The sequence below is a fragment of the Lagopus muta genome, chromosome 5 (genome assembly GCF_023343835.1).
Source record: "Lagopus muta isolate bLagMut1 chromosome 5, bLagMut1 primary, whole genome shotgun sequence".
NCBI lineage: Eukaryota > Metazoa > Chordata > Aves > Galliformes > Phasianidae > Lagopus > Lagopus muta.
This window is the reverse complement of record NC_064437.1, coordinates 14675193-14788892: the sequence shown is the minus strand read 5'-3', so window position 1 is coordinate 14788892 and position 113700 is coordinate 14675193. Positions and strand designations below refer to the sequence as shown.

The following is a 113700-nucleotide window of genomic DNA, read 5'->3' as shown; positions in this document are numbered from 1 at the left end:
AAGCTTGAGAATGCAAACTTCTGGTGAAAAGCAGTTTGAATATTTGTTTAACTGTTGCTAAAGATCTCCAGACTTGAGAAAATCAGCCCTGCCCTTGGCCTCTCCTTGATTTTTGTTGATGTCTCTGCTTTGCTTCTCCACCAAGTGCTAAGAAGTGAAGGGCGGAAGTTGTTCAGCCCTTCTCAAGCTGCAATAGCTTTGAAAAGTAGCTGAGTTTTGACAGTGTTTCTTTGTGTGTAAAGCAACAAATGTGCTTAACTGGAAGTCCTCTGGTTCCCAAGTTAATTTTGCATCACAGGTGCAAATTCATTTTAATTACTAAAATGAACAGCTGTAGAGGTCAGCTTGCTATGCATCTGGTCCCAAGCCATCCAGAAGGAGAGCTTTGTCTCTGGTGCTAGCAGCACTGATTTTTAACAGCCCTCACTGTTTTCTTGGTGGTTTTGTTTTAATCCTATTCTGCCACTCGAGACTGTTGACATGTGGCAGCTTAAGGTTTTTACTGTGGACAAATAACAAAGGCTATACAGTTCTTTTATACACTGAAGCTGTTGGTTGCAGTCATGAAAAATGATTCTGCTCCAGCTGGGAAAGGTGGTGTTCTTGGTAGTTTGGAGGGGTTGTGTTCTCATGTCACATCTTTCTGTAAACTGCGTTACAACAAATTCTCTTACCTGGGCTTTTCCCATCTTAGTTTGAGCTTCTCAGGCTCCCTCCTTTAGGAGCAGGCATGATGCTTGGAATGGATGGGGTTGTACCTTAGTGTTATAGTTTGGAAATGCAGAAGTGGAAGTGTACAGCAGGGATATTTTTCAGCACGTGTCAGTGTGTTAAAACTACTACATGCAGTTTAGAAAGGAATGCTCCTATTTTAAATGCTTTCAGGCACTGGGAAAAAGCACTTGATATGTGAGCAGTGAGTGTGTGCTGTTCAGATTTTTTAGATGCAGCAAAAGCTGTGTGGGGTGAGATTTAAAAGGAACATTACAAAGCTCTGGAGTGTAGAGAGGCAGAGATATGCTGTCCTGGCTGGACCCTGCCTCTCCCTGCAGTTCTGCAGGTAACTTGTGTACGCCTCTGATGTAGAGATGGTGTCATAGATTGTGTAGGTTGAAGTGGTTCAACGAGGAATATGCTTGAAGGGGTGCTGCATTCTGAAAACTGGTTACTTCTGGTTTAAGTTGACTGGTTTTGTAAAGCATTCCAGGGGAAAAAAAATGTGCTGATTTGTGGAGGACTTTGCTTTTCTCACAGAAGCTTTTCCTTCAGCCGTGAGCTCTGTGTGTTTCTGACTCGAGCCTGTCTCAGCAGTGTGCATGGTGCAACTGCATTTCTAGATGCAGTGAATTCTAGATGCGGTGTGACTTGAAGGAGGCAAGGTTTTTGTCTTGTAAATAAGCTCAGGCCTCTCAGAGCTCTGCTGCACTCTTGTAGCCTTTGTAATTGCTCCTGTCCTCCAGGTAAGTGACACTGTGGCTCCTTGGAAAAGCAGTCTCTAGATGTCTGGTGGCATCCTAAGTCTACTGGAAGCCACAAGAAGAAAAATGTATCTCTTCTGTTTGAGTTTAAACTTATATGCACCTGGCAAGCTGCCGTGCTTCCTAGGTGGCTGTCATACTTAAGTTTTATTTAAGTCAGAAGTTTCTTGCCTTTGAAGTGGGGCTCACACAGCTGCTGTAAGCTGAAGGCATGAGGTACAGGCATGAAGATGACAGCACTGGCACTTTGAAGAGATGTTTTCTGTAAGAAATTTTCTCCTGAGTCTTGAGCCTGGTTGTGGTGCAACTTGGAGAAGAACCTGCCCTAGTAGCTCAGTGCTCTTCTCAGGCTGAGGTGCAGCATGGGAGCCTGCTGGCTGCGTGCAGTGACCTGACAGAACAGCCACATTTGCTCGGTTATCTTCCCTTGGCTGTTAATAACAGGGCAAGGTCAGACCATCTTCCACTAGGAACTGAAAGCTGTGGCAGCAACTTGGAAGTTCAAGTACCTGCTTTCTAAGAACAGCCAATAGAACCTGTTCTTGGACAATCTGAGCACTGAGTTAGGTGCAGCTCGCTTGTTAGATGACAAGACTGCTTTCTCTGTTCACTAAATAAGTATCAAGTGAAGAGGACAGTGGGGTGATTTGCAGGATGAGCCATGATACCATGGCATGAAGGGAATGATGGCTGTACTGCTGGTTTCCAAAGAAAGGTCTGTGTGTAGTTGGGTGTTCTGCTAATGGGAAGACACCTCAGCAGCCTGGGTTTGGGAGTATTTACAGCAGGAAGAGGGTTCTCACCCTGGGCTTCCAGCCTGGTAGCTGACTGCCCCCTGCATGCTGAGCAGAGCCCAAGCAGAGTGCAGTTTGGGATGCTGGTGGGTGCACGTGTCCCTGCTGAGAAGCCAATGGTGTTGCTGGGAGCTGGCTCTGTACTGAGCCTGGGACAAGACAGCAAAGGATGTGGCATAGTATCTTTAGGTGCTTCCTATTGCACTGCAATTTAGAGTAGATATTTAAAACTGTATTTTCATTTGGATCTAGCCCTTTCTGCAATGTCTGCTTAGTTAAGCATTCAAGTGAGGTGGCTCTAGGCAGTAGCCTCTTGAAGTTTCAGCTCGTTCTTAAGAGTGGTGAGTAAAGACTTATTTCTAAGTGTACTCAGAAAAGAAAGCTTTTCATTCCTGCTAAAAGAACAGGTTTACTGTTGGTTATGTGCAGGTTTTTGTTTGTTTACAGAGCTGCCCTATATAATGGGGGGAAAAAGGCAGTAATGAAGAAGTACCCAGGAGGGAGGGAGTGCTGTCTGCCCCTGTCCTCAAAAGGAGCTTGTGAGGGGAGAATACAGAGCCAAGCCATCCGGCTAATGCATGTGATCTTTTCTTGCTCCCTGTGGAAGGATTGCTCATCCCACTGAGAAAACTCCTTTAATTTGAAAGAAGGTATGTTCAGAGTTGATTATTTATTTGGACTTGAGGGGAAAAATGGGAGTATGCTGAACTACCACTAAGAGATTGGTTTTCTGTAAGTTGCCTCCTGTTTGCAAGTTCTTTTCTGAAGTAACCCGTGGGAAGAAACATGGCATCACTTCAAGAAACAGCAAAATCATGTTTGGGACACAATTTACAAATTACTCTATTTAAAACTTTAATTTGTGATATTAATGACTGCAAAACACTTAAAATGACATTGTTAAAGGCACATTTCATTTTAATGCATAGTGTACCATTCTAAAATATCCTAATTTCCTTACAAAGTGCTTGAGCAGCCACATACAGATAAAGTATAGCAAAATATATTTACAATCTAGGGTTTAAAATCTTAATCTGCCTAAAAATATTTTAAAACTACAGAGATAAAATTAGTGCTTTCTTTCAGCTTAACTGGGTGAACATACCCTGCCCTCTATTTTTTAAGAGATGTACTTAGATTAAAAAAGAGATTTCTGTACAAGATGTAGTTACAAAAGGTATTTTTCAGGATACTTTCATAATTGCTAAGCACCCTGTTAGATGCTCATATATATATTTGGGAACCAAGGGGGTAAGCTGACTGTACCTCAAAAGTATTTAGTTTCAGCTAGATACAGGAACGTAATTTGTTTCTTAAGCTGGAAACTGCTGAAAAGTTCATTCACTCCTCCTAACGTGATTTGTAGAGTTGGTAAAGATGCCTTTCCTGCTTCCTGGGGTGGGGGAAGCCCAGTTTAGAACAATTAACCGTTATTCCTTATTGCCTTTCCTCTGCCTGACCCTGCAGGTCTGTCCAGCGTCGTGATTTTAAACCACCACCTCACTGTCTGGTGGTTTCTGCTTCATCTCCACACGATTACAATTACAAGCTTTTAATTCATTTCAGTGCTGATTCTCCCTATCTTAGCCCACCAACAGCAAACTCTTTGCCAGGATACGCCTGTGAGATTGAATACACGAGTTCTGAATGGTGCTGGAATGAAGGGTGACATGGGAAATTTATTTTCTAAGAATTCACGTTTGCTGCAAAACACCAGGTACCACAACAGGTCTTGGAGAACGAGTACACAGTGTCAGGTCTAAATTATTGTTCAACTTTTGAGGTACAGCTTTTAGTGTTAGGAGGTTTATAAAATATACAAGTTTTTTTATCAAAAATATTTATACATTCTGTTACAAGATATTGCTTTTACTCTTGCTAACTGCCAATCTAAGTTCTGGAGTTCAGCGGCCCGTACGAATATTTTTTCATTCAAAGTTCAATGTTGTTCACGTGGCCACTGTGCAAAATTAATGAAGTGGTATAATTACATTACTTGCCTGGACATAAGAATACATTACAACTTCCAAATATACATGTTCACAGCATGTATACATTGAAAATCCTTATGTTTCCTAATGGTGATACGATATTGTACAGCAGATACAGGATGATCTAGGTGGTTACATACAGAATGGTTAACTTATCCTCCACTCTGTGAGTGGAAAAGGCATGAGTTTGAGTACAGAAGTGGTTGGGCTCAGGAAATGTATATGCTTTGCTCTTTGTGGTTAGGCTGAGCAACATCCCTGTTACATTCTTTTTTTCAACCAGAATTTTAAGCCATACTTAAAAAGCTTGAAGGCAAAACTGTTTGGCAAGTGGCTTTGGTAAACTTCCTGGGTTTTTCGGGATTTTTCTTTTTCATGGAAGCACTTACGCTGTTGTTGTCTCGAAGGCAAGGCATTTAACATTTTTCCTAATAAATACCATAGAAAATTTATAAAACAAGGCATTATCTGTTCTCAACACCATTATTTTAAGAAGAGGAAGGTGTACATAGAAACGTGTAGTTTTACAGACCGCACAAGATGTTTAACTGAAATCATTTGCCTTCTCCAGCCAGAACCATGTTCAGTGTGAGTGTCAACAGTATCACAAACTTCTATTTCGTGTGTCTGAGGAGCATTACGTGATTACTAGCTCAAAGTCTGCTTTTCCCATCTAAGGCAGATACTTTAAAAACGTTATCTGCGGTGGCAGAGTGAGAGAAACAGTACAGATCCAAGTGTGCCCACGTGTGGTAAGCTCAGTACAGCCTGGATTCACCCACTCAGCTTAGGAACTCCATAGAACTGCTTTCCAGTGCTCAGATAAAAAACAATATACAAAGAGGCCACTCTTCACAAGAGTGTTAAAACAGTACTTAAAAAGGATCTTCATGTGATTAAAAAAAAAAACAAAAACCAACCAAAACAAACAGAAGCTACAGGTGGCACAGAGAGCAATTGGAGGGGCGGTATTCTTCTGAGAGAGGCATTCTTGTGAGCCAGTCAGCTAGGATTTCACAGTGTCTAGAAGTTAACACCAATCAGCAATGTAATCAAAATCTCTGAACATCTCCTGCTCTTCTTCTGAAAGTATCCTTGGTTCCCGAGGTGGAGTGAGGATAGGTGCTTCAGAGGTAAATTCATCGTCAAAATTACTAACGTCTTCTCTTCCTCTGATGGTGGGTACAAAAGGAGGCTTCACTTTCTTGGCCAGTAAAGCATTCCAGTCTATTAGCTGTAAAATAAACCAACTGGTGTTCAGTTTCCCCTCTCTGTTCCTTTATGACCCTATACAAAAAATGGTGGCTTCTACTCACACGGAAGAAGTGATGCTTTTTTACATCCTCAGCATCTTTCTCTCCAGCTCCAAGACGTCGCTCTGGATTTCTTCGTAGCAGCTGACAAAACAAGAAAGATTTAAGTGTGAAAATTCAGAAGTAGTGAGAGGAATGAGGGATGAGTACTACTGTATAAGAGTGAACACTGAGACTGGATGGATGAAGTTCATACTGCCTAACTCAGAAAATTCATGGTCCTCAGAGAAAGGTACAGATGAAGTTTTATGTAGAAAGAGACAGCATTTCTCCTCTAGTGTCAGTTGAATCAGATCATACAAGCAGCCTGGAATGTGTACTGAGCAGGCCTGCCTCTCTTACTCTGCAAATCTGCTGTGTGATACCTTAGTACCTGAAGTAATCTGTGGGGACGGCGTTAAGCACAGATAATGAAAAGTGCACTTTTTGATGGAGAGGATAGAGAATTTACATAGGCTGAAATTTCTGCTTGCTTGGCTCAGAAGAGAACAAATCTGATGAGGGTACTTCAATGGGCAGCAGGTTCCTTTGTTTTTCCTCATTGTGGCATACCTTCTTTTGGTACTGCCTTAAAAGAGTGTTTGTTTTTTCTTTCTCTAGAAAAACAATCCCCTTCCTGGGGGGAAGCACTCATTTTGAGCTACAGAATATTTCTGCTTTATCGTATATAATTATTAACATTACTTACTGAGACATGCTTTAACTTACTACTGCCTATTCCTAAATTGGGTGCTTGACTAACAGTGCTCAGTGTCAGACTTTGAACCAGCTCCAAGAACTGCCCTTCTGTGAGAGAGATGAGCCTCTAACTCAGACACCTAAAGAAATTAAAAGTCTGAAGTAGAGGCATTACAATATGGAATAACGTGAATAAAAATCACAAAATCAGCTGTTCTCTGAGAAGAGTGGGGCTCTGCAGATGCCACGTGTATGGTGCTCCCTGCCCCTGTTGGAATGAAACCAAAAGGGGCTAGAAGTCTTTGAATTAAAATATTCATGTGACTACGTTAAGCTACCAAGTCAGTCAATGCAACAGTGTTCTGTAAGAAAAAGAAACATGGACTTCTCTAGTTAGATATGATGATGAAACTTCTTTCCAGGAGAAAATAGAGCTCTAGTGTTTTACATTTCAAGCAGAAAGGCTTGCTCCTGTGTAAGAAAGTGAAATGGCACTGAGTTTTCTTTTAAGATGAAACTGGTGATGGCATGGCACAGCATAAATGAAACAAATCTGAAATTTAGTCGTAGAAAAAAAATGAGCATAGGTTCTTAAAAGTATTCTGTTCTTCCTGAAAGTTATAAATTCTGTAGGACAAGAGGGAAACACTAATTTTTGAAATTAATGTAATTTCTTACCCGTCTCATTATAGAGATGGCTTCTGTAGACAGAAATCGTGGATATCTTACTTCATCGTTTACAATACTGTCAAACACTTCTTCTTCATCATCTCCAGGGAAAGGAGACTGGGATCAAAGTGATAAACCCCACAATTACTAAACAGGCTTAAAAATCGCACACAGTTAAAGAAAAAAAAATTGCAACATTGTCAGCTGACAGCTTGGAGTTGGTCTTCCTAAATTGAAACCTTCCTTTCCCTGGAGATACACAATCCTTTTCCATAACTAAGAGAGAAGAGTAAGTTGTTGTTATCCCTTTTTTTTTTTTTTTTTAATCTAAAGGACTGTGCTTTAAAAGTGTGTTTTTAAAAGCAGAAAAACCTATAACTAGTCTCTTCTTTTGAACTCTTGACACGAGATAGAAAATGTGGAAGGCATGTATTAGCTCTTCGCTGGGACAGCTGCCACCCACAAGTTAACACATGAAAGGCTGGTTTGTATCTTCAGCATGTTATAGCTTAGGAATATTTCTGTTTTAGAGTGGCCTGAATGATGCAGATCACACCTTGCAAAATTTTTGTCTTTTTTTTTTTCTCCTTAAAAAAACCTCAAGAGCTATCTTTGTTTCAAAGATAATAAAATGATTAATAAATCTTTAGTTTCCCCCCACATTTTCAGTATGTACGCCATCACCATGTTGCTCTGGAGATAACTAACAACATAGCATGGCACACACAGCCTTGCCTTCAGGTCTAAGTAACTACTCACTAGTAATTTCTTTTACTGTCTCATTCATACAGAACTGGGGCATTCTCTTCTAACGTGTAATTCAGATAATCAGTAACTTCAGCATAATCTTTCACTGCTACCCAGTTCTGTGAATTAAGGTTTTATTCCATTCAAGCTACAGGAGTTAAGGAGTTGATTTTTCAAACTCAGACATTTGAAAAAAGAAGACTGCTACAGCATTACACATCCAAATTGGACAATAAAAGATGAGGTAACTGAAATGAATAGTTGTTATTGCTCTGCCCTGCATGCTAGATACTGAACTCCCCCAAACCAAACGTGCCATTTTCTTGCTTGGAGACACTGATATTAATGTGTCATTACCATAATTTGATTTAAGGCATAATGATGTAATTAGAAGCAAACCAAACAAATTCAGAGGTTGTGTCTCGAACCAACTATGACTCATTTGCTTCCAGAGCAGCTGGAAACTTAGGTCTGTGACATTACTAATCAATTTTGGCAGTGGTAGGAGCAGCTAGTATCAGTTAAATTGCTCCTATTTTTTTCTTCATGAACCTTGAAGATGTTCACTCTAGAACTAGGTATGTCTATATACATTGTATATCAATATAACTGTTGTGTGTAGGGTGTATTAAATGTTTCACAGGCCAGTGTTTTCACTTTTGTAACATACACTATTATGACTGTGTTGTATCTTACTGGAACATACCTCACCCACAAGCATCTCATAGATAAGGACACCAAGACCCCACCAGTCTACAGCTCTTGTATAGGAAGTTTCTGTCAGCACCTCTGGAGCAAGGAATTCTGGTGTGCCACAGAATGTGCTTGTTCTGTCTCCAAATCCCATTCCTGAAAGGTTACAATTAATGAAAAACAAGCAGGTTTTCTGCACCTCCACAAATTATTCCTTTAGCAAGTAAAACCTCTCTAACACAACTTCAGCTAAGTGATGCTGAGATCCAAGGGTCTGTCCTGAAAACTCACTCTAATGAGTTAAGTAAACATTCCCATATTCTTCCCTCCCCTGCCCTTCTTTCAAGTGTGCTTCTGTATTAGCTCTCCTATATCTAACTCTACACAGTGAGCCAAATTAAGCCTGCAATTACACTTACATCACTGTTATCTTAGCTTGTGAAAAATGTGCCCTACTTCAGTCAAATATGCCCATTGCAAATGCTTCTGCAGTGGCAAAGATACCTATAATAAAGTTAAACATGAACTGTAGTGAAACAACTTTGAGCAACATAACAACTATGTAATTGCAGGAGGGGCACAATTGAAAAGTGCACCACGAGCACTGATGTGACAGTGGGGGTGTTGCACAGAGCATTTATTGCAGAAAATGCTTTCCTGCAGTAGTCAGTAAGCCACAGAGATTTCCTAGTCCTTGTTTCCTTCTGTCATTTATAGAATTTTAGCTAAAGTGACACAACTTGCTCAAGGATGTTTTTAATAATGCTCGAGCACCTACTGAACTTCCTCTCCCTCTTACGCTGGCTAGAAATGAAATATTTTGGGGATAGACTACACAAATTGGAAAAGGAGATGGACCTTTTCAGGTCTTTCCTCCTTTTGGGGTTTGAGAAGGATACTTCTCTCAATGCAGACAAACCCTTTATCTTACATCTTCAAGCTGGATACTTGAAAGTTAGTTTTTAGTCTGTCAGCCTCCCTTTTGAGATAAATTTTCCTGTTTTAGCTAATACACTAAGCATACAGGCATGACAGACTACGAGTTGTGCAACTATTTGAGAGCTAAAAAAAAATTAAGAAAATTGAGGTATATCTTGATTTCACTGTACAGGGCCAACTTTGGTTTAGAATAAGGAAAAGAGTTTCAGAGCACATGACGACGTAGGAGGCAGCTGTGAGCTATTTCTCACAACTTAGAAAGTTCCCCACTAAGGAACTTCCTTCTGTCTCCACTAATTGTACTGAGATGTATTTTTCCTTCAAGCCATACCAGATCCATATACAAAGTATACATTTGTCAGTAAGGAGCAGACAAGAGCAAGTAAGAAAGCTGATGGAACTTCCCTAGAATAAATAAATAGCGAGCCATTACCTTCTTTGCAAAGACCAAAGTCAGCTATTTTCACGAAGCCTTCTGTGTCCAGCAGTAAGTTATCCAACTTCAGATCTCTACACGAACATTTGAAAATAAGGTTTCTTTAGTGATATTTGAAAGTACTGAAATACATCTGTCAGAAATGTATCAGTGACCACTTACCTATAAACTATTTTGTGTTCGTGTAAATACTGAAGTCCAAGAACAACGCACGCGGCATAGAATCTGTTGAAAGGGTAGAAATTTGAAGTTTCAATGGATTCAAGTCTTGCTTTTCAGAATACGAAGTCGATCATAATGCATTTATTTTATTAGCTATCCTCTGAAAATTATGGTTTGCATTTTCTGGTACTGATTAATTTTATACAGGGTCAGAATTTGAAACTCAAGTGTCAATAGTGTTCAAACTTGCAAGTTGTACGTATATGTTTACTTGGCCTGGAGGATAAGTTTTCTGTAGGGTTCACCATTGTGGCACTGAAGGATTCCTCATTTCTCTTATTCCTTCTTTTTTTTTTTGGCCTTACATCTTATTTTAACTTCTGATTTTATCTTTTTAACGCAATCCTTAAAAAAAAAATATTATAAACATTAAATATCTGTATGCCATTATTTGCATTCAACTTAGATTCAGGAACACTTAATCTGCATGTGTTTTTTTTTAATTAAAAATAATATCAGTATCTGCCCTTTTAAAAACTCAGTAGTATTTTCTGAAATGATACAAGAGGCATGAGGCAATACTGTAATTCTTGCCCAGTGAAACGCAACCAAATGCCCTTCCACTGATGCCACAAAGAGGGGTGGATACTCACACTGCTCTTGGTTCAGAGAAGACATCAGTATGAATGTGCATCATCAGATCCCCACCAGCAGCATATTCCATTACAAAGCAAACGTGATCTTTGGTTTGGAAACAAGCGAAAAGATTCACCAAGAAGGGATGTCTGACACTATTCACAGTTTCAAATATTCGCTTTTCGCACATCAAGCTGCAAATAGAAAAAAAAACCCCAAAACAGTAAAACCTAAAGCTGAATCCTGAACCCACAGTTCAACTCTCAGAAAACTGTTGGTAACTTAGATCTTCTGCTTTTCCCCCCCCCTCTATTCTTCCAAGTTAGATAACAAGAATATTTTTCTTTAGGAAAGAGCTTTTGATACTTCCACACATTAAACTGATGTCAGGATATCTAAGAAGATGCATTTGGTCCTTCACAAGTGAAAAAAGGCAACTTAGTGGTTCCTGAAAACAGAATCCTGCCCATTTTCCTACCAAATTAGTTTGTCAATATCATGTAGCATCATGTTGCATCCATTTTAATTATGTATAACATACATAGGGAAAAAAAAGCTACAATATTGTAGATCTCTATCTATGAACACTCCTGATTATCTCTCCTTAATGCAGCTTAATAGTCAGCTTATTCTTAATACAGTTATTTATTTTTCTCCAACATAAACAGTCATTGAACAGTTGCAGAAGCGCCTTGTTGTGCTGAACCAAGTCAGTTTTGTAACTGCCATTTGACTTCCATAAAGAGAAAAATCTTATTTCTTGGACAAAGATTAACAACATGAGTGTAGACTCGTGGGAAAATATGAGGAACAGAGTATGACAGTATGTTGCAAGTTGAGAAATACCATCTTATGTATTTCTGCCAGCAAAGAAAGCATAGGCACTGTCCTCTTGGAATGTGATGGAATTCTATAAAACAAGTAATTAGAAGTGATGATTACAAGAGAGTCTGAATAAAAAGCAGGATTGGCTTTAAAGCCAGATCTGTAATACAGGCATCGTAAGAGAAGCACTAAAACAAACAGCGTTCCTGATCTATTCTGCTTCTTCCTTGCCCCAAAGAAAGGCTACAGGTCTGTAACAGCCAAGTGAATGGGGAGATTTGTTTTGCCCTTTCTCTGAAAGCAATCACTGTTTGGTAGAGCTTATAGGTGTGCTGCATGCAGAAGGAAAACAGAAGTGATTTAGAGAATCCACGCATGATGTTTACACACTGACCTGTCTACTTCATCGCGAGCAACAATATCTCCTTTCTTTAAGGCTTTAATAGCAAACATCTCATTTGTGTTTTTGTATTCTGCCAGCAGCACCTGAAGCAGAGGATAAACGACTTAAGACTGAAATCCAGTTTTTCACAGAGCCTTGACATCTGATACAGCCTTTTCACATTTACCTTTCCAAAATGTCCTCTGCCAAGTACTGCACAACATCTGAAGTCCTTCAGACTGAACTGAAATCTTTGCTGTGTTCTGTGTAAATAAACACACGCTTTCCAGTTAGCTGACTTCAATAAAGGTTATTCATATTCAACACTAAAACCATAGCATTTTTACCTTCTGTCTTCAGGTTCTCGAATGTTGGTGTATTTTGTGTCTGAATGTGGAACATCAGACTCACAGATTATTCCAGGCTGGAGTTTTGGAACAATACTATTTCTACCATTCTCAAAATCAAAAGTTGATACATCATCCTGTGAAGAAAACAGCATTTGAAAACTTAAAGCAGATTCCTAAGACAAAGAGATGCAGAAATTTTTACCTTAAGCATATGGAATTGTTAACACAAGAATTAACTAAGTTAAAACATTATACCTTAAGATAATACATATAAACAAGCCTTCAACAGAATGGTGAAATCTACTCCTCCAGTTGTTCTGCTCTTTCTTGGAAAAAAAAAAAACCAACAACAACAAAAAAAGCCCCTACATTTTCCTGAATACTCCCATGATTTTTAGGCTTTCTTTTTATCTTGTGAAAAATCACAGAAACAGTTTGCCACCGTGGATAATGACAGCATCCTGTTGAGACAATTCTGTACGTGTAAGTTACAGAGCTTACTGCTAAATGATGGGAGCATTATGCTAAATAATAATATAAAGGAAGAAGCCCATCATAAAGATATCAACATTACAACCCTGGTAAAACTATACAGCCTGAAATTCTTAACATCAACTTTACTTGCCTGAGCTGGCCTATCAGGAGCTTTCATCTCAGAGGAAGGTTCACATATTTCCCCAAGGGAAGATGCACGAGGTGGAGCAGGTGGAGGCTCAGGCTCCAGCTCAAAGTCCAATTTGGCTACAGGAGAGTCGCTGGCAAGAAAATAAAATAACTTCTCAGTGTACAGCAGAGAAAGGTTTAATAAAAACCAACTTAAAACGGGATGTCATGTACCATCTGTCTATAAAATAGACTTCCAAAATAGAACGCTGAGAGGTCTTAAGTGTTGCAGAAAACTCATTTTACATGCCTTTCTGCATAAACATTTCACTTCTCTACTCTCTCTTAAGAGCATTAAAAAACTGCAGGTGTTGCCTACCTGGCTGGCAGCGCCAGTTCAGGAATGCGCGCATCAACCACTGGCACTGCGGCAGATACAGATGCTTGAGGGCTGAAGGTGCCAGAGTGGTTGACTGTAGGAATAGCTCTTCTCACCAGCCTTCCCCAGGTGGCTATATTGATATTCATTTGAGGAGCTCTGAGAAATGTTTTGCCTGAGGGATATTGCGAAAAAAGAAAGCGCAAGTAATTTCTTGATTAGCATTTATTATCTGTCATTTTTTACAATGATCATATTCATCAATTTTTAGCTTATGAAGAACAAACTCAATCTGAAGTACTCCTTACAATTCACAATCGCTCACTATTAAGTGCTAATGTATAATAAGGAATTCCTGAACAAAAATTTTCCTAGTGAGGTGCCAAACATTTCATTAGCACAGCTTTACTCACAGACAAAGATTAAATCTCAGTATGAAAATATCACTTATCTGTATAATTTTAAAGTTTCATATGTTTGTATTAAACAATTACCTTGCTGTTTTGAAAAAATTTTCTTCTGTCTCTGAAGTTTTGGTCTTCTTTCAATAACCGGATTGAAGAACGTGACCTGCAGTTCAAGTAACGGATGTTATAATTCAAGTTTCAGAACAAAACACATCCTTACAAGTTTAAGAAAATAATTTGTTAAGCTATTCTGCAAGATAACACTTGCAATTGTGCCCAAGTGATTGAAGGAACAACTCTTACCTCTGCAAACAGAGTGCCTTGTGGTTCAAGATAGAGACACATGCCATGCCGTTGGTTGTCCAGGAAATCTTCCAGCCTCAGAAACTTCACTGCACACAGGGATCTCCAGTCACGCCAATAAACTGAGATTTCCAATTCACGTGACTGTGACAGCAAGCAAACACAGGAAATTCCTCAGTAGCAATTCTTCTGCAATAATTACTTCTCCACAACCATGAGATCTAGTGCTTCATGATCAAAATGCAGAGCTTCTATGGCTGTCTAGCCACAGCAAGCAAACTCTCACTAGGATGACTACTGTTCTGCATTAGTTCAAATGTGATCTCCAGCGTCCAAGTAAGAAGACTAAAATCGTCATGAATAGAAGGAAAAAGTGAAAAAAAAATTCACCAGTTTTCAGTCAGTCTAACAAAAGCATTGGTAGTTCAGTACCTCATAGCTTAAACTCTGGCAACAGGATTTTAACTGTTCTTAGAAAGCTCAGCTTTGCTAATTTTTTACATTACATACATGCATCAATTGAATTTCACGGCTGTACAGTGACACTCTGTGTTTGGTACACCTCAGGATGTGTACCTCAAGACTTTATACACCATTTCTAGAAATACACGCAGTTTTTTGTAACATGGTCATGAAAGGAACTGCCTCTATCTTGCCAGTGGGATTATATATTCTTAAGGTGTCTTATAAGCTCCATACAAAACTTGCTGCAAACTGCAAAATCCTGCAGTGCACCACAGAGTCAGCGCTGTGTGGCACTATTTTCAGATGGCATAACCTAATTCCACACGAAGCATCAGCTCACCCTCCTTATCTGAGAGGTGTGGGTTTTCAAGGAAATCAAAGTAAAGAGGAAGCAACAGAAAAACATCATAGGGTTGAGAACACAGGTCTGAAATACAGGGGATGATAGGTGGCCACACCCAGCAGAAGCAAGATTCTTTTCCGGCACCAAAAAGCCACTTAAAAAGCCATCTGAAAATAACACACAAAAAGTTATGGACTCCACAACTGCTAGTTTTATTCTGCACCCCTGCTGGGAACCTGGATTTCTCTAGCTGCAGGTCTAAATCTGCTTCTTTCTTCACCCTGGAAGGGATTTGGCTTGGCTTAGACAGGTTGGGTGGTGAGAGTGAAATACTGGTCAGTACAACCAGGAAGGTAGGGGTGTTTTTTTCCTGTTTTTATTCTTTTTTTCCCCCTAATTATGTATATGCCTGAGATGCCATTTAGGTTTCTAAAACAAAATTTAATTTTTAGCCTACTTTACACTGAAAAAGAGATATCTTTTACCCTTAAAATACTATGAGTATTAGGTACCTATAAATACATGTCAGAAATTCTCTTCAAAAGGAACATGGAAAAAAGTTATCAAGTGTCATTCCAAATACTGAAGTCCATCAAAATAACACTTAAGGTTCTAGGAAAAAAATGTTAGTGATTTTATTATTCCTGAAAAATAAGAACTGATCTGCTTCACCTGAGAACATGTAATAATTATGGATAAACACTGTAAAAATTCTATGATCTAGGTTTGCCAAAATATCTGCACTGTATTTGATACAGTTTCCTTATAAATGAAAAGCTGATTTCAGCACCTTTGTTACAGGCTAAAAAGATAATAAGTGTTGGGCCTTGGAAAAGACATTACATCTCTTCGTAAGTGAGAAAAAATAAAAGCTGTAGAACAGCAATCCAGCAAATCAGCTTACCTCCAGGTTACTCCTTCTGTTAAGGACAAAAATATTTGTATACCTATAATTTGAACTTAACCACAACAGTAAAAAAAAAAAAAAAAAAAGAAGTTTATATATATATAAAAACATATATACGTAAAAAGCAACATTACTTTAATCTACATAATTAACTATACATGTCAATGAAGTAAGACTGCATCTTTACCCTGTCTAGTTCCAGTGTAAATTTCTGATCCCACGACTGATTGGAAATTGGTTTCCAGCTCGTCTGACCAACCACAGTGTTATCCAGCTTCAGTACAGCACAGACTTCATCTGTAAGTAAAGTACACAAACTCAGCTTAGAACTATAAGAGGATTTTCCACAAACAAAGAGGTCTTCAGTAAGGTTCCCTTAAAAAGAGCTCTCATATTTAATTGGTTCTTATGATCATAATAGCGCAGGCTTTTTTATTTCTATTTTTAAATCCATAACAACTTGACAGCTGAAGGAACACTAATTTTACAGCTTCAAGTCAATTTAGTATTTCTAATTACAAAACACAGCATGCATATTAAAATGTAAATAAAAGGTAAGCATAAAAATAGAAAGTATACTGAACTGGACAAGTCATCTGTTTTCAGAAGGTTTTTACTAATCCCAGCTTTAGCTTTAGTGGTTCTGCCCATGAAAGTTGTTCTGACTTCATTTGGACTCCAACCAGGTAGAGGAACTGATGTGGCTTTCGATCGACCAGGAACATTTTCTAAGATGTCTTGGCAGCCCATTAGCCTAACTTCCAGGGTACCTAGAACAAGACAAACAACTACTTGTCAAAAATTTCTGTGCTCAGATGTGCCAAGTGAATGACTAATGATTGATATTATGGCAATAGCTCATCTTGTAAACCGTGCTGGGTATAATAACAATCAGATAAAAAACAAGCGATAGACTTAAGATAGACAAACCTGAAGATAAGCATTAAAAAAAGTGAAGTATGTGATAGTCAGCTTTCTAGAAGGAAGCAGCAGTCCACCACAATGCCACAAAACCAGTTTTTGTTCTATAATTTAGCCTCAGAAAAACTTTTCTTCTGTTAAGCATCGAACTGACTTGGGTTCGAGTTCTAAGAAGCGCCACTTTCTAAAGTGACCAACTGAACACTGCTCATGGGACAGTCTGAGTTTTGCCTTGAGTTTTACATAACCAAGTAGTACAGGATAATAAACAAGCAGTACTGGATAGGTTGCTTAGATAATTAACATGAGCACACTGACTGTTAAGACTTTGTGTTTAAAATAAAACAAGAAATGAAATCTGCCTGCTGGCTGCTTAAGTCCGGTTTGAGTTAGTATATAATTCACAATCACTGAATTGTTAGAACTTTACTGAATTGGGATTTATTAAAGCTGAAACAGCTGAGAAGCTGTTCTCCAACATCTTCAACCAACTGAGGAAGAGGCTGTGGTTTTAATTTGAAAGAGCTTCCTCCAGCAGCACAGCAGCATCTGAACGTAACGGATGGTTTACCGTATCCTGTAAAGATAGCATCTGTAAAGCTATGACACAACCAGCAGTGATGAAACTGACTATTAAAAGTGGTGAAATTAGTTCAAAACCATGCAGTCACCTAGAAACACAGCTCTTAGGGTAGTGTAGCTCCTATGTACATAACTGCAAAACTTAAAAATACTCTTTCATAATAGAAAGCTAAATCAGACCGAACCTACAAATAGCCTGGCAATATTACAGCCCACAAAACAGACTGACAGACCAATCTGAGATCATATTCCATCTTCTAGGATCTAATAATCATAAGTGACAGCTTATGTTTCTGAGAACAGCATAATGGTATAAACAGCAAGGATTCTGTTGGCTCCCCAGGCAGTTTACAAAATAAAATACTTAATTCCAGAACTGTTTAGAAAAACATCCCGATAAATTAATATTCAGAAAGATCATAATCTTGTAGAATGAGATACATGCAAGAAAGTCCCATTGGAGCATTTAAAATAGTATGACAGTAGCATTCATCTATATTTCACAAAATGGTAAAGGCAAAATCAAAGACACTGCTAGATCTAGTTGAATACAAAGGCTCTGTATAGTTAATTTGAAAGTGACAAATCAAGAGCTTTACAAGGATGTAGCTCTGTTTTGATTATTGCTATTGGAAAGTACCAGTATATACCTTAATATGTACCTATTGATTGTATTCAGAGAGAAGTCTGTCACTGTAAGGCATATGAGCTGTGATTATCTTTCACAAAAAAAAGACTAAAAAAAGGCTGTTTTAAAAAAGGCATGATGTGCTGTGCCCTGATCATACACCATTTGAGGGGGAACTTCTGTATCAAATACAATCCCTCCACTCTGTATCCTCATAAGGGCTCTTGTCTGAGGTTCTGATGCTTTTTACCCTCAGTTACTTTTGGTAACAAAATGTAGGGCAAGTAGTCTTGTCCATTATTGCTGCAGCTTGGCAGAAGAGTTTCTCTTTTTCTTTTAAAATAGAACCCTACTTGAAATTCTGGTATCAGTTATACACACTTGAAGAGAGCAGCCTTCAAGTTAGAGATTGTAAAACTTTTTCCTTTGTTGATGGTTGGTTTAATAGTTACATGCAGAACTGTTTAGGAAACAAACCAAACTCTGTACCGGCAATTCTTACGTGGCCACTTAATAAATATATTTAGTAAAGCAACATATCTTCAAGTGTTCAAAAGTATTTACTTCGAGAGCATCAGGAGGGAAAATACTTAAAAGTTCTGTCAAAGTCTGGTTCATCTGTTTGAAAAGTTTATTACTAATGAAGGACAATACTTTCAGGTGAACCAGCTTTGAAAAACTGCATGAAGCTTTTAAGTATGTTCCCTCACAGTAGGTTAAGTCTGTCCATTAATAGGGGCTTTGATAACAGTGCATTTTTGTTAGGATCTCCCTCTTTGCTTTAGAAATAATAAGTTTCTAGTAACATAAATCTCCCCTTCTGGGAAGCCACTGTAGTCCAGTGAGCAAAATAGGGATTGGGAGGAAATCTGGGTGCCTATTTCCAGCTCTGTCATACTTGTTATATGACCAGAGAAGTCACTTAACCCTTCTGCACTTCAGTTTCCCAATCTGTAAAACGGGGATAATAACACTTGCCCACCTTTAAAGCTGCTTGATAACGTGAAGATGAAAAGCAGTGAATGCTCACAATACTGTTCCCTAGTGACCTAACTTAGGGCCAGAACTTCACTTTCATTTCAGCTGGATTATAAAATGGTGAACAAATAAATCACAGACATTGCATTGTTCACTTTAAAATGCCTTTGTCTAAAAACAAACAAACAAAAAAAACAGACCAGAGAACCAACAGTGAAATATTTCCAGAAAGGCAATAAAGTTAGCACTAAAGACTAGTTTTATACCATGTAATGAAAATAAAAGAACTCCCAAAAAGCATACCTGTTAAAGCTGCTGGTTTGGACAGTGTACTGTATTGGTTCTGAGTAGATATTACACTTTGACGAGGACTTAATGTGGGTGAAGAGACCAATGAAAGCTCCTCTATAATAATACCACTTTTGGGATGGTTTTTAGGAAGTTCATTCAATCTCTGTTCCAGTGAATACTTTAACAGGTCCAACTTCTGGCTTGATTCATTAAATCTTGCTTGTGCCTTTTTAAAATACAAAAACAAACACAATATTTGTTGGTTTTTTTTCCCCTTGAAAGAACATTTAAAGTAAAGTTCCAGAAATTGTAATGACGAATTACTTCTGAAAGTGCCTTTCTGTCGGTAACCTTCCCAGATCCAAGTAATTTCATCACATTCTTTGCACCTTCTGCAACAGCATATTCTATCCTAAAATGATGCCGTAGTTCTTCCATTCGGAGTTCAAGAGGGCTTATCACAGGTTTTGCTGCAAAGAAATATAAACAGACGTCACTGAAAACCACACCCTTTCTCAATATCTTTATATATTAAACCCTCCTAAATGCACACAGAGGGGGAAAAAATTCAGCTTCGGTAGACCAAAGAAAAGCTTTATGTACGTCATAAAAGTAACAGTGAAGTTCTAATTAAAAAAAAATAAATTCTTTTTTGAAGAACAAAAGCAGTAATCACAGCCTCACTCCAGTAAACAGGCACTACTACTTGTGGGGCTGTAACTGCTAGAAGGTGCAAGAAATAAAAGACATCACTGGGGAAGCTATGGGATAAATGACCTTCATAGAAAGCCAAATCTTCCAAACATCAGCAGCTGGCAGAAAGAAGTTCTGAGACTTGCACATTTCTTAATCATATTCTGAGGGTTTATCTTTCAAATTACTCTGTAGCTACATATATCCCTGATCAGTTTTTGAGAATTCTCTTGCTTCATAGTAAATGCCAAATATAATGCCTAATGGTTTGCATTAACAGCTTTTAATATCCAGCTCTTACGACATTAAGATTTCCTAAATGAAAAAAGTCTCCTAGATATATTCCTTACTGTTTTCATCTCTAGGAGTAGTAGGAACATTAAAGGCCTTTGAAAGCCCTTTCTAGCATTAACACCTATTTATAGATAAAACAATATGCACTTTCACGGGTGCGCACTTTTTATCCTGCTCATGCTTTCTTGCAAGTCTAGGCTAGAAAGCAGACTATACATTTTGAGGATTTCTTTGTTTTTCTGTTTTTCAAATAACATGCACAACCCATGTGCTAAGGTGGGGTATTGAAAGCCAGAAGTGTCATAACTGTAAAAACATCCAAGTCCACAAAACAAACAATACCTAGAGAGTACACTGAGGGCCTGATTAGGAGCATTATCTTACAATTTCAGTACTCTGTGAGATGCGTACAAATGAAGCTTAAAACTTAGAGATGTACCAAATATGCCCACAACTTTTACTACACTCATGGCTATCAAAGTTCAGGAGTTCAGGAGCAATTCTAAAACTACTTCTGAATGCAGTAATATCTGTGTGTTTCAAATTGGCTCTCTTTTTTTAAAAAATACTGATTTTTGGACTACTTCCCAGTCAAGCCTAAAGGCTAATATAATAAAAGTTTCCCTACACCTCTGTTCTCACTAGTACTAATTAGGTCAATCTACTTAAGGATGACAAACAGGCTTTATACTTACATCAGTTTTGTTTTGTTTTGTTTTTTTAGGATAGTGAAAAGTACATACTTTTCTTTAAGGTACTAGTTATTGTCAAAACAGAGAAAACACACACACAGAATGAAGCCTACAGAACAGGAGTGGACTTGATAAGGAATGAACAAGATGATGAAGAGAGCCTGTATTTCTCTTCGATAAGCTTCAAGGTACTTTGCTAGTTCATGCAAGTTTGTCTAACCTTTGTTTTAGAAATTTAGCTCTGTGTGCAAATAGGTACATATCTATGTGGTGTTCTGACATTAATAAGATCAATATTTATTTTGTAGTCCATCACCATTATCAAAAGCCAATTCATTGGTCTGAACTGCCTGAAGAATCTGCATCCTTATAACTTCTATTTTCGTCTTGCTGTCTTGGAGCATCTGTTGAGCTGTGGCAAGAAGTTTTCGATCCTATTGAAAGAAAAAAGATAATAAACTCTTCACAATACAATACATTGAAAGCTTTAAAAACCACTTGCTCAGGAACAACAACTATGTAGCTCATTAGATATAGCAGACTAATTCCACTAACCACGTTAAGAATCTAGAGGAAATCAGGTTAGGACCAAAGGGTATTCAGATTAATTTATAGACTACAAACCACTCCCATGGAAACTCTGTTTAAAGCTGGATACAGGAGGCACAGTCTAGAAACACCCACCTGTAGCTGAATATATTTCAAAAGTGTAAAATACCTCCATCCTATGGAGAATGACAAGTTTATAATGAATCATGGAATGGCTTAGGTTTGAGGGGACCTCAAAGATTACCCAGTTCCAACCCACCTGCCATGGACAGGGCTGCCACCCACCAGCTCGGGCTGCCCTGGGCCCCATCCAGCCTGCCCTTAAGCACCTCTAGGGACGGGGCACCTACAGCTTCTCTGGGCAGCAATGCCAGTACTGCAGCACTGAGTAAAAAACGTCTCCCAAATGTCTAACCTAAATCTGCCCTCTTCTACTTTTAAGCCTTTCCCCCTTGTGAACATAAGAACTCTTCTAATAACTCTTCCAACAACCAAATCTGCTAGACTAAATACATACAAGAATCACTGTGCCAATTCACCTGAGTTAAACTTCAATCTCTACATTAGAAATACGAAGTTAACTCACATAGCATGTTATATTTAATTATAATTAATTCTGCTTTATTTTTGCCTGATCAAACTGATTATTTTTCCATGAATAAACACAAAATACCAGATTACTTCACTAACTATTTCATCAGCAAATTAGGGACAACATTTTTTTTGCCCCAAATAGATGGAGGTACCCAATTCCTTTTATCAAAAGTCATAACAAGAAAAGCAGCTTAGAGGAGAACATTTCTGAAAATGAACTTTCAGATTCATCAATAATACCAATTCACTCTCAGGAGTGTGGATAGATATCCTCACATGTTTTTCAGGTATACAGTGTTTTTGGTCCCAGAGCTACTAGAGACTTGATTTATGATGGATTATCAAACGGTTGTTGGATAGGGAGTTACAAGATAACTTAAGGATGACCTGACTTAGATTCAAGCAGAAAAGGAGCGTGGGAAAAATTAAGGCAGTCAATTTGTCATGGCTGTGCAGTGCCAGATTAACAAACAGTAATCAGTACAGATGAATACTGTACTTGCTGTAGCCCAAAGGCCACTCTGGTTAACTTATTTTGCAGCCACCCCATAATCTCATTATGAAGCCATTTTAATGTAAACGTGGTTTATACTTAAATTTTTAATTTTCAAATGAACTTACCAACTATTTAAGACTTTAAAAAATATATATATATATATTTCTCCCCTTATCCCAATCAAGACAACTACTGCATAGTACAGATTCCCAGAGCTAGAAGTATTGGCACTACAGTACATGTGAGTACTATAAAGAGGATGTTAGAAAAATCAGTGTGCTGAGAAGAAAAAAAAAATTGCCTTCACAGATCTCTACTATGACCTTGCACCGAATGCATCACCCACTCTGATATTTTTTATACTATATATCCTGCTGGGTACATACTCTTGATTTTAATTTGTAATATTAATCAGTGTTTCAAATATGAAGACTAGCATAAGCCTTATGCTTATAACGTCCTTATGCTGAAGATTCCACATCAGCTATCCATCTATTTAATTAGTACGCTTAATTTTGTTAAATGAGTGCCTTCTCAAATACTAATATCACCTTTTGAAATAACTACTGTCTACAGCAGAGCATAGGATTTAACTGATTACACACAAGTCAGAATCGTATATTAAACTTCATCCATGCATCATCCTGATGCACACAAACTCTGAAAGCATTTTTCATCTTTGTTTTCATCTCATTTTTCACATTACCTCACCTGATTGTCTCCCACACCCTGTCACTCCAGTGGATGTGCTTGCTGAGGAGCACCAATGTGTGAAGCTGAGCTAATGTAAGATTACTGAACTAGCCAGGGATTCTAGCTCACCCTATGTTTTCAAGGGAAAGAACATCCCATCCTCAAGATCAGGATGGATGTGTTATACTTAGCAGCTCCGTTAGTGATGGGGTCTGAACAAAAATACGTCAAAGCATCTCTTGTGTACACAGAAACTGACAGTGCCTGATAAACTGATCTGCAAAAGCTGTCACGGGATCTCAGACAGATCTCAGCAAGTCCAAGGAAAAATGATCCAGTACCTCAGAAACACATCAGAATAGGTTGAGCTGAATGTTATTGAAGAAAGCAGACTAAGTTCAAATGGAAAACCCTTCACCTGAGATAACATACTTATTATTATTAGCAGACTACTGGTTGTTTTTTGTTTGTTTGTTTGTTTTAAATCTTTAAGAAACAAACTACGACCTCCCTCCATTAAAGTTAGGTTTGAAAATCATACAGCAAATCTGAAATTCCATCGTGGTATGCCTGGGTAACAAAATAGTTTAATATATTTTAAAGAGGGCCCTTTTCAATGTTCCCAATTACGTGTTGGATTCAAAGTGAGAATTTTCTGCCCCTTTTGGCCACCTCATCCAGAAACTTTTAAGTTCAGCTTTCTACAACCTAACCATCATACTTAAGCCTACGGTATGCTGAATTACCTCACTACACAGTACTATGACCATGAGAATGAATACACATCCTTTCCATCCAGCTTGCTGAAGCAGCTGGCAATGCTCTTGTGTTTCCAGCTTGTTCTCCCCAGCGCAGTTACCACATACACCCAAACTGGTAAGCTCATTTGAACCAATTGAAAGAACAAGATTCAATCAACAATTTTAATTACATGCCTCAGTCATAAAGTGAGCCAGAATTTACCTCTTGTTCCTGGTCTGATCAAAGCTTGCTAGCAATGTCTGATGTTACAGCCTGAGTGTTTAGTTAAGCTCTTTTCAGGCTGTTATAAGGTTACTTGCTGAGGGTTTATTAGGGATATAAATCATGTACATCTTTTGATCCATTTGGATCAACTGATTATTATTTTTGAGCTAGCCTGATGTTAAGTACATGGCCCCAGAGGATGTGGACTCCAGGGTTTCCAGGAGCTGAGGACTGCATTCCCAGGCCTTTAGTCATAAGGCACTGCAGATACCTCTTCCAACTGCCCCAGGCTAGGAGGTGACAGGTCACTTTCAGCTAAGGCTACCAGCACCAGCTGGCTCACAGGTTGGCATGGGCTTGATGGCACTTATGGACCATCTAGTCTAAAATGATTTTTCAGAAAGTGAGCAGCACTCTGTGGTTTTAGCAAGAGGTACAAAGAAGTCAAAGAGTAGGCAGGTACAAAAGTAATCTGCCTCTCCACCAGTCCCTGGAGGAAATTCATTGACAAATACGTAGTTCCTCACCAATACTTTTTGGTGAGTACAAATTCCAACTGGCAGCAATGCAATTTACAGAAGTTTACTTTTCAAATCAAACATTTCTTTTGAATAGTTCACTGACTCATCTCATCTATGTGTTGGGCCAGCCAGATGAGAACTTAAAACATTTCAATTGTATTTACCAACTTCTTAACACCAACCAAGCTACTACATATTATTTATTATACCTATGTCAGTTTTTCACCTTAGTTTGGAGATTCAGTTCATCTCCATAATGATGTAATAAGAGGAAAGCAAAGGTAATTAGTAACTAACAAAAGCAGAAGGGGCTGCAAGTAGGATCCCCCTAGACACTGTTTTACTCATTTGAGAAGCATGATTACCTTATACTCAAAATAAGTCTTCCCCTTCTACCCGCGTTAAAAAATTAGGTGAGACTTTCAGTTGAGTTAAGGGCTCTCTTCATGTATGATGAATTTTATTACCTAGTTAAGACTATGTAATAAGTCAAACCCACCTAGGAGTTAACAAGCCCCTTCCCTACCTCTTGGAGAACTTCTAGTTTCAGTTTGATGTTATCAGGTAACTACCTCTAGAATACCACGCTTCTGTTAAATAAATCAGTAAATAAGCACAAGGGAGAGGGAAAGAGAGGAAGTATTTCACATATCTGTGTACCAGTGTTGATCATAACAATGCTATCTGAATATTTTGCTTCTCTTATTGAAACACATTTTTTGGTACGAGTCTTGTTACTAGCAAATAAATGAGATGAAAATTTCAGAAATGTATCTGGCAATATCACCTTCAGTATAATTGTCATGCACATCTTAACTTTAACAGATGTACATTTTTCAGCGGGGCTAGAAAAAGCATCAGCCACCACTTGATTCCATACCAAGCTCTGCTGCTTTGTAAATCACACATGATCAAAGATTACCAGACATACTAAATTTAGTAAACCGGATTTGTTATGGAGGTTGAATTGCATGTGGACAGGCTGATAAAACAACCAGGTCTAGCAAGTATCCTGAGTGGGTATGAAACCACAACAAAAACAGCCTAGCAGTCTGTAGCAGATTCTACATTGCTACTTAATGACAACAACAAATCAACCCCAAAACACCAAAATTGCACGCTGCTTACACACTGTACTTTCATACTGCAGCAATAGGAAATTCCACAATTATTTTTATGTCCTTTAAGCCTTCTAAAGCCTTACCTTTGAAGAACCATTTGAGTACATCTGTATCATATTTTCTGCTCCCTGTTTCACCTTCAGTTCTATGTCCAATTGCTTCTTTAAGGCCATCAATCTGTTGTTGGTAGGAAAACGAGGATCGCTATTTGGAGTATCAGGAGTCCTAGGACAATCTGTGAATTAAATGCAAGATGTAGTGTGTGGAGCAAAGAAAAAAAAATAAAAAGCAAGCAGAAAACAAACAGACAAACAACAACCAAAACCCCTCAAAACACCCCGAAAACTTTTCTGTTCTATTAAGTCATAGATAAACAAAGCACAAACATCTCGCTCGGCACTTCAGACCGACTGTCCTGTCCTGAGCTACTTTGCAGCAGCTCTGCAAATGCGCCTTAACATGCAAAGCCTCACCAAAGTACAGTGACTCCCACACACGTCCTAATTCACATGAATCACTTCCGGGAGTGGTAATATAGGCAGGTTTGCAGCTTGGGCTATTTTTGTTTCAAAGGCGATTTATTTCTTCTGGCATGTCTTGAGTCCATTAAAAGCGCACTTTGCCATTAAGCTTTCTTACAGTTCGATTTAAAATCTTCAACAAACAAACTTGGACAGAACTATTCAATACCAATAAGCATATTCTAAATGCTGATATTAAGTAAATTTATTTCCTCATTGATTTCAGGATATTATTACAGCTACGCCCACTGTAGCCACAATTTATGTCAAAAGTAAGAACAGAGAATGTGAGCCTTCTCCTACATCAGACTGAATGATTTTTGCTCTGCAGAGCTGAGTCATGGGTTAATTGGATATACTGAACATGATGATCTGTGGGAAGAATGAAGTTTTTTGTTCGAGAATATTACTGTGTTTAGACCTCCATCTTGTTGGATTAATTCAATAGAATGCGAGTTAGTTTTCAATCAAACAAGTTACATACTTGAACTCCTTAACTTGGTTTTCCTTCTCCAGAAAAGTCTATTCACCACTGACTCCTATTTCAGCTTCTACACCATGAACTGTTAATGAACTGAAAACAAGTGGTCACTGGACTAATTCCTAATGGTTAATTATTCTGTGATTTCCAACAAGATCATCCTTTTAGCTATGGCTAATTGTCTTCCCTAACAGGCCCAATGACTTCTCATTTAAACTTTTTGTAGAAAAGGATACGTTATATTACTTATTACTATATACCATTATATATATTACTATATACCATTACTATAATGTTTTGTCGTTGTTGTTGTTATCTTTAACAATTGAGGGGATAGATTCTCTACAGAAAAATGACTTTAGTTGGTCTCGTGAAGACTATTTATCTGATATCAACAGTAAGGTCTTTCTTCAATTTTAATTAACTTTCCTTGAATTAAAACTAAGATGGTGGATCAAATACCTGACATCCTTGGTTATTAGAAAACACAGGCATTGCACTAGTAACTTACAAATTATTAACTGTGAGTTATCTAGGGGTGTCTTATCTGCCATTTCATATTTATTCTGCAGAAGCTTCTAATAACTAATGTTTGAGATTTAATACATTTTACTTTTGAGTTTGCCATGTAATTTCCTTCTTCTACGCTGCAGTCTTTGGTGAGGCTACACACAGTTTTCATAAAGTAGAACTTTTAATTTCCTCTGCTGTTAATTCACTCTTCAGTTGAAAACACTTTAAGACTCCTACTGCACACTCACTACTGAAACGTACTACAGAAAGTACCAGATGTTTAAAAAAAATAAATCTGTGCTGTTCCTCATCTGTTTTCTCATTCTTCCTCTCCTCAGTGTTTTGGCTTGGTTTGTGAAATACTGCACTTGCACAGCTTTAGCTTAAATCTGGTATTAATAAAAAAAAGATTAACAACATGCTTTTCTCTTACTTATGTCTTCACATTTAACAAATCCTCACCTACTAATCTATTCAAAATTAAAACAAACATGAAACTTAAAAGTCACAGTGTCAGGTCTCCTTATAAAGTAGAATAATTTTGTAAATGAATATTTACCAACTCTAGATTTATGTTGCCGGCCTCTACCACTTAAAGATCCCAGTCCTCTGATGATCCATGGGGAAGATTGTGGTTCTCCTGAAGTCTGTTTTCACAGCTTTTACAGATGCAAACAAGCACTCTTCCTTTGCATTAAAACAATACTAATGTTGCAAGTCAAGCACTAATTAGAGAATACCACAATTCTGGCTGCCCATGAAGCTGCTATTATCTCCCTCTGCCTGTCTGCGCTGTGAAGGTATAACCACATCACCTACCTGGGTCATCTAAAGAGCTGGCCTGCACTTGTGGACTTACATTCCCCTCTACTGCTTAGTAGAAACTGAGCTACTATATGTTTTGTTAGCAAGCAGCAACAAAGAAAAGTTCTGTAATACAGACTAATGATTAGGATTTTTTTCTTTAAATCTTTCTGTCATAGAAGCTGCTTGCTGAACTTCTGAATGTGGAACATTATAGTTGTTTACTATAAGTTTCTCAGAAATGGCTTCCAAATGACTCCTTCCCCCCCAGCCTCATTACAATAAACAGCCTGAGGCAGCTTCTTATAGAAGAATTCAGATTAAAGTTTAAGTCAGCCAGCCAAACAGGTCCTATTATGGAAAGCATTGACGATCTTAGCTGCAGCGCTACAAGCTACATCTGTTTTCCTCTCTTTGCATCTCTTAAAACCTAAGCAGAGAAAACTAGCCATACTAAAGTGATTACCTATTTATGTAAAGCATCATACCGAGGGGCTTGAGTCTCACCTGGAGACATTCAGTCACTGCTGTAATACAAATAAATAATAAGTTCATCTAGGTAAGTGCAATCAATAGGATTTTACGTACAAACTTAAAATTGAAGATTTAAGTATTTATACCAAATTGATAATTCACTGAAGTAAGGTGAGTGACGACCAAGGAAACTGACAGATTCTCTAGTTTGTCATGTTAGTTGGTCAATAAGGATAGCACAAGACTCGTCACTTCTCATGTACTCAAGTCCAGCTTTGCATAAGACAGTAACAGATTTTCTGGTCAATGGATTAGTGCCCCTAAGCATTTTTCTCCTGATATTTTGAGTATCAAGTGAAGTAACAGATGTATTTCAAGTGAACTAGACTTCATTTCATGTAACCAGCCTGTTTTGCTGCTAACATTAGAGAGTTTTGTGCAGCCTGTTAACACACAGCCAGGCTGCCAGAGCTGTGATACTGCTTCCCAGGACCCGTGACATCCTGTTTTCATGAAAATATAAGACTTGAAGTAAAAGGTAATGCTTTAATGGATTTATTTTTTTTTAGAGTCTCTGGACTGCATCAGGATAATGGCACTTTTTGGTCTGAAGTGTTAATCTTAACACTTCTATCTTTCCTCTTCTGAGAACCTCTTCAGTTCGATTGAGTCTGCATAATGCTTACCAGCAAACACTCCTTGTTTCTAAATGACCTTATACTAATGCTCTAAGCTACCCCTATTAGAGTAGTGACAATTCTACTTTTTCTAGACTGCTTCTCTTTTCTTTGAAGACTTCCCCACATGGTTTATTCAACAAGCTCAGTATGAAACGTAAGAGCCCATGTAACTGTCCACATTTTGCTTCTGATGGCAGTGCAGCATACTGCTAAGCTCAGTGGCAAGTTGGGAAACAATTTTAATTTATTTGAGGACATTCAATGTGGTGCCATAACCAACAGAAACACTGTTCAGGTATTGCTGGGGTTGAAAAAAAAAAACAGAAAACCAAACAGACAGGAAATCAGATGTGATAGCACTGAACTAACCTGTCTGCAAGTCCAAGGCAGCAGTGGATGCTCTACATTTACAGAGAACATCCAGCACTTATTTCCTGGAAAAAACGCTTCAATTTGAAATGAATTTCAGTTGTTTAATGGCAAATTTGACTTACTGAAAAACCGACAGCAAATTGTCTCAACACTGCTTCAAAAGCATTATTCCACACTGAGGTTCCCCAAAGTTATAATTCTGACAAATATCAGTACCATAGGTCTGACATCTAAAAAGTCAATACCTGAACTAAATTTGTTGCAACCCCTTCCTAATGAAATCAGTGCCTTGCTGCAGGTAAGCTAGTACAACCTTTTACCTCCCTGAATAATATTAAAAAGGGCAATCTCTACTGTGACTTTTTAGACACATGAAAAAATATCAATTTAATCTGTGCTTATATGCAGAAATATATTTTAACGATACAAAATGCTTTCATGTCTATGAGTGAAGACATGACATCCTCATGTCATACACTCAAATAAATCTCTCTGATTTTCAGCTGTAATGGTTACTACACTTGTCCTACTCCATCTATATTGTTGCATTCTGCCTCACATTTAAGTGCTGACACATGAATTTTAAAACCCTGCGTCCTAGTATGACTAGTCTGCTGCGTGACGAGGACAGACCAGGGTGCAAAGTCTCACTTCCAGAACAGATCTAGATTTACCAGCAACCTCCTACTGGAAAGTAAACATACATTATGGTTACAGTTGTTTCTGAAGCACACATCAACTGCCGTATCTGTCCTCACACTCAACGATACAGGTTGTTGTTGGTTTTTTTTCCAGCAAAGTATACTTCTTGGTTAAGGTTTAATACCAATTTTAGTAGTTGGGAAAATAATTTCCTATGGGATCAGGACGTGGAAAGCTTTCAACTCGAGGCAAGATACCATCAAAATATCCCAACTCATTTAAAACTGAATGTTAATGACACGCTTTTCTACTGAAGATTTATTAAGATTACATTCAATGGTTTTAACTTATGGGGGCTGCTATGAAAACAATGCCTCCAAGCAGAGAAATGGTATCCACTGACATTCATTGACACTGGCTGAACGTTTATAGAGACCAAATAGTGGATGTGAGGTGGTGGGTGATGTGTTTCACCAATGGCAACAGTGACATTGGCCACCTCCAGAGGTGCACGTTTATTTATCTATTATTTTGAAAAACAAGCGTGGCATGCAGGCTGTGGTTCGTGGCTGGTGAAAATGCACAGCTAATGGTGGTGACTGTATTGAAAAATAGTGTTTTGTAGCTGAGAATGTGCTCTGTCAAATAGTGTTACTGTGCTCTCTGTATCTGTTGCTGTTTCCCTGGAAATAAACAGCACGCAGTACTTCCAGAGAGACCTACCTACATAAATTACAAATTACAGTGTGCTGATTACAGAGTAGTTGCACTACAAATTAGTGGTTCATTGAAAAAGAAAAAAAAGTAACACAAGCCACTGCTTGAAACCATAAGCAGCAGTGAGAGTCACAACAGCTTGTGTGACACTTCCCAGCTTAAGTGTAGGGCACTTTACAAACATATGTTCACACCCACTTCTCACATACTGCAACAAGGGAAAAGTAAATGACTTTCTGAGGCCGCCACTATACATTTTCAGTCAAGCAATAGAAACAGAAACAGTCCAAAAATCCTCAGAGACCAGGCCTGACAGGTCAGCAGGATCATAACCTTACAGACAACTATTCTCAGGGTTACTTGTTGAAGGATCTCAGTCCTGACTTTGCTACTTAGAACTCCCAGTAACCTTTACAACAAACCTTGAAGACTGGGAAAATCTAGGACCACCCCACTAAAAGTATAAAATACTGTAAGTATATAAAGAGAATATAAGCCTTGACTCCCAAAATTTTGTTTTGTTAACCTTATTTTCCATATCCACACTTCGCATTAATTTCCCATATACATCTTCCACTCTTTTAAATCACTAGTACCTAACAAACTAGAAAAGGGTGAAATACAAGCTGAAGTAAAAAGCTGCAACTTAGAATAAAGCTAGTGTCTGGAATTAATGCACTTATACTTGGTACTCTTACATACTGGAGGAAATGGTTATAAAATTCACGATGTCAGTCTGAAGCAGAAGCAAGAATTACCAGGCTGAGATAGCTGTGACCTCCCCACAGAGCTGTGCTGTCAGATGACAGGGATGTTTGAGGCCACATCTCTATGTATCTGTTGAACATTATGCAAATATTTTATACACACAGAGGAAGCTTAAGTGTCCTAAGTCTTATACTATCAGCCTTACTTTGCCAAGGCCTATAGTTTTGACTTCAGCTATTACTGAGATAAAACTTCAATATTAAAATCAGAAAAACACCCAGATGACTTGCACCTGCTAGTGAGCATTCAGTCTGTCTGCAGACTGACAACCCTTCCCCCCATGACTTAGTGACCACGAACGAGGAAGGAGACAGGCAACTGAATTACAAGGCAAACAGGATACAAAAGCTCAGTAATTTCAGCTTTGGAGAGGTGGATAGTTGTAGATTGTGGATCTAAGAAAGGATGGTTTAAATCTTTTTTTTTTTTCCTCTAGAAGTTTGTAAAATATTAAAAGGAGTCTTACAGTGGAATACCTGCTCTGATTTTAAAATGATCTCAATGAAGTTTTGTAGCCTGCAATAATTGAAGTAATTAAGAAACAATGCACTTTTCTCAGGGCATGTTTTAATAATTAAGACTGTAAAGGCTATCTGCCAATAACATTTTGAACAGAATGAAAGTTAAAAATGTAGTATTAAGGTATTAAGGGGCTTAGCATGCATCTCAAGCAGTTAGAAGCACATAAGATTATCAACTTTGATCTTCTACTCCTTAAGCCTTTCATGAAGTCTCTGGTGTAGAATAATGGGCAGGATGAGCCTGGCTCCTATCCATTATTCACAAAAGCAATGGGCACTGCTGGCATTTTCAGAAACTTACCAAGGACCTGAACAGCATTAGTTAATTATTTATTTGCACCCAAAGATCTAAATCTCTTTAGAACTACTGAGTGCTTTCTAAAGGTCTGCAGTATTTCCTGAGATGTGCACAGGCACAGGGACAATACTGCTGATTAGCTCCTTGTAGCAGTTTTAAAATGCTGCCCTGGAAGGGGGCACTCCTGTTGTATGTTATGTGCCATCTGCTTTTCAGGTTCCACTACTAGATTCATTTCTCACATCTATGTCTACAAAAATTTTTATATTCGAACTGTAGAGAATTTGCATCTAATTTTCTTTCTCTTCCCTTCTGCTCGTTCCTTTAAAGGCCCCTCTACCCGCAACACTGAAGAGGAATTTCATAAACCTCAGCCAGTACGAAACAGAACACTTCATACCTGTTAGAAAACCCAGCAGCCATCTCTGAAGCATACATTATTGTATGTATTCTCATTTCATGCTGCAGCAACTATTTCGCTTCACTAGTTCCCCTTCCCCCATAACTGTCGCTCTCAAACCTCAAAAGCAACAAATGCAGAACACATTGTGCAAGTGTACCATAGACACTGCAACAGTTTCCTAGCATGTTGCACGACCAGATACTATGCATTCCTGATATTGCTTACCATTATTCTCCTGAATTCTCACCTTAACTGACCTTCCTAGAAAATGAAGGATGATGCAGTTTTCTATTCTACTGCCCAGGCTTCTTAAGGCTTGGCACTCACTTTATAAACACCTTCAATGGCATGTGTGCATTTATTTTAACTTTTTGCCAGAAAGAGTCCATGTAATGTGAAATCAACAGGCTGGCAGCACCTCCTAAGTCATTCCATAAAGCTGAAAAAGGACTGTTCACTTTCACAATGTTCCATCTTAAAATATCAAGCCTGATATTTTTATAAAGTAATATCAACTCACCACCAAGCCACAGAAAATACTAATTAAAACAATTTCAATATATCTTAAAAAGGGCAACCTCACTGTGGATATTTCATACTGAAAATTGCTCCTATATAATGAAAAGCCACTAGATGATACTACTGTGACTGAGAAAATATATGAATACGGTAATAACTGAAAGTGAAGAATCAACACAGGTTTACATTCATCTTCACACATCAACAAATTGTCTGTTCTCCTCCCCAGGAAGCAATTTTCACCTCGGAGGGACTGGACATTTATTTCTGAGTCAGAACTAACAAGCATACACAGGTAACCAATTTTCCACCTACAGGTTTGCTCATTTCCAGAGCAGTTTTTTTCCAATTGAAACAGACAATAGCTTATGTAAACTAACAAAAGTAAACTGCCATCATTATAACATACAGTACCTGTAACATCTTCTGGATCCGTTACAACAATGTGCGCGTTTAACTCCTGTAACTTATGATGCAAATCTTCTAACTTCTTATTTGACTTTTTCAAAATGTTGTCCACATATGCCAAGTTCTTTTTATCTGTTGTGACCTTCCTGAGGTTCTCAGCTCCCTCCTTGATTTTAAGTTCCTTCCTTATTTCCCGCTTGATTTGGTCCTTTATTTCATCCAGCTTCTGCTGTACCATTGTATCTGAAAAGTCCAACTTTTGGCCAGTGCTCAGGTTCTCAGAGACCAGAAGACTTTTGGCATCCCCCTGGAAAGAAAAACATCAATGTAACTACCAGAGGTTACATCACATTACGTGGTTTCTTGACAACATATGCTGCAAATTGCAGTGACTGGGCTTTTGGCCTTTGTATGTTAAATACTTACTTTTTAAGACCATGTAGTAACTTACATGCTGCCCTAAAGCAACAATCTCTCAAGACATTACATGTTAACAGGGGTTACATTTTTACAGAAGGTTAATTTTAAATTTATTGACATTTTTACTGTGCCTATTTTTATCAGCAAGAGATTTAAATACTTCTGGATTTGTCATGGCTGCCTGCCTAGCATTTATATGCCTCAGAGCTAATGACTCACATTTATAATTTTGCAGATTTGTGTGTTTTAATAGACCAAATGAAAACAGGAAATAAGACTAAATTCTAACAATTACTAACTCTCGTTAACTTCTATACTATTAACTTCATTAGAAATAAAAGTAAAGAAATGAAAACAAACAAAGAAACAAACAAACAAAAAAAACAACCAAAAATCCTTCGTGATGCTTTCCTCATCATGTTAACAGAACTGTCTAGATATTTGGGAAGGCAGGGAGCAACATGAAGGGATGATCAACAATTTTAACATTTTGACTATAAATTAGTTGTCATTGTTATTTGGTGCTGCAAAAAACATTTGGGAAGGAGTTAAGAAAGAACAGCATTAGGCTAATAAACCTTAATGAGCTCCCAGAACACACAATCTCTAGACATACTCTGCATCTACTTCACTGGCTCAGATTTCAGACACAAAAACCCCTTTCTTCAAAATGAATAACTGTGAAATAGAAGTTAGCATTCTGAATTTGTATCAACACATGAACATCTTCAGTCACTTCAAGTTATGATACATTAATTAACAAAAAAAAAAAAAAATAAAACAAGGGGGAAAGACCTGAGGTTGCAGTTCCGTGACCAGGAATAAGGAATCCTCTGCAGTTCTGAGATCGACAGATAATGCTAGTCAAAACATTTAAATCTGTACAGACTCCCCTAACAATAAGAAAGATCCAATCACCCAGTTTTTAAGGATGGTTTAAAAGCTTTACTAACTCATCTTTAGACCCCTGCTATTAAAACTTCTACCCATAACTATCACTTTTAATATGAAGAGGTAGCAATTGAAAGATTCTTAACTATTTAAAGTAGTTGGAATAATCACTTAGCCACAAGATTTGGATGTTTGTGAAAGAGACAGCAAACAAACAAGTCAGAAATGACAAACTGAGTGAGTCATGCAAGGGGAAAAAACTATGCAGATTTATATTTAAAAGGCACTTGTCATTCCTGCAAGTGCATTTCTGTTAGTGCAGATTAAAATAAATTATTTATTATGCATATGTAGAGAGGCTATTAATAGTTGTACTGGGAGATCCATGACATTGCTTCCATATATAGGCATATAAAAAGAATCAACATTTTTTTTCCTCAAGAATAATCAATAGCGATGAGCAAGCAACCAGTACAAAGCTTCAGAGCCAGCAAGGAGGAAACCAACAATCACATGCTGAGCGCTTCGTGTTGAGAAACAACCGAAACTGAATCTACATTCATACAGCAACTGCATGCTATTTTGCCCGTGTTTAAGCAACGAGTGTACCCAAATTAGATTCCTGTCTCTGATCTCCCTGTTTGCTTTAACAGATAAAAGTGTAGGGATTAGCACACTATGATCGAGCCTTTAAAAACAAAGATCAAAACAGTGTTTGTAAATATGTACAAAAAATGTATTTTTAAGTCATGACAGTTTGCAGTCACTCTGCAAGAATTCTAGGAATAAACGAGTCATCTTGCCTCCTTCAAAGCATGATATTTCACTTTCTAAAGTTTGCAAGAGGAAAGGTAGATGTAAAACAAAACAAATCTCTTTTTTTTCCATACCAGCACCTAAAGTATGCTAAGAATATGCCAAGAGCGTACACTTCTCAAACAGAACAATGTAATTAGAATATAAATAATTCAGAAATATTCTAGACTAGGGTTTCCTGAAGAGACTTCAGTCAGTCGTTTATCTATTGAACAATACGATATTTTGTTACAGGGGAGTTTTTCATCCCTCCACTAACCCAACATCTCAGCTGTTCAAGGGTGTTATGTTCTTCAATGGACAGGTTTTTGGAGCCCTCTCATGATCATTAGTGATTTGCATTTCAGACTCCGGTAACTAAGGTCAAGTTCTCAGTTAGAGCAGTCTCAGCACCTCTGTTCCCAGAGTTGGAGTTTCAGGATACAGTCTTTCTTTAAGCTGCTTCTAAGACATCAACAGTGTGGATGCTACCACTGGTAGCTGGTTACATTGCCTATGCATTTCAGTGTTGTTACCAAATAGCTATTTTTATAAATAATACGTACTTATTAAGTACCTATACACACAAATATAATATTGCTCACTTATATATGCTTATATACAGACAAGACCACCAAATGGCACCAATGCCTCAGGGTGCAGCATTTCATGCAAAGTTCACAAAGCCTGCTGTGCTAGAACCGAGCAGAAACTCTTAATAGCTACTACAAGAATCTCCAAACAAACCCACAGGCATTACGCTGTCTCTTGTCATCCAGAATTAATGCCACTTACAAACAAAAAGCGTCATGTCACCTGGCTATCTACACATCTCACGTGGCACAAAGGTCACTGTGAAACAATTTTCAAAGGAGGAAAGCGTGCACCCAGAGACACTGAAGATTGCTGTGAAAATAGAGCAGGAGGGCGTTCTGCAAGGGAAGCTGCTCTGCTCGTGCACTGACATGGTTTGCTGCTGAGACGCAAGGATGGCTGGAGACAGGACCTCGTGTCAGACAGACGAGCGGCCTCAGTGGTGCTCTGCTTCAAAACAGAGACAACAGACACCACTGGACACAACTTCTAACACCTGAGTAAGAGGGTCAAGGGTTTTTAAGAAAGGCATCTCCCCAAGTCCAAACCCTTTTAAACTGAGAAATGACTTAAAACACAGGATGTTCAAGCTTTTTTGATGGTACTTGATTTAAGATATCACAAAAGCTTCTTGTTAGAGCTGAATATTCTTTCAAAAATATTCTCCTTCTCATTTGTTACTTATGTTTTGATGTCTGTCCCTCCAACACACCAGAGTGCCCAGGACCCACCTCTTTGCACACACAGCCACAACCTGCTGCTAGGCTGTAAGAAAGGCAATTACAGGCAGTGATGAATACTTCTTTGCAACGCAAAAATACATGTTTGTTAGCCAGACTGGAGATTTCGGAAACCTTTCAGCATGTAATGAAACAAACTATGTTCAATGCAATAAATCATCAAGGACCACAAATTAGATGGTAATTCTGAAAGAGAGAGAACACCACATATGTGTGTCCACTGCAATAGCCTAGTGACTCAGACTCACTTCGACTATGGGCTCAAAGGCTATCTATTTGCACGGATGGACTCAAGATGCTAGCTTTCAATTTCTGTATGCCTGGGAAACATTTTAAGTACAGACGCTGAAAATTCTGGGTAGTGGGCAGAGCCTGTCCTTTAGTAATAGAGTCAGAAGAGATTACTGTGACGGTGAATATATCAGAGATTCTGCTTCAGTTGTATAGACAGAATGACTTCCAAATTAAATGAGATCTTCAAATTGCCACCTCTTAGCAGATAACCTTAAAATCCTGGGCATTATTAATTGCCATAATAAATACATAACTGCCAAAGACTTGCTTCTAGCAGCACAGTACAGCTACTTTGGTTCATTCACTGGATTCATCTTAGGGAATACTGGATAAGAATGCAGGTTGCTGAATTCTGCTGGGAATTCTTAAAGAAACGTAAGCAGGGTCTTAACAGCACCCTTAGCACCTGCCACTGAGTAGTTAGGCACAATATCGTTTATGTTTCACAGTGACTTGCAATCAACCTGCCCTCAGGAAAAAAAAAAGCTATACAAAAACTCACTGTAAAACTACGTACATTTTTCCTACATGTATTACTGTTCATTTTTATATGCTCTTTAATTGTGGAAACCATTTTATGTCTAGTACAGTTTGCCGAAACGTAAGAAAACCTGTTTGACAAGTATAGCCAAAAATGTTTGGCTGTTTATACTTGTATATAATACAGTTACAATAATCCAGAAAGACAAGTGTCCATTTTTAATTTCCTTTTGAGGAGCTGGAAATACAGATCCGGGACTATTAGGCCTATTATTATAGTTTTCAGTATTATGTTTTAAGGAATAAAATAAAGTTGTTCTTCTGAACTAACTGCCAAGATCCCAGAAGCCTGCTATAGCAATTCCCCAAAACTAACTTTGATTTTAAGAACAACGTTAATCAATTGCTAACTTTCCTTCCCCCCCTCCCCAAAGTCATTCATAAAACCAGCTGTGACAGTCTGTCCGGATTACTGGAACTACATCAACTGTTTCCTCCTGCCCAGAAGGAAATATGATTGTGGTCAAGATCTCCGTGCTTACCCAATGTCAAGAACAAAAAAACCTTGAAGGCTTAATAGATCTTGGCATTAGTTTGCTATGCTAACACATTACAAACAAGGATTTAAATTTAATCCAAGTCACAGCTCTCTTCTTTGTAGCAAGAGGCTGCTCAAGGTACAAATAACTGTGGTGCATTGCATTATACATGGATAAATTCAAGTAAGACGCTCATTAAATGGGGTTCAATTCCTGTGTGATACAGCAAGTGCCTGGCTGCACCAATAAGAGGCACAGTAAGTGCTCTTTAGAAGAAGAGCTCCTTAAAACAGGGATGGCCAATGTGCACACTGTACCCTGCAAGAACACTGTACTGGGAGGACTGAAAACAACTACTGGTGCCCAGAAGGCAGCACAGAGCTATCTTCTGAAGTGGTATCTTTCCCTTCTGCCTTAAAAGAACCTTTCACAACTAAAGCAAAACTAAACATTTAGTGGTTGGCTGCGTAGGGTTCCTCATTCCCACCTACGCTTGCAGCCACCAACAGTCCCTGATTAGGCCAAAGGTCACTAACCCAAGAAGTTCATTACTGAGGTTGCAGGACAGAACCAGAACTGTGGCAGTGCTGTGCACTAACTACAGCAAGTCACATAGAGAATAGAGCTTGCTTTTCATGGAAGAGAAAGAAAATGTTTTAAGAAACATTGCCTTCAGCTGCTTCTCACTGTAGCAGCTCCTGATGTGTTAAGCAAGGAGAAGGACCTGCAAAAAGACTTGTAAGAAATAGGACATAAAAAGAAAATCCCCACCATTGCCTCTCTTATGACAAGTGAGGAGTTGGGAAGGTTCCAGTACAACACAAGCAAGAAGCACCTGGATCTGAGTTCAGGAGATGGCTGCGCTATCTAAGAACCATCACTGCACATGGGCACTTCAACTGTTCCCCAATTTCTACAATTAACTTGCAGCTCCTACTCCCAACCAACAAAACTGCAGCAGAATCCAGCACATGACAAACAAACCTGACCCGCTTGCATTCAGAAGAGACAGCACAAACTTCCCATACAATGAATACAGCCTGCTGTCACAACTTGTACTACACGTGACCAGGAAGAAGACCAGGATATGAAACTGAGCCTGCAATAATGTCATTTCTCCATTCTCTTGTGAGACCTTGCTGTACTAGTCGTAATTCAGCTTCTTAATTTTACGTCCATCTGAAATACTGATGGGATCAGTGGTGCTACTGTAACCAAGTCAGTGTAACAACACAAAGAAGCAGAACAAACACTCAGAAGAAAACTCCATTTAAAATAACATGGTTTCAACCAGACCACAGACAGTAGTAGTTCTCTTAAATTCCAAAGCACAAACAAGTTCTTTCAATATAAAGCAAAAATGATTTACTGAATGGTTAATTATTTTTCATTTTAAACCGCTAGTAAAAAATCAGCATTGAAAGGAGTTTAGTGGGTTCTTTTAAACCATTTTCAGATAAGCATGGAGTTATTGTTATAATCATGAGAACATCTGTAATTTTCTGTATCACAGCAATACACAAACAACATCTTAATAGCCCAAAGTTCATAGAATACATACAATATGCACTTCTAAAATGAAGGGTGCATTTTAATATTCTTGCCAAACAAATATTACAAATGGGTATGTGAGGTATCATTTCTTTCAGAAACTAACACACATTCTGAATAACTGTTAGAGATGAAAAAAGGTTTTGAGAGCAATTCTTATCACCAGGTTTGTCTCAGTTTGAGTTGATGAATTTCCCAGTAGTCAGATGAAGCTCAAGTTTGGTGCCAGCAGTTGTTTTACTGCTCTGAAGTGCTTGCAGACAAATACAAATTGATATGATACAGAACTATTTGAGATAGAAATAAGTTCATGCAGATGTTGTATGGAGAATTTACCTCTAACCACATGCAATACAGAAGCCAGCAATCTGTCCAGAAACTGTGACTGCTCTCCCCCTTCCCCAGATAAGCAGTAACTAATAAGGTATCTGTTGAAGCAGGTATTGAAGTAAACACCTAAGATAAAGCACTCTTGCTGCTTCAGAAAGTATAAATCTGTTTTACTTCGCTCCAATATAAATATTTCTATTGATTCTTTATATGAAGTACTTATCTGATTTTGTCTAACCCTCAGAGCAGAATAAAGTTACACTTACAGCTCAAGATGCTGGAGAAAACAGTCCCCATCCAAGCTTCAGGATATGATAGTTTACTTGGTGGAAGATGTTTTCAAAAGTAAAAAGGTCAGTAGATAGACCTGAGTCACAGCTGTGCCTTATGACTTGGGTAACACCTCAAATACAATGTATATTGTACAAAGGCCGTATAGTTTAACTGGGCATGAATCTCAGAAAATACACTTACAATAATGCAGTTACCATTGCAATTATCCAATTTCAAGGGCTGTAGCGTCAACATTAAAATAAACACACACGTTTAAATTCCTACTTGAATTGCTAAGCAGAAATATCACAACAGCACAGTCTAACACCCAAAGAATCCACACCCAAGTCATTGGCACTTAATGACAAGCAGGTCCACTCCCATTTATGAAGTGGTTTTCATGCATTATGGTAAGTGAATTATAGAATAGCTGCTATTATTTCATTAAAATGTATTATTATCTGCCTCATAATTCACAGATTGTCCATTCTGCCCATCCACAAATTACAGTATCAGCTATTACCACAACTGTTAAGCTGTGGTTCCTAAAATGTTACAAATTCCCAGTAAACTGTTGGAGAAGTATGCTAAAAACCCTTACATTAAAAAAAAAGTCAGCACAATTTGGGACTTCTCAGTGCTGTTCATGCAGGTTAGAAAATGCAAGTCATTGAAAGGATGTAAAAGGAATCCTTAGCCAGGAAACAGGAATTTCGTGGTAATATACAAATGTCAGGACAATGGTAAAAAAACAAACACACACAGACAGACAACCAAACCAGTAATTTATTTCACTCGAAAAGCACAACAAAACACTCCATGTATCAAAATCCTTACTTCTGGGATGGATAATTATGCCTGGAAAAAGATCCCTGTTTCTGGCAATTCCAGCTCTGAGCACAGACAACCGCTGTGCTACTCCATTTAACTTCATTATATTTTAGCAGAGCTATTTTTAGCCATTACAAAACTAATGGAAGAGCTGAGAGTCTACATTCCACTCTAATTGAGCCATCATGTTTAGCAGCCAACTATTTTGTACATTATAAATGCAGCAATACATATCGGAGATAATACTAACATCTGTTTTATGAGGCAAAAGGCCAAGCGGCCAAATACTTGATCCTGGTAAAGGAACCAGATTTTTTGTTGCTTTCTAGGACCGTTTAACAGTGCTCTCACCACAGCTTGTGAGTTCCTTAGTTGGTGGATGAATTGAAAAGGGTTTTTTTCTTAAAACAGGAAAGGGATGTATGCTTGTATTTATACAAAGGAACCGCCTTTACACTCCAGAATTGAGAACTCTTTCGCAGTAGTTTGGGTTGCTATATCTGAAGTTAGTCAGGAAATGTTCGCACTGTCCACTCCAAGAAGCTGAGAAAGTTGCTCATTTTAAACTCCAGCAGCAAAAGGAAGATGGCAGAGCCTCTCTCCTTATCTTTACAGGTGGCCAGTGGGAAAAAGAGAAAAAAAATCCTCTTTTCATCACTTCTCAGTATCAGGGTAAGTACTGCCACACCCAGAATTCCATCTGCAGAGATTCAGGCTTCTCATTCCATGCCTTTCCAGTAGAAGTTTATGGATGGACACTCAGCTATTTATAGAAGCATTACTTCACATCCCCATTTGTTTAAGACTTCTACAAAGCATCACTGATGTACGCTGTGGTACATTTGAATAGTTTCTGTAATCCTTTCTTTCTCTGACCTTTGAAATACGGTATGAAAAGTTCCCACTAGCTCCTAATGTCCATTTTCTACTTAAGAATTCCCTGGGCATTACAGAAGTCACAAACATTGCGAAGCCTGTCTTAACCTACAAACACAAGCAAGAAGAAAATTTTCTGACATCTGCTTCATGTGCAAGAGCAATGAGAAAGGGGCAGGTGATTTCAGTTTGCTGATTATGTAGACTACAGAAAGTCTTAATACGTTCACATTTCAAAATACAAATCTGCTTAAGGTTTTTGTTTTTTAAGCTTTCTGCATTTTCTGTAGTTTTTAGGAGCCCTGATCCCCTCTGACCTACAGCACAATAATCCAAATCATCTCCCAGGCAAGCTGTTCACCATTTCACACACACCCTTGTGTAGAACTCTTCCATCTAGCTGTTATCAGCCCGGTCTCAATAGCAGCTAAAATGAAAACAGGAAGCATTAGTTTCCAAATAACTAATGCACCTCTAAGGCTGCATTAGTTTTAAGGCAGCATAAAGCAACAGTTTTTATATGCATCATTGTATATGTATGCCTATAAAAAAAATCTTACTGAATATGCTACAAAACTGAGTCTATAGAATAATGGCAAAAAAGAATTCACCTTATAAATGCACTGGGAACTACAAGTTGTTTCTTACACTGGGAAGTATTCAGAAAGCCCACAACAAGGCATACTTGATGGTGATTTCAATGCCTTTCCTTTTTCAGACTGTATAATATTCTACATATGTGTTAGGTGCTTTCCAGCATCAATCATATTCGAGTCTCCAGTCATGTGATATTTAACCTATTTTCAGTCTAAACTCATCCCCTTTTTAGTATTGAAGCCCCACCCCATTTTACAGTGCATATTCACATAGTAGTTTTCACACATCTTTAAAATTAAAAAAAGAAAAAAAAATTGTTCTAAGAATATTTCAGCACAACAGATTTTGGTGCGCTCGTAACTTTTGAAGACATTTTTCATCAAGTCTCAAAGTTTTCTGCTCCATTCCAGTTCAGAAGCATTTTAGTGAGCAGCCTGAGAACACACTCAGCAATCCAAACGGTAGCCTGTAAAATTTGTTCACAGTGGTGGAATATTCTGCTTACTAATTACCAAGAGCTACAAAAATATATTCAAGGTATGACATTCAGCAATACCTTCATGAAGAAGTCCTTCAAGCTAAAGAAAGAAATTGCTACAGTCAGAAGCTATTTTGGTTTGGAGTTTAACCTGTTGTATTCCCACGAGTATCTGCTTTGTGTTTCTCTATAATGAGCTATCTAATCTAAACCACATTGTCTTTAGCAGCCAAAAATACACAAACTAACTTTCAACTGAAAAAGCAGCAGGAGCATGACTTCTACTTGATCACAAAGAGCAGCACGTTCTGACTCAATACATGGTTTTAGGAGGTTGTATTTTCCAGCTGTATTTGAAAGAGAAGGGTGAGCGTGGCCATTGAGGCTCCCTCAAGCATTCCCATAAAGATGTCAAGATGCTAAGTCACAAGAGGAAAATAAAAATCGGTCCCAATAATAACAAAATTAAAACCACACAAGAACAAATTTTGGATTCAATCCGTCTGTATCTTCCAAAATAAGATACTGTGCTTAGCTCAGGCCAGCATCCTTTCAGCTATACACTTCTCTAACCTCTCTGAGAATTACTGGTTTCTTCCCTACATTTTCCACTGTTTAACCTTAAGAGGGGTTAAGAAACTGGCATTATTAAAGTATTCTAGGGTACAGTCAGTGCTTCTGTCCAGACAGTCAGTGCTTCTGTCCTCCCCATTTTCTGAGCAGCATCACAGCAGCCACTGAAATGCTTATTGCTGCTGTAACCCCAATTTGCAGAAACTCCCAGCAGATGTATTTGACTGTGTATGAAGATTCAAGTATATTCATTGCAATAAAAAACACATTTAACTACTTTGGGGTAGTAGACAGCTTAATTTTTAACAATGGAAAATTTCATAAAAGTAATCAGAACATTTAACATTTTCAATACCTATAATTAGCAAAGAACAAAACAAAAAATAGTGATGGAAGTCTGCAGATAATACTTTGTGCTGGATGGAAATGCAGAAGAAAATAGTTCAGAATATGCATGTGAATAACTTAATTCAGAATGCAGATGCCAGTAGATCAGTTTAAAGTGCGCTTACTTGAACAGCTGCATGAAGTTGAAATTGTCAGTAAATTCATTCAGGTAAATGTAATGAACAGGAAGGCAGACAAGTGCAAAAAAAAATATCATATTACTTTTTAGTCCATAAACGTTATCTGTTACAGAAAGGAAAGAGTTACAAAAATGTGAGACAACTTACAGAACTCGTCTCTCCCTTGTCTTCCTTCCATACCCAAGGTCATCTGGTTCAAGAATCAAATGGGAGTTAAAGAAACCAATTCTCACAAGTGTGGCAGCTGCTGCCCTGACCATGTCACTGAGCTACTCCCATCAAGAAGAAACACTTCAAAAGAACATTTTAATATTAGTGCTGGCTGCTAACCTGAGAAACAGAAGATGATACTGAACAATACCCTACAGTGGATCAGCACTCCTTGTCCTTCCGCACCTAAGAAACTTAGAACTGATTATTTTTCTGGCAGCTGACAAATATTTAGTTTGACTCAGGCTAACTGGTATGAGTAAGGAAGTAGAGAACAAGAGTTAAAAAAAACCCAATGCTGAAGTAAAGTATTTTGAAACTTAAACCAGACACCCTGTAAGCGAGTTTCACATTTCCAGCTCTTCAGGAGAGGAGAGACTTAAGAAACAAACGCTAGCAACTTAAAAAAATATCATTAAATAATAAGTTAAGTTTCAAGAACAGAATTTAAACTATCTTCCTAATTATACAGATATGCTAATTTGCAAACGATAACTTGTAACACAGTTATTCTCAACCTCAAACACCAGCTTCAGATGAGCTTATTTATAAGCAATAAACAAGCTCAAATATTGAAGAAAACACGCTTCCATTAAAGGAGATTGCCGAGTCCTAAATGGGCAGCAGTTCAAGAATGCTACACTAGTAGTCAGGCATGTACGATTTACAGTACTTTTACTTTTCTACTGCTGCCACTAAGTTTAGAAGCCCTACACAAAAAGGCCTTGCTGATATTCAAGTGTTCTGTAGATCCACAGAAGACTTATTTTGGTACTTTCAATACAAGCCTTTGACACCTCGCCTTCAGTGTGACTCCTCTCCTATAACCTTTTGCTAGAATCTCGTTACTGTATTCCTTCTCCCCCTGCCACTAAGCCCACACAGTTACAGAAGTTCTCCAAAGAGCTGTCAACAGGAGCACTGTCACAAACCATGATGTACTTTTGTCTTTTGTTTTTAAGAAAAACTGACACTTCTTTGTCATCATCTCCCTTTAAATGTTAGCCTACACACTTTGAGAAGTAGGGAAGAAATAATCCTGTCGTGTCACATGCAGTTGTATCTATATGAGGAACATTCTCCTACAATGCATTCCACTTAACTGCTTTGCAAAGTCTTCCACATAAATAAACATTTGAAGCAGAAAAGCAATGGATGGTTTTACACACTGTGCCTGTAAAAAAATGACAGGCTACACAGTCAGTTCACATTTCTCTTAAATTCTGAAGACACGTTTTGGAGGTCTTTGGATTTATGTTACTTAAAAATCCAAGTGAGAAGATAATATGCATCACAATGATGAAAGAGGAATTTCAGTCACACCTCCAATGATATGACAAACAGTTTGAGTCATAAATCTATCACAATGGGGCTATGGTTCTCCTACTGTGACAAAGAAATAAGAAAGGTAGGCAGGAGAACAGAAGTATTTTTTTGCCATTTAACTGTGAGCTGGCAGAAAGGTTCTTGCCTAGAAAAACAGATGAGCCAGCTGGCAGCAGCAGTACTTTGGAGCACCTAGAATCACCCAAACCCCTCTTTTTGCTTGTTCTGAAGATAATGCTCACCCCCACAGCATAAATTTGAAAAATAATGTCCATAGTCCTAATGGCACAGCTGGGTTATGATGAAAAACTCACCCACAGTCTGTCAATGTGCACTAAGAAGAGGAAAAATAAATAGTAATTTTGAAAACACTTAATTACATTGCTACCTTTAATTTGTTCTTTGTGGACAATATTTTCAGGCCTTTCCTCCCCTAAATTTGGCTAAACTTCCACTGTACAACATCGAAGTCCTCTAATTAGAGCTTTAATTGATGCTGACATGATCATTAAGAGCTATTCTGTTATTGCAAACATTCATCTCATCTTTTTTCTCCACTAAATATTCAAATGGCTCATAGTCATTGAACTATTCAATAACTGCAGCATACCAACACCTCACACACTTCATTTTGTTTATGGACAGTAACGTTATATTATTTGCACAGCAAGTTTTTTTTTTTTCCACTCTAAAATTTGATCCCATCTGTTTCAATTGAATACTTGCTTTTTTGCTTCTTACTTAGTTACAGAAATAACAAGACGATTGAATTTTTCAGAACTTCTCTTTTGCTCTGAGCACAAAAAAGCCCAAGCATGAACTTCTGAAGCCTAGTAAATAAAGTTGTGGTGGTGTCCCCGCATACATCTTGCACTCTGCTACAAAACCATAATGCTGTTCTCAGTCTTTGTCATCAGAGTAAGTGTAACTACATCTTCCATCCATGCATAATGTCCAAACCAATTCCATTTTCAAGGCTTTTGCAGACAAACAGGTTCTTACAGTCACATGCAGGATACCATAAGACCTCCTGCTTGAAGAATGCAAAGCTAGAAAAGAATTGCCACAGACAGAGCATGTTGTTTATTATCTGTATATTCATCTGTAGCACAATTGGACTCTCTTCACAGTCTCTAGCAAAAACCACATACACAGAGTAAATCTCAGGCCTGTAATCTGATGAATGTTTTACTACACAAACCAGCATCACACGCACAAAAGCAGCCCTAAAGAACCAGCAGTCCTAGCCTCTCCTAACAGCTTGTTCCTACCCCAGACTATTCCCTGACGTACGCCAGTACAAACCTTTATATGGCCACACAGTGAGCTGGACTGTGAAACTGATCAGGCTGAAAACTAATTTAGGGAGGAAAAAAAAACAACAAACCACAACACAAAAAATCCCCACAAACATTCAAACAAAACTATCAACAAAATCTGTTCACAGTATAGCTGTTTGCGCAAGTGTAAAGCGACACAACATGGCACAGAACTGCTTTTAGCTGCAGCACCAGCTGAGGAAGTCTGACACGATTAAGTCTGCATGTGCAAAACTTCCAGTTACAGCGTGCAGCGAGAACAATGAACAAGCAGAACTTTTCCATCCTAAATTTGTCACAGATCTGCCTGATCTTAGTCAGCTACAACAACAGAACTAACGGAATATACCTTTCTACAGTTTTCAAATATACAGAGTTGCTAAGGTTAAAGGCAAACTATAGCACCAGTGACACACTAAACCCTAGAATTCTTTCGCGCTTAATTAAGCAATTTGTGCTTGGACTTAAAAAACAAAAATAAGAGACAAAACAAAAGAAAAAAAAAAAAAACAACAGACTTTTCTGCTGCTTTCAACCACCAACTTCCCTCAAACGTAAAAAAGAAAAAAAAAAAGGAATCCTTGTAATATATACAAATGTTATAAAGACAATATACACTATAGTGATCTTTATATATTCCAAATATTAATTTTTATGGGACATCAAAAAAGCCATCACAGTCTGAGAGCTGAGCAACATTCTCCATGTTGCATGCCCAGCACTAACTGAGAAAACGCTCCTGTTGCTTACTGGTCTTATAATCCACATAAGAAGTTCCTCTCTGACCTGATCTGCTCCAAAGTATTTCTGTCACGTCAGCAGAGCCCCATATCATCCGTGTCATTTATCTCAGAACTTAATGGAAAGCTGTCCCTCAGCTCTTCTCAACTTTATGTTCAGCAAAGCCACTGGTTCTTCTAATTTCATCATCAGGTTAGTGCGTTCTTCTGTTTAACAGGCTTCATTTAAAGTCAGAATCCTTTTACCTTGGAGGACTGGAAACATTTGGAAACCCTGAGTAGAAACATCAGTTTGCTTCAGCCTTGACTACTGCACACTACAGACACGAAGCAGACAATTACAGGCTTTCAATTCAAGCTCCCTGATTTCTATTTATGTAGAGAACTAATCAGAAATTTAAAAACCAATGCAGTCAGAGTGTGGAAAGTCAGGCCTATGGAAACCCACAGGAATTAGAGGCAGAAAAAATTTAATTAATTTACTTTGTCTGCATTCAGGTTTATTGTTGTTTTTCCCACCTAAAAACAAAGTAAAACAAAGAAATCCAAAAACATAATCCAGTTTTCTGGATTTGCTTAACAGGTCAGAGCAAGTCACACGTTAACCTTTCTATACAGCAAACCAAACAAAAACAACTAAACCCCACCCAAACAGGAAAAAATCTGCATGTACTTATCTTCCATAGCCAAGGCCTTCTCAAACTTATTTGGTACCTCTAGGTTACTTCTACTCATCATCAGCCTGGTCACCATTCTCCACCAACCATACCACATACTCAAACGTCGCCCAGTCCTTGGAAGAGATTTTCTGCCAAACACCTACAAAGCTACATCCTTCTAACACCCCTTTGAGCACTCCCTTGCTATAGCACGTCCCCAGACAAATGGCTGAGCTGCTCATCCCAGTGCTTCTTCCTCCCTACCTTTCCATCACTTATTTTGTCACATGCTTTCTTGTGGCAGCACTTACTTGTTCCACATTAAGCAAAGCCTTGTGCAGAACGATCCTGACCCAGAGCCACAATTCGTAGGTACTAGAGGAGCACAAGTGCCCGTAGTGGATACCAAAGGCCTTTAGCATACACACAGTTGTCCTAGTGGAGCTACACGTGCTAATACTCTTGTTTTCTCCCCCAGCTGCCCAGCAGAAGTAAAAAACTCCATCACCAGGAGCATATTTTGCCATCACGGTTCAAGTCACTCCAGGAGTGCTCAGCTCTGTACACCACTGTACAACAAACAGAACTGCAGCCAAAGCAGCCATATCTCTGACACACAGTATACCCACATCTGCATCTAGTATCAATAAAAACAGAAGTTATGGCCATATTCTTCAACACTAGCAAATTACCACTACTGTGTTGCAGGAACAGATTGTTCACTCTATTGCAAAGGCAAATGCCTTGGCCTGAATATCCTGGTTTTAGACTCTTCTCTTACTGACAGTACAGCAGCAAAACAACTCCCAGCAGAGCTGATCCATTTGGCAGAAGGTAACTGTTCACATTAGTGTCCGCTCCTCACAGAGCTCAGCCATACACCCCATGGCAGCTGCCAGAAGCTGTGCGGGCAGTCAGTGGAGGCCACAAAACTGCACTCATCTGACACAGTCACAGGATTCCTGAAAGTTCTGGAAAGCATCCCAGAAAGCACCACAAGAAAACCCACGGAACAGAACTTTGCTTCACAGGATGTGTGCTCAGACTGCCATGCAAATAATCCAAATCACCGGCGAGCCATCATGGTGAGTGACCAGGAACCGTAAGACTGCAGTAACCTGAAATGATACGGAGGTGTGGCAGTGTGACACAGTTACACTGATGCGCTCAAAATAAACACACTGACCAGATGTAACATTATGGTAAGGAGATGCCCAACACACTTTGACTCAGGGTGCTATTAGTTCCTGTTTCAATGTAGTACTTCTGAATCACAGCTCAAGGTAGCAGAAACTGTGGGTCCTACAACAGAAGTTTCATTTCTTCTAGGGGAGGAAAAAACATAAAGCCAAAAGCAAAGAAGGTGTTTTCCTCATGGTAGGAAGTGCAGACCTGGTTTTTAAAACAAATAAAACTTCAGAATATCACGCAAATGCCTCTGTTACAGAGCAGCTAGCTCATGAGAGAAATTTCAGCTGAGCCTGTTCCTGAACTCATTCACTTAATAGATCCACACAAAGAAAATTTATATATAAAAAAATATAAAATTAAAACAGACAAAAACAACAATCCTACCAGCAAACAACTTTCAGCAGTTGTACAAATGAGCTCTGAGAAAAGCCAAAAGAAAAAGCAGAGACCCTTGTGCTGCATAGAACACACCATAAGGCTTCATTACTCTGAACCTAAGTAGAGGCCAAGTAATGTCTGAGCCTCTAATTCAGCAAAGCACTGAGACACTGAAGGAAGAGACTCCTAATCCCATTATTAAGCCCTTAAACCACTGTTCCCCAATGCAAAAGACATGTTTACCTAGTTATTCTACTATAGATTTTAGGTTACATTATGATGAATGACCATTCACAGTGTATACAACTTTTCCAACAGAGCTACTAAGCATACTGTAACTAAATCTACTTTTCTACTACCCATCACCGAAGAGGTATTTTGAGTTACAGTAACAGACCAGGGTCCTAGAAAGACCTCTGCCCCATGAAGAAAATTAAACTAAATTTATACAAGGATTTATGGTGTGGACTTCTGTTAGCAGGCAGACCAGCAGAATTCAGAAGATGGGGGAAACAACCCACGAACCAAAACAAAACCAAAAGGCCATGCACCTACCTTAAGGTATTTTAAGGACTGTTTATGTTCCACTGAGGACAGGATGTATATTTTACTAATACAAATTTTGAACAGAGTACTGTTTCAAGAGTAATATATACCCGCAAATGGAAAAAAAACTGAAGTGCTTCCCTAAATTCACCAGTTCTGGAAGTGTCTGTAGGGACCTGAGGAGTCCAAGCAGCTGCACACACATTTTCATGTCTGAACTGCAACAGAATGGTTTAAGGCAATTTCATCCAAATGTGACATTTTCTTGTTTGGGAGAAAGAAGAATAATGCAAAATTATTTGAGGCTAATCTGTCCTAGCTGAACAGAAGCTGAAGGTAGACTTATGGCTGAATATCCAGCCTAATTACAATGGCTGTTCAAAACAAATTAATTAGGTTACTTGTACCTTTTTAAAGTGTCCTTAGGCACTTGACCACAGCTAATAATAAATACCCAGTACTCTTTATCTCCTAAAAAGCAAGCATCATTACCTCTGTTCTAGAGACGGGGAAATTGAAACATGAGTAAGCAAAGTCGTCTGTCTAATGTCACCCGGCAGCGAGCAGAGCAGCCAGGAAGGAAATGCAGGTCTGCAGAGATGCATCTGGTAGCTCAGTCAACAGGGTGAGTTCAAACACCTCGCTTTATGCACTTTTACACAGAAAACAAAGTTGTCCTGTTTGTTGCATGCAGATAACAAAACACTGAGCGTTCTTCCATCACATTCATTTTATGAATATGCTCATCTCAGATATAAAATGGAAAAATAAAGCAAATAGTAAAAACTATACAGGAAATGCCATCAAGTAAGCATAAGCTTCACTTTACATACATTTCAGTCATGGTATTGTTCATCACTTCTTTAAACAAACCAGTTAGCAACAGCCTTTTTAAAATGACTCTAATGTGAAATGCACACTTCCAAGTTTCCTGACTACAGCATCTGAGAGCACGAGGTGACTACGGTGCCCACTAAGGAACATATCAGTGAGGAAGAAAAAATCCTGTCATACCGATCAGTCCATGTATAGAAACATTTTTTGCAAATATTTTGTAATTTTATAAATACATAATTTTGATGGCATTTGAAAAACTCTTTCAACTGTTGAATTCTAGCAAATGAAAACAAATATACTTTTTAATAAAGTAGGAATTGCTTTGGAAGCACAATTCTGAATGAGCAATTTCTTTCCTTAAAATAAATCCTGTAACATTAACAGTAGAAGTCTACAAATGAAAACATTTATATTACTCTCTGGAAAAGAAGTGGTAGGGAACACCCAGAAGCACGGTCACTTTACATACACAATGGCTTCATTTAAATGGCCTGAGTAATAACTTCTATTAGGCCATACCAGTTTACTATGCTGACAGCTATTGTCACTTACAAGAAAGCACAAGTGTTTAGAAAAGCACACTACCTCAAAAATGTGGTTTTTTTTTTAATAGGATTTTGAAAAGGCAAAGACAGCGTTTTTCATACGGAATGTAAAAAGTTTTATTTCATGGATGCTTTACTTTAACAGCTGACTGCATTTTTTAATCATAACATTTTTTCTTGTCACTTCCAGCAAAAAGCAAATGGTTAAAGGCTCTGCAATTAGCCCAAAAGCAAGCACTTGCGAGGCCACTTTACCTGCTGGAAAAAGTTCTAAAAGGATGCAAGCTCAGAGAAGGACAGCAGAATTTTGGAAGGGAAGGCAACATCAGCAATACAGGTTCTTACCCAAGCTCCTGCCCCCTCCTACATAAGAACCTGTACTGGAGATAAAAGAAGGTAAAAAGGTAAGCTGGCTTTATGTGAGCTCTCAGTCAGTCTTTGGCAAGCAGGAAATCCTGTTGGAGCCACACTAAACACAGCAAACTAAAAGGATATTTGGTTACCACCAGATTTATGTTCTATATGCATTTGGTGACTACTGAGGGATAAGTGGTACGATTTTTGCCTGGAACAAATTTAAGTGAAAACTTGCTTAGAAGCAAGAGATAGTTCCCACTGTTTGTGAAAAGCTGAAGTAACATACAACAACGGGAAAAAATGCTTTGCAGCAGTAGTGGGACAGATGTGGATATTCGCCAGCAAGTGCATTTAAGAAACATATAAAGTCTTTTTAAAAAAATTAATTTTTATATGATTATATGTGTGTAAGTTTAATGTGCGTGCACATATACACACACACACACACAAAACTCATTGTGAAGTGCAATCAGACTGTTGACTAATTGGAGTTCACTCTGAAACAAGTGCATATATCACATCTGTTTTATCACTTTCTTTGCAGCAGTTAGTGATTTTGCCCTTTTGTTTTTCCTATTTACCCAAAACCCACTTCTCACCATTAGTCAGCAGTTGGGAAAGTCTACAGATTTTTATGCCAGGAGAGTCCCACTGATTCACGAGGATGGAGCCACTTTCACTAAACGAATCCCAACCTCACAGTTAACCACTCACAGCACAGTGGAGCACTTGGGGCCATCACAACAAAAGCACACAGGGCAGCATCAATAACCCATATGCCACTTTTATCACTGACTGATACTTCAGATTCGAAGACAGGAACAAGCGTAGTGGTAGCACTGTTCAACTGCTTTCAGTAGGTCTTCATGAGCATTATCAAAACATCTAAACCTCACACGGTTCACGATCTAAATCAAGCCACTTACCAGAGGCATTCAGCTTTTAGCACAGCCTTGCATTTTACAACTTCCATACCTTTCCATACAGAATTGCGATATGCACAGAACAGCCCAGATTAAGCATAAACAACTCTGAGGTCAGTATCTCTTAGTTTGAGGAAGTTTTCTCTTGATGTGAGATGAGCAAAATGGCATCACATTTCACTGTAGTTCCTCTTTCTTTGGGAACATGCCACTGAAGTAGCTTTTATTTGTAGGTATATGAAGAGTGACTTATTTGCCTTTAACTCACAGGGAAAAGGGTATTGTGATTTTTGCCAGTATGTGCCACTGAAAAGAAAGCAGTACCTTCAAAGTGGTACAACCTGATGTAGAATTTCCTCTGAAAAAATACCTAAAGTTAGCTGTTTTACAAAGCTTAAATCCTAGTGGGATTTCCACCTTAACTCTGTAAGTTTTCTGTTAGGCACCAGGACTACCCTTACTGCTGTGGAAGTTACCATCTATAATGTGGGAGACAGCCTAACCAAAGCATCTGATCCACTTTTTAAAAATTAAATATCCATCATCACTGTTAATTTCATCTTCCCAAAAAGATGAAATAAAAACAAACAACACAACCCCCAAGCAACACAAAACACAACAAAGCCCCTCTATTTGAATCCCACCCCTTCTCAGTACTCCTACTGAAGCTCTGCCCCACGCAGCTTACCTGTAGCACTACCACAGTTACTTATTCACACAGTTCACCACTTCAAACAGGTTTACCAGCTTACATATCATCGTATCAAGTTTGTATTACCATAGCAATTCTTCCTAGACACTTTTGAGTCGCTGATTACAGTTCAGCATTCCAGATGGATCTTTAGCCTTCAGCCATCTCGTGTGCTGCAGTCTCAAAAAGGACGCTATGTCCCCATTGTGCCTTCCTTTCCTTTGTTACTGCAGTGAGCAGAGCACGAACGTTTAAACCTACCAAAGGATTTCTCAGCGTTTATGAAATAAATATTTCCTTTTTTAAGCGTGCCTTTCTTGCTTCTATTCAAACATGAAATTCAATGCTTTCCATTTATGGACTTCTTAGTTTGGTTAATTGTCCAACTAACAAATCCAGAGATGCATTCTTTTCCAGATAAACCGTAACTCACACAGATTTAAAAAAAAAAAAAAAAAAAAAAAAAAAAAAAAAAAAAAAGACGACAGAATAAAATACAAAACGAGCACTCTTTAGACAAGGAAGCGGAAGAGCCAGCAGGTTGGGCTGACATTTACAGATAAGAGCACAGTAGCGAAGCGCCTGAATTTTGCCTACGCCTGCAGCTGACAAGCAGAAAAGTAACAGTTGCACGGGGCACTGACGGCCCAACTCAGAGCTGGAAGCGGCCGGCCGTCGGATCCGGGGGTCTCGTCCTGCAGCCACATGAACCCTCGCCGTGCCACCAGCGGCGCTTAGGGACCATTTTCTCCTCCTCCCAGCTCGGACCTCAACGCCCGCACAAAGGAACCGCTCCTGGTTCTGCGGGGAGCGGCCCCGGGCTCCAACCTGCGCGGGAGCCCCCGGGACTCCCTCCCCCCTCCTCTCGGCCGTGCCCGGAACGGGCAGCGCGTTCCGCTGCTGGCGGCCGGGGGCGCTCGGCAGCCGCGGGGCCGCGGGGGGCGCGGCGCGGGCCGGGCCGGAGGGCCGCGGGGGAAGGAGCGAGGGAAGGAGGGAGGGAGCGAGCGAGCCGCCAGCAGACAAAAGCGGATCGCGGCCGGCGGCGGGGTGGGGCCGTGACCGGGCGGCGGCGCCTTTGCTCTCGGGGGAGCGCGGCGGGAAGAGGCCTGGGGTGGGCGCGGGCTTCCTCCGCCCCGCCGCCGCCTCCTCGGCCCGGCCCAGCGGGGTGGGCGCCCGGCGGCGCGCCGAGCGGCGGGCAGGGGGCGGCGGGGCGCGGCAGCCGCATCCTCCCCACCGGGGAGCGCGGCTCGGGCGGTGCCCGCCGCTTACCTGCAGCTCGGTGAAGAGGATCTCCCTCTCGGCCGCGTTGGACGCCATTGCGCTGGGGTTTGAAGTCCGCACCTGGACGCTGCCGCCGCCGCCGCCGCCGGGGAGGGGAGCGAGGGAGGCGGGTCCGGGGCCGGGACTAAGGGCGCATCGGGGGCGGGGGGGAGCGCTCGGCGCTGAGGCAGGGGGACGCGGGAGGGGCCGCCGCCTCCCCCCTACCGCTCATGGGGGTCGCGCCGCGCGCTGGGCCGCGGTGCGGTGCGGTGCCGCCGTGCGCTCCCCCGCCCTGTCGTGGCGCTCGGCCCTGGCAGCGCTCGGCCGCCGCGGCTGCTGCTCCTGCGGCCGCCGCGGATGTCGCACCATTTGGCTGTCACCCTGTCGCAAAAGCGGCGTTGCTTTGCGGCACCCGGAGCACGTGACAGTTGGAGCGGGGGGGGGCGGGGAGGGAGCGTGGGGGCGGGAGGGTGCCGGCTGCCGCCCGGGAGCTTCTGCTCCCTCGCGGGCAGAGCGGCGCGCGGGCGGGGCGGGTGCGAGGGGCGCGCGCGAGGGGCGTGCGGGCGGGGCGGGCGCGTGCGGCGCGCTCCTCTCAGCAACGCGCCCCTCAAGTCCCCGGCTCCCTGCGTTTCCTCCTCCTGTGAATCTACGGTTCCCAGAGTCCCGTTGTTTCCCTCAGCGATGGCTCGGGGAGGGCGGTGCATGGCAAAACCCTGGTGCTGAGGGTCTCTGGGGCTCAGTCCCACCGCTGCCGAGGGCAGCCGAAACCCCCCGGCCGTTCGTGGCCGTCCCGAGCCCGGCTGCCTCGCGGCCACAAGGCAAGCAACCACGCGCCGCCCTGGGAGCCGGAGCGGCGGGCCGGCAGGTTGCGGCGAGCGGGGGCGGCGAACGCGGTTCTCCGAAGCGTAAATGGGCTGAGCGACAGCGTGCGGGGGCCGGGTGAGTTCGGAGGCCGGCAGTGCCCGCTTAGTCCCCAGAGGCAGCTCTGAGAGCCTCGAGGGCAGAGCCCGTGAGGAAGCGGTGCCTCTTCCCTCGGCGGCACCCGCTGCGATTCTCGGTTTCCTGCCTGCGTGTTGTTCCACCTGTTCGTGAGCGCTTTTGCTGCCCGCTCTGTACGCACACGCGCGTTCCACCCTCATTTCAGACGTTGCACTGGGCTAATCGAGCTCATGCAAAACGCTGCGTGGAAGTAATTAAAACTGTTTTCGCCTGTGCCGTTCCTGCCAGGCTCGTACAAGTTGAGGTATTTTCTGTAGGTGCATCTTCATGCGAGCGCTCGTGCTTGCTGAGTTCATTTCAGTGCATCGCTGTGCGGCCGCGGGCCCAGCGTGGTCTGTTCAATGCAGAACTGCAGGTTCAATTCTGGAGGGAAAAGAGGAACAGGAGAGGTCAAAAAGAAGCATACAATTTACTACGAGCAAATTCAAAACGTTTTGTGTTCTTTTGATTCCACTGAGCACCAGACAAACTCAGCAACCTGAAGTGCTGTCTATCACGCAGTACAGAAGAAGCCTATGATGTCTCCATTAGTTAATTTTACATAAAAGCAAAATCAAGGTATTTCTACTCTGACACTGTGCATCTGTACGCAAGTGAGATATTTTTCCACTACATTGATATTATTCATAAGGTTGCACATGTACAAATTTGCATGCAGGCTTAGTTCAGTGGATTTAATGGCTTTAATTTCTGTTTTGTGTGGCCAGGCAATTGTAGGCTGGGATGAAAAGTGGAAAGTAAAGAGGAAGAAAACCTGTCAGTTGTCTAACGGTCACAGTACTACAAAGAATATTGAAAACTTCATAAATCAGGGGAAACAGTTTTAATGCAAGGTCACACTGGTCTTTCTCACTGCTTGCTGTCACGTACATCAGGCGTCACAGGTGAAGATACACCATCCCAGGCTAAATTGGGAATTGTCTCAGGAACAGGGTTAGACTTGAATAAAACTGTTGAGGTATGTGCCTTCTGTGGTGAATGGAAATTCCCCACAAACAGTTTGGGTTCTTGAGTGATTTTTTTTTTTTTTTTTTTTTTTTTTTTTTTAAACTTATGTTGCAGTTTTAACCTACAGAAGGAATTCTGACTTGGAAGGTCAGGGTCAGAAATGTGACCTACATGTTGGCATCATATAAACATTTTTATGTAATCAATGTATGAAAAATATGTACCTTACTCAAATCTTAAGTATAAAGAAGAATTTCAGAAGCTGTTCATAGAGCACAATTGTGAGAAAGGCTACGTGGGAAAGTCCTACTTATTCTGCCTTCACCACGCATTCAAGCTCAATTTTTACCATAGCCAGAGTTCCAGTTACCCAGTGAAATCTGTGCTAGCATGGCTTTGCTGTAACTAATATGAAGTGGTCATAAATCAGCAGGCAGAAGTCAAAAAGTGAAGTTTTGGGTGCATTGTGAAACAAGGTAGGGGAGCAAGGAAAGACAATTATACAATGATTTAATCTTTTAGAGCATGCTGGTGTGATGCCGAGCTTTAAAGCTTGGACTTTTTTTGAGAACAAGTGTTTAAAGATATATACGAGTAATCAGAAATTACTGCATTATTCTACTTTAATCACTACATATACAAACGTGGTCCCTTACTGCTGCTATTGCAGAGGAAGTGGAAGAGTCTGTGTGTGTGTGCTTTCTAAGGCATGGTCAGAAGGAAACACACAGAATACCCCCCACACAAAAAAAAAACTTGCAGCTGTATGAGCTGATGTCAACAGTTGATAAACTCTGCGAGTGTCTGAAACAGACAGCTGATTTAGGTCATGCTCAATGTAAACTGCTCATTGAAGGCTAGACATGGTTATCCCTGTCAAGACAGAGCCTATAAGCTTTTTTTTGTATTCCCAGTATAATTTATACTGCTTGTAAGGACAATGTTTTGGTTTCTGTGATAGAAGTGTATTGGTACAAGAATTGAAAAAGTAACAAAACATTGTTATCTATATCTCTGATAATTAAATTGTTCTTCTTCCAGATTCCAGAAAATACAAGGCATTGCTGGACAGCTGTAGCTCTACATTTAAGCACTCTGACAGTGAATTACTGAGCAAGAGAGAACATTCCAAGTGAGTCTCAAAATAGAAAGCAGTTAAGTACGTAAGTCCATGAATTTAGCATTATGTGGAGTCCTGAGTTCAGCCTTTGCTTTAAGATGTCTGAATGCTTTTTCCTTCAGCACTTATTCTGTTGGATCATCCCTTCAATTATCATGCTGGAAAAGCAAAATGAACAAAAGGGATGACAGTAGTCCTGGCTAAGTTACACTTGATTATTTCTTCTTTTTCAGGTTGTTTTATTAAAACCTTTATCCCACAAAACTGGAAGAGTAAATTGCTATGACTTCCAATGTTTTATGTATTACAAAGTGTAATGCTATAATGGAATGGAAAGTACTGCAATAATAGCAGGGTGGCAAAGTCTTTGGCTGTAACAAATGAGAACAAGCCAAAACACAGAAGCCACAGATGCAGAAGTGAAGGAAAAGAGCTACTTACCTTTGGAGGGCCTTAGGTAGACAAGGATCTCCAGCAAGAGATGCTGTCACCTCCACTGCCCACCCTTATATGAGATCTGGGAAGGGCTGGATTCTGGCTCCAATCCTTCTGCTCTCTCAGGGGCACTGCATACAGCTGAGCTCCCCTGGTTGGCCCTGCCTTCCACCAGGTGCTCAATCACTGGTTTGGGCTGTGACTTAGTATTTCCACTACACAAGTGTGCCTTATGAATCCTTGGGCATATTACAGAACTCATTAGCAAAGTATCAAGGATACTGTAAGCAAAATACAAGATATTTTTTAGATAAAGTCTAACTAGCTCTCTATGTTGTAAAAGGGAGAGCCTGATTTCACCGAGTGATGCATGTAGAAATTAGGATGGAGGATATCTGAAGAAGAGTAGCCGTGTGTGATCGTTATATTATACTTATTAATATCAAGATGCTACCAGGAAATAAAAGTTCTTGAAGCTTCTGATTAGTCTTGCCTGTTTAAATTAGTGATGTATTCTAGAGGGAAAACAGTGTATAAACGTGAATAAGCGTGATTGGCATGGATGACATCAAAGAAGAAATGAGATCTGTCTGTTAGGTGAGTGAGGGTACAGCAGTTTCAGGCTAGCACCAAAATTTTTAAACACAAAGTAAGAGCTAGAAATTAATGATTTTTTTTTTTTTTTTTTGATAGGGGAAGAATTATTTAGGTTTGCAAGCAATATTGATACCTGTTAAAGAAAATTATTTTCCATCCCTTCTTTTCCCACTCTTCACCTGCAAAGTGGGAATACTAAAATTCACAGTACAAGTCTAATTTATGCAAGCATTTTCTCTAAATTCTTTTGCTTAGGAATGAAGTTAAGTGTATAGAAGAAATGGGCTACCTGGTGTTAGCTTTCAGGGCTTTTTTTTTTTTTCCTTCTTCAGTTGTCTTTTCAGTAATGCTGACATTTGCTCTTCCTGACTTGTAAACGTAGAAACATTACTCTTGTATTTTAACAGTTGTTATTCTAAGTTGGAATTGGATCCTCTGAAAACCCTGTGAAATCCAGGAGATATCAGACATGGGAAAAATGAGATGAACATATGTACACAGCTTTTTATTACTTCTACTTTTTACTTTTCTTTATTTTGCTTTACTTTACTTATTTTGCTTCTCAGATAATTATGAAGATAGGAGAATGCTTTTCTTCAAGAGGTTCCAGTAATAATTCCTGAAATAAATTGAGAAGGAAATGTGTTGAGGTTGCATTAAAAAAAAGAGCTTAATATCATAATCTTCTTTAGACCAGGCCTTGCTAATATTTACTAAAGAAAATGCTGAATCAGGGGAAAAATATCAAAGGTGTGGGTAATTTTAGTGTGTTTAGCTTGAGAATGTTGTTTCTTGTATTGAAAACTCGTTTCTTCCACAGTATTTTGTGAAAGTTAATCTGAATGGGTAATTTCTCAAAGGGAATTCTATATAAAAAAAAATCTAATACAACAAAAGAAACGAAAAGAAACACACACATAAACAGACAAAACTCAACCTCCTGAGAGAGAGCATGAGAACTCTGAGGCTGTTGCTCATGTACCTCTGGCAGTGAAGAGGACGTTTCCAAAGATAAAACCAAAGTGACTAAGTAAGTTTATTTAGCTCTTCTGGTGCCTGCTTGCAAATTTTGTGTATTCCTAAACTATTCATTTAATACTCTTTTAATTACGTAGCTAACGTTAACATTTTTGACTGAGTTACTATGACATAATCATAGATCTGCTACCAATTGTGGTGCACTTTGTAGTTAAAAATTGCCTTCTGGATTTACATACTTATTACCCAGGGCTAGATGTTATTAGCATAGATAATATTAGCATATTATCACCAGCAATGTATACAGATGCCTTGAGGAGTGGAGTGCAACAAACATTACCCATTTTATTGATTTTGGACCCTGGGATGACTTGCAGTGAGTGAGAAAAAAATGCTGGAAGGGAAGGAGAATAATTCCCGTTCTTATTTACTCTTATGAGGAGAAACTCTGACTTGCGAATGACAGTTAATGTTTGTGGAAAGAATGTGTCCTACCTGTGCAGAATCACCTGGAAGATCAGACCTTATTTCTTTAAAGGAGATCAACTGGGATTATTTGAAGTAATAACAAAATGCTGTATGCCTTTACATTAAGGCTATGATCCTACAAGTAGATCAACATGATGGATCTTTACACCTATGCTAAGTCCCAGTGATTCTAATTAAACTTGATGATAAGATCAAGCTTAACATACTCAATGCTGTTTCTGCAGTGAGCACAGATGGGCTTCTGTGTTTCTGTTGAGTCCACTGAAGTGAATTGGGCTTGGTGCAGCATTTGTAACATTAAGGCCTTATTTTCTATGAATGCAGATAAGATATCAGTACAAGCAAGGTGACTACTACCTGTGCATGGTTCCTAACCTTATTTGCTTTCTTTCTGTAAGTAGTAAGCATGTTAATATAACCCCATGTATCTGATCTAAAATATCCTAATTCATCAGAAAAGTAAGGCAAGATTCCATGAAGATGCATTCAAGTGCGACTCACATTATGCTGTTATGAAGAAGACTGACTTTCTGAAAACACGGTGTTGATTATGGCCTACAGTTTTGATGGAGTAACATTAGAATACTGAGGCTTTGGTGGAGATTGAAGCATTTTCATGTGTGGCTTTTGAGTGTGCAACTTTCCATGATTCTGTGCAAATCTAATTCCTGCAGAGTGCTTTGTAAATACAAAAATAAAACAACAGTCAAGCACAAGATCAGTAGTAAATTTAAACAAACAGAAACACCACAGAGTCTGAGAATTACAGTATGTCTGAAGTCGAAGTCTGTGTTTGGAGGAAAGGGAAATGTATTGCAAGGAATGAGTCAGACATGGGATTCTCCAGAAAGGGGATACCCCACTGAGTAGAGTATCTGTGCTTGAAAAGGTGCCGCAAGGATATCTCTGCATGCTTTTGAGGTGAGATTTGACCTGTCTTTGAAAGATCTGTTATTGCCAGATAGTAGCCTCTGCAGATTTGCTAGCAGCTCCCATCACAGTACTCAAAAGGCAGAAGATTGCGTCCATTCTCCACTGCATGATGGCACTGACAGACTGGTCTCATCATGTATTATGGAAGATGATGTGTGGACTCATGAATTTTTGATTATCCTCAGCCAAGTTTAGTTTGCTGTTCTGAAATCTACAGCGAAAACTGACAGAGGCAGGAACTGAGAAGAGGTACTGCTTTGGTGCTGTGTCTGGTGATGTAGTGTCCATACATCAAAGCTTTCTATATATTCTCTAATATGTTTGCGGACACAATAAACGACTATGCCAAATGATCCTGAAACAAACTTCATTAGACACTCAGGCTTAGATGAAAATATTTTTGGTCATGATTAGCTTGATAGCTGTTTTTTCTCTCTGTCTTTATCTCTCCTCAGAGAAAATAATCTGCATGTGTAACTCTGTCAGGGATTGAAGTCCTAAGTAGTTATTAACTTGTACTTAGTATGCAATGAGTCTGAATTAAAAGGGTAGATCTATCTTCATTTAATGAACACCTAGAAAAAAGACTGACCAGGCAGGTTTATAGCTGGCTGTAATTGTATTTTCCATGCTCATCAAATAAAAGGTGCCTTTCATTCTTGTATGTCCATAGTACTTGCTTTAATAGAACTGACATCCCCAAGAGAGAGCTTAAAAGTTTTCAGGAAAAAGGACAAATGTGTCAAGCAGTACTAAGGGAAAGATGCATTTGAAAAAAACTTTTGTGCTCATACCAAACATGTTACTGATTCCCTCTCAGCTCTGCTTCCTCTTCTCCATTCTCCCCCTGCCTCCCCCCAGTCTTTCATTCTCATGCTATTGCAAACAAATGCCCTCTCTTGCAATATCATGTGGTGTCAGATTGATTCACATTCTTGTACTTTTGAGCTCAGTGGTTCAGACAAGTTGTTACAGTGTGTTCTATACATACCCTTAATAAGTTGTTTAAGCATCAGTAGGAAGAAAAAGCATTATCATTTTAAATGTTGATTTCCTTTTTGAGTAAAATAGCAATCTTAGAAGTTGGACAGGGGAATTAGTTGCATGTTCTGTTTGGAATACCTTTTTAACACATCTTCAGTGTTCAAAGATTTTCTGTTGTGTGGAGAAGTTTGTAGGTACGTGATTCCTGAAAATGTCCCAAATATAAGGTTAGGCTTAGGTGAGATTCTTATGCTGCAGACTAGTTGCAAAGTTAATTGTTGAGTTGTTCCTGACTGAGAAGTTAAATGGTTAGGTGTCTGAAAGAGAAACAACAGTTGAGTTCCATAATTTAATTAGGTACATAGATGCTAGTGATTTTTAATAGCATAATTCTTATAAACACTTAATGTTACAATTTAGCCTGTTTATACATTACAGAAAAATAAAACCAAACAAACACAAACAACTAGATATCTAAAGGACTAAAGTGAACTCATTTGCTGTAAGTGGCTTCAAGGTATCTTGAAATATATACACTAAAATCCTGCACAGTCAGTATGGCCTCTGATTTGAACTAATGTAATTGCGTAACAAAATATATCAATAGAAATACAAAATGCTTTCAGATTGCTTTGTTACCTAGCAGGTAGTTTGCAGTCAATAAACTTGTTTTTTCTTTGGAAGAAAAATGAAGCTAGAAGCTACTGAAGAAATGTGTGGAAAAATGTTTTTGGTCTTGGTCTGTTTTCTGTATCTATGCTGCCAAGGAGCAGTCAGTCAGAGGCAAACTCTGAGGTGATGCTGATGAAAGAGAAGGCTGAAGTATACTAGGCTGGTTTTTTAAATGTGATAACCTGATCTTTCTTTACATTTATTGACCTCTTTGCTTGCTGCAATGTTGAGATGTTAGCTTTAATGAAGGCATTTTTCACACAAGTGTTAGAAAAATCTTTAACTGGTGGAATGAGTTATTCATTGTGCTCTCATTCTTTCCTGGTTGACTTGCTCCTTGAATTTTCTGTGTCTGTTCCCTTTTTCCTTTTCCCCCACTTAGTGGAAATAGTGCAGGGATGGAACAAAGCATGAAAATGAAGTATAATAATCTAAAAATAAAATAAGGCTTACCTTCCTCTTGTCCTATATTTTCTTTTCATCCCAACATCTATCTAGGAGGCCAATCTTCAGCTATACAGTGTCCTTAAAACCTATTTGTTTGATGGAGGAGAATTTAGCTTAATTTGAGCTAAGATTAGTGTAGTTGCAATAGTGATGGAGATGATGGGGACGTATCAGTTATGTCCTAGGTATCTTTGGAACCATGACAGAATATTGCATGTCAGCAATATAAAACTTCCTTAAGAGTTGCACAAGCAGCATGGTGGTTTTTTTTATTAATTATGAAAGATATCAGTAGCAATTATTAAAATATAGCAACTTGTGTAGACATTAGAAGAATGCATTTTAACATGGACCTAAACACAACAGCATGTCCAGTAGCTATTTACACCAGCCATGCATGTAGCAGTTGGTTTAACATCAGAAAAATGAGATAATTGACAGTAAAGGAAGAGTAAAACTGTACACTGCGATATGAGACATATTTAGTTTAAATACAGCAGACAGTACATTATTGCTTGGTTTTGTAACGTTCAGATTATCAAAACATGCTTTGAAAATGTGAATATTTAGTAAGTATAATCAACAGAAATCATTTGAAAGAAAAAGGTGAATCAGAGGTCAGTTGGGGGTTGCCATTCATGGGCTGCCCTTAACTGTTTATTGCTTCCCCTTTTCCCAGCAAATCCTGTATTTAAGAAGGATTGTAAGGCCTGTGTAATCATTGAGGATTTACTTCCTTTGGTGCCACAGAGCTGCATTCAGCAGCAATGCTGCTGTTTCTTCTTTTTTTTTTTAAATGCACACAGCACTTCTAAAAAGGTACAGATGAATGTTTCCAGGAAGTGTTTTTGATAGCAACAAGTATAAATTGTTGTTTGATATTTGAAATGTAGATAGTCTTATGTTCAAATTCTGGCCTTGTGCTGACAACAGGCGCAGTAGTTCTGCAGAACCTTAGGTGCAGCTGATGTAAATTGGAATTCTGGCTAATGAGGTCAAGAGTTTTTTTTTTTTTTTTTTTTTTTTTTTAACATGCTGGTACAAAATCTTGATTCGCAGTTCAGTTTTAAAATATAGAGGAATCTAAATATTTGATAGTTAGGGTGAAGGCTAAGTCAGCACTTCCGTAACTCTCTGTATTGAGCAGAGAACATAATGCTTCAAGAAAACTGCTTGATATTTCTTACTGCTTAATTTCCTGTGAATTATGTAGTATAGATTGATAACTGAAGATAACTGAATAGAGATATTACTTTATTAGATTAGATATTGTAACTGAAAATAGCTATAGCTGTAGATAACTGAAATTAATGTTTGAACTAAAGTGCTTGAGAATTTCGGTTTACCCCATACTGTTACTACTCTTCAATGTAAGTAAAATACTGAAAACTGTTTATTCATACACAGCTTTCTTACTTTCATAATCTGCAAGGACACAGTATTTCTAAGTATCTCTAGTAAAAAAGGGGAAAAAATAAGTTTGCCAATAGCAAATTTGCTACAAATTTGTTATAAATGAAAAATGGAATTTAAAGAGTATTTTCTGTATCAATGGAAATTTTAATATTAAATTGCTCCATCTAGTGGCAAACTTCTGAAGCTGGTTTTTCTCCTTCAGTGATTATTATCCTTTAGTGATTATTATTCCTTTTGAGGATTTAAGATGAAATTATGCTACTTTCCCCTTGGAAATTCTTTGCCAAGGGAACTCTATATGTGACGAGATAAAAGCCCTGATTTTTTTCTTCCAGTGAGTTCTGAGGAATCTCACTTTTTACTTCACTGGAAGCAAGCATAATGTGCCGAGGTATCAGAACTGCATTTGAGTAGCTGGTTTGAGTTATTCTTGGGACTGGAAGGGCAAAGGGAAGAAGTGGATTGCATCAATAATTTATTCAACAAAGATGAAGTCTCTGATTCCTTGGCAAATAATTAAAATACACAATGATTTGTAATACTGAGTACAGCGTACTGAGATGCATCTTGCGTTCTAAAATAAGTTGCTGTTGCAGGATGTTTCAGTCAAATCCTAAATGGCTTTGATATTGCATTTATTTTTGATAGCAGTGAACTAATTGAATGATTTGTTGATGTCGATATCATTTGTCAGCAATTGGAATTCTTATGCTAATCAAAGAGAAAACCCCTGTGTTTCTTAGTCATAGGAAAATGGGAGAGAATTCAAAAGAAAATCACCAAGGAAAGGCTCTCTGATGCCTTCTTCCTTTGCATGCCTTGAAAAGATACATTCAAACAGAACAGAAGGGAGCTCTTGAGGAGGCTTGTGTATTTATTTCCCCCTGCCCACTGCTGTGATCTCTTATGCAGCTGGCTTTAAAGAGAACTCATGGACATAGAACAATGAATCAGTTTGAGGGTAGTTTCACAGTATTGTTTTTCTGTGTCTGAATGGAGAACAAAACTATGCAGCCAGCAGCTCGAGTCTGACTACAAAGTAAAAATATTTAAAAATGAAAAGGAAGAAAATGAAAAAGTACTGAAATAGTTTAAAACCAAATTTTAAATTTTAGTTTAATTAAAAAAAAAAGTCTGTGTTTGAGAATGTAATGGATGCATTGAACTTGCTGGCAGCCCATCCTTTACTTTTCACATTCATTTTTCAGTTTCGGTTAATCTGCCACATAAATAATGTATACACCTTTAATTTCCTGGTAGATTAATTCTCACTTCTCAGTCCAAGTCTGAATACTCCTCTTAGACTAAGCAACTGTTCTCAACACTAGAAGAGTTGCAATTTATTCCAAGACTGTTCTGTTATTCAAGTGAATAATGGAACATAAACTTTGTAGTGCACTTTCCCAGACTTCCTCTCCCCAATTAGTTTGGTCACTTAAAATTGCAGATCACTGTTCCTATCTTCCTTTCCCAGGCAAATGAACCCATTACATATCACAATTGCATAACTTCCCTACATGCTAACTAAAGTTTCCTTGCAACATTTGTTTTAGCTTCAGCTGTATATGTCTGGTTGAACTTGCAGTCTTTGAAATATAACACATCTTGATTATAGCGAGTGAGCAGGTAATTAATGTTGCTATGAATTGGAATGACACTTTTTATCTTTTGTAGTTCTTGCATAGCTGAGGTCTTTCTAGGCAGTAAGGTCAATTAGGTGTACTCCATCTTTCCTTATTTCTAGTGGCTAGGGGAATCGGGTACTGTATGGGAACTGCTGAGTCACGGCCTGACCTCTGATTGACCACCTGAGGTGAGCACTGAGTCAGCCATGGGAGCACAGGTGAAGGCAATTCTCCTGTGCTGACAGAAGGGGTGGAGCCTGGCTGTACCTCCTAGACCCATTTAAGAGCTGACTACCCCTAGAGAAGGGTCTCTTCTGGAGATCCATCCTTTGGAGTTTTGTAGTGAGCTCAGGATGTGGGTAAGCATTCTATCTGCCCTCTTTTTGTTATTATAACCTGCTTAGCCAAACTCTCTGGTTTATTTCATAATTATAGCATCTTTATATTCATTGATTATACAGGTACTCTTTATGAACTCTGTGTCTTGAAGATACATAGATAGCAGAATTGCTGAAACTGAGTTTCTTTCCCTGGTGCTAGCATACTAACAAAAACTGAACAACAAACCTTGGTCTTTACTCCTCCTTCTGTTGAGCTGGGGAAACAGTCATAGCAGTGATTCTGATAGTTTTTAAGAGTCAGGGGAAGGAGTTATTTTCAAAAATGTAATGGGGGGGGGGGGAGGGGGGGGGGGGGAAGTGTGTTGTTTGAGTCCTTAAATTGTTTGAAATACTTTGAAATTCATGAATCAAGGGTAGTTTAGTTTGGAGTACTGACTTTTTTTCAGTTTCTTTTGAAATTGTTTGATCTCTTTTCTTTAACCTTACTGGAATGGTTCATCTTCTTTTCCAAGTAGTTAGAAATGTATTAGCACCTGTTGAACTTTTGAGAGGTGGGTTTCCCTGATTGCTTTGGTAATAAATCTGTATTTATTTTGAAAGACTTTCTTGTAATACTGCCTAGCTATAGACTACTCCATTGTGCCAATGTAATGTTTTAAAATGGCTATATATTATCCAACTTGATTCTGTTATCAAGATTCAGTAGGCAAGTTTTTGTTTCTGTATGCTATTAACCTCAATCTTATATTCTCAGGAGGATATTGTCAGGCAGTGTTAGACATGGCTCATAGTTCAGCAAACCAACATCAAAGTTTTCTCCCTTAATATAATGCACATTTCTTGATGGGGGGGGGGGGGGGGGAATTATCTGTTTTTTTTGTCACACTTGTTGCATGGTTGTATACTGTCTTGGAGGTGGTCAAAAATAACCTGGCTCTTTTTTCTGTTATTAGAACCTCAGCTCATTGGAACACTTTAAAAATTATTTAGACTTCCAGATTTTAAATACTGTAGTACTAAACACTCCAAGGTTTTGAAATTGCTTTATCTTAAAACAGCAGAAAGTTCCTCTGAATCACAGAATTGTAGGGGTTGGAAGGGAACTCCAGGGATCATCAAGTCCAACCCCCCTGCCAAAGCAGGTTTCCTACACCAGGCCAATGAATGAGAAACATCCATGGAGTTCTTGTATTGCTTCTTCTTTCCTGACTATTTCAACTCACTGAATTGGAATAAATTTCAAAATTAGCTCTAGAGATACTGAAAAGCAGTGAAGGCTTTTGCTAATATAAAGTATTGAACTGGCCTTTTTGACCACTCTTTTTCCCCATAGGTTGGGGAATACAAACTTTCCAACTCCTGGCTTAGGCACACTTAGTGTCACTGATGAGATAGAGATAAAAGGATAAGAAGGTAGTTGAATTTAAATGCTTGTTTCTTCTTTATAACTATTGAGATTTCAGAAATGGTGCCAATTACAATAAATTGTAACTGCAGTTTTGGCATTAATATGAATTAAATTTTGCAAATGAGTTAAACTGTGTATAACGACTTTCTCACAAAGGTTCTGATTCGGCTGGTTTTAGTTGGCTGGAAGTCCTATTGAAATCCCCATAAAAACTCTAGGATCAGAATCTAGTCTTTGCCTCAGCTCAGTAATTGTTTTCTTTAATGTGTCTTTTTAGGACACTCTAAGCAAGGAATGAACAGCTTATCTTATCAAGATTTATAGTCAGTAACTTCTGTAGTCTTGTGAAGAAGACTGGTGTGCAAATAGCAAGGCTAAAGTGATTGTCTATGAAGTAAACAAAAACTTCAGCTAGTGTTTCATCCTGAATACCAGCTGAACAATACTTAGATAACTGCACCTATTGGAAACCCTTTGATAATCCTGAACCCGTATCTAGTTTTATCAAATCCACAGCCAGATAGAATTTAACTTAAGCTTTATTTGAACTTCTGTAACCATGATTTCACATTTGCGAAATTTATGAATGTTCTTTTTAATAAAAATACCACTTAAAAAAATTCTTATACAGAGGTTTCAGTGCTTGTTCAGTTCAAATGGAAAAGTAAATATCTCTTTGTTTAGGAAATGTCTTCTGAGCCATTACATCTGCGGACAAAGGGAGTTCATTTCAAATTGATAAACGTACTATATCTGAAATAAATGTATCTGAAATGACTTGGTCCAGTCACTTTTTTCCTTTTTTTCCACTTTTTGCCTTTCTCATCAATCTGAAAAATCAAATGAAACATCTCTGAAGATCTCTGATGGATGTTGTCAGCTTTGTACAGATATTACGGCGTATCTCAGGGAATGTTCGAAGAGGGGCAATAATTTTCAATCTATTTTCAAATATCCCATAGTAAAGTTTTTCTATTAGATTATACCAAGCCTATTGCTGGCAAGTTATGTGTTTTTGTGTGTTGTGCATTTATGGGTGGGAGCTTTTACACATGGATCTTCATAAGTATGCATGAGAGAATGATATATTGGTGATATTTCCTACTTCTATTATGCCTTCCCAAAGTACATTTTTTTTTTTCTGTAAACCATGCCATCTATTTCTCATATTATAGAAAAATTGATTAACTTATTTTCTTGGAAACCATGTGAAACTTTGTTTCATCTCATAATGTATGTACGAATTTTCCAAATGTTTCTAAACAATGCTTCAGGGCCTGATCCGGGAATTCATTGGCAGGAATGTTAAAGTACAGGAAACTGTAACAAAGAAAAACATTTTCTTCCTAAAAATGGAACTTTGACAAGATAATATCATTAATTCCTATACTTATTTATTTGTCTCAGCTTGCGAAGAAGGTGGGAATTTTCTTAATGTATCTAGTCTACAAAGTCATGTGTTGATATGATTTGACTAAAGAAAGTTCATGCACTTAAGCTGCATAAAGCTATAAAAATATTACTGCTGATTTGGTTACTTTTTGGATGTATTCAGTGAATAAATAACTGTTAGTCAACAGCATGAAAATGCAGCAGGAGGAACACAGACTCTCGTATCCTTAAGTTGTTCATACAAACTCTGCAGGAGATCCTGGGCTGTGATAGAAGTGGAAATACGTAAGAGCTCTAAAATTCTCTCAGGAACCCCCTCTGGTCCGTAGCAGAATGGCTGGCTGCTAGCCATGCTGTCTGTGGTCCAGCTCCAGTACTGGCTGTTGTCCAGCTCCAGTGCTCTATGACCCCTTCTGATGCAGCTCATAGAGCATGAAGGATGAGCGAATGGTGTTTCAAGCAGCATTAGTGAATCAAATTTTAAATGTGGATTCTACCCACAGCAGTGTGGGAAGATTCATAGGTTTAAGGAGACAGAACTAGGCAAGGGAAACCACCTCCTAGATTTAGACTGTATGTAAGCGAGTAGAAGGTACTTTTTCCTCCTATCAACCTCGTATATAGCATTGTTTATTTTCTTGTTACAGTAGAAAAAGAAATAATTGAGTTTGTTAGAATGTTTTGTATAGGATATTTTGTATGTGTACTCTGAAGGCTGCCTGAAATATAATTATCAGTGTTTTTCTGTCTTATCCTTCCACTAAAGCATAGTGGAATATCCTGGGTTAGGGAAAAAAGCCTTTAATACCTCACTTAATTGCCGTTGGCTTTAATAAGGTTAAAATATGCTTGTACATTCTGATATGCTGATGTATTCTCACTTAGAAAGTACTTGGGAGAGAATATTTCAGAATTGTTTCTGAAAAATGGAATGTTGATTTGCTGAACACATCTTGTAAAAGGTATTTTGCCATCTCTTGAGATCAAAACAATTCTGTCTTGAAAATAATAAAGTGGAGCAAAACCACTGAAACTGGTCTCAAGATCATTGTGATGCAGCTTGTGGAAATTCATTAAACAAGACAACCCAATGATAATGATTCACCAAAATTATTTAAGAAGCTGATCCAGTAACATGAGTGAATATTCTTTTACAGTATAAGTTTGCTAAATTGCGTTCCAGTCAGTCTCCATTTGCTTGCTTATTGCTGTGGTGAAATAGGCAAAGCAGTAGTGTAATCAAGTCTTTATTGTATTGGTGTAATTTGCTTGTTTTCTTTATTGTTTCAGAACCATCCCAAATTGTTATGAAATGAATAACACTCATTTTCTTGCTAGATGGATGATTGAAGCTGCTGAGTGAATTTTTCCGTAACGTTTTTGGATTTCTGTGACAAAGAAGTATCCAAGGTTGCTCTTTAATTTTACCTGTTCTACTGCAAAGTTTTTTCTTCTTTTTTAAACTTCTGTATGTGCAGCCTGATTCTTTACTGCACAGAATGAAATGCAATCCCTTTAAAAAAAAAAAAAGCTTTTGTACCACAGAAGATATCAGTAAGAGTGTGTCCTAAGCACCTTAATTCCTATGAACATTATTTGCACAAAATTATAATTACCTGTATGAGTAGTGCCATTGTTTTCATCTTGACTACATTTATAGAGGTCCTCTGTAAGTTTGGCCTAGTGAGGCCTGCAACAGTTCTGTTACTATAAAAGGAAAATTCCTTTGCTGAATTCACTGCAAATTGAAGTGGGTTCATAGTGAGTAATGATTAAGCTCCACGGTGCTGTTTGAAACGTCATTCCTTTTGAGGAATGAGTTTATCAATAAAAATACATGGCTTTGGAGTTGGAAACAGGTGGAGTGGTAGTGCTTAGCCTGCTAGGTTGCTCCTGACAAAACGAGTTTGAATGGATCTTAGTCTTACCTGAGGCTTGGTTATGAAGAGCTGCTCCACTGCCTCATGCTAATCACAAATCAATTTGTGGCTGTTTGAATGTGTTTCATAATGCAGTGCACCCACAACTCCTGAAGTCCTATTCTGTGTGTGGCTAGATGTTTGAAACCAAGCTCATGAGAATTCTGAAAAAAAAGTCTTACTCATTGTAACAATAATAAGTACTTTTCAGTGTCCAGTTGCTTGGAATTTTTCATTCAGTTTTCATTTATGAAATGTTACTGAGTTTAGGTAAGGTGTTACTTTTTCATGTAATGTTGTGTATGACTATTTTTCTTGCAGTCCTGGTCGGAATGTGTTTCTTTTTCAAGGAGAAGTGAATTCACTTGGTTTAAAATTGGGTTTATTTATTTAGGCCAGCAAATGCTTTGTGTCCTTGTAGCACTCTTCCTCATTACATTTTTGTTATGGAAAGTGACATGCTGAGACTACTTTTATTTTTTTTGTAGTGCTTGCCTTTGGTGGGCACTGTACCACCACAGAGCTATAAATACAGTAAATTACTGGTTTTAGGAGGGAGTAAAGGCTGGAAGATTGGCTGTACTTTTCACTGTACTCCTACTTCTAAAATTGTAAAAGTAGTCTCAATTACAGTTTTTATTAGCACCTTTACCAGCCCATAACCACCTTCCCCAAGAAGTACATCTTCCAAACTTCTTGAGTAGATGAAACATCTCCCTTTAAAAAGTGTAACGAGTACTGCCTATAGAGTCAATGAGCTTTACCTCCTCCTTGTCTTTATTGAAATGTCCTGTGCTTCTGACTCTTTAATTGAATGTTGAGAGTGTTCCTGCATTCCTACAGCAAGGAGGCAGATTATGGCAGTAGTCAGTATTATGAGGAATACAGAGTGAGCAATACATCCTGCAGAATTCTGGAAAGGATAAAGAGAGACACCCGAAGACAGATTTATTTATTTTTTTCCAAACTGGTCTCCTATGCCTGTGAGAGCTTGTGAACCCGACTTAGAAGATAAGAGAATTCTTGGTCATAGACTGGAACCTGCTTCTTGTCTATCTTGGAAGCTTGTTTTTCTGAAGGCTACGGAATCTTTAGTAAGTTTTGATTCCAGAATCCTTGCATAAATAGTCCTCTGAAATAAAATTGTTTTCAGGCTTTAGGAGGTAGTGCTACCAGAACTAGGTATGGAAGCCTTTCCTTTTCTTTCATGATTGTTTGAAGATTAAATGCAAAGTTGGTAGGGACATAGCTCCTGAGTAACGATTATACTTTCCCTGTTGAAAGCATATTTTGGAACTAGTTATTTCATAATTGTAATCACTGTATAAGGTTATGGAATATAATTCTATGAAATTTCCTCATTAGTTGGAAAAGGCTTTTGTTCTAGAAAAGAGGAAGTGTGGGGGTATGCAAGGGTGTGTGGGAAGGGTACACAATAGTTCCTACTGCAATACAAACTATGCGGGAACAGAGCTATCAGCTAAGTGGAAAATAGGAATCAGCTTTGTTTCTAAGGAAAACTCCTCCCTGGAGGAAGCAGAAGTCCATATGTAAAGTCATAACTCCTAATGTGCTTTTCAGCTTTGCTTCCTACAGCACAATGAGAATTCAGCATATTTTGTATTTTAAAGTGACACCCATGAAATTATGGATCTTTTGATATATCAAAACTTAGTACAGGACATCTTAAAATATAGTGAATGCTGTGCTGCAGTGTATTTTCTTCTGAGATCTTCCTCTCCATCTGCAGAGGGGGACGTGGCAGCAAAAAAAGTCCAAATCTTGCTGCGTGGAGTAAGTGAGTATCATAGCATTCTCTTAACCTGACCTCAACAAAGAGTCAGCTAAGTCTATGACATTCCACAGAGAATTATCAATGCTGAGGACTTTACAGTTTCTGTGGGCAAATTTCAATTCTTAACCAGCTTATATCAGTGTCTCACTACCCTTGTCTAACCCGTGCTGACAGACGTATACTTATCTTGCTTGTTGATTGTCCGGGTTACACATGCTTAGAAAGGATAAAACACTTTGAACCCTGGGTCCTTTCAGCCAGTTAAAAGATGCAGATGTGCTAATCTTTTCTGCATTAAGAAGGTGAGAATAAATGTTCTGATCTTGCAGAGCCTGGTGATTGGCCACACAATGAAAGTGCTTTTTATTGGCACCTGGAAGATATGTGTGACATGTGGTCAGGGAAGCTGAAGACTAATTCCAAGCCTCTCAGTTACCTCTCCCAATAACTCTCCATAATTCTGTAGAACACACTGCAGGAAACTGGTTGTTAGAAACCTGGGGTCTGAGGGAGGGGCTGCTGACTGTCTACTTCTGACTTCGTATCTCAGAACCAGCAGTGAGCCGGCTGGTTGATCTGACACTTCTGTGTCTTCACATCAAAAGTCCCCCAAGCATCTGTTCCTGTAATATTTTAAAAAGCCATTTAGCATCATGTGTCTGCTTTTTGATTCCTGTATCTCCAGGGAGTATTTGACTCAGGCTTTTGAACTGCTCTTGGCAATACAAATGTAGAAAGGGGCTTTATTTTAAATGGTATGAAGCTTTTGCTGCTGTAAATACCCTAAATGTAGTAGTATCACATTAAATTACAAGTGCTTCAGGTTATAGTTATGATGCTGCTGTAACTTGTAACAACTAGGAAAGTGAGGGTAACGTGAGGTATGGCCTCTGTTTTGTGCCAGTAGAAGTGCTCTGTACGTGAAGTTACACTGGCAAAACTGTTGTTGCTGTAATCTGTTGTGTGAATTATGACTTTTTTTGTGCAAGTATAAAGCACATCACTGCATCATTCAAAATAGGAGGAGTTTGGGGTTTCCTTGTCCTGAGGTGGTTATAGTGGGAGTGGATGGTGAGCACACTTCTGTGTGAGATACCAAAACTCATTTACTTGTGTTAATACAATTTAACAATGAAGTTTGAAGCCCCTGAATAGAAATTCATAAAGGAAATTCAGGGTTTGCACAGAATATTAGTTAGTGGGTTTTTTGTTTGTTTTTCTGGTAGGTTTCTTCAGGAGGCTTGCTTCACATCTGCTTTTACAAAATAATGTCAAAAGTGCAGCCATGTAAAAACTGTCAGTTGAACGCCCCCTAGCTGAAGTAACTTTTACATGAATAAGATTAAGTTTTCCAGGGTATTCTAATATACAACTGCTTTGACTCCCACATTCAGAGTTTCTTGTTTTTTAGTTTCAACTCAGCTGTACCATTACTCTGAGGATGGATACATTTCTGTTCATATACTGTTCGTTTTGGAAAAGTATGGTAAGGAAGCAATCTTCATTTTCTATTGTTTTTAGTTGTGGAAAAAGAACTGGTTTCCATGTAGATAAGACTTTGTTCTATTTTGTATACACAATGTTGATTCTGCCCTTTGCTTAGTCAGATTGTTCAGAGTACACCTGTCTACGGATCAATCTTCTATTTTCTATTCTCATTTTATTTTCTTTCTATTGTCATTTTACAGAAGTTTTGTCCCACTTATACAGGTTCCTGTTGTCCATATTCTTACTCTCTCAAAGTGCCTAATTTATATTACATGTTACAGTGACATGCAAAGTTCAAGAAAAAAAAAAAAAACAAAACAAACAACAACAAAGTTAAGCATATTGGATAATTGCTACTGAGTTTTGAATAGACCAAAAGTTTGTAAGATCATTGAAGAAGTGAAACCTAGCTAGAAAGCAGGTTACAGAATCCTTAAAGTGACCATACACCTTTTCCTTTGCAGTGTTGGCATCACTGCTTATGCACATTCTTATACAGAATGTATAAGAAGAATAAAGTAGTATTATACACTTAGAATAGCTTGGTAGTTGTAAAAATGAAACTAATGAGGAATATAGGCTGTTTTTGCTGACATTATTGAATTAGTTTTTCCTGGGTTAGTGTTTTTTGAGCATGTGAGCATTCATGATCAGGTGGATTGCCGTCAAAAACTGTCTATATATTATATTCTTACATTTCTCCAAGCAGAATTCACACAGCTAAACAGTAGTAACTGATAATGAAATATGTATATGCTGTCTTTGAGATCATAACATGAGTGTGTTCATTATAAATTGAATGCTAATTAGCAACTGTCTTGAGAAAATGAATTGACAAAGATTCAGTACTTCTGTCCCTTCCAGTAAACTTTCAAGCATTTTGTAAAGTAATGTAATCTTGGCATTCCATATAATGTAAAATAGCCCAAAGAACACAACTTTTTTTGTATTAGCCTTTGTTGATGGCTGTTAGTTCAGAGAGCTCCTTGTAAAATGAAAACAATGCAGAAAACTGTGCCCAAGTCTTCTGCTTTTATCATGGCTACAACTGTGCCCAGCATCAGAGATCATCTAGTTACAACCCTCTGCTAAAGCAGGTTCCTTCATATAAGCTATGCAGGAAAGTGTCCAGATGGGCTTTTAATATCTCCAGAGAAGATGACTCCACTATCTCTTAGGGCAGATTCAGTTCCAGTCTCATTCACCCTCAAAGTGAAGAAGTGCAAAAGCAGCCTTCTAAGCTTGTTATGTGAAAATCACCAACAGGTTTGCTGATATCTGTATTTTTTGCACAAATGAATGTGTTGAAGATACATTACTATCAGCTGAGAAACTTATTTGCTACCAAAACATTTGAGAGGATAATTAGTCTTGGAAAAAAAAAAATCAAGAAAAAGATTTTAGACATTAGATTTCCTATATTAGTCTGGCAAGTCTTGGATATGCCAAATTACTATGATTATTATCAGACCTTAAATAATTACCTACCTACACCAAAATACAACAGTGACAGACGTAAATGGAGAATTGCTGTATCAACACTTCTGAACCATTACTAATACCAGTACTGCCTACTTGTTGGTTACTGTATTCCAAGTTGGGTACGAATGCCGTTATGTGTCATAAGCAGCAAACCATAATGAAAAAATAGAGGAAATTGAACTTCAAACTATATTAGTTTATCATATGTTGCAATCTTTCTTTAAGTCATTCTGCCATATTACTTCCATGTTTACCTAAATATGTTGCTGTAATCTAGAAGGTTCACTGAAAGAAATGGATTCTGCATTTAGATATCTAAAGTTTGATCAGTGTACAATGCTGAACTAGGATTTTGGCTTATCCCCAGAACTGGCACTTTTAAGAACAAAAACTGCAGTTGGATCCCAGTTCTTCCATAAGTCTAGTTCTAAGTGTTTTTGCTGCAATGTTCCCTCTATTACAGGAACTACAGAATGCTTCAAATACAAATGCATTATTTAATACTGGCTAGTGCCTCAACTGTAACATTTTGTTGCCTGTAGAATATAATTTTTCAGGGGGAAAAAACTGTTTGTTGTAGTAATTCATTCTCTATAGGTCCTCGTTATAATGAGAAATTACAGCTGTGACATTGACAGGATCCTGTCAGGTTCTTCTCTTCTCTATTCCCGAGCATCAAGAAGCAGAAGCAACTTTTTGTTTTTAGTTATTTTCAAATATATGTTCCACAGTTGTAAGTGAAGGACAGTGGTCATTGAAGACAAGCATTATGTCTGGTAATGGAGTCATTTTGTTTTTAACCATAGTGGAAGTGCTTTGCTCTGTATGTCCATGCATGCCTACTGCTGTGCTGGTTGCTTATTTTAAGAACAGCATTCACAGTTCGCTAAACTTTACGCTTAGTTAATTAGTAGTTACTAATAATGCTGAGTAATATTTGTAAACACACATTGAGTGTTTTTGTCTTGTTTTGTTTTTAATGACTATGTAGTTGATATAGGCTGAAAAAACCCACCACCAATAGTAAGAAAGCAAGGCTAAAGCAGCTGGGCTTGTTCAGCCTGGAAAAGAGAAGTCTCCAGGGAGGGAGACCTCATTGCAGCCTTGCAGTATTCGAAGGGAATTTATAAACAGGAGGGAGACTAGATTTTTATGTGGGCAGATAGTGGTAAGGACAAGGGAGTATGGTTTTAAACTAAAAGAGGAGAGATTTAGGTTAGGAGGAACTTCTTGCCTCAGAGAATGATGTGGCACTGGCACTGCTGCCCAGAAGACCTGAGTCATGGAGATGTTCGAGGCCAGGCTGGATGGGGCCCTGGGCAGCCTGAGCTGGTGGGTAGTAGTCCTACTCATGGTAGAGGGGCTGGAACTAGATGATTTTATGTCTCCCTCCAAACTAGCCATTCCATGAATCAGTTACTACTAGGAGTGATGGCATGTGATTTTTCTGAAAGGCCATAAGAACTGGGGCATTGGTATTCTTCTGCATATTTTGTGAAATGGGAAGATGGCGATGAAAAATCAGAAAAAATAGAGAATCTTGAAAAATTTAAAAATGTATGGAATTTCACATTATTTTCCTGCAAAAAGCAAGAAAATTGGCCAAGATTGTTAACTGTTGACATAGTATACCAGGAATCAACAGCTATTAAAATTTAGTGCAAATCTAACTCAGCTCTGTGAATCAGAACAGTGGTTGCACGAGGTACTTGCAAGGTTGAATGTTAACCACAGTTCTTTGTGCTACAATATGTATATCCTTTGTATGTGTGAAGTTGCTGCTCATAGGCTATTGTCTTGTAATTGAACAGCAACACTGTGGTAACCATAGGGTTGTACTTCCATAGTGAGTATTTTGGCTAGCCTTCTAGCTACAGCTTTCTACATTTCTAATGGGAAATACAAATAACATGGAGAAGTAAAAAAAAAAAAAAAAAAAAAAAAAAAAATTTCTAAGAAATTACCTTTTTGTGACCAAGGAGTGTGAATGGTAACATGACAGTGTCAGGTCACACCTACACAGCCCAAATTCAAGCTGTATATGTATGCAACGTAAGTGAAGCTGGTGAAAATATACATGATACATACAGTAGTTTGAGATTTTACTGCTCCTGGAGCTCCATTCTATTCGTGCTATAGTTATCATCCATGAGACAAAGGTAGCAGAACAAGATATGTGAGTTTTTACCTCTACTTATCTACTTTCTGACTTGATTGTTTAATGCAAACACATCATCTTTGTTGATGAAAATTAAAATGTCAGATTTGGAGTTTGGAGTCAGATTTTGGACTTAGAGATGTATAAAGATGTGTTTTTTTACCTTTCTTCTGTCTCTGCTTAAGGACGTAGCCTTTGACAGATAGCAGTTAATGCCAGCAACAGTAATTTGCACTAGTAAGTTTGCCAAATCTTCTCTGCCCAAGATCTAAGTTTGAATAGTATTTTTCTAATATTAATGGATCTGCTGCACATCTTAAGATTAACAAGCCCAAATACTACTTTCACAGTATTGTGAAGAAACAACTTTTTAGAAAATTCCCAGGTTTTAATAATTACTTGACCTTGGATTTGTATGTAGAATTTTCTGAAATTTGACTTCTGTAATTGCCTCTTTGAGAGGCAGAGCATCGTGTTGTCTTGTATATTTAGCAAGCCCAGCTTTTTGGAAGCTACTTGAGATGTGACCTTGTGTAAATGCTTTTTAAATTACTCAGAATCATTTTACAAATCTAATTAGCATGTGATAAAAATCACTTCAACTCACCTAATTTGACAGTAGTCATTAAATTGATTCATGAAGTTCTATTTGCCTATTGTTACATATTATTGAATCACATTTTTATGTGAAGATCTCTTAAAAAAGAGAATCACCCTAAATAGAAATTATAAACCAGTGTGTCATTCTTGCACTGTGTGTCAGTATTTATCTTGGCCAGCAAATTGTCGTGTTTTTTCTGAGAAAGAGCAAACCATTCTCTAAAAGGAGAGAGAAAAAAAATCTGTACTGTTTGTAGGAGGTGCTGCTTAATCAGCTAGACCAGTTAATAACTCTTGCTGCCTTTTTTATTTGTCAAGGGCTCAATATTTTTTCAATATGAGGTCTGCTTCAGTGTGCTTTAAGTGACAGTTTATAATTAATGGTACTTGAGTGTGCCTCATTTCAAAAATTCATACAACATTCTTGGTTACAATTTATACATGATTTCAAAGTATAATTAACGTTCAATTTTACAAGATATATGCAAACAGATATGCAAATTTGAAAATAAATATGCAAACATAGAAAATGTTTTTGAATTAAGTAGTCCTTAACATTTTTAATGAAATCAATATTTTATTCATATTTTGCACACAATTTTGAGTACTTAGTGATTTGATAGTTCTCAGACTTCTGTGGACCATGTCTGAAGATTAATTCTCCTGTGATCATCTTGTCTTTCAGTCTCCTGAATCTCTTATTTTCCTTATGGAAAACAGGAGCTAATCCAAACCCCTCTGAGTTACTGGGATTCTTTTCAGTCATGCTGTGTGGATATTTCAGATAGTAACTTCAGCATGTTACCGAAACAGTTGAAAATAATATTAAACCTACATCTAGTCCATAGTTCTATTCCTAACAATGGCTAAAAAATACAAACACCTAGAGAAAAATATGAAAGTACACCTCAAATGTGTCACCTGAATGTTTTTTTTATAGCCTCATGAGTCAAAAATTTTCAGTGGTGATTCTCATACGCTGTTCAGCCACAGTCCCCTGTTTTCCTTATTTAAACTACTATTAAGGTAATTTGTCTTGCATCCTGCTATGTTCCCCCCAGCAGCTTGTCTGTGTGAAGACCTCTGATGCATTAGAGGTAGTTGCTCCATTCCATGCTGTTGAGCCTAAGGAAACCATTTTGCACCTTACTATGTGGCCGTGGTGTCTTAGGGAGTATTCTCACTTCCCTCATCTTCACCACTATATCTAAATTTGTGACTTGATAACTTGATATATTTTTCCTTTGGATGTGGGAGGCTATTTTCACTGCTGCACGATGCTAGTAGCCCTTACTTATATGAACTTATTTGTAAATTTCCTGTGTGACTGTTGTCTTGAATGCTTGCTGTTCCCTAGCCTTGATTGCCAACAAACTTGCTTTCTACCAAGGAAATGTTATCTCAGAAGACAGTGTAGTTAAAATACTCAGACAACCAAGGTATAAAGATGTATAGAATTTTGTATTTAAGTAATAAAAAAAAGTACCTGAAGGGAGCCTAGAGGAAAGCTAAGGGGGAGCTTATCGTAAGGGCAGGTAGCAACAGCGCAAGGAGAAATGGTACCTGGAAGAAGGTAGATTTAGACTAGATGCTAGAAAGAAATTCTTTCCTGTGAGGGTGGTGAGACACTGAAACAGGTTGCCCAGTAGATCAGGAATGCCTCCTCCCTTGAAGCCTTTAAGGCCAGGCTGGACAAGGCTTTGAGCAACCTGGTCTAAAGGGAGATGTCCCTGCCTGTAGCAGGGGATTGGAACTAGGTGATCTTAAAGGTCCCTTCCAACCCAAAGCATTCTGATTCTATGAGAAAATACATGGGGATCCTGGGAGAAACTCAAGGTTCTGGCAGTAGTTGCTAGTAAATAACTAGGTAGTAGTAGTGGGATACTGATAGGTGCTTCATTGTTGGGACAATCTGTGTTGGGACAATGTATGTATGTTATGATAACATAGAAATAGATCGAGATAGGAGATTAAAAATTTGTTTGTGCTTCACAGCAGCCACCTACACTCTTTATAGTGTAATTACATAATGCAAAGTGAAGGGGGCACAGAGAACAGTTGAAAGGTTTAGTGTCAGAAAGGGGAAACATAGGCTGAAGTTGTAGGCAGTATGTAGAGGCAGGCTTCCATTCTGCCTTTACTGCTACTCAAAGCATGCTTTAAGTCTATACACTTTTGAACACTGAAAGAATATTACAGAATTTCTGCAGCTGCAGAAATTATTGGAATCTATTTCTTTAGGCACTTAGCAAAGCCTTCTCCATCTAGATTCAAATGTTAGACAGGGTGGTTTAGACAGACATTGACTTACAGGAATTTGAGTATCTGAGTATACAAATCTGGAGTGGATGAGTGTGGTGCAGAAAACTGTGTTCAAGACAGAATGCACCACAGACAGCAGGAGGCATACAATGTTTGACTGCAGACTCAGAATCTGAAGCAACAGTAAGCTATTCGTAACACTTCAAATACTGTGGATCCCACAACATAACTATCAGCCGAAGAGTGAATGTGGTTTTCTGTCCTTGGACTGCAGGACTACTGATCAAGATAGCATGTCTAGGCCTTAAGTCATTTAGAGTTGCTACATAACATTCCTACACATATGAAGATCTGTGCTAAATTCAGTGTTGTTAATTAGGACTTGCACATGTTAATAAAATTTATAGGAGTTTTCTCTTACGTTTTTTTTTCAGCAGAAGCTAAAATGTGTCTCTTAGTCTATGTTGGTGCATAGGTGATAAATTGTAATTATATGTCTGAAGGAACATCACTTCAAAATAGACTTGAACGCTGTTTTAATCATTGCAAACTGGTATTTGAAGTACAGCATTTTGGTTATGAGATATAGAAAAATGTATATGCACTTGCAGGTGTGTAGTCAAAATGCTATTTCAGGGTGAAGAAGTGCTATAATATTTTTTTGAAATATATTTATTTATTACTACACATATAGTGAAGGAAAACCATACAGCTGCTTTCCTGTACATCTGTGGAAGTTTCAACGTTTCTAGCTTATTACTGACTGAAACGAAGACATTCCAGAGACCTGCTGCACTTAGCAAAAGAGTTTTCTGAGCTATGTGACACCCTCTGCCTTCATGTCAAATAATCTTGATTTTAAAAGATTATGTGTGTGTAGTTGCTCAGTTCCATATGCCTTTTTTTTTTCTCCTAGAATATCTTAGGTCTGGTTTCTTACAATGTTTTATTTCTGAGGGCTGGATTTCATTTCAACTGATTGCCCAATCTCCTCTTCATTGTTTTGTAGTTATTTTTCTGAATGTCTCAAATTCTCCATTGAGTTTGTGACAACCTGAAAATTAACAATGGCCCGTTAATTGCACAGGGTTACGTGAGTCACAAAGTCTGTATGTGACTGATGTTTCTTTCCCCTTACTTCTATCCAGGCAATTCTGTATGCTTTTCAAACCAGTGTAAAGGTGGTAAAATGTGTATATGTTGAAAGTTTCTGGCACTCCATCTCTTGGAAAGCAATCTGAGGCTTTTCCATAGGCTAATGCATTGGCAGTAACTTATAAAACCCCAAAAGTATGGAAGCATGACTTTTGATTATGCTATAAATTGGGATTATTTCCTTCAGGCAGGTGAAAGGACATGCCAGCTGGACTTTATATTTTGGCTGTTAGAAAGCTTTGGGAGCCAAAATTATAATTAGCTCACTTGTATTAAAATATGTTCTCCCTAGCTATATTCTCTTTTTTTTTTTTTTTTTTTTTTTGCCAGAGCCTGATAGTTTCTGAAAGTTGCATTTCCCCTCATGACAGGAAATATGCATCATATTGTTGGTATTACCCACCCACCTGTGCAGTGGCTATTGCAATACTTGCACAGAGAGGAAGCACACCTGCTGCCTGGCATGTGACAGGCATGTGGTTGAGCTATAGTGGTGTCTGCAGAGGCTGTGAGCTGCCTCCTTCACTGCTAGGGACACCGTGTGCAGGGATAGACACTTTAGGTTAATAGGATGAGAGTTTCTCAGAACTATAGGAAATGCATCTAGAACAGGGTAATAAGAAAAACAGAGCTTGTTCATAAGTAAGATATCAGTGCAAGAAAGTGACTTGTACTTCAGTAGCACCTTGTTTTGTTTTGCGATGTAATGCCAGAGAATTCCAGCTGAGATTCAGCTGGAGTCCACAGAGCAACTATGGAGTACGGAAAGTGGGAATGAATGAGTGGTAGGCACTGCAGGAAGAACTTTTGTGTAAGGAATTTGCTAGAAAACATGGGCTACAGCGGAGGATGCTAAAACTTTCTTTAGGAGCATTAATTTGAATGAGAACTGAGATAACTGCTACGATTGGTGGGAAGTGAAGAGGGAGTATTCAGAGCACAAGGTGTTATGTCTGTCTGAGAGCTGTGCACCATACACAGCTGTGCATTTAATTAGCCATAGCTCGGCCAGCTGAAGGCTGTCCTGTTGCCTCGGCGTTGGTGAGGTGTGTATTCATGTTACAGCAGGGGGCTCCAGAGTAGCAGAGAGATTTCACTGAGCAGCAATCTATCACATCAGAACTCTGAGAGACACTTTAAAAAGTATTCAGTAGGATTATTTATTATTTCAACTTAAAATTTAAAAGACTTAACTGATTTTGAAACTGATTCCTTGCAGACTTAAGAAACATTTGGATAAAAGTGGTCTTGTAACTGCAAACCAATGAGTGTGTTTTGGTACCCAAAAAGGAGAAATTCCAAAACTAGAGCAGAAGGAAGATCTAGAAATTAGTGTACAACTTAACTTGAAATTTCAAGACAAGCTTTTATTGTTACTCCTTGAAAGTGATACTAATATCTGGCAAGCTTTTTTTCTTTAGGTTGTAAGACCTGGTGTACCTTCCTCTCTCTATTACACTGTTTTTCATCTGCTAAGAGATTGGGGAAAAAATGCTCAAATATTTGAGAAGAAAGCTTTCTTATTAATGTTAGTAATCTGAGATGCAGTTCAAAGCAGATTTGACTTACTAAGTAATAGATGTTCTGTATCTTAGTTTTGCTTAGACTCTTGAATTCATGTTAATCTTAGATGCCATTTATTATTCTGCTTTTTTCACATAAGGAGAGCAAATACTTTGAAGTATACTACTACCAGATCACTGAACAGAAATGCATGACTAGTGCTCCAGAAAGTAAGCATAAAGTTGTATTATTTGAAAATGATTGTAGTTTCTCTGCTGAAAATTTACAAGCATTACTGTATAGTTTATAACATCTGTAAAAAATGTTTTCTTTTCATTGACTATTTTGTGTTTTGATAGTAATGAAATATAAATGATGGAAAAGTAGTAAGAAATATGAACAGGGATAAAACTTGAAACCTTTACCATTTACTCGTAGCTGAAATGCAAATGCTAAATTCTTCATAATTTAGTTACTTTTTAAAACTGTCTTTTAATTAAATATATAATATCTCTGTAGTTCTTTTGGTTATTTTGATAGGACTCTGTGATGCACAGTAATTCTGATTCAGGTTTCAAAAATGTCCAGTAAGCAAAATGTTGGTCGAAAATACTGGCATAATTTTTGGATGGGTGGGGAAAAAGCAAACGTATCTTCGCAAGTCTAGGAAAAAAGTCCATAGATGCTTCAGACCTGATTTTAGCCCATTTATTCAGTATAATAATACTGATAAGCACTGTTTTACTGTGTCCCTAGTGATTTGATTCCAAACAGCAAGTGTAAACAAAGATTAGTGTAGCAGAAATGCTGTTATGGCTTGAAGCAGTGATTGAGCACCTAGTGGCAAGGCAGGGCAACCCAGGGGAGCTCAGGTGCAAGCAAGCCCCTGAGTGACTGGAAGGGGTGGAGCCAGGGGTGGATCTGCCCCTTCCCAGAACTCATTTAAAGGTTGGCAGTGGGGGCAAGGGTATTTCATTGGAGGTCCTTGTGTGCCTGAGGCCTTCCAAGGGAAAGCAGGTTCTTTTCTTTGCTTTTGTCTACAGCTGCCATGTTTGAGTATATCCTCACTTGCTGCAACCTAGGACTTAGCTACTATGCAGCCATTGTTGTGCTTCCATCGTACTATAGCTTTATAATCAGTAATCCCAGAAATTGAAGTGCAATTCTAAGTATTTGTCTTGATTCCTACCTCATGTTTATTTGCATTATATGCAAAGGTGCCCAAAACTTATACGTGAGCAAAGAATCTTTAAGTCATTTAATATTATAGGAAATTGATACTTTGCTTTGCCTATTTGATTTGAAGTGAGTTTAGCTTTGCAATTAGCTTTGTTTTTTGAGATTTGTCTGCTTTGCTCTCTTTGCCAAGAGTGACCTATAGCCCAAGGCTACTCTGCTACCTGAAGATAACTCTCCTATAGCAGTTACATCTTTGTAACCTGTGGACTTCTCTTGCCAGTAGACTCCTCATTTACCTATTCTTAACAGGGGATTTTCTGGACCTCAAAAGCACTGTACTCCTGTAATATTTCAGCTAGATGAGTGTTCTACAAACACTCATCATTAGTGACCATATCATAGGAGGGAGGAGAAAGTTTCTTATGCTTCCCTCAATTATAGATGGTTAACTGTTATCAGCTACATTAAATAGTATATTGTAAGTCTATACTATAAAAGAAGTTAGAACTTTTTTTTTTGTATGAAAGAAAGTAAAGTAAAAGTGGAAACTGTGATTGAGCATAATGTCTGTGTGGAAGGTTCGGTATATAATTTGGTGGCTTCAATGTAGAGAAGTAATTGTCTGGAATAAAAAACCTGAATTCTTCTGGGCTTAACACTGAATAAAGAATCTGCAAAACCAAAAAAATAAGACCTGTGAATAAATGAATAGAAAATGAGTTGCCAGTTGAAAAGAAGCAATGAAAAACTAGAAAGAGGGTGGAAAATGAAGAGGATTAGTTGCCAAAAACAAGGTGCCAATAAAATCAGAATTTGTTGGATTGGTGTGAGCGGTGATCCCTAGTTCCTCGTTAGTTCCATACGCAGTGTGTGTTGCCAGAGTGCTTTGGTCATAGATTAATTCACAAAGGATTTTGATCAACAATTTATATTTTCCACAAAAAATGCCAGTGGAGAAAGGTAGAAGAGAAGACGATGTATAGAAGCACTCAAGTAGTAAATGCACAATATATTGGATGGATTGGATGGCTGGCACTTTTAGAAGTAGGGGTTCTAAAATCTCATTTAGTTCAATGATCAAAGTATAAGTAATTCTATTTCTCTTACTGATCACTAAAGAAAATAATTTTCTAACTTTAACACTTATTTGTATGCAATACTAGTATTGTAGAAACACTAAATGCACTTTGTTATTTTTGTATATTGAGGAGAAACCATGCTATTATCCAGCTGTATTTAAACCATTAGAGAGATTTTTCAGGATCACAGGTAAGTCAGATAAATATTTTGGCTTTGGATTTATGAGTACAGAGTCTGTAATCAGCAATTGGTGTTTGGCACGCAGCTGCCTACTCTATCCTTTATTATGTACTAACTCATTTCCTTGATTGGGATTTGGGGATGAGGAAATAATTTCCTAAATGATAAGGGGGGGAAAAAAAGTAATCTACTTCATTCTAGATAGCCACTGTATAAAAACTGTCACAAGCATATTGGTCTAGGTTCATCTCTGCTGCAACTCCATTGATTACAGTGGAGTTAAGTCAAAGATGAATCTGTCTGCTCAATTTAAATCTAATGATTGGTTAAAAAGTCAGAGGAGAGCCCTATCTAAATCCAGTGCTGTTTTATCCTTGTGTCAGCATTTAATTCCATTTGCATATAAGCCTATTTCCCTTTTCTAAATTTAATTTGTTAGAGCTTGGCCCTCAGCAACAACAGCAACAGCGAAGTAATTGCATACAGTATTGGGCAATGGTGCCAATACAGCATGTGCTATAAAAACGTCTCGCACAAATTTATAAAACACAGTCATTAGTCTGCTTAGTAACAGCAGAATCTAGATGTCTGGAAAAAAAAAAGTCAAGCTACTTCAAGGACATGGGACATTTAAGGATATACACACGAAGAAACATTTTTTTTAATATCAGCTATTAGTTGTGTCCATTTCACCAAAGGAAATGGAGTATCCATGTCTTTTATGATCAATAGGAATAGTCCTTGAATTTCATTAAGATGAGGTAAAACTGACCAAGTCTTATTTCTTAAACTACCTTCAACATCTTCTCTGGCTTTGCACAAAGTACTTTTGTTGTGTGACTTTTTTGTTTTTAAACTGAAGAGGAATGTTTAGTGTTGTCACAATCTACCTTGTTTAGCTGCTGCCCTCCACTGCAGTATTATTTATATTTTCATATCACCTGGTCTCCAGTCACTTAGTCCAGACATCATTTGACCTTTCTCCTAGCAGTCTTATGATAAAAAGATTTCTTTGTGAATTTGACCTGATCTAGTTGGTCAAAATTTGTTCTTCCAAAGGCAGTGCTATCTGCCTATGTATGGGATATAGTCTAAATAGGGATGGAAAAGAAACGCGTATCTCTGTTTCTGATCTCCATACTTCTCATTTTCTGACTTCCATGTTTAGATAAATCAGGTTGTTTCTAATATATCAAATGTTTTCTGTATGTTATTCCTTCTGTGAACGGGAATGCTCACCGTTAGCCTTTCTGCGTCTCCTATTACTACTTGTTATACTTCCTCAGTAGGATCAGAAGCTACTCAAGACCTTTCAGAAGACACCACTTTGCTGAGTTAGGATGAACCTGTCTTTGATGTTTCTGTGATAACACACATCATAATTAAATCTGGAGAATTAGATTTTATTTTCATGTAATGTTTTAGTTGCATGTAAAAACTCAAATATAAGAATACATAATATTTTTCTTCATATTCTTACTTTGCTTTAGAAAAATCAATGTATGTTGAGATTGTTTTTGTACATACTCAAATGCTTATCAGAATTGGCTAGTGAAAATGTGGCTTCAGCTTTTAAATGTTGAGATTTTTAAATATTGTAACAACTATATTCCTTTTCCTACTCCTTCCTCTTGTTTCATCCATGTATTCATTATAAATGTCAGATAAGGCTAATCCTTCATATGACATTACTACAGATGTCTGTGTAGTGGACTTAAACCTGATTCTGATTGTCTGGATAATCTGGATGAAGGCTAGTAAATAAACCAAATCCATTTTGTGATTATTCATGCTAGTAGTTAAGATATGTATAAAATATTTATTTCAACAATTTAATTAACTCTTTTTCCTGTTCTTATGCTTCCTGGTTTTGTGTTTTGGAGAGAATTCTTCCACATCTCCCAGTCCTACCTCGAGTATATCCTGTGTATGTACATGCATAAACAAGATATGGTCAGGGGAAAGTTGCCTTCTCAATAAGAATGAATGCTCCTCTTATTTTTTCTGTTAAAATTCCCTTTAGACTGAGGCTTGGCACCCTTCAGTAGGCACAACTGGAAAGGAACTTAATTTTTACATGAAAGGGGTTGAATAGGAAGTGTCAGCAGGAGAAAAAAAAAACACAACAAATTTCTATACTTTCTAAGACTCTTTGAAGTCCAGTGGTTAGGATGGGAGATGTTCGGAGTGGAGTCCCTTCTAATGAGTAATCTAGAACCTCTGACCAGACTTAAGTGTTTGGAATTCATTTTTGTCTGCTCATGAATAGAAGAGTCCTCTCCTATGTAAGATTTACCCTGAATATTATGTTTTGCTTTATTCTGAAGATGTTTGTTCTTTTAGTAATGGTGTTTGTGTCCTGAACTAAGGAATCCGGAAAGACTAGTCAGTCTAAAAAGAAGTTGCTATGTGCATTAAGAGGAGAATTGCACTTTTTTTTTTTTGGGGGGGGGTTGTGCTTCTAAGCTGGTCACTAGCCTTGAAGTTTAGGAAAATAAGTTTTCCAAGAACCCAGGCTGCACAACTGTTGCGTAGATTTTTCATTTACCACCTACCGCTGTTGAGATTTAGGGTGTACAACACGAGCAGATTTCCATACTATGAATGAGTTAGGGTCTAATTTGATCTCCCTCTCCAATGAGCTACTAGTGCAATGATCTGTAGGATGGCATGGGTTGGAAAGTTCTAGTGATTCTGTTCTATTTATTTTGCCTCCAGTGGGTACTAGAGGAACAGGTAATGAGATCAAGGCTCCTGGCCAGCTGAAGCATGTAATGTACTGCATTTGAAGTACCAGAATACAATATTGCTATCTGTTATCAGTCAAAACTCTCAGCTGGGCATCCATTGTAGTCTGTGGTAGCAGATCTGGTAGATAGAAAGCTCTACCTTCCTCAGAGTCGTTAGAATCAGTGACACACTAAAAGTCTGCAGATCACACCATTGGATTAAATTAGCATAGTTCTACAGAAACCCACAGAGTCCAGATGACCTATGCCAGCAGAAAACTTGACACTTCCCTTTATGTGTAGAATGCTGCATTGGTTAAGTCTACTGCTTATTATGGGTCAAATAATCCTCTGCAAAATTCTGAAAATGTTTAGAAGGCTAGCCTGTAATTACATCTTAAAGCATGCCACAAGGATATATAGTGCAAACTTTCTGCAAGTAGGTGAATAAAGACATCTTGTCCAGATATTTTATATCATTAATGTATGTGTTGTGATCAGGTGCCATCATAATTGGTGTTCATTATGAGATCATAAGTGTTTATAGTAGAAAAGAGGAGATAACTATTTTGGTCTCAAAGGTTAGTGAAAGAAAGATGAATTATTACAACAGCTGTGTGAAGATGAAAGAGATGAGTAATTACATGAAATGCTGTGAGCAAGAAATCAAACCTACAATTACATGTTTTGCAGCAAATAAAACCTTGGTGGGATGATATACATTAAACTAATTATCATTATTAATAGTGGTAATGTTATTTTAATGTTTGTGGTTATCACAAGTTAGAAGCAATAATTTGATCTAATTGATAACAACTTTTGGCTCTTTTTCAATCACTTTCTTAAAATGTAAATTGTTAGATTGTGATTTTTAAATGGTAGCCGTTGCATACTGCTCTATTTTAGAGACTTACAAAAAATGTGTGAATATAATAACCTTCTATTATTGACCATATAGATGTGGTTTTAAGACCTATGCGTAGTGCATGTATTTTGCTACCATCTGTTCCACGTTAGAGGAAATGTCAAATTCTGTGGGGCTGTTTCTTTGCATGTTGTAGGCTTGGAAGTGCCATTTCAGCACTAAAGTCTGATTCATCAGCACTGATGTATCACTTCCAGAAATGCATTTAGTGGAGAGAGTGTGTGTGTATGGAAATGACATCTTAGTATAAAAAGGGTCCTGGGTTACGGTATTTTATGATCCATGTATCTCTAATTCATCTTCTGCTTTTGAAACATAACACATGTTCTAGCTGCACTGATATGGGTTCTTGCTTATTATATTTAATGGATTATTCATCCTCTTTGTCCTTGACATAATCCTAAGTATGTGCATAAAACTCATATCATGTTGCCCATAAAAACCAATCAGCCCGAGTTCTTCTGCAAGGTGTTGAACATTCACCCAGAGCAGATGGTAAAGATAATGTTTAATAAAGAGTTAGAGGATTAGCTGGAACAAAAATAAGCTAAGAGAAAGGGATAATTTCATTTCACATGAAACTCCATGACATTTCATGTTCCCAAGGACTGATTAAAATTATGCCAAAAGCTGCTCTTTTTGGCCAGTTTGTCCTAATACTGACCCTGCTTATGTTGTCAGCTGCTGTATCTGCATGTGTTATTTTACTGCTTTGTGAATAACTCAAAAGAAAGCTCTTCTGGTTCTCCTGTGGCTGGCAGAAGTAATTCTTAATTAAGTGAGGATAGGAGAGGTGGTAGGATTCTGCTAAATATGTTGAATATATTTAAGCAACTGGTAACTCAACTGAGGCTTAGAAGAAAGGTTTTATAGGTGATCCTGAGCATAAAGTCATTCTAAATGAAATTTTTCATAATATGTGGGTTTAAGCTTTGGATTACTTTGAATATTTAGATGCTGAATGAAAAGCAGAGCGGAGGTTAGACCACAAATACCTTTTTTTGGTTTTGTTTTAGGAAAATTTTGTTTTGCCATCAAAAAAGTATCAGAATAACAGCACCTGTGGATTTTATACATTGTGTAGTATTTGGAATGAAGGCTATATTTATTTTAATAAGGCTTAATCTCAAGACATTGAATAAACAAATCAGAAGCAAGTATTTTACAATTAGGATATTTCAGAGCACAGTATTGTCCTCTGGTTTTATATAAATTCATTTTATAAACTGAAATATCTGGAAAAGCACGCCATACTGTAGAAGCACCTTATGTTGAATCTACTGGTAAATGCAGTGCTCATCAGACTGAATGCAGAATTTAAACTTCTTAAAACCATTCTTACATGTAAACACATCTGTTCAGGGAAAGACTTGTTAGAATTGTTGATGGGAGGCAGAAGACAAGGATTTGAGTAGTTGTGGTGCAGAGTGGGACAGAATCAAAATCCAAGCTACTTAATTTCTTTACAGAGACTAAGTGGTTACTGGAGTATAGAAATACACGTAAGCATCTCTGGCCCCATTCCAGCTCAAGCTTGAAGCTCTAAACTTTATGGTATTTATGGTCTTTAATGGTACAGTTCTGTCATCTGTTTCTGCAATTCAGAAAAGCAGAAGTACTTATATATTATATAGAATTGATGTAACTGCTTCTGTGTTGATGGGCCAAAGCCTGAATCCTTTGAAAACCTCTTTAAGTTTGGTGGCTTGGATAGTATTGCTACCGTAGTTCAGATAAAATATTCTCAGAATGTGGTCCAGGCCTTTGAGCCATGTTCTGCTCTTTACTTCAGACAATGTTTGTCATCTTCTGCTGATTTTTCCCAGTTTAATATGTTGCTTTTCCAATATTTTTGTAGTAGTTTATAGGGTATTTCAATCAGTAAATAGGAGTAAGATAAGATTAACAAGACAATGTTAGGAATAAACTAGAAATTAATGAAACTCAAATTATCTGTGAATAGTCAAAGAGATTTAACTGACACTTGTTTGTAAACTAGCAATTGTTGTCAAATAGTTCATAGTGAAACTGACTAGTAAAATTATTTCCAAATGCCCTTAAGTTTGCTAAATGTTTATCCATAGTTCCTTGAAGGCACCTTTTGAAACTTCAGTGGCAGTAATGGAGCTCAACAAGAAGTCTGTCAGCTGATACATATTATCAAAATCAGATAATGCAGCTCAGCCAGAAGAGAGGGTCATACTGCGGAGCCAAGATGAGACATAGATAAAGCCATAACTTGCTTTAGACTTATCTCAGCTTAACCTTGAACCAGATGCTCTTTCGAAGCCCTTTCCAGCCCCCCTTGCGATGCTTACAGTTTGCTGCATCTATGCAACAGTAGACAGCTAGATCTAACAGAAATGGAGAGGAAAGAGGCCTTAGAAAGCACAGCATTAAACTGGTCTTCAAGTGTGTTTTATCCAAAGTGTGTTTTTTAAAATGTGGAGATAGAAATAAATAGTTGACTAATTTAATTTTGGAGTGGAACAAGAGATCTGGGTACAAAAGGATTTTTCTTCACATTAGTTGGATAGTGATTGTACTGACCTGTAATGCCCAACTGAAAATTTAACTTTTTTGTGTTTTTCTATTTAAATAATTTTATTCCAGTAAGGTCCAGAAATTGTGATTACTGTGGAATGTATAGGCACTTTCTTTCCCAGATTGTTGATGATTAACATACATGTCATTTTTCCTGGCACTCAGAGCATTCACCTTGTATGTCCCTTCAGTTACTCATACTCCAGCTTGCCAGTTAGTATGTTCATATCCTCAGATATTGCTTTTCTTTTTTCTCTTCATTTTTTCTGGTCTTGGTAGAGAAAATCGGAAAACAAGCGTTGTTTGATTATTACTCTTTGTTTTTCTCAACCAGTGCTTTTCAGAATTACTCAGAAAGCAAATGTGCATTATTTCCTTTTTTATTCCTATTTAATGTGTATTGGTTTCCAAACTCGTGTCCTCCAGCTCTCATTTTTCCTTTAATAGGGTCTCTCTGTTTCTTTTCTCACAAGGTGAGCACTTCAGTTTTGTTTCTGAATTAAATAGCCCTACTTCATTAAGGAGCTGCTGATTTGGTTAGCTTTGGAATAAGTGAGAACCTACCATTAAATGTACTGTGTTTTGGATGTATTTCTTGTGTGCATAATTACTGCTTTTGACTTGGACTGATAGGTTTTTTTTTTTCCTGTAAGGCTTTTATATTTGAGTACATGATTTTTTCTTTCCTTTAAAAAAATATATATATACACTTGTCCAAAGGAAGATTAAAATTAGGCTTGAATATTATGATATATTGACTTTATTTTAAAATAGAAAACTCACAAATTATTGGTTGTCCTAATGCAAGTCTCTCTGGAACATATTCTTGTGAAGACAATAAATGATGATGTGGGCTTTTCTATAGCTATAGTTTTATAGGCAGATGTAATGCTTCTGCTTCCAACTTACGTCAGTGTGTTCTAATAAACTGATATCATACAGCTGCAGCAAACAATCCAGTAGTATTTCATGTGCTGCCTTTCCCAATAGGAGAGACAAGCCAGTTGCAGGAATACTTGCTCTTAATTTTTATCTCATTTAAGTGTAGGAGAACTCCAGAATGATATACTGCATGTCCAAAATTTAGAATAATTATATTATCACTCCCTAACTTCTGAGGTCCCTGCTGAAGATGTGTTAATCATCTTCCAGGATCTGACAGAAGCTCATACGAAAGGCAGATCTCAGCCTGTATCTGCAGTTTTGTATCAAAAAGAATATCCACAATGACTCTCTCCCTCCTGCTAGATTACTGAGGCACCTGTGATTTTTTTTTTTTTTTTTTTTTAAGTTAGCTACATTTGTACTAGCTGGGACTTACTGGCTGCCAGTGGAGAGAAGCAGGTTTCTTCAGGAACACCCATGATTTAACTATGCTATTGGACAGAAAAAATAGCAAGAGGAAGGCAGTGGCAAACTCAGGTTCTCTTTCTTCCTGTAGGAAATAACCCTTATTCACTTTCAGCTGAGCCAAAGCCATTTATCCACACCCACTTTTCAGGCAACTCCCTAAATTTCTGTAAACTACAGAAAACTGCAATCTTCATTTGGATGGTGTTGGAAGGATGCCTCACAGTCACCTGCAAATAAGCTGTCTTTTTTCACCAACTGTGGCTTCTGATTCTAGTTTTCCAAAATGCCTGGTATAGAAGGGAAACTGGAAAAATCCCAGTGGAACAAGAGATTTGGAAGAACTGATGTTCTGTCTATCTAGTAAAATATGGAATAATTATTTTTAAATTTCAGTTAGAAAGAAACACCCTTCTATTATGACCTTCAGTTTTACTCTTCTGTAAAACCCCATAAAAGAGGAGTGAACAATAGGCTTCAAGAATGCCTTTGATCAGCATAGTGAAGCATAGTCCTACTTCATTCCAAGACAGAACCTATCCCCTGACTCAGTTTCCCTGTGCAAATCACAGCATTTGGGTTGGCTGCCACTTTGGGTAGTGAGAATGAGGAAAAGCTGGACTCAGGAAAGATTGGATCAACTCATTTTCTAGTAACATTCTTTTTTGATCTCCTTTCCTAAAAAAGCAAGATGCCAACTGTTACAGGTTACAGCGGAGTGTAGCAAGATATAGAAAATATTTCATTCCTCTGATATTAAATTAATAGGAAGTGTTCTCTGATGTCTTGCTTGTTTGTAGTCTCTGATTAAGAAAAATGGAATAGATCTTCCTGGCTATCTTTTAGTTCTTAATACTCTACACCCTTATAAACATGACAGTATTTACATACAAAAATAAAACCTATCATGTTACTAATGAATGCAAGTATGGCACAATCTACTATTTAATGGGTGCACAGATTCATTCACTTTTCTCAGCTGTGTTTGTGTTGATATAGCAGAGCTGTTTGTGAGTCTAAGTATGATGGATTTGATTTTGCTTCAGGCTGATGCTTCATTGCATTGCGTGAAAGTAATTTATGCTCAAACCTTTCTTAGTGGACCTCTTGGATAAAACAACTAGACTTCACACTAAAAACTAAACACACTAAACTTGATGATGGCAAAGTAATTGCTTCATGGTTCAATTTGAGTCTTTGTTGTCATTTATCCTGCTTCCATCAGATGTTAAGATAGCACAGGATTGTAGGAATAATTATTTCCATCGCTGGTATTCTGGTCTGAGATTTTCTTTCTTCAGGAAGTCATAAGATTAGGGAATTGTTATACTTTTTCAAAATATATATTAATATGCATACATACAACATGAGTGTCTAATTGCCAAGTGTGGTGGAAGTTTGCAATGACTGTCTTGTCAGCTGGTAACAGCGAAGCCTTGACTTTGTGAAACTGAAAGCCTTGTACTACAGATTGAAGTAAGGGGGAGCAAACCAAGTTTTCATATATGGTAAGGTTATTAACAACTAATAGTGTGGTCTGTTTTTTTTTTTAAAGAGAGATGGTAGAGTTTGGTGATACTGACACATGACAATGCCGTGCTGAGGGAAGGAAAAATTCAGACAGTGATCCCTGTTAATAAGGGACCAACAGGGAGTTCATAATGAAACAATTTACAGTTGCTTTGAAATATGACTCTGACAATTTTCTCTTGCTGAAGACAAACCATTACTGATGTATGTTTGTGAACCTCTGGAAGTTTTCTAATACAGTTTTCTAAGGCTGTCCACATCTATTTGATAGCCGATGTAATTTGTCCAACTCATCTAGCAGTATATAATATCATAGTTCTCACAGGCCATTGTGGTGGCCTGCTTGGGGGGAAAAAAAAAATTAAACTGTCAGGTGACATTTTGATATATCAATTTTTCATGTATACAGTGTTATGCAACTCAGAATTGCATTGAATGTGAATGGTACTAGAAGTACTGATATTACATGTATTTTCTTTTTTGTGTTTCCTGGAGGAGAAGATACTAGCATGTGTGATTATAAAGACTTAGGCCTCAAATTTCTATCTTCGTGTCAACTCAGATCCAAAATAATCCTATGTACGATCTGTAAAGGCACTATGTTGTGGGATTAGAGAATTGCTTATAAGAACTGAACTATTAGGTGAGCCAGAACCTTGGAATACCATCCTTCATTTATGATGCTGAATGATTCCCAATCATGTTAGTAGATGGACAGTTTTGTGAACAGTTTAAAAATTTTTATCTTAAAATTTCTATTAGATTATTAGATACTGCTGAGTAAGTGAATGAAAACATAATCTACAAACAAATACAATTAAACTTTATTTAAGTGAAATTTAAGTATACATAAGGAGATTCTTGCATGTGTAAGCCATGCAAATCATGCTAATTCAAGATTGCTCAGATTATTTGATCTGCCAGATTGTCCCTGTGTGGGTAGAAATAAAAAATTCTGTAGTGGGGTTTCTGGGAAATAAATTATTTACCAGTCTTTAGACCCACTTCAATTGAAATACTGCTGTTCTTGCATGCTTATTTTGCAGTATGCATTACATATCTTTTACTGTGTAGAGAAAAGGGGCCAACTTTCATTACTATCCGTGTCAGTAGATTTGGCAAGAAGGGAAGATGTTTTTTCCCTCTTTTGTGATCCGTGAGGTCCTGGGGCTTGGATTTTGCATACCTGCACCATCAGGTCTGATGGAGTTTCAAGGACATTGAGAGGGCAGATTGATGCACCCTTCTTTAATGTTACAAATAGAGTTGCTCTTCTATGAGTAAGACTGGGGATACTTTCTATCACAATTTGCTCTCTTGGTGAATGTTTGGAAACACCTTCTAGCCATCTAATGGGCAAGCAAATGATCTAGTATAGTGGATTTAGGCTTTCAGATTCATATAATTTTGTCAGACCATCCACCACACTGTAAAAATTAGCTAATGTAGACAGATTATTTTTTTAATACAAGCAGGGCACCCTTTCTTGCAGATGTAGAGACTTTTGAAATATTCTACCCTTTGAGTGTAAAATCACAGGCTTCTAGAAACATTATTAAAATTGATTATCCTAATAGATATCCATAATAGGCATTTTTTTAAATCTCTGCATGAGTCACTGTAGAGCAGTATCTTCTCTGTATTCTGAGGTGGTAGGTGACAATGGGTTGCTCTGACAGTAGGCTTATATGATATTCAAATATAGCAACATCTTGGTGATTATATGATGATTACAACTTTGGCATATCTCAACTAAGTACAGGAACATAGCATTCCTAATGAAATATAGCAATAATTTTCATGACACAGAATGATCTTTTCCCTACTCTTACTGCTACAAATGTGTGTTCCCATAGTCTGATGAATACAGATCTAACATTCTCGTGCTAGAGAATGAAGATAAGATTGAGAACAGCGTCTGGAACAAAATTACACAGCGTGTGAATCTTTGCATTGGTTAAAGTAGTTGGGATATCTGTTCTCTTTTGTGTCTGGCTCATAGGAGCCTTGAATTATTCAGGAAATGGCTGGAGAATAGAAGGAGGTATTCAAAGATGACTGGGGGACTTAGTCATGGCAGTCTTAATGTAGGTTTCTAATTGCTTATAAGTATTTCTTCTTGGAACCCCTGAGCCATTAGTGTAAGGCTCACTTTTGCACTCCCTCTTAAGGCATTGAGTGTGCATATTTATATGGGATAAACTTTAAGCATGTGGTACTGTGAACTACTTGAATCTAAAGTTAAGCACATGTGTAAGCATTTTCAGAAGCAGGGTCCTAGACAAAATTTCCATTTATTTTGTTGAGAGCTTTTGTGGGGATGGAGATCACGCTCGTGTGTCACAAAATACATTCTTTCACAGTCCATTTGGATGATAGTAACTAGGGAGAAGTTACTTCTGTGACAGTCATCGTTTAGGTGTATTACAAAATGGAACAGATTTGTGCATCTCAGATTACCTTCTGTTTTAGTAGAATTTTCCGTTTAGTAGCATCATACTTGCTAGCTTACAGCAAGTGAGTTTTGGTAGTAAATTAGTATAGCCGAATAGGTTCAAACTAGTGACAGTGAAAATCTATGTTTGTCTGTGTCTGTATGTATGTCTTCCATCAGCAGAATTTATATCCAGGAATTAAAACTTGTTACCGGAAGTATTAGAATCACTTGAATAACTGGTTTAAACTGAATTTGTATCATTCTTACTCTAATACCTCATCAGCTAGAGCAATGTAATGAAAAATGTCACTAGTCACTTTGACTGGAAAGATTAAGACAGTACTTGTTAATGTGACTGGGAAACGTCTGATGTATGTGAGGAAAACTCCATTCCAGTTTTTAATTGAAATACTCAAAATCTTTAAACTACTCAAGTGAGGCTGTGTCTCCAAATGTCAAAATGGTACATTATTAATTTTAAGCAAATATGTATGCAGAAGGTAAGTAATAAAGAGCGAATATGGAATATTTCACCATTCTCCAGTAGTACTGCTTGAATTTTTCCTATTACGTAAGCACATCTACACTTGCTTTGTAAGCTGGCCAGTTTCCTTTGAGATAAAGTAATAACATACTCATATTTGACATCTTGTCAATTACAATTAGATGAAAATGCATTTAAATTGTACTACGGTTGCTCTGAAAGTAATGCCTGCTATTAATTTCCATGGAAAATATAGCAGATACAAAGAGAACAATGACACTACTTGATAGAGAAAATTCTCAGCTACAGAAGTCTTTTTCAACAGAGTCACCACTGTTAGCTGCATGTTTTTGCTAGCAGTGAGCAAGAGCCTGTGTGCCATGCTTGTTTTAAAAAATAAATAAATAAATAAATAAAATCTGTACCAGCATAGGTGGTTCCTGTTTTTTGTCACTGCTGCTGAAGCATACCACCCACTGCCTTGTGCTCACATCCACTGTTTGGTTTCCATAAGTGTTCAGCAAGTGTCGATAAATGTCAATGGGGGACATTTTTTTTTTTTTTTTTTCCCCACATGGAGGAATTAAGTGACAGCCATTTGCTTTATCTGCACTTCCATGTTAGATCCCGTTCTGTCAGACTGCCCCGCTGCTGCCATCTGTTGCACAGCAACAAGCTGTAATGGGATTTTGGTGGGAAAATTCAACCTCTACTGCCATCTCACCATCATCTGCCTCTGATTTTGTAGGCCAGCAGAATAAAATAGAAGACGCTATTTTCAGAACAGCCTTCAGTCTCATAGAAATAATTTCTTGACAAAAAAAAAAAATCAAAACTGCCTCATTCAGTCTAAAGTTCTGTTTGAGCACTTTGTCTTCTGCTTCTGATATTACAAGTGGGCTGACTTAAGCTACCAGGATGTAGAATGAATAACTAGCTAGTAGAAATGAGCAATCTCTGAAGTATGTAACATTTTTGCCATAAACATAAATGTCATAGGTAATTAGTGAAAATGGTGCAGCAGAAAACTTGCATCTGTGAAAGCTGAAGGAGTTTAATATTTTAATAGCTTACACTGAAGTTCCTGTGAGTTCGAAAATTCCTATTGAAATACTTATTGACAAGTTCTTTTATGTACTTAGTGCACTACCAGCTCAGCAGCACACTGTCATTTTAGAGCAATTGCCCAGCAAACTTTTAAAATGCTGTCACAAAAAATTGCTAAAACAGAAGTAGCTCTTTAATTTGTCTGTCACTTTTTCTGTCAATCCTGCTGCACTTTATGTTGAGTGCAAGGCCTGCTGTCACAGCTGAAGTCCTTCCACTATTTCTAGAGGTTGAGTTGAGGCCACGCTGCAAATTTGTCCTACAATTCTATGTTTTAAATAGAAAATATTTTATTCACAGTTCTTCTACTTGTACGCTTTAATATAGAGGATAGGAAACTTTGGTCAGGGAAACTATTTGAGTTTTGTAAAATGGAATAAGTTTCAGTGAATACCATGACTTGTCTGAACACAGCTGCTTCACGGGAGTGTGTGTTTTTACATACGTACATTTTTTTCCCCTAATGCTGGCTAGCTGCTTAAGACTGGCAAGGTATAAGTTTGTCCTATGAAACCTTACTGTTTTCAAGAGGTGAAAAGGCTTAAGTGAGAAGATTGAGAATGGCTTACCTCAGATTTCCACATAGCCAGCATGCTCAGATGGAATGAGTGAAAATGCTCAAGGAAGAATTAGAACATGCTTGTGTGCGCTTTTTTTTTTTTTTTAGTGGTCACTGACTTATTCAGATATGAAACAGTAAAGCTTTTCAAAGCTTTGAATTTTCATGGTATGGGAAGATTTTTCTTCACCATTCTAGACTTAGGACAGGAAGTTTCTTATACATTAGTTACTCTTGTTTGTTTCTGGAGGCAGGAAAGAAAAATCAGACTTCAGTTTTCTGTAACTCTTTTCTAACAACTTTATCATCATCTTCCTGCTTCTTGTTGGCCCTTCTGAGTAATAAAAGCCCATGCTGTCATTCTAACAGGACAGAGTGGAGATATGAGGCATTTATGTCAGACGGTGATTTCTGTGCCAAAAAGTGAGGAAGGGTCGCCTTAAGGCCACAAAATAGTTGTACAGGCATCAGATTTCCATATGGGTAGTGTTGGTTTTCACTGGAGAGCCTTAAATTGTGAGCAGGGAGTGGGACTAATTGTCTGGGTCTGTTGTCCTTAGAAAGTTATCCTTCTTAGAAAGGGAACTTAACTATGGCACGTGTTGCTGACTCTGCAATTGAAATTGAGTGTCAAATTCTGAATTACTGCAGCTTGATTAGAGCTAAATGCTCTCACTGCTAGGAAATGGCTTCTGCTGTCTGAATCCTATCACAATTGAAAAATGCATTAGGAAGAGATAGTTGAATTTCATTATTGCATGGATTGCTTTTTGTTTTTTTCTTAATCCTTAAGCATTGCTTTAGTACTTAGTTTTCAAACTTTTTTTCATGATGAAATGGAAAAGATAAATATACTTTTTATAGGATGACTTTTAGATTTCATTGAAACAAAAGTTACACATCTTCACCATCTAATTCTCTCAAGTGTGTAGTTACAAAAGTAAAATTATGAAGAGCCAAGTGTAACATACATGTTTAAATGATGGGAGAACTTCTTACACAGAGTTACTAACAATTTAAACATTTGACTGTAGGGGGAGTGAATATTCATAATAGGAGAAATTTCACAATCTGAAATGACATTAGTAGTAACTGACAATCTGTAGATATCAAAGAACGAGCTCTAGCGCATTAATAAGAATCTTAAAAGCAGTTTCATAGCCTAACATCTTAGCAACTATAAAACTACAACTACACAAGTCACGTTTTTGAACTCCAAACTATCTTACAAAATTTAGCTAGAACACATTTTTCTTGATACAAATGAGTATATTAATTTCCATAAGATATTATCTCTTACCATATATTTAATTCAGATTCTTTCTACTCCCACTAAAATAATTGCTTACAATATACTGTCTTGATTTTATATGGCTAATTAGAGCAGTGCATGGAAAAAATAAGTTTGCAGGTAATATTGAAATTAAATATGTTAATCTGTACCTCAGTGCACACATTTTGAATGAGATTTAATTTGCTATATAAATTATAGTTCTGCGTTTATAAAATGCCCTTGAAAGAATGTCCTATTCTGTGAATACTAATACCATAGGGAAACAAATATACAAAGCTTTTTGCTATAGGCTATATTTGCATAAATTAAGGCAAGTAGTCAGTCTCTAGCTGAAGATATAGTTTTGAAAGATATTCTACATATAGTTGACAAGACTGCGTATTTAAGATTTACATTTAGTTACAATATAGCAGGCTTTTGTAAAGAACAAGTACATTTTGAACAATGAGACAGTTACTGTAATTATGAGGCTGTGGTTTATCAGTTGGAATACTGAACCAGTAATTTAAAATGTTCTGGACTCACTGCTGTAAGCAAATATATGAATATAGCAAATATTTCCAGTACTGGTCTATTTTACGGATTTATTTTCATGTGGCTCTCAGCTTAGCAGCCCAGTGCACTGTGTATGCATTTACAGTATGGTTGCAGTGACCTGTGATTCCCCTCTTATGTTTTGGTAGCTTCAACTGAAAGCCCTGTAACTTCATTTTTTACAGCTTCACTGTTCAGAAAACTGTCCTCTCAAGTGAATCCAATTAAGACTCACTAATGATGTGGAGGAGGCAATTACAAAAACTGATGCAGACTATGTCCCAGATTCTACTTACAATTTATTGCTAAGAGCAAAGGAATATGTATGATCAATACATTTTTGTATTTTTCATAGTTAAGGTGATCAAAAGCTTTGGTTCTATTTAGGCAATAGCAAAAATCTAGTGGAATCAAATGGAATCAAATCCTTAAATGCGTACAGAAACCTAAAACCTTTCAGTTTCTGGTTCAGAAACAGTATAATTGCTGGGAACACACAGCTACGTTTTGAGAAATGCATAGGAAATATTGTGTGGGATTCAAACTGCACAATAGAAGACTTGTATCTATTTCAAAAGAGCATCTTAAGTCATTTTTATTTTCAGTAGTTCTGTATCAGTAATAAAGACTTTTCACAAGCCTTATCCCAGGTCAAAAAGTTTTTGACAAATCTGTGACTAAGACACTTAATGCTTCTGCAATATTACCATTTGGACCATGTGGTTTTCCTTTCCTTACCATCTGAAGGGGCAGCAGTATGTTCTAAGTCCTTCCACTAGTTTCACCAGTGTAAGAACAGAAAATTGAAGAGTTAATTTAACCTTCATGCTGTCGAAATAAAATAAACAGCTTTTATAAATGAAAATAACTAGTCTGAAATAGTTCAGTGTGAAGAACTTCATTTTTTATTCATTCTCTTCATACAAGGTGAAGATCATACAAGTGAATACCTAATATCCTCCCTCTGAGGGAGTGTCATTGAAAGTACCACCTGGAATTAATAACTTGATTAAACTGAACAATGTTGAGAAAATAGTTCCAGAATATAATGTTTTGTAGTGGCAGGAGTATTTTTAGGTAAAGACGGTTCCATGTTTTTCTCCTGTATTTTCTTTGTTCTATATAGCACTGTTAGTACAATTAATTAGCAAGTTGAACTTCTTGGCAAAACGTTCCTTCAGCAACTGCTTTCCAATAAAATTAATTTAATTGCCCATTCCTACTTTCAGTTGTATGGAAGTTGGCATAGCATGACAATAAATCTTCTTTACTAGAAGAGGAAGAGAGTATATTGCAAAACCAAATTTCACTGGCTATGACTAAATATGTGATGGAATGAGCCAAAGCTCTAGTTACGAGAATTCATAGAAGAAATAAAATTTTTAATGATACTTCAATAACAATCTTTAAGCCATGATCATAAGTTTATATTGCACCTTTTTACCTGTCTTGTCCCATTACTAACATAATAAAAGCTGTACAGTAGCAAATAAAAATGAAAAGAGAGCATTTAAAACATGGACATTCCAACAAAACTTAACGTAGATAATGTAAAGATAAAAGGTTTGAAGATAAACCTCCCAGAAAGAAATCTGTACTAAAAGCATGAAAGAATTTCCATCAGCCAATCAATTTTTAAGTTCTGTTTTTGAGATACTGCAGAATTCCTGGCTGAGTTTTGCTGTCTGGGGCAAGTTAACATGGAAGATAGTCATAGAGAGTTTCAAGATATGGTAAAAATAAACAGATGGAAATGATCAAAGACAGCCTATTTCCCAGCAATTAAATTCACAGGTTGGCTATGATTATAGAGGGAAATGTGATAGCTGAATGATAAAGAGAGCACAAAAAGGTTTAACACATTTTCCTAAGTTGATTTATTCTATAAAGACATTGGTCAGATTTACTGAGTGGCTTCTTTGAGCTACCCATAAGCTCCTGTTAGGGATGGCAGAAATGAGGGAAGTAAGATTAGGAAATGGGTACTTATGCTCCATTGCAACGAGAGTTTGTGCATTCTGTTAGCTTATTGAGGGCAATATGTAACTTGATTGTTGAGAGCAACATAACTTGCTTCTTCCTAAAAACCTTCAGCTCAGGTAAAACTTAAAATGAAATAATTGTGCCAGTTTGTGTTTGGAACACTGGAGGGAAGAACAGGAATGCACTGCAGATCTGTATTTCTGGATGCTGTCCTGAATGGAAGCTGTGTGACAAAATGCTAAAGTATTTTTATGCTTTGGGTGATCAAGGAGTACTTGGGTACGCTAAGAATCAGAAGGGAGAGGGGAGGAAGAAAGGAGAGAAACTATAAAAAGATATCAATGAATGCTTTTCCTGCCATTTTTGCATCATAGGTTTATTCAGATACTGCACCTGTTTTAGCATCTTTCAGCTAGTGGGTAAGAGATTACCTCTCTTTTATAAATGAAACTTTTAAATAGGAAGAAATGAAAAACAGAGTTCTTCATCTCCATGTTTAAAGATGAAAATTAGCTGTACTAATAGCAGGTGTATAAATTACATGTGGAGAATAACACATTAGAATATTTTTTTCTCTGACTTAAGATTACTATAGGGCATTAAAAACAGTTACAACTCTTGCATCTGATACAGGGTCCTCTTAATTAATTAGTCAACAAAGGTCAGGTCTTGAGTCAATACACCAGAATCATTGGGCTGGACTGGACTAAATCTAATTATTCCCAGTCCTACTATCAGACAAAGATTTCTTGATAATAACTTCTAACAAAGAAAAACAAATAAAGTGAGCTTTATATCAACATAGTCTATCTGAAAACTGCAACTACTATTTCTTAAATCAAACATCTGCATTTTCATTTGTTCAGATCTGTGGCGACTATCCCATTATTTCCATCTTCTCTGCTTGTAAAGGGCATTATTCAAGACTACTGCCAGTTTCAGACTTCCCATGTTACAAGGAATGTCAGAGCATTTAGACCCTGATATTCTCTTGTTTCACATACATTGACGCCTATTCATTTTTATTGTTGAACATATTTTATACAGAAGATACTGAATCATTATATTGAGGCTATAGAGCTAATACTGAAACTGTCACACATTGCATTGCACCTTTGAGCCCTGGCTAGAAGAGAGTTCTGTCTGGCAGTAAGGAAGGAGAGAATCTTGCACTTAATTTACTTTTTTTTTTCTTCATACAAAGTACCATAGCCACCTACCTTTCCTTCAGAACTTCACACTTGCTCTCTTCAAGCATGAAGGTTTGTATGGAATCAACTTTTCAAGCTCTGGTGTCACCTGTTTTTGAAAAATACACTGGAAACCTAAGTTTTAGAGCTTTTTAAAAATAGGGAAACGCATTAGTCAAAAAACAAATCAAACAAAAAATCCCACACAAAAATACATCCAACCTCCAAATAAATTACGCTGAGTGCTGTCAAGATGATGATGTACGTCCATATTCTTTGACTGTCGCTATGCCGCAGAAATTCTGGATTGTTTTGTTTAAATGACTGACATGTTGTACTAATATCACTAGCAACTATGGCTTTTTAATATCAAAGTTTGTTTTTCCATATAAACATAAGAAACCTCTGTAAGCCATTAAACTTTTTGTTGTTGTTGTTACAATTGTTTAACTTAAAAATGTCTGAAAATAACTTCATTTCTGATTGTGTATTCATATTATTCATATGCTGACTTATAGGCCAACTAGTCTGGATCTGTTTTTTTTTTTTTTTTTTTTTTTTTTTTTTTTTTTTTTTTTTTTTAATCGTGATGAGAGAAAGATGTGGAGGGATGGAGGATGACATCTTAATCACAGAATCACAGAATGGCCAGGGTTGGAAGGGACCTCAGGGATCACAAATCTCCAACCCCCCTGCCACATGCAGAATCACCAACCTCCCCATTTAATGCTAGACCAGGCTGCTCAGGGCCCCATCCAATCTGGCCTTGAACACCTCCGGGGATGGGGCATCCACAACCACTCTGGGCAGCCAGTTCCAGCACCTCACCACTCTCTCAGTGAAGAATTTCCCCATGATGTCCAGCCTAAATCTCCCCTCCATCAACTTAAAACCATTTCCCCTCGGCCTACACATATCAACCCTTTCAAAGAGTTGATTCCCCTCCCCTCTGTAGGCTCCCTTTAGGTATTGAAAGGCTGCAATGACCCTGCAGCCTTCTTTTCTTCAGGCTGAACAAGCCCAGCTCCCTCAGCCTGTCCTCATAGGGGAGGTCCTTCAGTCCCCTGATCATCCTAGTGGCCCTCCTCCAGACCCTCTCCAACAGCTCCCTGTCTTTTCTGTACTGCGGGCTCCACACCTGGACACAGTACTCCAGATGGGGCCTCACAAGAGCAGAGTAGAGGGGGACAATCACCTCCTTGTCCCTGCTGGCCACCCCTCTTTTGATGGAGCCCAGGATACCATTTGCCCTCTGAGCTGCAAGAGCACCCTGTTGGCTCATATTAAGTTTTTCATCTATCAGGACCCCCCAGGTCCTTCTCCACAGGGAAAACTACTTAAAAACAACTTGATTAAACTTTCGCATTTCTGTTTGGAGAAAAAACATCATACCAACTTAGATGATTTTAATGTATTGGATTTTTATGCTATACTGCTATACTGAATATTATTTCAAAGTTTTATTCAGATATCAAAGTGTAAATATTTAGCAATGAAGAATTTCAGTAAATCCTCCTTATGAATCATGGATCAAACTATGAAACATTTAGAAAATGTTTCCCTTTGATTTTGGTTCTTACATCTTTCTCTGTTTGTAAACAGGTTGTGTACCTGGAAGCTTGGATTTTGCCCAAAGCACGATTGTTCTAGATTTGTTCAGGAGAATTACCATTTTTCCTCCATGTATTTTGGTGTGAAACTACCATTAATTCCCATTTAATTAAACACTGCCACCTTTGTGAAGCCAAGTGTATAGTAGAATTATTTGATCGTATGTTTTATCAGAAGGTGTTGATCATTGATGAGAAAGTATTGAATATGTCATTTCTGGATTTTTAAAGAACCTTTTAGATTGGGCTGTGGTGGAAATGATGGAGACTTCTTGTCACCACAAGGAACTGTTCTGGGAAACGCAGGTTCAAGTCCCAGCTGTAATCTTTATCCAACAAAATCTCAACAGATTTTTCCTTTCAGAATTACCACTGATCTTTGTGAAATGCTTTTGGCATAAGAACAACTGTTGGTGTTAAAAGAAGAAATCTCAGTAATTAAATGGGTCTTACTCCAGGTTAGACCAGGGATGAAATTATACTTTTGCCTGACATCTGGAACATAGTTTAAGTTCTTCCTTTGGCATTTTCCCATATCCTGTGAGAATGGCCTGAATGTTGAATGTTGTTTCTTTGTTGCCTTTTCCCCCCTTTTCACAACAAGCATTGGGGCCAATCTGCTCAGAATGTATTCTGCTACTAAACTGCGAGTGTAGCACCATTCAGAGTGCAACTCTTCTTTCCTGGACCTTCACTTTGAATTTAAAAATGTATATTCTGTGATGACAGTATCCATTTTGTCCTTCTATGGCTGTGGCCCTTTTGTTATTTCATACCTTGCTCAGAAGTCATCAGGTCCTTTTGTTGGCTTTCGTTTGTGATTTGGTGAGCTGAGAGTAGAATGAGCCCCAACCAAAACTCTTCCACCTGCTACTTTGTTTCAAGTCTGAGTATAATTCTTTCAAGTGACCATAAGGTCTCCTGTAAATTCACTTGTTGCAGAACTCGGTACATTAGCTAGCTTTCACAGCAGATATATCAGTTCCATCAGAAATCAAATCCCAGTTCACATGCATGCTTTTATTTTTTTATTCATTCAGTTCTCCCTTATGAGTGGCATCACTGACTCCCCACTTTGCAAATCTATTGGAATAAGGATCCTTAGTCTTGTTCTGTGTTGTTTGTACTGTTTAGTAGGAAGAGTCTTGTTTGATACACAGCTGGCTTACCTCAGTACTCCACTTTGGTTCATGACTGTTTTGTGGTTACCACCATTGGATGTACTTCAGCAGTTCACAGCCAGCTGGATGACCCTTGCTTTCAGTGATGAAGTTGCTGAATTTCTAGCAGTTCAAAGGCTGCACTGGCTTATGATGAATTATTCCTCAAATATTAGAAAAACACAGATGATTAAGAGCTATTCACCTAGCTGCACAACATGGATTTATAATCTATATCATGGGATGTGTTCCTATTTCACTAATAAAACAATTCCCTACATACATAATAGAACAATCAAGTCCCACTCCTTCATACCATCCAGGCTCTGCTGGTATCTTAAGTCTGTTTATTTCCCTCCTTGTCAAGCTCCTGAGAAAAACAACTTATACTAGGTTGAATGGCTTAGCTGCTTTTTTATGTACTGAATGCAATTGGCCAATTAGCCGAGGCCTACCTAACAAACTTTTGCACCTCTATTAACTGCTGTACATGGATTTAGTAACTAGATGCAAACATTTGCTTAATATTAGTGCAAAAGGAAAGATGAAGGGGTTGTATTTGCTACACAGGGCAGATTTGTTTTCCAGTTTAAAGAAGTAAAACTGTGGTTTGTGAGATCTGGTAAAGGAAGAAAAAGTTGATAGAATTGCAGCTTGCAAATATGCATTACCTGGAGAATATTGTTCTGTTTTGGTTTACACTGGGTGGATGTAAAAGGCTCCTCTTTTGGATGTCTAATATTGAAGTTTCCATTTTGTAATAAAATACACCCTTTACTTTAAACAAATACTAGAGTGGACTCAGTGTTTGAGGAAAATAGCACAATTAAAATAGAGGGTATCTTGTGCTTTGGCCATGAAATGTAAATATTAGATACAATGAAAGGTTCGTATTCATTGCAGTAGTTAAATGGGTTGAGAGATCACTTGTTCAAGGCAACACAGTGAATACTAAGTTGTATTTGCAGAATGTTTGGGGCCTGATCCTATAAATACTTCTATGAGTAATCCCAATGAAGTCATGTCTTCCTAAATGTTTATTTCTAAACGCTTTAAGGATGTAGTGGCTGTATGATAAAAGTATATTACTTTTCAGAATACTTTCCCATTTGCAATGTGTAGCATCCACCACCAGCCTACACAGCAGCTTCAGGAAACAGTGTAATTGGTTCCTCCTCTTTTTTGCAATCTGTGAAAAAATCACAGTCCCGTGAGAAGCACTAATTAATATTGGTGAAATCTGCAGAGTTGGACCCTGGTGGAAGTAGATAAATTAGAGTAAAATGAGAATTAGTTTTCAGCTTAAGAGCATTATTTCATGGCTACCCCACATTTGAGCCGGATTACAGCCTGGCCAGTGATTTATGCTTGCAGGCTGTCTTGTGATGCGTTGGCCCAGTGTGGTCCAAGTTCAGGCACAGCTGTGAGGGGCTGTGTGACTCTAAAATTTCAGTGGTTACATACATGGCTGGCTTTATTCTTAGGAAAAAATTCGGTAATGGCACAGATGCCGGGCAGACCAACCTGGACCTTCTGTATCTTTAAAGCCCCTAGCAGGCTGCAGCGAGTTGTTTCTGTGGCTGGGAAAAGGATTTTCTAAGGAAAGGCTCGGGCTCACTGAAGGTTGCTGAACAGGACTCTGTGATTGGCTTCAGGAACAGCAGAGCTTAGTACTGACCCCCAGGAGAAGCAGCGTTCCTTGTGTTCCTTGTGGTGCAGGCTCAACCCCATGGCCAGCCTGCTTGGCTGGGGGCCCTCAGACTTTCTCTGCGGTGCCACTCAGGCCTGGATGGGTACCTTGGCTCAGGAGCCTTCAGCCTTACCGCTGGGCCTGGGGCGAGTGTGGCCAGAGCCAGCCCAGAGCCTGCAGCTGGCCGCGGTGTGGGTAATCACGCATCCCCCGCTCACTGCTGATTTGCAAGAGCAGATTAATCAGAGCACACGGCTTGATGAAATTTGCTGTTATTGTGCCCATTTTTAGCAACATCTTTTATTATCTTCATTATTCATTTACAGGGGACCGGCATCAATTATGCAAATGAGTTCACAGACTTTGCAGATTACTTCATTTGCCGCTATTGTTTGTGGAAATTTAATTATTAAATATTATTAAGCTTGCGTTTTCTTCAATTTTCCGAGGCTTAGTTTCATTTGATTTTTCCTCCAGCTGCTCTCGTTTCCTTTCAGTGCCAAAACAGCTCCTCATCAAAGCGGCTCTGGCATGTGAAGACCAAATAAAATCTCCTCAATTTAATAATTTTGATGTTAGTCCCTTGTTCTCAGCTGCTTGCTCAAAGCAATGCAGAGAGAAACGCAGAGCACATTCAATTTAATGAGCAGAAATTGAATTCAAGTTTGTTCGGAATTGACTTCAATTAAGCAGAGTCTTAATGATAAATTAATCTCTTTTCTTTATTCCCTAGAATTTGTTTTTCAAAGTAGGAAATTGGACTACATTGAAAGACCAAATAAAGAATACCAATTTTAACTAGATTATGGAACCGATAGCAAAATTTAATTCTTTATAGTAACGTACTTGGACAAATAGCATTCACTCTATGGCATGTATTATAATTTATATTCATTGTTACCACTCGCACTTTCATGGCATGGATAAAATGGCAGTTGAATTAAATATGGGCTTGTAATAGACTTCAGAGTTTTAATCTTTATTAAGAAACTCTAATTGAATGCATAATTAGCTTTTCAGGGTCTAGGAAACTAGGTTTAATATCTATGTGGGCTGAAAACATGGATCAGGAAATTTTTTTAAGAGCATTGTTATGAGTTTATTCTTTAGAAGAAATTATCTTGTAACACAGCTTGTATGAAAAGGCATGCTTTAACTTCATTGTGAGAAGCTATGTATGTATAGAAGAGCAGTTGCAAAGTGTTTCAGTGCTCTTTCAGATGCCCAGAAACAGCCCTCCTTGTATTCTGACTGTCAACCTTCTTTCACTAAAAAAAACTCAAAATACCTCGTGTCTGTGTCCATTAAAACACAAGGCAGAATGAGACAGCGCTTATCAATAGTGATGGGATTGTGCCCTTTTCACTCCGTGTTCCAGTCTTACTGGCCTTAGTTGCCTTCACAGCCTCACTATTTTCTGCCTCGCTTAGCCTCACTATTATCCTTGTGATATGGCCACCAGAATCAAGCTCTTTTATTTTGTCATTTTTCAGAGAAGTGTTTTATTCAAGAGCCCCCCATTCAAGGGGGGCTATCATTAATTGAAAAAAAAAAACAATAATCTATGTTACTGTTCATGGCTGAACCTACAAGAATTGTGTTAGATGACCAATACAGTGATGCCTCAGGTACTGAAAGAATTTATTGCAAAATTAGTTACAAATTGAGGGGGATGTTGTGTTCTGTGCTTTTGAGTTTCAGTGAAGAGAAGGGTTCTGCCAGCTGAGGAACAGGCTTCTGCCTTGCTTGCACATGTGTTCTTTGTTTCCCCGGCACTGAGGAAAAGTATATACTGCTTTTTGAATAAGAAGTGATAAATTGGACAATTTCCTTCAGACACCTTTTATAATCTGTACTGGACTTGTGAGCAGCTCCCACTCTGTGTCCAACATTGGTATGGTTCTGTCTCCCTTGAGTTTCCTGTTATGCTTTCTTAGTGTAAAGGACCAAGAAGTGCCAAGAGACTGAATGCATGGCACACAAATGAAAATATTTATTAAGGGCAGAAGTTTGTTTTTACAGATTTGGGAGGCTAAATGGTATTGCTTTAAGGATACCAGTGTTCTGAAGTGCACAGGGCACTTAAGATTTGATTTCCACTTTCTGAATGAATTTTTCTGCTAATATCCTCCCTTTTGGAAATGAGATCAGAGCTTTTCTAGAAGCGATAAAGCAATGCCTGTTAATCTAAGGTTTTTATGCATTGTTTGTTCCAGAAATGCAGTTACTTAGAAAGAGATGGAATAAGCATTTTTTACAAGAAACTGCACTTGCAGTTCATACAGAGCTGTGCTCTTTCATGTAGGAATCATGTTGGTGGGATCAGGTAAACATAGACCGGATTTATAAAAGTACTGAGGTGTTCACAATTACAGAAAGCCTTGTAAAGGTGTTCAAGAGATCCTCTAATTAAGTGAGAGATGTCCAACATCTATCAGACTTTACAGCCTATGTGTCTGATTAAACCTGTGCGTGCACCCATGCACACGTGTTCCAAAGACTGATTATGTTATAAAACATCTAGGAAAAAGTCATTAGGATTGTATTTCTGTTAGAAATACCTATACTATAATAGCACTATGATATTCCATATTCCATTGTATATCACGGATTCTTTTATCAACTTCTTCAGCGCACAACCATTAGAAGCTTTTTATTACATATAGATCTTACAGGCTCACTTTAAGCTCTGACCATTAAACTGAGCCCTTTCCATCTATTTGTCATCATTTGTAATAATGGTTCTGCAGTTAGGTGCCTGCCTGCCTTCTGCAAGCCCAGTGTTGTCTGATTAGGCTCTTGTTGACACCTGTGCAGTTGAATCTACGAGCTTTTCTTTTCATCTGAAAAAACCCTACAGGGTCCTATATGTGGTATAGCGAAACAGTTTCTCGAAGTTACTTGTCTTATGTACAAAGGAAGACCACATGTCAAATGCAGCATTTCTTTTTTTCTGTCTTTAACTGACTTTCCTCATTCCCAAACAGAATCTGATCTCACTGAACATGTCCTTTTGCCTCTAATTTAGAAGTCTTTTATCATGGAAGGTTTGGCTTTTTTTGAATCTTTGTCAAGCAGAAATGGGATGACTCTATAAACAAAATACAGCCAAATCTGTAAGTTTCCTAGAAAGGAAAGAAGCCATAAGAACAACTTCAGTTAGCAATTATGTTCACTCTGAACCACAGAATTACTGTGTCTATATTAATATGTATTTTAAACAGAAAATTGAGTGTTTTTACAAGAGAAATTTGAGTAAATTTTAGCTACGTAACAACTGTTAGTAACTAGTACATTATTTGTCCTGGTTTGAAGCTCAAATTCCCTACGTCTCAAAGAAATACTGGAGATACTGAAGAGGAAGATTAGTTATGTGTTCCTACGAGGAATATCTCAGGGGGAGGAAAAGAACACCTTGCTTAAATTATTTTTTTTCCAACATCAATTCTTTATATATACTATACTATATATATATATACTATATATACTATAAATACTATACTATACTATAAGTAATACTTAATTTATTACGAAAAGATGTTTTTATGCTTGTGTATTCTGAATTTATTTTATGGAGA

General features: G+C 38.1%; 2 protein-coding genes across 2 annotated transcripts; both read right to left on the bottom strand.

Annotated features, from left to right (window-relative positions):
* Positions 1-3114: 3114 nt before the first annotated feature.
* PKN2 (protein kinase N2) lies at positions 3115-55778 on the bottom strand. The gene is made up of 22 exons (XM_048946223.1): positions 55421-55778; positions 33647-33947; positions 25603-25754; positions 20896-21013; positions 19225-19370; positions 18913-19126; positions 16085-16270; positions 15688-15797; positions 13786-13929; positions 13570-13645; positions 13076-13250; positions 12719-12848; positions 12091-12227; positions 11931-12006; positions 11756-11847; positions 10554-10730; positions 9901-9963; positions 9736-9812; positions 8377-8519; positions 6933-7040; positions 5580-5660; positions 3115-5497 (listed from the first exon to the last, which is right to left on the bottom strand). The coding sequence occupies exons 1-22, from the start codon at positions 55466-55468 to the stop codon at positions 5294-5296; spliced, it is 2958 nt and encodes a 985-aa protein (XP_048802180.1). The 5' UTR covers positions 55469-55778; the 3' UTR covers positions 3115-5293.
* LOC125693060 (translation initiation factor IF-2-like) lies at positions 55633-59824 on the bottom strand. Its single transcript, XM_048944470.1, has 2 exons — positions 58920-59824; positions 55633-56773 (listed from the first exon to the last, which is right to left on the bottom strand). Exon 2 carries the CDS (start codon positions 56548-56550, stop codon positions 55633-55635), a length of 918 nt encoding a protein of 305 aa, XP_048800427.1. The 5' UTR covers positions 56551-56773; positions 58920-59824.
* Positions 59825-113700: the final 53876 nt, after the last annotated feature.

Coding starts and splice junctions, on each gene's coding strand:
- PKN2 (XM_048946223.1), bottom strand. CDS start 55,468: ATGGCGTCCAACGCGGCCGAGAGGGAGATCCTCTTCACCGAGCTGCAG. Junction 25,755..33,646: donor GGATCCAGAAGATGTTACAG/GTACTGTATGTT, acceptor TTTAATTCACAG/ATTGTCCTAGGACTCCTGAT. Junction 10,731..11,755: donor GCTCGCGATGAAGTAGACAG/GTCAGTGTGTAA, acceptor TTCTATTTGCAG/CTTGATGTGCGAAAAGCGAA.
- LOC125693060 (XM_048944470.1), bottom strand. CDS start 56,550: ATGAGGGTGGAACGCGCGTGTGCGTACAGAGCGGGCAGCAAAAGCGCT.